This window comes from Lithobates pipiens, unplaced genomic scaffold (genome assembly GCF_037356315.1).
Source record: "Lithobates pipiens isolate NorthernLeopardFrog02 unplaced genomic scaffold, aLitPip1_a1.2 Scaffold_27, whole genome shotgun sequence".
Taxonomy (NCBI): Eukaryota; Metazoa; Chordata; class Amphibia; order Anura; family Ranidae; genus Lithobates; species Lithobates pipiens.
Window position 1 is genome coordinate 16,948,285 of NW_027507788.1, and position 144,179 is coordinate 17,092,463.

A 144,179-nucleotide genomic window follows, 5' to 3' on the forward strand; every position below is an offset into this window, starting at 1 on the left:
GAGACAGCGGGGACCATCCTTATTGCGCTGCGCGACTCGCGCATGCGCAGTAGGGAACCAGGAAATGAAGCCGCAAAGGCTCCACTTCCTGATTCCCATACCCAAGATGGCGGCGGCAGCACCCGAGAGACGATCGAGAGATCAGCTTCGGGTGCCGACATCGCGGACGCTCTGGGCGGGTAAGTGTCACTATTTTAAAAGTCAGCAGCTGCAGTATTTGTAGCTGCTGGCTTTAAAAAAAAAAACAAAAAAAAAAACGGCGGAACTCCCGCTTTAAATGATGCAAGTCCTCACTCCTCAAACAATCCATGCTAATTCCAGGTTGTGAGGCAACAAAACACAAAAAATGCCAAGGGGTGTGAATACTTTTGTAAAGGGACGGTATACTGTGTGCAGCAAAATATTATGGATTGCGGTTATCATAAAAAAAAAGGTTCTTTAGAAAATCTCTACTGCTGACTCAAAAGTAAAAAAAAAAAAAAAAATTGTCTGTACAGAAATTAGCCTTTATTCTTTTTGTTTTTAATCTAGAGAACATTTTATTAGATATTTCAGATTAATAACTTGAAAAATAAAATACAAATGACAGCCGGGAGGTAGAAGCCGCTTTGGAGACCGGAACTTCCGCTAGTGCAGATATTTTCGGTCTTTACTCCTTTGGAACTACTAGATAGGCTGCCGAAATCGCAGATGCTTTTTGTGGCACAACCACGTATTGCTTTTGATTCCATTGGTTTTACTGTAAAAAAAAAAAAAAAAAAAAAAATACATAAAACATTTTGGTAAATATACATTTTTACTAATATTTAAAAAAAATTCAAACTGTACTGGCATTTTTGATCGCGATAACCTCAACACATCTTAAAAAAAAAATAAAAAAATAAATAAAATAAATTTGGCTCAAAATGTCGATTTTCTGTCTATTTAAAACTTTTTTTTTTTTCAATTAACATTTTGTTTACATGTTGTGAAGTTAAAGTGGTCTCTCTATAAGAATGTCATGCATTCACTACATCACGAATAATCGATATATTTTTCCTAATATGTTAACCGCTTCAGTCCCGGAAAGGATTTTACCCCCTTCCTGACCAGGGCACTTTTTGTGATTCGGCAACTGCGTCGCTTTATCTGACAATTGCAAACAAAATTATCACTCCCCCCCCCCCCCCCCCCCCTCCCCACAAATAGAGCTTTCTTTTGGTGGTATTTGATTGCCCCTGCGGTTTTTATTTTTTGTGCTCTAAACAAAAAAAGAGCGACAATTTTGAAAAAAACTATTTTTTTTTACTTTTTGCTATAATAAATATCCCCCAAAAATATATATAAAAAAATATTTTTTTCCTCAGTTTAGGCCGATACGTATTCTTCTACATATTTTCAATTAAAAAAAAATGCAATAAGCGTATATTGATTGGTTTGCGCAAAAGTTTTAGCGTCTACAAAATAGGGGATAGTTTTATGGCATTTTTATTATTTATTATTTTATTAGTAATGGCCACAATTAGCGATTTTTATCGTGACTGCGACATTATGGCGGACACATCAGACACTTTTGACACTATTTTGGGACCATTGTTATTTATACAGTGATCAGTGCTATAAAAATGCACTGATTACTGTGTAAATGACACTGGCAGCGAAAGGGTAAACCTCTAGGGGGCGATGAAGGAGTTAAGTGTGTCCTAGGGAGTGATTCTAACTTCAACTCACATGACAGTGATCGCTGCTCCCGATGTCAGGGAGCAGTCATCTCTGTCATGTGACTAAGCAGAACTTGGAAATGCCTTGTTTACATCTCCCCGTTCTGCGGCTCCGGGAAACGAACGCCGGGAGACTGGCGGACATCAAGTCCACCGGTGCAGCACACATTCTCTCCCCAATCCCCCCTCCTAGCACAACCCCCCCCAAAATTTCACCTCCTAGCACAAATACCCCAATCATCCTTACTATCACAAATTCCACCGCAAGATAATTTCTCCTCCTAGCACAAATCCCCCCCCCATCCCCCAAATAAAATCTTCGATCCCAGCTCAGATCCTATACCCTTCAAATTTCCCATCCAAGCACAAATCCTTCCCCCCACTCCAAATCCGTCCCTCCCAGCACAAATTCTCTCTCCAATCCCCCCTCCTAACACAACCCCCCCCCCCCAAATTTCACCTCCTAGCACAAATACCCCAATCATCCTTACTATCACAAATTCCACCCCAGGATAATTTCTCCTCCTAGCACAAATCCCCCCCCCCATCCCCCAAATAAAATCTTCGATCCCAGCTCAGATCCTATACCCTTCAAATTTCCCATCCAAGCACAAATCCTCCCCCCCACTCCAAATCCGTCCCTCCCAGCACAAATTCTCTCTCCAATCCCCCCTCCTAACACAACCCCCCCCCCCCAAATTTCAACTCCTAGCACAAATACCCCAATCATCCTTACTATCACAAATTCCACCCCAAGATAATTTCTCCTCTTAGCACAAATCCCCCCATCCCCGAAATAAAATCTTCGATCCTAGCTCAGATCCTATACCCTTCAAATTTCCCATCCAAGCACAAATCCTCCCCCCCACTCCAAATCCCCCCCTCCCAGCACAAATTCTCTCTCCAATCCCCACTCCTAGCACAATTCCCCCCCCCCCCCTTCTGCCCACCCCTTGTCCCGACCTTGCCCCCTGACCCCCCTTTTTCTTACTTGGGCCCACTCCAGCAATGTGTACGAGCGCAGGGGCTCCAGCCACTATCGCTCTCCTCATTGGACAGATTGATAGCAGCAGGAGCAATTGGCTCCCACTGCTGTCAATCAAAAGCTGTGACATGGGCGTGGAGGAGGGGGGATGGGGCTTCTGTTTGTGTCAATGGACGCAGCGCGGAGAGTGCTTTCCATGGGGGCACCCAATGAAGCGGAGGGCCCTGGAGTGCTACCAGGGGACCCCAGAAGAAGAGGATCGGGGCTGCTGTGTGCAAAACCATTGCACAGAGCAGGTGAGTATAGGCATGTTTGTTAGAAAAAAATGAATACATTTAACGTTTACAACCACTTTAATATCTTAATTCATATACAGTATATGTGCAAAAAAAGTCCCGTAAGAAATATAGTCCTTTTAAAATTCTTCAGCCACCGTGTTTAACTTGCCAACCAGCCGCCACAGTTTTATGGCAGCAGAATGGTACGGCTGGACGAAATGACGCTATGTAACCTCGCTTCGCCCTGTGGCCGCTAGGGCCGTGCGCACGCCCCCGCTGCTCGCCCCTGCAGCCGACGCGAGTGCCCGGCGGTCACGATCACCGCCGGGGCTCCCCGATAGCTGGTGACACAACAAGAACCGGGATCTGTGTGTGTAAACACACCGTTTCCGTTACTCTGAGGGGAGAAGAGACTGATCGTCGAACAGCGATCTGCCATCTCCCCTACACAGTCCCCTCCCCCCTTCAGTTGGAACACAGAGAGGGAACACAATTAACCCCTTGATCGCCCCCTAGTGTTAACCCCTTCACTGCCAGTGACATTTTTACAGTAATTAATGCAGTTTTATAGCACTAAACGCTGTATAGATGCCAACGGTCCCAACAATGGTTGAAAAGTGTGCGATGTGTCCGCCATAAAATCGTAGATCACCACCATTACTAGTAAAAAAAAAAATTAATAATAAAAATGCCATAAATATTTCCCCTATTTTGTAGACGCTATAACTTTTGCGCAAACTAATCAACATACTGCGATTTTTTTACCAAAAATATGTAGAAAAATTCATATCGGCCTGAACTGAGAGAAAAAAAATATTTTTTTTTAGATATTTTTGGGGGTATTTATTATAGCAAAAAGTATACAATATAGCTTTTTTTTTTCAAAATTGTCTCTCTTTTTTGTGTTTATAGTGTAAAAAATAAAAACCACAGAGGTGATCAAATACCACCAAAAGAAAGCTCTCTTTATGGGAAAAAAAGGACATCAACTTTGTTTGGGTTCCACATCGCACAACCGCGCAATTGTTAGTTAACCACTTACCGACCAGCGCACGACGATGTACATCCTATTTTTGAAGAGGGATATCTCGGTAAAGGCAGCAGCTGCTGTCACAACCGAGATATCCATCTCTTCAGGCGCCGGTCGTCTGTACAATAACGGTGGTCTCCACAGCGAGATCACCGCTATAGGAGGCGGGAGAGGTGCCATCCCCCCCTCCCGCACCTTCCGCCACTTACCGGAGCCGTCGGTAGCGGCGGAGGCGATCGGGTCCTTTCGCTAGCTGGGTATGGAGACGAGTGAGGCTAAGATGGCCCCCCACTCATCTCTATACCATAGGAGGGCGGAAGCGACGTCAAAACGTCACTTCCGCCCATACCTCTTAAAGGTATATTTTTTTTAAATGTCATTCTTTCTTTTTTTTTTTTTTTGCATTTTAGTCCAAATATGAGATCTGAGGACTTTTTGACCCCAGATCTCATATTTAACCACTTTCAGACTGGACCAATTTGCTGGTCAAAGACCAGACCACTTTTTGCGATTCGGCACTGCGTCGCTTTAACTGACAATTGCACGGTCGTGCGACGGGGCTCCCAAACAAAATTGAGGTCCTTTTTTTCCCACAAATAGAGCTTTCTTTTGGTGGTATTTGATCACCCCTGCAGTTTTTATTTTTTGCGCTATAAACAAAAATAGAGCGATAATTTTGAAAAAAACGCATTATTTTTTACTTTTTGTAATAATAAATATCCCCCAAAAATATATAAAAAAACATTTTTTTCCCTCAGTTTAGGCCGATACGTATTCTTCTACATATTTTTGGTAAAAAAAATCGTAATAAGCGATTATTGATTGGTTTGCGCAAAAGTTATAGCGTTTACAAAATAGGGATAGTTTTATAGCATTTTTATTAATAATTTTTTATTATTTTTTTTTTTACTAGTAATGGCGGCGATCAGCGATTTTTATTGTGACTGCGACATTGTGGGGGACCCATCGGACATTTTTGACACATTTTTGGGACCATTGTCATTTATACAGTAATCACTGCTATATAAATGCAGTGATTCCTGTGTAAATGACACTGGCAGTGAAAGGGTTAACCAGTGGGTGGCAGTGTAGGGGTTAAGAGTTCCTAGGGGTGTGTTACTAACTGTGGGGGGGTTGGGCTTTCATTTAGTGTACACTGATCTCTGCTCCAATCACATGGAGCAGAGATCAGCGTCACTAGTTGCTAGGCAGAATGGAAAAATGTTGTTTACACAGCATTTCCTCCATTCGGCCACTCCGTGAGACGATCGCGGGGATGCCCGCGGCGATCGAGTCCGCGGGTCCCACGACCGGACTCACGGGGGTCCCGACCAGCGCGGGAGCGCGCCGCCGGCGGCGTGCTCCCGATGGCACTACGGCATCGAATATTGGACGTACATGTACGCCAATATGCCTGCCCGTGCCATTCTGTCGACGTACATCGTCGTGCGCTGGTCGGGAAGTGGTTAAGAGGACCTGTCAAGTGATCAATTTTTATTTTTTTTTTAAAAACAGTGTAAAAATAAATAAAATCAATTAAAATAAATAAGAAAAAAAAAAAGTAGCGCCCGTATATAAAAACGGTGGTCAAACCACACATGTGAGGTAACGCCGCGATCGGTAGAGCGAGAGCAATAATTCTAGCCCTAGACCACCTCTGTAACGTAAAAAAATGCAACCTGTAGAATTTTTTAAATGTCGCTTATGGAGATTTTTGAGGCTAAAAGTTTGACGCCATTCCACGAGCGGGCGCAATTTTGAAGCGTGACATGTTGGGTATCAATTTACTCGGCGTACCATTATCTTTCACAATATAAAAAAAAAAATTGGGCTAATTTTACTGTTGTCTTATTTTTTTATTCAAAAAAAGTGAATTTTTTCGTAAAAAAGTGCGCTTGTAAGACCGCTGCGCAAATACGGTGTGAAAAAAAAGTATTTCAATGACCGCCATTTTATTCTCTAGGGTGTTCGAAAAAAAACAATATAAAATGTTTGGGGGTTCTAAGTAATTTTCTAGCAAAAAAAACTGTTTTAAACATGTAAACACCAAATCTAAAAAAAGAGGCCTGGTCCTTAAGTGGTTAAAGTGATGCAGCGCCGAATCGCAAAAAAAAAGTGCTCTGATCAGGAAGTGGGTAAAATCTTCCGGGGCTGAAGCGGTTAAAGATGCCAAGTGCTTCAACCTCCTTCACTGAACGCTCCACCACAGTTTGTATAAAATGCACACTCACCAATCATAAAATATTTTTTAACACCCTTTATTAAATAATTTGGGATTAGCACCATCACAACCAGCCTTGTTATAAATGCAAGCCGCTCGTATAGAGTCCGAGTTCCTTCCAACAACTGGAAGTGATGCCCAAGACCCAACAGAAAATGACATCAATGATGGTGGATGCAAAGCCAAACCATCCGTGTGCTGCTTCCCCCACAGCCCCCCCCCCCCCCCCCCCACAATACTTTCCCCCTCTCGATTCAGCAATGTGCACGGGAGCCTCAGCTCTCCGACTCTCTCTCTCTCCTCATTGGCTGAGACAGCAGTGGGAGCCAGTGGCATCAGTGCCCCCACAGGAAAAGGCTTGCTATTGGGGTTACTGGTCAAGGGGAGGAGCAAGGAGCATCGGTGGGGGACTCAAGAAGAAGAGGATCCGGGTTGCTCTGTATAAACCATTACACAGAGCTGCTAAGTTTAACATGTTTGTTATTTAAAAAAAAAAAAACCTTTAATATCACTTTAAGATTTAAAAATAAATGAATAAATAAATAACACTGGCTCTGTCTGTAATACTGACCTGATCCTTTTCTGGTCTGGAGAAGACACATATTCTCCTCCCCCGTACACTGCATCGTATCTGGAGTGTAACACCAGGCGGAGTCAAGAGACACGCAGGATCGGCACGTCAATCCATTGGATCCTGAGCTGTCTCTTGGCACTAAGGTGAAAAGAATAACATGGGTATAAGGGCATGAGATTAATGAGCATTTGTATTTTAGTATAAACAAAGGGTCACTACAGTTGGTCCTTCCAACAATGAAGACGTTAATGAAATGTTATGATGAAGGACAGGTCTACTTCCATCATTAGTGCTTCCATGCTGCTTGTCTGCTTCCACGGGTGCTATGGCAAGCAGCAGGGATGAGCTTCGAGTTGTTCGACTCGAACATTGCCTGTTCGCCTGTTCGGCGAACAGTGAACAATTTGGGCTGTTCGCGGCAAATTCGAAAAGCTGCGGAGCACCCTGTATAAGTCTATGGGAGAAATCTAAAGTGCTAATTTTAAAGGCTAATATGCAGGTTACTGTCCTAAAAAAGTGTTTGGGGACCCGGGTCCTGCCCCAGGGGACATGGATCAATGCAAAAAAAAGTTTTAAAAACAGCCGTTTTTTCGGGAGCTGTGATTTTAATAATGATTAAAGTGAAACAATAAAAGTGTAATATTCCTTTAAATTTCGTAGCTGGGGGGTGTCTATAGTATGCCTGTGAAGGGGCGCATGTTTCCCGTGCTTAGAACTGTCCCTGTAGAAAGTGTCATTTCGCAAGGAAAAAAGTCATTTAAAATCACTCGCGGCTATAATGAATTGTCGGCTCCTGTAATACAAAGAAAAATCATTGAAAGTCATTGATAAAAAAAAAAAAGTGTGGGGTTCTCCCAAATTCAATTACCAGGCCCTTCAGGTCTGGTATGGATATTAAGGGGAACCCCGCATCAAATTAAAAAAAAAAATTGACGTGGGGGTCCCCCTAAAAATCCATACCAGACCCTTTATCCAAGCACGCAACCTGGCAGGCCGCAAGAAAAGAGGGGGGGACGAGACAGTGTCCCCCCCCTCCTGAACCATACCAGGCCACATGCCCTCAACATTGGGAGGATGCTTTGGGGGTCTGTGAGTCCTCAAAGCACCATGTCCCCATGTTGATGTGGAGAAGGGCCTCATCCCCACAACCCTGGCCGGTGGTTGTGGAGGTCTGCGGGCGGGGGGATTATCAGAATCTGGAAGCCCCCTTTAACAAGGGGACCCCCAGATCCTGCCCCCCCTGTTTGAAATGGTAACCCTACCATTTCACAAAGAAAGTGTAAAAAATAGTTAAATAAGACAAACACACTTTTGAAAAATTCCTTTATTAAAAATAAAAAAAAGATTCCAGCGGTGGTAATCCACTCTTGCTATCCAGCGACGGATGATCATCTCTCCGGGGTCCAGCCAAGGCTGATCTGATCCAGCGATGGGGCCAATCACAGATCGTGCTAAATGGCCAATCACAGCAGCCATTTAGCACTCGATCGGCCTTTCCAATGAGAGGTGATCTCATATGTAAACATATGAGATCATCTCTCATTGCCGGCTCCCCTCCTCACACAGAGACAGCGTGTGAGGAGGGAGAGCTTCCGTGCTGCAGCTGCAGTGTCAGTGAGTACACACACACAAACACACACACACATACACAGAGTAAAACACACACACAGTGAAACACACACACATGCCCACTTGTCCCCAGTGCCACCTATCAGTGCCATCTGTCCCCAGTGCCACCTATCAGTGCCATCTGTCCCCAGTGCCACCTTTCAGTGCCATGTGTCCCCAGTGCCACCTATCAATGCCACCTGTCCCCAGTGCCACCTAACAGTGTCATCTGTCCCCAGTGCCACCCATCCCTAGTGCCACGTGTCCCCAGTGCCACCTGTCCCTAGTGCCATGTGTCCCCAGTGCCACCTGTCAGTGTCACGTGTCATCAGTGCCACGTATCAGTGCCACCTGTCAGTGTCACATGTCATCAGTGACATGTATTGGTGCCATCTGTCATTAGTGTCAGGTGTCATCAGTGCCACGTATTAGTGCCATCTGTCATCAGTGCCACATCAGTGTCACGTGTCATCAGTGCCACATATTAGTTCCATCTGTCATCGGTGTCAAGTGTCATCAGTGCCACGTATTAGTGCCATCTATCGCCAGTGTCACGTGCCATCAGTGCCACGTATCAGTGCCATCTGCCATCAGTGCCACGTTAGTGTCATGTGTCATTGTCCTGGTGCTCCAGGGCCTTCAAAAGTGTAATAGGTAGTCAACAAGTTAGATGTGTAATTTATGCTCCTAGAACAAGTGACGGCGCTCCCTGCATGTTGGGCCTAAGTGGCCAGGCTCCGGAAAAGTCCCACACATGTGGTATCGTAATACTCAGGAGGAGTAGCAGAATTTATTTTGGGGCGTCATTTGTGGTATACATGTGCCATGTGAGAGAAATAACCTATTACAATGATAATTTTGTGAGGAAAAAAGGGGTCATTTGGGGGGTATTTGTACTTTCCTGGCTTGTTTGGGTCGCAAGAAATGAGATCAGCCTTCTCCCGAAGAGTCTTCTCCCAAAGAGTCCTCCCCTGGATAACTTCACAGTTGCTGGGCCTCTCCACTAACCGAGACAGCACCAGACCACCTCCGAATCCTTTTTTCAGTTTCCTTGCCTTGGGCTAGCCAGCCCCGAGATGTAAAGTCAGGTGGATCCGCACTCCAGGCCATGGAAGTCCTGGGGGCTGGTCAGGAGGACCAGGACCATGCAGTCAGAACATACTTCTGGACCAGAACCCCGAAAGAGGTGACATCCACACCTTAAGTACCCTCTCCCAGAAGGCACAGCAAGAGTGACACTCCCACTGGGCTGGTTCCAAGAGAAAGTAACCTTAATGCACCCAACTAGACTGTGTTTTCATGCCTGCCGCAAGTGACAGCACTACCTATGGCTAGGCAGAACATCCGGCAGTCCAGTCAGATTGATGCTGCAGTTTAAGGGTAATATTAAATTTAAAAAAAACACATAGCGCGTGCTCTTCAGGAGCCGGCGCTACATGAAGATAAGCAACAAAGTGACACAGAAATAGAAATTACCGCAGACAATCCAAATACTGTAAAAGAAGAAACCCGGCTACAAGAGGCTTCAATGAGGAAATCCACCAGAAACAATAAAGGCATCCCTGTCAAATGGCTGTCCTATTTTTCTCACATAAAACCAGAGCCAGATTCATGGGATAAGATGCAAAGACTTCCACTTAATGAGAAACAAAAGTGGTTTAGAAGTGCCAGTGAAGAGATGACATCTCTTAGTGAACTGAAACAGATGTGTAGAACTAAAATCCAAAATGGGACTAATATAAGGAGTAGTCGTTGAGTGGGGGTGTTGGAATACAATGTCCATTTGACACTCTCATTGGACTGTATATTCGAGGACTGTGCTGTGTGGAAGAGCTGTGAAAATCTTAGAACTGGATGGACAGGAATGACAATACTTCAGTCACTTACGTGTATTTAGAGGTTTATATGAAGATAGCGGATAGTCACTTACGGGAAGGAAGAGATGGTGTGCATTGGTTACTTGTACAACACGATGTACCCATCTTCACTTTTACATAGTTAGGTTGGCTGAAACTTCCTATAACGTTGCAGCTGTTCTGCGGCACACATAACATCATGTATTGTTTTGACGCAAGGACACCTACAAGTAAACAAAATGTATCATTCTCTGCTATGAAAAAAGGTTTAAAGAATATGTCAACCCAACATTTCATATTCCTGATATGTGCCTGCTGTAGCATGTACTTGTTTTAAAAATGATCCTGTTCTCTTTGTATTGCTTCCTTTGTGTGAAATCCCTGATCTTCCTCTGCTTTCCTATTATAAACTGACCACACTAGGCGTGAGAGTACCGCATTGTCAGGTCTCTAGCTGTACTGGGAACTCAACCTGCTCTCCTATAATGATCAGACTTGTTCTGACAGCCCCCACCCCCCCACCCCTTCCCCTTTTACAGCCATTCACTGGGAAGATTAGTGTGCCGCTGTTTCTCATCCTTTAACTGTCTAACAATTTGCATTGTAATAGAGGTTTTAGTTGTATAACATTCATAAATATACTATATTACCAAAAGTATTGGGACACCTGCCTTTACACATACATGGACTTTAACGGCATCCCAGTCTTAGTCCGTAGGGTTCAATATTGAGTTGGCCCACCCTTTGCAGCTATAACAGCTTCAACTCTTCTGGGAAGGGTGACCACAAGGTTTAGGAGTGTGTCTATGGAAATGTTTGACCATTTCAGAAGTGAATTGGTGAGGTCAGGCACTGATGTGGACGAGAAGGCTTGGCTCGCAGTCTATGCTCTAATGCCTGACCTTTTGATGGACTAAGTCTGACGGAATGAATCCGTCGGACAATTCGATCGTGTGTGGGCTACACTGGAACTTTGCTGTCCAAAAATCTGATGGACTTTAGAAATAGAACGTTTGAAATTTTTCCAACGGACTCAACTCCGGTCAAAAAATCTGTGTGTATGCTAATCTGACAGAAAAAAAACGATGCTAGAGCAGCTATTGGCTACTGGTTATGAACTTCCTTATTCTAGTCCGGTCGTACATCATCACGGTCGAATCCATCTGACTTTAGTGTGATTGTGTGTGGCCAAGTCTGTTCATTCGGAAAGTCCGCCGGAACTTTGCCGAAAGTCCATCGGGAAGACCGTCGGACCTAGTCCGTGGAAAATTCTGTTTGTGTGTACGTGGCATTAGTTATCCTAAAGGTGTTCTAATGGGTTGAGGTCGGGACTTTTTCTGTTGTAGTAAATTGAATCGTGTTTTGCTGGGTTTTTCACCTTCTTCTGGATCATCTGTGGGTGAAGAATTGTGTATATGGGATTGTATGATTTTTATTTATTTTTATTGGTTGAACTAGATGGACTTTTTCAACCTGAATAACTATGTAACTATGGAACCACCATGCAGATTGCTCGCTCACCCTAACCAATGAACCCCTGAATTAACAGAAGGTCAAAAGCACTGGGGTAAATGTGAAAGTCAGCGGGGGGTCTTGAAACTCGAATGGATTCAAGACACACCTGGATAAACAAAATAAGCGAAGTGCTCTCTGCAGGAAGGGGCCACCCCCAAACTGTTCCTATTAAGTTGGGAGCGAAAATTGTCCAAAATATCTTGGTATGCTGAAGCCTTAAGAGGCCCAAGCCCAACCCCTGAAAAACAACCCGACACCATAATCCCCCCTCCACCAAATGATTTGGACCAGTGCACAAAGCAAGGTTTATAAAGACATGGATGAGGGAGTTTGGGGTGAAGGAAGCTGACTGGCCTGCAGAGAGTCCTGACCTCAACCCGATAGAACACCTTTGGGATGAATTCGGGAACAGGAACATCAGGAAACAGCACATCAGGGTACAGGGGCACAGAACATCAGGGCACATCATGGCACAGTACATCAGGGCACAGCACATCAGGGTACTGGGGCTAAGCACATCAGGGTACAGGGGGACAGAACATCAGGGTACTGCACTTCCAAGCAATTTTCTTCAAAGGCAGAGTAACTCCTCTCTCATGTCACGATGCTCCTCGCCGGCCCCTCCTCTCTTCTTGTCCATCCCAGGTGATGTCACAAGCATATTGGGATGGATGAGAAGAGAGGAGGGGCCAGCGGGGAGCAGAACGACATGAGAGAGGAGTTATTACAGCTGCTTCCCACACTACTCTGAATGCTGACTGAATCTCAATCTACCTGTCAGGCATCAGCTGTCTGTGAAGGATGGGTAGATCGTCGTGGACCTCCTTGGGACTTCGCCACAGAACAACTGGGAAACCTCAGTTGAGAAACATTGCAATAGGTAAATTAGGCAGCCGCGGGGGCCCCTGTGAGCATGAGGCCTTAGGTGACCACCTAATTTGAATCCAATAAAATTGAATCCAGGGAAAATCACACTTCACAAACTTCCACCACCCCAATTGGGCACAATCGTAGAGGAACCCCAAAGAAGCATAGAAGCCTCCATAGCATAACATCTTTGTGGACTTTTGTTTGAAGCTGCTACCTGAAGCTCTGAGCTTCAACCAAAACTCCACAAAGATTTTATGCTATGGAGGCTTCTATTTTTCTTTGGTGGAAGTTTGTGAAGTGCGATTTTCCCTGGATTCATAAAAGACCCTGACTGGGTATAGAGCTGAAGGCGTGTATGATCTCCCATAATAGGAGATCATAGGGAGTCAGTAAGTGGCCATTCTTTAAGAGGAAGTCGCTTTTCTGAACATCACTCATTTCTTGACGCACTTTCATTTTATCATTGTGAGATCACCTTGGATATCACTTCACTGAATGGACTCAATTACCTAATTAACCTTCATTATTTGTATTATTTATTTGCTTAACGCAACTTATTTTTGAATTTTTGAAAGTACAAAGAAGATTACAATCGCTTCAATATGATTTGCTCTTGAAAGCAGGTACATCCTTCACATTTGAATATTTTTTTTTTGATCAAAAATGAAAATGAACTAAAATTGTTAAATCTTTCTGGTGTGCCGTGACAATTTTTTGATCTTTTTTGGTGCGCCGCAAGACAAAGAAGTTCGAGAAACACTGCTTTCAGGGCCGTTTGTAAGGCAGGGCAAAAGGGGCAGCTGCCCTGGGCCCTGTCATTGTTGTGAGGACCAAAGCAACTGCCTCATACTTGCTAACTATCTTGGTTTAAATTCCATCGTCCCTTGAGGTTTTAGTCCTGTGCTGTGTCCCAATATCTCAGTGTGAAGTGCTGCTACTAATGCTGCCCAGCTCTACCCTTTTGTTGTGTACAGATGACTCACCTGCAGACCCTGTGTTTACATGTAAATTACCGGCATTCATATGTAAACAGCGGCGGCGTTGATATGTATATCTTGCCCCCCTGAGGTCATATCCACAGTAATCTCTAGTAACCAATCAACAAGCAGAAATCATGTGCTGTAAGCTTTAGCAACTAATCAGTGAGCCGTAATGTGTGCTGTACCCTCTAGCAACCAGTCAGTGAGCGGTAATGATACATTGTAACCTCTGGCAACCAGTCAGTGAGCGGTAATGATACACTGTAACCTCTGGCAACCAATCGCAATAGCTGCCTGATCTGATTCAGTAAACTGATTTTGAGTCTAGCTGCTATTTATTGTATGTCTCAGAGCAGACGGAGAGCGAAACTGCATGTGGGGGCCCCAAGAAAAGTTTTGCCCAGGGTCCAATCAATATTAAAGACGGCCCTGACTGCTTTAGATCTTTAAAGTGGTTGTAAACCCTTTATAACCACTTTAACCTACAGGTAAGCCTAGATTAAATTAAATTTACCTAAAAGGTTTAGGAGATATTTGCAGAAATAGCCACATCGATGTCTACGGCGCATGCACTGTAGACAACGGGCACAGGTGCCCTGAGCATGCCGCTTCCTAACGGCGATCATGCCATTAGTGGCAGCACCAGAACAAGGGGCATCTCCTATGATGTGAACTGACGCTTGTAAGGCCCCTTTCACTCTACCGATCTGTTCAGATGTGCCTGTCAGTTTTTCAGGCGGACCTGAACGGATGCTCCATAGAGGTCTATGGTGCGTCGGATGTCAGCGGTGACAAGTCCGCTGATATCCGACCCTCTCCGATCCGAAAAAGTGTGACGGAGGAAAAAGCAATTTTTCCATCCGTCATCGGATCGGGTGACGACAGACACTGCTGTCCGTCGCCATCCGATCTCACATAGGGGAGAGCGGCGCTGTGACAGGTCCGTCCCTGCGCAGAGTGCAGAGAAGGACCTGTCATCTCCCTGCTCAGCGAAGATCGCTCCAGTGTCCTATCATATAAGGTCCTCCATCTGATAGTGTCCGCTGTGTACTGCGCATGCGCAGTACACAGCAACACAGATTCTGAAAATTGCCAAGGATGAACGGCGCCTGCGCCGTGAGTCCAGGTTCTATCCCCACCATCCAAGTGGACATAGAGTAGGAATATAAAAGAGCCGAGCGCAGCGAGGCCGAGCCCGAAGCGTGGCGAGCGAATCTCACCCGCGAGGGGCCCTCTAATATTCACAACCCTATGTCCGCTAGGATGGTGGGGCTACCACCTCCACTCACGGCGCAGGCGCTGTTCAGCTTCGGAGATTTTCCGAAGCTTCGTCTGCTCCGTACTGAGCATGCGCAGTACGGGGCGGACACTATATGATGGCAGGACACTATCTGCCAGAACACTGGCGATCCCCGCTGTGCAAGCGGATATCCACAGGGGCGGATCATCACTGATCCACCCCGTGTGAAAGGACCCTAAAGCTCTTGATGCAAAATACACACAGCATTTTCTTATTGAATAACTTACCCTTAAACCAGGTTTCTCTATATTGAGCTCCACACGCAGAGCCAGAAGGACAAGTCACACTGGGGCCGGTACACGAGTCCGATGAAGAAAGACACTCTGTACAAGAGAGCGAGTATCCTAAAGAGAGAGAAAATACAACACAGGATGAGAATCCTGTGAGCAGCAGCCAAGCGATGCTTTACCGAATTGAGAATATATGATATTAGTGCGCTAGAATCGATAGAGTGGTCAAAAGAATATGTATCAAAAAGGCCACTGTATCAATACCTTACATGGATTCATCTAGATCCATCATAACCACATAAAGTGCTCTCATGCATATAAGTGCAAAACAATTACAATTCATTAATCAATTCATTGGAAAAGCGCCTAATGTGCATATAAAGTGCAATCTTCGTTTTGTGCTAACTTATAAAAACGTAGAAATAAAGTGCTAATAACGGAATAAATATGCCAAATCTTCACATAAAGTGCTATGAGCATGGGCGTCCGCAGAACTTTTTTCAGGGGTGGGGCATAATTTTAGGGTCACCCATGCACCGCCATTTTTTGACAATGTCATTATCACATTATCATGGTCAGAGACTGCAGACGTAGTACAATCCCTAGGATAAGTAATGGATAATGGCAAACAGGCCCTGTTACCAGACCCAGCGAAAATACAGCAGTGATCCCTCCGGTCAGTCATGTAGCATGTCTGTACCCTGGCAGTGGATCAGTCTCCCTCTCTCTGGCGGTGCTGGGCAGCATGGCTCTTTGGTGGCGCGGGGCAGTGTAGCTCTCTCTCTGGTGGCGCGGGGCAGTGTAGCTCTCTCTCTGGTGGCGCGGGGCAGTGTAGCTCTCTCTTTGGTGGCGCTGGGCAGCGTGGCTCTCTCTCTATCTCTCTGGCTTCTGCCCAGCACACTCCTCATTCTTTTACCTTTAGCGCTCTCTCGCTCAGCCTTTTTCCAGGCTGTGGTCTCTCAATCTCCCTCTTGATCGAGCTGTAGCCTCCTTCCTGTGGAAAATGGGGCCGCCAATCTTTGGGACTACATGTCACGCGGGCAGGGTCACAGAGACCGCGGCGGGTGCGTGCGCGCCCGCTAGGGGGCACGTTCAAAGCCATGTATACATATGCTGCTTTGCCTGCCTGTACCATTCTGCCGACGTAAATGTGTGTGAGGCAGTGGTTAGCATATATGTCAATAAATTTGCTTCCTTTTAACTGTTAAACATAACATTTTTAACGGTTACATTTTTCAAAATTTATATATATATATATATATATATATATATATATATATATATATATATATATATATATATATATATATATTATATATTATATATATTATAATATAAACTATATTGTCGCCTGCCTTTACGCACACATGAACTTTAATGGCATCCCAGTCTTAGTCCGTAGGGTTCAATATGGAGTTGGCTCCGCCCTTTGCAGCTATAACAGCTTCAACTCTTCTGGGAAGGCCATCCACAAGGTTTAGGAGTGTGTCTATGGCAGCCTTTCTCAACCATTTCAACCCAGAGGACCCCTTGAAATAGTTCTCCAGTTTCAGGGAACCCCGGCTAAAAATTTGAAATCTACACCTCATGATACATTAGTGTGATGGTCAGTGGTAAGAATTCTCCTTACACTTGTGGTCATTGGGAAGAATTACCTCCTTACAGATAGCTAAAAAGATCAATGGCGTCAATAGGAACGTATCTGAGGGGTACAAATTGCCCAATGTTGAAGGAACCCCTAGCAACCTCTGGAGGAACCCTGGTTGAGAATTACTGGTCTATGGGAATGTTTTACCGTCCTTATAGCTCGCAGTCTCTGCTCGAATTGATCACAAAGGTGTTCTATTGGTTTGAGGTCAGATCTCTGTCCAGGACAGTCAAGTTCCTCCACCCCAAAACTCGCTCGTCCATGTCTTTATGGATCTAGGTGTCCCAATACTTTTTGGTATCACAAGTTGTAACACATATATGTTGATCCGGCCAACACAAATAAGAAAACTAAAGATTCTTGTTGCTGCGAGGGCGTTATCACCCTGCCCTGCTCACATTCCAGCATTTGAACTACAGGACTCCAAGTTAACTCACACCTTGCCTCTGTGTATCTGTGACATCACACTCAACCATGCTTCTAGATCAGGGGTCTCAAACTGGCAGCTGTTGCAAAACTACAAGTCCCACCATACCTCTGCCTGTGGGAGTCAAATATCCAATAAAAAACAAATATTCATAAATTTAGGGCAAAATATATTCTGCAACATGTCTGTGAACAACAAAAAAACTCAATAAGTGTATATTAATTGGTTTGTGTGAAAGTTATATTGTCTACAAACTATGGTAAATATATACTGGAATTTGTACAGCGATAGGCGCTATACTGTAATAACAGTGATTAGCAAATTATAGTGTGACTCTGATACAGTCAGTATTTTTTATTATTTTATTTTGTTATTATTTTTTACAATATTATTATTTTTTACATAAAAAAAAAAAATAATATTATTATTAATATTATTTTTACAATTTGTTAGGAGCCCCATTAAGGGGCTTTGGTGAAATAGTAGTGAAGGGGATTAAGGACAGAGATTCCCCAGTTCCTTTTTCTGTAACCTCAACTGCCACGGGGGGTAGGGGCATTCAGCAGAGGGAATCTGCATCGCACAGGGTTATTAGTGCACACCAATGCTTTTGAACTAGTTTTTTTTGGAGGGGGGGTTTATACCACCTGCTTCTCTCTGGGGTGTCCCCAGAACAGTTTATTTGTACCCCCTTTGTCTGCCCCTGAGGAAGTAGATACTGTCCAGAAAAAGCGTCACGTCTTTTCTTGTTTATGACTATTGATCAAGATTTGCTGAAAAAGTGTTATGAATATAATTCATGTCAGTATGAAATCTAAAAATTGCCAAGTGATGGTATTGATGCATTGCATCTTTTAAGGAGTAATCCGTAAAGAATGTCTTGTTTTACACTCTATTTAAAAAAAAAAAAAAAGTACATCTTATTGAATTGATGTGAGTTGTGTCTCAAAATTCCAGTTTTTGATTTTTCTTTCTGTAATATGGTCATTATGTTAGGGGCGTGGCACATTTTCAGCAAACATTACAGGCTTTAGACAAACACAGTTATAACATCCACCTCATCTAAGGACTGATATGCTGCAATTTATTATATCCCCTCCTCTCTGTCAGCTACCCCCACTCTCTGTGAGCTGCCCCCCCTCCTCTCTGTCAGCTGCCCCCCCTCCTCTCTGTCAGCTGCCCCCCTCCTCTTTGTCAGCTGCCCCCCCCTCCTCTCTGTCAGACCCCCCCCCCTCTTCTCTGTCAGACCCCCTCTCCTCTCTGTCAGACCCCCTCTCCTGTCTGTCAGACCCCCCTCCTCTCTGTCAGACCCCCCTCCTCTCTGTCAGACCCCCATCTTCTCTGTCAGACCCCCTTCTTCTCTGTTAGACCCCCCTCTTCTTTTTCAGACCCCCCTCTTCTCTGTCAGACCCCCCTCTTCTCTGTCAGACCCACCTCCTCTCTGTCAGACCCCCTCCTCTCTGTCAGATCCCCCTCTTCTCTGTCAGACCCCCCCTCCTCTCTGTCAGACCCCGCTCTTCTCTGTCAGACCCCCTCTTCTCTGTTAGACCCCCTTCTTCTCTATCAGACCCCCCTCTTCTCTGTCAGACCCCCCTCTTCTCTGTCAGACCCCCCTCTTTTCTGTCAAACCCCCTCCTCTCTGTCAGATCCCCCTCTTTTCTGTCAGACCCCCCTCCTCTCTGTCAGACCCCCCTCCTCTCTGTCAGACCCCCTCCTCTCTGTCAGACCCCCTCCTCTCTGTCAGATCCCCCTCCTCTCTGTCAGACCCCGCTCTTCTCTGTCAGACCCCCTCTTCTCTGTTAGACCCCCCTATTCTCTATCAGACCCCCCTCTTCTCTGTCAGACCCCTTCCTCTCTGTCAGACCCCCCTCTTTTCTGTCAGACCCCCCTCCTCTCTGTCAGACCCCCTCCTCTCTGTCAGACCCCCCTCCTCTCTGTCAGACCCCCTCTCCTCTCTGTCAGACCCCCCTCCTCTCTGTCAGACCCCCCCTCCTCTCTGTCAGACCCCCCTCTTCTCTGTCAGACCCCCTCTTCTCTGTTAGACCCCCCTCTTCTCTGTCAGATCCCCCTCCTCTCTGTCAGACCCCCCTCCTCTTGTCAGACCCCCCTCTTCTCTGTCAGACCCCCCACCTCTCTGTCAGACCCCCCTCTTTTTTGTCTGACCTGTACAGCCTAACAGCAGCCCTGTGAGTGCACCAGACCCCCTCCTCTCTGTCAGACCCCCTCTTTCACCTCTCTCTCCACATCTGGAAACCCTGGACCTGTTATTGTGACAAAAATGGTTACTTATTAATCTTGTGATTTTATTTATTTTTTATAAGATATTTTTTCTGTATATATATATATATATATATATATATATATATACAGTATATACACCCCACAAATTAAACCACCAGCTCTGAAATGAAAGTAAAATTTCAATGAAATTTAAATGAATATAAAATCACCAAGTTCATAAATTCCAGCAAAAAAAAAGTGCTTTGAACAAATTAAGTAAAATAAAGGTTGACTTTAATTTGTTCAATATATACTTTTTAGCAGCTCTTCAAATAATCTATTGTATTTAGAGTAAACATTTATTATCTATATATATATATATATATATATATATATATATATATATATATATATATATATATATATATTATGAATTATGAGTCCTATATGTATATTAAAGCATGTCCAGCCTTTTCTATTATGAGTAAATTGGTGATTATAGCATTTGTAAACAGGACATTTAAGTACTGTCCATGATACTTTTTTTTTTTTTTATTTGCTCAAACATCCACATTTTTAGGACAAACTTTTGTGGTGTGTCCAATTTCTTCAAGGTACAAGCAGAGCACTGCTTGGATCCTTGAAAAAGGGGACACACTCTGAAAATGTATTATTTTGTAGTATTTTGTAGTTATTTTGCAAATAAAAAAAAAGTATCATGGACAGTGTTGTAATGGCTCTTCATTTGTAAATTGGTTTAACTGTTTAGGGTGAGTTTCATTTATGCTGACATACTTTACTGTTATCAATTTTGGGAGAGGTTAGATGCATTAATTTTTATTTTTATTTTTTTTCAAGAAATCTATAAATTACACACATAAAATATTTACTAAACACTTACCATATTCTACTGAAGCCAAGAGTTCCTAAGGGTTACAGAAGCCCCTTTGGAAAACCCTGGACTTGGTTTGTTTTTTTTTTCTTCCACCAAATGGACCTTGTTTCTTAGTAGCCTTGTTATTTATTAATTAATTTTCTATTTTTTACAGAAAATGAAAATCACAGTAAAAAATAAGCAATTTCACAAAGGTGGCCGAAAGCTGCGAGAAGGGCCGAAGGCGGCTGAAAGCCGCCCAGCGCCCAAAAATCGCACAGAAATCGCGGAGGATTGGCGTATAACACGCACCTGCGATTTTCCCCTGATTTTAAATACGGTAAATCAGTTTAATGTTCACACAATGTTGACATACCTTACTGTTAGTAGTTTTAGGAGAGATTATATACCTTAATAATAAAAAAAAAAAAAAAAAAAATCTATAAATGACATATATAAATTATTTCACAAAGAAATTAATGAACACTTACCAGATGCTACCAAAGCCAAGAACACACAGAGAATATGTAGGAGTGGTGACATTTTGAGAGTATGAAGTACGTCTATGTTGGTAGAAGGATCTGTCTCTGTGTTTCCTGGAGAACATTCTATTTATGTGTTTTTTAATTTGGGTGTGGTAATGTTTGGACCAGTTACAGATAATTTTTCTCCATCACAAACATTACTGACCAAGTTTGTTTTTTTCATCCCTTGAGTTCTATTCTTCTAATGAAATTTAGATTGTCAAGTCTGAGAAGTGCATTAAACAGAAACTCCTATTACTGCCTCTGAGAGATGAAAATGTAATATTCTCATCCATTAATGTTTTCATGCAGGGCCAAATGTATGGTAGGTTCGTTTTAAAGAAACGAGTGTCCCTGGGCACAAAAGTTTAGATATTATTTTGTCTTTTTTTTTTCTATTTATAATGACAATAAAAGAATGAAACTGTTACAAAATGTTGAAGATATTTACAACAGAAATAAAGGTAGTTTATTTACTTTGCTTTAATTTTGAGCACTTTCTTAAAAGAGAAATATGGGCAAAGCTTTTTTTTTTTTTGGCCATACTTCTCTTCTGGGTCACAGAAGTCCATTAACTTGTGCTCGCTGACAGGGGACTAAAGTCTTCTGTGGGCTGAGTCCTTAAAGTCATTCCAGGCTCTAGAACAGGGTGCCTTAACCAGGGTTCCATGGAACCCTAGGGTTCCTCCAAAGCAGTGATTCTCAACCAGGGTTCCGTAGAACCCAAGGGTTCCTTCAGAGGTTTCTAGGGGTTCCTTCAGCATTGGGCAATTTCTGCCTCTCAGATAAGCCCCCACTGACACCATTGATCTTTTTAGCTATCTGTAAGGTGGTAATTCTTCCCAATGACCACAAGTGTAAAGACCATTCCTCTAACTGACCATCTAATGCAGTGATTCTCAACCAGGGTTCCTCCAGAGGTTTCTAGGGGTTCCTTCAGCATTGAGCAATTTCTGCCTCTCAGATAAGTTCCCACCGACACCATTGATCTTTTTAGCTATCTGTAAGGTGGTAATTCTTCCCAATGACCACAAGTGTAAAGACCATTCCTCTAACTGACCATCTAATGCAGTGATTCTCAACCAGGGTTCCTCCAAAGGTTGCTAGGGGTTCCTTCAGCATTGGGCAATTTCTGCCTCTCAGATAAGTCCCCACTGACACCATTGATCTTTTTAACTATCTGTAAGGTGGTAATTCTTCCCAATGACCACAAGTGTAAAGACCATTCCTCTAACTGACCATCTAATGCAGTGATTCTCAACCAGGGTTCCTCCAGAGGTTTCTAGGGGTTCCTTCAGCATTGGGCAATCTCTGCCTCTCCGATAAGTTCCCACTCACACCATTGATCTTTTTAGCTATCTGTAAGGAGGTAATTCTTCCCAATGACCACAAGGGTAAGGAGCATTCTTCCCACTGACCATCACACTAATGTATCATGAAATGTAGATTTCACATTTTTAGCAGGGGGTTCCCGGAGACCAGAGAAGTATTTCAAGGGTTCCTCTGTGTTGAAAAGGTTGAGAAAGGCTGATCTAATGTATCATGAGTTGTAAGTTTCTAATTTTTAGCAGGGGTTCCCTGAAACCGGAGAACTATTTCAAGGGTTCCTCTGTGTTGAAAAGGTTGAGAAAGGTTGAGAAAGGCTGCTCCAAAGGTTGCTGGGGGTTCCTTAACCGCTTGACGACAGGCTCATGCCGATATAAGTCGGCAGGAGGGCACGTACAGGAATATTAACATACCTGTACATTGCCCTTTAAGATCACGGCGATCGCGGGTCCCGCGGACTCGATGTCCGTGGGCATACCCGCGATCGTCTCACAGAGAGGAAGAACGGGGAAATGCTGATGTAAACAAGCATTTCCCCATTCTGCCTAATGACAGGACACTGATCACCGCTCCCTGTAATCGGGAATGCTGATCAGTGTCGTGTCATACATAGTCCATCCTCCCTACTGTTAGAATCACTCCCTAGGACACACTTAATCCCTACATCACCCCCTAGTGTTAACCCCTTCACTGCCAGTGACATTTACACAGTAATCAATGCATTTTTAATCGCACTGATCGCTGTATAAATGGGAATGGTCCCAAATAGCACCAAATGTGTCCGATGTGTCCGCCATAATGTCACAGTCACGATAAAAATCGCTGATCGCTGCCATTACTAGTAAAAAAAAAAAATTATTAATACAAATCCTATAAAACTATCCCCTATTTTGAAGACGCTATCAATCAATAAATGCTTAATGTGATTTTTTTTTCTTTTTTACAAAAAATATGTAGAAGAATACGTATCAGCCTAAATTGAGGGGAAAAAAATGTATATTTATTTTTTGGGGATATTTATTATACAGTAGCAAAAATTAAAAAAATAATGAATTTTTTTCAAAATTTATGTTATTTTTGTGTTTATAGCGCGAAAAATAAAAACCGCAGAGGTGATCAAATACCATTTTGTTTGGGAGCAAGGGCGCACGACCGCGCAATTGTCAGTTAAAGCGACGCAGTGCCGAATCGCAAAAAGTGCTCTGGTCTTTGGCCAGCCAAATGGTCAGGGGCTGAAGTGGTTAAGCAATAAACAATTTCTGCCGCTCAGATAAGTTCCCACTGACACCACTCATCATTTTAGCTATCTGTAAGGGGATAATTCCTCCCAAAGTTGAAGAAACCTTCTCCCACTAATGTATCATGAGTTGTAGCTATAGCAGATATATGCTAAAGAGGCATTGATTTCAATGTCTTTTTTTTTAAGCACATGATTAGAGCCTGAGGCTCTAATTGGCTTCAAAAAAGGGTGGGCCCTGCTTCCCCCCCGTGCCCACCTACTTGTGTGACAATAGCAAATTAATATTTGCTATTGCCTTTCTGATTCTCCTCCTGGCCAATCAGGAAGCAGGTCTTAAGACCCAATTGGCCAAGAGGAGAAACAATTGTATTGACCACCAAGGGAAGGAGGAGGTAAGTCGCAGAGGAGGAAGCCACCATGAAGCCAGAGACGCAGGGCGAAGCTGCTGGGAAGGAAGCCACCACCAAGGAAGAAGAGACGCAGACCTAGATGGGGTAAGTGCAGGGGGTGGTGGGGTGGGGGGACGAGCGAGTGACAGGGGGGTGGGGAGTTTGACTGAGCAACTGGGGGGGGGGGATGTTGGCGTGTCTTGGTTGATGTATCTTGTTTGCTGCCCCTCCCCCAAAATATACAGCACCTGTTGCCACTGAGATATAGTATTTTTAAGCAGGTGTTTCCTGAGACCGAAAAGTTTCCTCAAGAATGGTTGCTCTAAAAGTATCATGACCATATTGCTAGGATCCAACCAGTTGCTTGAATGACAGCCATCTCTGGTTCTCAGTGCGTGGCTGAGAGCCAACGCCAACTGTGCCCACCTCCTTTCCAACCTGGTGCTCCAGTAAGCGCTGGAAGGACAGAGCAGAGAGAGCGGTGACTGACAGTCACCGCTCTTCACTCTGAGAAGACCGAGAACTGAGCGATCAGTAGTCATTTGATCGTTCAGTTCTTGGGCTTTGGAGCCAACGTGGGATCATAGTGATGCTGTAGAATAGAGGTGAGTATGTTTATTTTTTTATATACCCAAAACCTCACCTTTAATTGAACACTAAAAAAAAGAACAAAGAAAATTAATGAAAATTAGAAAAGCTTATAATGCTAATGGTTAAACATTATGATAATAGAAAAAAAAAATAGAAAAAAAAAATCAGAACACTACTAACAGTTTAAGGAATGAAAGAAGATGATGAAGAAGTTATTTAGAGCTGATTAAAGTTATACAATTTATAAGGGATTAAAAAGAAATACATTTCATTTAAAAAAAAATATTTACTGGTAAGGTTGCTTTTATTGACATCATATGCAGATCAAAGGTCATGCTCCTCTTTTTTGAGGTCTCAGGGATTCAAGGATTGAACTTCTTAGCCCACGTACACACGGTCGGAGATTTTGGCAACCAAATCCGTCGGATTTTGCCCGACGGATTTAGTCCGATGGATTGTGTCCGAAACTGTTGCATACACACGGTCGGGCCAAGTTGTCTGATTTCGTGGTTGCCAAGAACGCGGTGACGTAAGCCGTGTACAGCGGGACTAGAAAAAGGAAATTCAGCTCCACGTCCAGCACCCTTTGGACTCCTTCTGCTGATCTCGTGTCTATCGCGTGTTAGTAGAAGTTTGGTGAGAGACGATTCGCGCTTTTCAGATTTGTGATTCAGATCGCTATAGCTCTTCAGTTTCTGCTTGTCGGTGCGTATCTGATAATCAGTGCGTGCAGTCAGTAAGTATTTGTTGATCATTGTGGACTATATCTTGGACCAAGAATTGGTTGCGCCAGCGTGACCAGTTCTCGCACATGCCTTTGCTCTGTGAGATCCGGGAGAATAATCCTGATGATTTCAGGAATTATCTCCGGATGGCGGACCCTGTTTTTCACCGTCTGCTGGCTTTGCTGACCCCTTATATCAGCAGGCAGGATACCTGCATGTGGCAAGCCATCACTCCGGAGCAGAGGCTCATCGCCACGTTGCGCTACTTGGCGACTGGGAGAAGCCTTCAGGACCTCAAGTTCTCTACAGGCATCTCCCCCCAGGCTCTGGGGATCATTATTCCAGAGACCTGTTCTGCCATCATTCAGGTCCCACAGAAGGACTATATGAAGGTAAGTTTTATCCTTCAACATCACATTCTATGTATTTCATGATTGCTAAAGTCTTGAATTTCTTTCCTCATTCCCTAATTACCATCATTGCAATATGCTCTAATTTATATGCTGTGCCCCTTTGTCCTCAGGCATATTTGCCTCACTAACTTCACCACCATGCTCTTCTTGGCCCATAAAACTATAGTCTAGTCACTTAACAATGTCTTTTGTCAGCTCTATAGTATTACTTTACCCTAAACACCCCCTAAAATGTCTACAAATGTGATGTGTGTGCTTCAATTCATGCAGAGTGTTTTTTTTTCGTTTTTTTTTTTTTTTGGGGGGGGGGGGTTGTGCCAAACTCATTAGGAACCCCCCTCCTCCCAACTGCTAGCTCAGCTGATAGCAATCCTCTATCTGTTGACTTTACCAAACCCAATACACACTATACCTACCTTTTTGATGCTCACATTTATGGATGAATTCACCTAAGCATGTAGTGTAAGGGCCTGCCTCAATACTTTAACCTTTTTTTTTTTTTTTTTTTGCTTTTAACCTATTAATTATCTGGATATGTAATATGAGAATCTCAAAAAGTGCTTACATTTTGATAAATTTTTTGTATTCTGACACTTCTTACCTGTCCGGTGGGCTGCCAATAGTGTAACTAAGGAGGGGCTTCCCAAAGTAGCACACATTATTTAGCCATTCAGCTCTCAATCAAGTGGAGAGGGTTACCTGTCCTAAACATCCCCCCCTCATTTTTTAGCAAGGGCCCATCAGATGGGGGGGGGGGGGGGTGATGACTCTCATAACGGGACATTAGACTTTAGGCTTTAAATACTCAGTTCCCAAAATGTTTAACTAATTTTGTCTCAAAATGTTTGTGTGTAATCTGCTTGGAATGTTGGTTGGTCAAATTAATAATTTTTGTTCTTGTTTCACTCCACAGTGTCCTTCAACGCCACATGAATGGCAGACTGTGGCCTCCCACTTTGCCAGTCGTTGGGACTTTCCCAATTGTGGAGGAGCAATAGATGGGAAGCACGTCCGCATCGTCCCACCACCCAACTCGGGGTCGTACTATTATAACTACAAGGGGTTTCATAGTATCGTGATGTTGGCGGTGGTGTCTGTGACATATACGTTTTTGTATGTGGACATGGGGCAAAATGGACGGATGTCGGATGGTGGAGTGTTCTCACGGACGGAGTTCTACTGGCGTCTCCAAAGTGGCAGTCTGGGCTTGCCACCCCCAGAGGAGAATCAGGAAGGACTCCCGTTCGTCTTCGTCGCGGATGAGGCGTTTACCCTGGCGAACCATCTGATGCGGCCTTTCGCCATGAGGACCCTCACCCCAGACCAAAGGATTTTTCATTTCCGCCTGTCCAGAGCCTGAAGAGTGGTGGAGAACACTTTTGGTATACTGGCCAGCCGGTTCCGCCTTTTTCTTACGCCTATTCACATGGCAGAATACAAACTGAATCACATAGTGCTGGCATGCTGTGTTCTTCACAATTATTTGAAAAAAGTTTCTGCAAACTATGCGGTCTCAGTTGGCCAACAAGAAGCAGACTTGATGGACAATGCAGATAACCTCACGGGCCTTCAACATGCTCATCCTGGCTTGCCCCCCCCAAAGCGCCCGTGAGGTTAGAACACAATACATGGACTACTTTGTGTATAGGGGGGCCATTGATATGCCAGACAGTGTCTGAGCGGCATTTTAAAATTACATTTTTATCTGAAACTCCTTCATTTACTGCTTGGCTTGGTTTTATGTGTCTCCTAGGTATAATTAAGTTTGATCAAGTTGTGCCTTTTTCACCAACAGTGCAAACCCAAGTTCAGAGCGAGATGAGGGGACAGTCTCTTCTTCAGATAATGTTATTATCAGAGGCGGCTCTCCAATTAGGCAAATTAGGCGATCGCCTTAGGCCTCGCGATCGCAGGGGCCTCGCAATCGCCGAATTTGCCTGATATGTGTAAGCGGGTGCTGTGGATCCCCATCCCGCTTGCTCTCCCTGCCGGCAAATGACAGGAGCGGTCCGAGGAGATCTCCTTCACCTCCTGCTCGAGCTGCCGCTAAAAGAATGGAGGGCTCTCTCTTTCTCTCTCTCTGCTTCCTGCCCATTCCCCTCCTTCCTCCTGTCAGTGTTGAGCAGAAGATCGGAGTGGTTGTGTCTGTGTGCAGAGAGAGAGAAGCTGCTGCGGGCTCTCCCCCCCCCCCCTCCCTCCTCCTCCTCACCACTGTACTAGTGTTTCTTCCCCCTCCTTATTGGACAGGGAGAAACAACACTAAAATTAGGCTGAGAGGAGGATTGTGGGAAATGTAGTCCCGAGGGCTGGACATTGCAACACTAAGGGAAGAAACTGCAGCCCCCCAGCATGCCCAGCTGAAGAGGAGAGAAAAGCAGAAGCCCGGGAGAATTTTGGGGAAGTGCACCCAGGACTCCATCAGAAAGAGAATCCCACTGCACTGCACCACCAGAGAGAAATCCACACAGCCTAGCACCATCCCTTCTGAAGAAAGGCATGAGGTTATTTCCAGAATACAGATCAGGACACTACCCAGCGGAGTCGCCGCAGGCAACCCAGAATGAGATAACTCCTGATCAGAGGAACCATTGTTGCTGCATCCCCGGGTCTGGTAAGAGGGCCGGTCGGCCATTATCTACTGCCATCTATAGGAACTGCCCACCCTGTTATTCTTTGGCCCTGATACTGCCCACACGTCCTATTCACAGTTTCAACATACACCAGGGATTAGAGAGGAAGATTTAGAACTTAGTGCTGGTTCACACTGCAGCGATGTACAACATCGGATGTGATTTGTACCACACTGCAGTGCAAATCACATGCGATCTCTGTGCATGTGATTTCAGCCATACAGATTGTTTGGCTGAATTCATATGGCATTCGGACCAAACTCGCACAGGACCTCTTTTCTGATCTGAAGCATGGGTATTCACATCCATGTGATCTGATTCCTGTCCGAATTTGTAGTTTACACTGCGATTATGCAAACTGATTTGGGGGGTGTCATTAACTTTGTATTGACACTCCCAGCAATTTGCATAGGGCAATGCGATGAGGGAACCCACAGTGGATTTGCAGGGTTCCCACATCACTGCAGTGTGAACCAACACTAAGGCTCGGTTCACACTGGTGCGATGCGAGAACCCCGCAAATCCACTCCGGGTTCCCACATCGCACTTAACTCGCAAGTGGTTCACACTGCCTTATGTGAACCACTGAAAGTGTCAATACAAAGTTAAAGTGGTGTTGCACAGAAAAAAAAAAAATCATGAAAATTCCTAAAAAAAAAAAAATAGATTTTTTTAACTCACCTCTAAATGTCTGTTGCTAGGGGGTCCCTTGTAGTCTGCCTCCTTCAGTGCCTGGGCTGGTGACATCACTTCCCCTCATCGCAGGAAGGGCTCAGCTCTGTCCCCTCACTCCTGTCAGTCATCTGGGACACGTGACAGGTCCCAGATGACTGTGTGGCCAATCACGGCGCGTGGCGCCTCTTGCGCATGCGCTGTGGGTGCCCGGCTGTGAAGCCACAGCCGGGTGCTCACAGTTAGAATGCTGGCGCCACCGAGCAGAGGGGGGAATGAGCGGGGCTTCATTCCCCCACATCGCTGGACCCTGGGACAGGTAAGTGTCTGATTTATTAAAAGTCAGCAGCTGCAGTATTTGTAGCTGCTGACTTAAAAATTTTTTTTTAAGGGGAACTCCTCTTTAATGACACCCCTAGATCGGTTCACATATTGCTGTGCAAACTGTCAATTCAGAGATGGATTGCATCGTATGGGTGTGAACACCTATGTGATTCGATTCTGGTGCAGACCAAAAAAGGGTCCTGCATGACTTTGGTCCAAATGCGATGCAAATTCAGCCATACTATCTGTATGGCAGAAATCGCATAGCACAGACTTCACACGTGACTTGCACTGCAGTGTGATGTGGTGTGAATCACATGTGAGGTTGCACAGCACACTGGTGTGAACCGAGCCTAAAGACTGCCCTATAACTGTAGTGGCCCCAGGGCTATGGCCAGCACTACCATATGGCAGCTTAAGCAGCCACCTCAGGACGTCAGGATAGGGGGGGCAGTAAAATCAGATTTTTACAGTGCTCTATTTTTTATTTTTTTTACACACTTCCAGCCCCTATAGCAGCTGGGAGTGTGTGTACTTTAGTAAAGCTGACTGTCGCCTTTCATCTGGAAGTGTTACAAGTGGCTGGGAAGCAGCCTATCACTTCCAATACTGACACGATGTGCAACCCCCTTCACCATGTTTAACGGGCACCACTGTCCCACCTACGGGCCCAGTGCTGTCATGGTGGGTGGCACTGGGAAGGGTGGCAGTAGCTTAGCAGACCTTCATCCACTCAGCCACCCTCCTGTACACAGACCGGAAAGTGTCATGTATGACGTCAGGGGTGGGCTGGGCCGAGGGGGGTGGGGCAGAGTGGCAATTGCCACCTAGGCCACTCTAACCTATGTTGAAAACAGCCAGAAGCCGCTGCCTTTTTATTTTTCCTCATGTAGAAAGTTAGTACACGCTCAAGTTCCCGAACAGGGCAGAGGAAACTACAACTCTGGTGAGCCTGCATTTAGGGACATTGGTGAGGCTGCATTGATGGGCACTGATGTGGCTGCATTTATGGACACCGGTAAATCTGCATTAATGGGCATGGATGAGCTGATTCGGTGGTTCAATGGGCCACTTGACTGGACAGGCTACCAGCCCTCCCCTGTATGACATCACTTCTTGGACCGGGGATAACAGTTGTTGCCATTTAAAGGGGGACCCCACCTTCTCTAATTTTTTTGCGTGCACTCGAAAACCACTAGGAAACCGCTATTCCTTTAGAGACGTTTAGATTACAGTTGTGTTGCTAAATATTGATTTACCTAGTCTTGTATTGCTTTTTTTGCTATTGAAATAGAGCTGCTTTTATAGATATATTTGTTTACCTTTATTACCTGAGGGCAGTTCTACTCTGCTTTGTGAACTGCACTTTTTGTCATTTATGCAAGTTTCTAATTCTAGACAAATAGTGTCTACCACTAAGCATGTGTGTAATTTTCCTATATCCTACAGTAAGGTGAAACGCACTATACGTTATGTGTGTCTGTACTGACTCAATCAACCAGGTGTGTCAGAGGGGCTGAGGGTGTTCTTGGAGTTGAGGCGCAGAACAGGGAACTCAAAATTACCAGGCGGCTCTTTCAGGGGTAGTGTGACACACATTACCCTAGTTTTCATTGACAGTGCTCAGGCAGCGTTAAGAGCACTGTTTCACTTAAACGTGCCAAACATCTGATCTGCAGCACTTTATTTTAGAGGTGACAGGACATCTTAATGCCGCTGTGTGCAGGCAATGTTAAGAGCCCTGTTACACTCACTTCTCACGTAACCTAAGACACCTGATGTTCTGCCTGGCCAATGAGGAGTGATGTTGCGTCCACGCACGTCACTTTTCCCATCCACCGCATGAGGATCTCAATCTGTGAAGGCCTGCTGCGCAGTTCTAGGGCATCAGTGGGGCCTCATGTCTAGGTTTTGCCTAAGGCCTCACAAAACCTAGAGCCGCCTCTGGTTATTATGTTGTGGATCTGCTACACACACACCTTCTTTTTTGGTAACTAATGTATGTAGTGCATTACTGACCCAAATCGTGCTCATTTTCAGCACCATGGCCTGAAAATGGCATGATTGACCAAATTTACACATCACTGTGGGTGTTTTTTTAGTAAAGGCACATCCACTATGCACTACAAGTGCACTACAAAAGTACACCTGAAACTGCACTGGGAGTGCAAAGTGGAGTTGCCTTTATTAAATCACACTCCTTCTCAGCACAAACTTAAATTGTACTCCAAATACATTTTTGTTACCATGAAAAAAAAAGCCACACATTGTTGCTAATTGAACTGTTTAATCCAACCACATTCACATGTGCGTTTTGAAAAGGTTTGTACAATCAACCTAGAAATTGTGTTTTTCCAAAACTGAGTTTATTCAAAATTTGGTTTAATTATTGTTTTTGTGTAAACAGGCATGTATCTAACTGTAAAATACAGAACACAGGAACTTACAAAGTTCCACTTTGAAAAGTGAAGACAATATCAGACATGAGTATGTACAAACTGGCCTGATATTGCCTTCATCACATGGGGTGTCACCCCTGAAAAATCCAAATTTGGAAGATGCACACAGTGTGTCAACATGTGCTAGCTCCCATCATGGGGGATCAATGTACATGCTTTGGGGCTGCAACCCCTTCATCTCAGACACTAAACACAAAACACGTACATTGATCCCCCATGATGGGAGATAATGCATGTTTCCACACTCTGTGCATCCTCCAAATGTCGAATTTGGAGAACTACAACATTTTGTTATTAAAATTCAAAAAATAAGACCCTATCTAGTTTGGGGTGTTTCACACTCTCCCCAAAACATCAATGATGTTTTTCAAATTAAAATGAACATCATTGATGTTTTGCAGGATATTTTCCCAATACCCATTGCACCCCATTATCTCCCCGATCTGGGCACTTTCACTGGTAAAACAGAAATCTTCTTCCACATCACCTATAAAACAAAACAAAAAAAAAACATGTAATTTAAATATGGTGACATACATTGAAGAGCTTACCGGAAGCTGTGTTCTCCGACACTCACCTGTTGTGGTGACAATTTGCACAACCTGCACGATCTCTCCTTCCTCCTCCTCCTGCTCCTCTGTTTGTGCTTTTTGAAGTTGTCCTTCTTTGTGAGGGGTGGGGTCCCTGGTGTCCTCATACTTGCCAAGTCTTCTCTCCCCTATGAGATTTGAAAAAATTAAATAATTATCACACAGAGGGCAGAATTAACAATATATAACATTGTTTGGAAGTGTTGTTCAATTGTTTATTTTGGCCGAGCTTCAAGGTCAGAACATTATTGGGGACACTGTGTTCAGCTGGAATACTTATCTGCAGAACGATGTTTCCTACGAACGAATGAAACCATGAACTTGAAAGTGGCCATTTTAAAATGCACAACATGAACTCAAAGCACATGGAGCAGTATGCAAGCAATAATAATCATATGAACACACGACAACTACTTACTTTTGTCAAGAACACGCTTGATCCTTATGTACTGCTCGTGCTCCCTCAGTTTCAGGTCTGACCAGCGTTTTCTCAGTTGATCCATGGATCGGTGTACCCCAAAATTAGGCAGAATACACTTCACAACTTTATTCATGATCTTGGCCTTTCTGATATTTGGGTTTGGGTAAGGTCCATATTTCCCATCATAGTCGGTCATGTTCAATATGTCGACCAGCTCCAACATCTCTCCAAAAGACATATTTGCGGCCTTAAATCTTGTCTTCCTGGATTGGGATGTTTCAGGCTCCGGCCTTTCCTCACCCTCCTCCTCGTTTAGTGTAATTATTAGTGCGCATCTGTGTTCTCTCCGCCATGTGCTCTCCCCACTGCACCGGAAGCGAAGGGGTGGGGAATAGTCTGGACTCTGGAAAGAACGTCAGGGGCGGGCGGAGTTGCATGCATGCGCACTGTATATAAAACGTAACACGCGTGTGTCGTCCGTACGATCTGTGAACAGAGGGAGAAGCTGAGGCGACGAACGCGCAAACGAAGGTAAAATTTTGAACTTGGCACATCACTAGGCTACACTGCTTCTAGATTGAGGCCTGCATTAGTGGAGTTTAGCCTGACATTAGGGTTTGTCTTGTGTTGTGTCGTGCAGACATTATGGACGGGTTTAATGGCTACAGCTTCCTCCCTCTGTTCATCGATAAATATCGAGACATGCCAGTCCTGTGGCAAAACACGCACCCTTTGTATAGTAGCAGACCAAAGAGGAAGGCAGCACTGTTGGAATTGGTTGAGTTTGTGAATCCGGTGGTCCCCAGGGCAGATGACAAATATATCAAAAAGAAAATTGGGAACCTCAGGAGTACATATATGAAGGAGAGGAATAAGGTGCTGAAGTCCATGAAATCTGGTGCTTCAGCAGCTGAGGTTTATGTTCCCACCCTGTGGTATTACGACAGGATGAATTTTCTGGCAGACCAGGCTGAGGCCAGAGAATCCCTCTCTACTCTTCCTTCCACGCGTCCTTCTATGCTACATTCCACACCTGATGAGTCTTCCGACGCCCAACCTGGGCCTTCCACTCAGGAAGAACTGGAGGAGCCCAGCTTGAGCCAGGTATAGTATTGTTGTACATATTTGTGGAGTCAAAATGAATGATGTTAACTTGATTTCTGATCCCTAATTGGTGAGTTTAGAAAGTGTTTCACATATCAATAGACAGTAGTGGCCAAAACCTTTGGGACAAGAAAGAAAAATGCTGGGCACAGAATGATAGTCTTTTCTATTGGTTAACAATTTGCAACAGTGTTGATGTGAAAATTGTGTGTGTTTGATGAACCAAAAACTCAAACTATGTACCTTTTTCATACACAGGAAGAACTCAGCCAGGAACAGGAGGGTGTGGAATGCAGCAGCCAGGAGGTGGCTGTGGAAAGTGGCAGCCAGGAGGAGGCGGGGGTAAGCGCCAGCCAGGCGGTGGGCAGCCAAATGAGCCTCACCGAATGCCAGGTCCCTCCCCTCCGCCTTCAACGCAAAAGGGCGAGAAAGGGGGGAAATGTTGAGGAGTTGGCCCTGAGGCTGATTGGTGAGGCTTCTGTGGCACTCCAAGCAAAACCAACTTACCAAGAGGCCTTGGCCGCCTTGGTTGTATGCAAGCTTGAGAAAATGGAGCAGGGGCAACAGATCTTGTGTGAGCAGGTTATTCTCCAAACCCTCAACACGGGTCTGTTGGGCCAAATGACACCAGAAACACAGTTGTGTGATTTGGCCCATGCCCCTGCTCCTCCTCCTTCTGCCACACCTCCAGCACCACAGCCACAGCCTGGAAGGAAGCGTGGAAGGAAGACCAGAGAGTGATGACCTGGGTTCAGTCTGGTTTTACAGAAGATGCAGCCTGTTGTAGTACCACAGCCTGGGAACATAGATGATATCTGCTGCTGTTCCGGGTTTCATGGACTTCAGGACCAGACTTCTCTCCCTCAGACATGTACTCCTCAGGCCACCAATTTTTGCGTTGAAATATTTGATGTGTGCCCTGGGGGCCAAAGGCTTCGCTAATCTCCCTAGTTTCAACATTGCTGCCTCCCTCTTTATCTGTTACTGACACCGAAATAAAGGTATTTTTTGTTTGGATGAAATACTTGCGTATGTGTTTTCCTTCCAAAAGGCCAGTATATTTGTGAGCAGGCAGGTACATTTCAAAAATACAAAGTGAAATAAATAACAAGGGGTACCAACACTAAACAACCTCCTGTAGATTAAAAAAGAAAAACAAAATATCAAAAATCAAATAATGTTGTTGTTGTAAGTTTACACAAAAATAAAAAATAAGGAGAAATGAGCAAAGTGTCTTTAAAGGAGATTTTTAAGGAATCCCCCCACAAAAACATCCAAAAAAGAAAAAACCTGATCTAAAATTGTGTAGATGTGACGCAAACTAAAATTGTATTGCTGAAATGGTTAAAAAAGAGTAATGAAATCCGTTCGGGAGAAGTGTGTGTGACTATGAGCATCAAAAGAAGTTGGTTCTTGCAGCATTGTAAAGAACAAGAGAATGCGCTTGATGAATGAATTTTTAACATTGCAGCGTGACGAATGTGCTATATCGCTTACGAGCGGTAGTTTTACCTGAGCGAGCGCTTCCGTGTCGGAATTTGAATGTGAGCATGCGTGGCACTTGGTCCGATCAAAATGCTCTACACATGATCGGATTACGTCCGACCGGCCCAGTTGGTCGGGAAATATTTCCAACATGTTGGAAAATTGGGTCCGACGGATATTCAGACGGAATCAGTCCGATGCATACCACACACAGTCGGATTATCTGACGACACGGTCCGATAGGACACATTCCGACGGATTCTCCGACCGTGTGTACACGGCATAAGACTTGTTGATTCTCCCATTGCTGTCTGAAGAGCTATGTGTTGTGTATTGTTCTTCAGAGAGCTGCTGCCTTTTTTTTTACAACTGAATGGAGTTTTCGAACAGGAATACCATGTCACATCAATTTCAACGTGTCTCTATTCAGTTAAATGGGTTGTGTTCTGTAGTGGTAATGTCTGCTGAACACAACAGGGGGGATACATTTTGGCTGCACTGCAAAGAAAAGCTTCCTGGAAGGTGTACAACCCCATCTAGAGGGCAGTAAAAACGCAATTCAACTGCCTATTGTTATTACCCTCCCTCCCCCATCTACTAAACAAGGTTCAGATAGAGCACACACCCTTCCTCCTCTGCTGTGCGTGATGGATTTTCAATTAAAGCTGTAAATTTGTAAGACAATAACGTTTGTATATCTTTTTTTCTGTAATATAAAATGTTTTATTCAAATAGTGAGAAAAATTAAACAAATCAGCAGTTTATAAACATTGAGATTTAAAAAATGAAAATTTGATGCCACTAAAGTTTTCATTTACTGTATACTGTTTATCAAAAAAAAAAAAAAAAAGATGGATTGTGTTCATAATAAAAAAGTAATAAAAAAACTGGAAGATTAAAAATATAATAAAAAATTATATATATATATATATATAAACATTTTTTTTTTATTATTATATTTATATATATATATATATATATATATATATATATATATAAGCTTTTCAAGCTCTTTGTTGAGAAAAGGGGGGCACTATTTTATAAAGCATGGAACGTATATATATATATGTATTCGTATTAAATGGAAAATAATAAAGAGAGATTGAAAAACGGTCAACTTTTCTTTTTCATTGTTGCATGTAGTCTAACTCTAGGCGTTTTGTAGATATTTCAGATCCATAACTTTAAAAAGAAAATACAAATCATAGCTGGGAGGTAGAAGCTTTTTTGGAGACCGGCACTTCCATTAGGGCAGATAAATTGAATGTCCGTTGACACTCCTTGGGCCCTAGTGGAGAGGCTGCCGATATTGCAGCTGCTTTTTGTGGCACAACCACGTATTGCTGTTGATTGTTTTGTTGGTCCTGTAAAAAAAATAAAAAATAAAAAAACTTATTGGAAAATGTACATTTTCAAACAAATATAAAAAAAAATGAACTATAATGGCAATTTCATCTCAATAACACCGATACATACAGTGCCTTGCAAAAGTATTCACCCCCCTTGGCTTTTTACCTATTTTGTTACATTACAACCTTTGGTTCAATGTTTTTCTTTTTTTAATCTGAATTATAAGTGATGGATCAGAACACAATAGTCTAAGTTGGTGAAGTAAAATTAGAAAAAATATATACATAAAACTATTTTTCACAAATAAAAAACTGATAATTAGCATGTGCGTATGTATTCACCCCCTTTTGTTATGAAGCCCGTAAAAAGCTCTGGTGCCACCAATTACCTTCAGAAGTCATCTAATTAGTGAAATGACGTCCATCTGTGTGCAATCTAAAGCCTTGTACACACGGTCGGAGAATCCATCGGAATGTGTCCTATCGGACCGCGTTGTCGGATAATCCGAATGTGTGTGGTCTCCATCGGACTGATTCCGTCGGGAATATCTGTCCGACCCAATTTTCCAACTTGTTGGAAATATTTCCCGACCAACTGGTTCGATCGGACATACTCCGATCATGTGTAGAGAATTTTGATCTGACCAAGTGCCACGCATGCTCAGATCAAATTCCTACATCAAAGCTATTGGCTACTAGCCTGAATGTAGTCCCATCGTAACGAAATTACATCATCACGTTCTGAAAAATCGGATTTTTCGACAACTTAGTCCGACCGTGTGTATGCAATAGTTTCAGACAAAATCCGACGGACAAAATCCGACGGATTTGGTTGTCGAAATCTCTGACCGTGTGTACATGGGCTAAGTGTCACATGATCTGTCATTACATATACACATCTTTTTGAAAGGCCCCAGAGGCTGCAACACCTAAGCAAGAGGCACCACTAACCAAACACTGCCATGAAGACCAAGGAACTCTCCAAACAAGTAAGGGACAATGTTGTTGAGAAGTACAAGTCAAGGTTAGGTTTTAAAAAAAAAATATCCAAATCTTTGATGATCCCTAGGAGCTCCATCAGATCTATCATAACCAAATGGAAAGAACATGGCACACCAGCAAACCTGCCAAGAGACGGCCGCACACAGAAACTCACGGAGCGGGCAAGGAGGACATTAATCAGAGAGGAGCACAGAGACCTAAGGTAACCCTGGAGGAGCTGCAGAGTTCCCCAGCAGAGACTGGAGTATCTGTACATAGGACGACAATAAGCCGTACGCTCCATAGAGTTGGGCTTTATGGCAGAGTGGCCAGAAGAAAGACATTACTTTCAGCAAAAAACTAAATGGCACGTTTTGAGTTTTTGAAAAGGCACGTGGGAGACTCCCAAAGTGTATAGAGGAAGGTGCTCTGGTCTGATGTATGGAGGAAGGTGCTCTGGTCTGATGAGATTAAAATGTAACTTTTTGGCCATCAAAGAAAACGCTATGTCTGGAGCAAACCCAACACATCACATCACCCAAAGAACACCATCCCCACTGTGAAACATGGTGGTGGCAGCATCATGCTGTGGGGATGTTTTTCAGCAGTCGGGACTGGGAAACTGGTCACAGTTGAGGGAAAGATGGATGATGCTAAATACAGGGATATTCTTGAGTAAAACCTGTACCACTCTGGTAATGTGTTGGAATGGCCTAGTCAAAGCCCAGACCTCAATCCAATAGAAACTCTGTGGTCAGACTTAAAGAGGAAGTAAACCCTGATGAGTTTACTTCCTCTTTTATTCCCTGCAAAGGCAAAGCATAATGGACTACTATGCATCGCATAGTAGTCCATTATGTGTCACTTACCTGACACAGGAGCCAGCGAAGTCGCCGCTGTCCCTTGTAGTCCGCCGCATCCATCTTCTTGGTGGGGTCTCGCAGCTTCGCCGCTGTCATTCGGCGAAGCCGCGATGACGCATGCGCACGGGAGCCGACACGCGCGGCAGCTCCTTCGTTGAGAATGCCGCGCTCAGTGCGCATGCGCCGTAGACATCGGTGCCTATTTTCGGGCAAATATCTCCTAAACCATATAGGTTTAGGAGATATTTCTTGGATCTACAGGTAAGCCTTAATCTAGGCTTACCTGTAGGTCAAAGTGGTTTGTAAGGGTTTACAACCACTTTAAAGATTGCTGTTCACAAGCGCAAACCATCCAACTTGAAGGAGCTGGAGCAGTTTTTTTCGAGGAGGAACGGGAAAAAATGCCAAGATGTGACAAGACTCATAGAGACTTATCCAAAGCGACCTGCAGATGTGATAGCCGTAAAAGGTGGCTCTACAAAGAATTGACTTTAGGGGGGTGAATAGTTATGCACATTGACTTTTTCTGTTATATTGTCTTATTTGTGGTTTGCTTCACAATAGAAAAAGAAAATAAAAAAAACATCTTCAAAGTTATGGGGATGTTCTGTAAATGAAATGATGTAAATCCTCAAACAATCCATGGTAATTCCAGGTTGTGAGACAACAAAACACGAAAAATGCCAAGGGGGTGAATACTTTTGCAAGGCACTGTATTAATAAGGTCTTAAAAAGTAGGCTCCAAATGTGTCGATTCACTGTTTATTAAATCTTATCAACTTGTTTTTCAATGAACATTTTTTTTAAATGTTGTGAAGTTAAATTGCTCTGCGTATATATACAGTACATCATTTTCACTGTTCGAATGTTTCAAGTATTCGCTCAGCTGTCACAAATGATCATGTATTTTGCCTAATGTTTCTTTGTTTTCTTTCTGTTAGCTGGCTCCTGCTATCCTCACTCTTTCTCCCATGCCTCCAGGAAGGGGATCCTCCGTGTGTTATGGTGGATCTTTCCAGCACCCTAGCCCCAGGCCTGAGATTATACCCAGCCCCCAGACTAGGGGGCTCCCTCAAGGGCTACCAACAGCCTCCTCAATACTCCTTCTCCACCTTCCACCTGACTGCCCCTGCTGGCATGACTCAGGAGTATTTAAGAGGTGCCTGAACCCTACCAGCTCATTTGGCTGGGACCCTCATCAATACTCCAAGCAGCCCTTCCTAACCCCCCCCCCCCCGCCCCATTCTTCTGGAAGCTTCTCCAAGGTTTCAGCAAGTAGGGGGAGGTACTAGAGGGGCTGCTTGCTTAGTTATCCAGAGTCACTCAACCCCGACCCAGATTCAACTCAGCCTGGCTCTCAGCCAAGACAAATACACCACAGCTTACAACTGTGTACACTAGTACACTAAGCTAGAGGGTGTTCCCCACAAGCTCTGGGAAGTGGTTGCGGAGAGGTAAAAATATGGCTCAACTTCATCCCCGCCCCCATCCCAACCAAAAGTGTAAACAAGACTTAACATGGTCCTGGACAGCCTTGACCCTTCTCAGTAAAGCTCAAATTCGAAAATCTGCCTGTAGAACTACTTTAAAGTGGCTGTAAACCCTTACAAACCACTTTGACCTACACGCAAGCCTAGATTAAGGCTTACCTGTAGGTCCAAGAAATATGTCCTAAACCTACACGGTTTAGGAGATATTTACTAAAAGACAGGCACTGCTGTCTACGGCGCATGTGCCATAGACAGCGGCGTGCAGGCGCACTATCGCCGTTAGCAGCATGCCGCTGCTAACGGTGATATGCCGTTAGTGTCGGCTCCCATGTGCATGCGCGGGAGTGATGTCATCGCTGCTCTGGCGCTGTGAGTGGCCGGAGAAGCGACACCCAGAAGAAGATGGACGTTCCATACTACAGGGGACAGCGGTGACTTCGCTGGCTCCTGTGTCAGGTAAGTGACACATAATGGAATACTATGCAATGCATAGTAGCCCATTATGCTTTACCTTTGCAGGGAGACAAAGAAGAAGTAAACCCATCAGGGGTATAGGATGAACTCCAATGCACCATGCTATGTGTAATGTGTAGCATAACGCATAATATTACACATATTTCAGCACATTTTACTGCAATGCAATAGTGTATATGGGCACTAGGGATGTAGGAATAAAGTCTATGGGACACGAACATGAAAGATCAAAAGTGACCATTTTAAAGGCTTATATGCAAGTTATTGTCATAAAAAGTGTTTGGGGACTTGGGTCCTGCTCCAGGGGACATGGATCAATGCAAAAAAAAGGTTTTAAAAACGGCCGTTTTTTCGGGAGCAGTGATTTAAATAATGCTTAAAGTGAAACAATAAAAGTGAAATATTCCTATGTTTATAACAGTCCAAGAGAAAAATGACATTTCTAAAGGAAAAAAAAATCATTTAAAAGTACTTGCGACTATAAGGAATTGTCGGTCCCGGCAATACACATAAAAGTTCATTGAGAAAAACGGCATGGGATTCCCTCACAGTCCATTACCAGGCCCTTTGGGTCTGGTATGAATATTAAAGGGAACCCCGAACCAAAATTTAAAAAAGAAAAATGCGCGGGGGTCCCCCCAAATTCCATACCAGGCCCTTCAGGTCTAGTATGTATATTAAGGGGAACCCTGCCCCAAAACGTAAAAAAAAATGGCGTGGGGGTCCCCTTCAAAATCCATACCAGACCCTTCAGGTCTGATATGGATTTTAAGGGGAACCTCGCGACAAAATAAAAAAAAAAAATGGCATGGGGGTTCCCCCAAAAATCCATACCAGCCCCTTGACCAAACACTTTTTTTTATTTAGAAATGTCATTTTGCTGTCAGACTGTCCTAAACACGGGAAACATACGCCACTTTACAGGCATACTATAGACACCCCCCAGGTACGAAAATTTAAAGCAATATTACACTTTTATTGTTTCACTTTGAGCATTATTAAAATCACTGCTCTTGAAAAAATTTCAGTTTTTAAAACTTTTTTTGCATTGATCCATGTCCCCTGGGGCAGGACCCGGGTCCCCAAACACTTTTTATGACAATACCATGCATATAAGCCTTTAAAATTAGCACTTTTGATTTCTCCCATAGACTTTTTTAAAGGAGCGTTCCACGGCTTTCGAATTTGCCGCAAACACCCACATTTTTCGCTATTAGGCAAACAGCCAATGTTCCAGTCAAACTCATGTTTGACCCGAACATAAAGCTCATCCCTAATGGGCACACATAGATATTTTTCTTTAAATAACACTGGCTCTGTCTGTAATACTGACCTGATATTTTTGTGGCCAGGAGAAGACACGTGTTCTCATCCCCATAACACTGCAAGGTATCTGAAGTCTTACACTCGGTGGAGTCAGAAGATGCGCAGACTGGGCACGTCTCTCCATTGGATCCTGAGAGGCTCCCTGGCACTAAGGTAAAAAGCATAACATGGATATAATGGCATGAGCACCTATATTTTAGTAAAAAATTGCCTGTCTTGTACCTGGATTGTCATTGAACCACTCTGTCTGTTTGCCAACCGCAAGTACTTGTTTGCTGTGCTCAGTTCACGCCTGCCCCTTTGTGGTGGCCAGGGACTATAGCATTGTGTATAAGTTTCTGGGGGCAACCGAGTACCGTAGGCCTGCTTGCCTTATGGGAAAGGGGGCTGCTATAGGTGAAGAACACAGAAGCTAGCTATAGTGTCTGACCACCTGTGTTAGGGGTAACACTGTCCCTCTCTTCATGCATACATTGTTTTTCTCTTATTTTAGAAAAACAAAAGGCTGCTGCCATGAGTTCCAAGAGCCTTCAGTCACACCCTGTGTAGGAAAAGAGCTCATGGGAGATATAGTTCTGAAGGTCAGTAGGGACTGACCTCCCAGCAGCTACCAATGCATGAATTTTACTGGTGAAGTCTGGCGATGATGTAACAGGCTGTCATGATCAGGGGTCAGCCTCGAAGATCAGTTGCTAGAGCAGTAGCGGGACTTCCACTAGCCAATGGGATAGGTACACAAGCGGGCTCATCTGAGGTGCAAAGTCTAAGTACTAACTAGATATTTGCCAGCACACCAAGGATCTTCAGTTATGTCCAAATGTTTTTAATTAAAGAAAGATAATTTCACAAAACAGTGTAGTGCAATGTTTTGGAACCGCGCATGACCCCTTCTTCAGGCATATGATGCATGTGATCATCACATGCCTGACAAAGGGGTCCTGCGTGGCTCCGAAACATTGCTCTACACTGTATTGTGATGTGATCTTTCTTTATTAAAAAAAAAATGGACGTAATTGAAGATCCTTGGTGTGCTGGTGAATATCTACATTATCCTGCATGTTCCAGTATCCAGCTGGTGGCCGCTACACCCGGTACCTTAAGAGCTCATTCCAGTAACAATGGAATGGGAATATGGTCTAAGTACTAACTAGGGTTGCCAGATCATCCCTCTAAATCAAACCCATATTAATTACACAGGTTCTGAGGCTAATTTATTGAAGATAAGTCACTAAGTGAGTTTAATTACCACCTTAATCAGCCAAACAACCTGTATTATTAATATGTGTTTGGTTGTAAAGGGGGGAGATGGCAACCGGTGTTCATCAGAGCTCCTGATAGTGGAGATGGATTTAGCTGCATGTTAGTACCATGTCTCTGTCCTCGTGATCGTCCCCCCCCCCCCCCCCCCCAGGATGTGAGCAAGCTGGGGTCCAGAAGCAGATATAGCAGGTACAGAAGTGTATTCTGTAAACAAGCTAAAGGTCAGTAACGCATAGTTGCAGGTTGGGATCAGGCTGAAACGTAGTCGAGGAACAAGCGAAGGGTTGGTAATGAGTGGTATCAAAGATAGGGACAGCAGCAGGGAAGACAGAGAGAGATATTGGCTAGAGAGTGCACAATAATCTGGCAAACAGGAAGCGCAGAGACATGACTTAAATCAGGAAGTTCATGGGAGGAGCAAAGAGTTCAAGGTTCGGCAGAAGTCAAAGTACAAAGCAGGGTTGTCCAATGGATCAGACAGGGTGCTGTCCAGCATCTCAGGTAGCTCAGCAAGAAGAGTCATTGTTAGACACAGCCGAGGTTCTAGGTTTGAGTCCGGGCCCTGACATAGGGAGTAGTAAATATGTTCCTCACTGCAGGGACAGAGTAAATTATTTATGCGTAGTAATGGATAATAACATGCATTACTTCCTTTGTATGTCTGTCACTTCAGAGGGATTTAAAGTGGAACTCTAACCTACTGACAGCCACATTTTAAATTGAATCTATCTAGCCCTGTAAAGAAGAGATCGCTATGTCAGTGGTGGCTTCTGTGTAAAGGAGGGACAGCTGACAGCGGAAGCCCCAAAGTAAGCCTATGGGTGATGTCACTTCCTGGGCATTTTCTAGCTGTTGACGGCTTTTTCTCTCTACACAGCAGCCACCACTGGAGACCAGAGTGGCTTCAGGAAGGGTTAGTACAGTATAGTGATATTTTATTTACAGGGATAGATAGATTAGGCTTAGAATGGGGGTAGGAGCAGGTTTTCACTAAACTTCCACTTTAAGACCTAACTTTTAAATGCAAGGTGCCGGATACAGATTTTCAAGGGGCCAATCAACTAGCTCCAGTTTAGCAAAATGTAGCAAACCTCAGATTGGAGAATCTACCTATATACAGGCCAATAACAGTGCCAAACCAATGTCCAAAGTTTTCTTAATAAAACTGTCTCACAGCAGAAAAAAACCTATGGCTTTTGGGAGTCAAGCATGCCTCCCTTCATCAGGACTACAAAATTCAAATACTAACCATAACGTCCAAATCCATCTACAACACTGCCCCCAGCTTCATCACCAACCTCATCTGTAAATATTGCCCAATTTGTTCTCTCCACTCCTCCAAGGACATCTTGGTCTCTATCTCCTTTGTTACCTCTTCCCATGCTAACCTCCAGGACTTTTCCAGAACCTCTCCCATCCTTTGTAACTCAGTACTCCAGTATTTCCTGTCAGTCCCTACCCTGTCCACCTTTAGGCAATCCTTGAAAACTCAATTATTCAGGGAAGCCTACCCCACCTCCACTTGTACTTGAGTCACCTCCACCAGATAATCCCCTGCAGCTATTACCTTTTGTACCACCTGGTGGCACTCTATGGGCACTGTTTGGTGGAACGGCATTGTTGAAGCTTTCCTGTATTACATAGCATTAGCAGATTTTTATCAATAAAACTTTGGACTATTTGATGTGTGTTTGGGGCTCACATTGGACCGTATATACAAGGACTGTGCTGTGTGGAAGAGCTGTGCAAATCTTAGGACTGGATGGACAAGAATACAAATCCTTTGGCAAGTAAAACAACCACAGGTGTGCATTTATCTGTTTATATAAAGGTATAAATCAGAGTCACTTACGGGAAGGAAGAGTCGGGGTGCATCGATCAGTTCTACAACATGATATACCCATCTTCAATCTTCCAATGTTGGAAAAGCTCATACTTCCTTTAATGTCACACTTATTCTGTGATATACATGACATTGTGTATGTTGTTGAAATAAGGAGACCTACAAGTAAACAAACAAATACATTCTGTGCAATGAAAATAAACAAAGGTTTAATATTAAACAGAAATGGCAACCACCACAATATATACCAAGGTTTTAGAGTAATGCCGCGTTCACACGATCGGAAATTCCACCAGCAAAAGACCGATGAGAGCTTTTGGTCGGAAAATGTGACCGTGTGTATGCTCCATCTGACTTTTGCTGGCGGAATTTCGGCCAGCAAAAGATTGAGAGCATGTTTTCAATTTTTCAGACGGAAAAAGCTTCTATCAGAAATTCCGATCGTCTGTGGCAATTTCCGACGTGAAAAATTCAGACGCATGCTCGGAAATAATTTGACGCATTCTCGGAAGCATTGAACTTAATTTTCGCGGCTCGTCGTAGTGTTGTATGTAGAGATGAGAAAATCCACTGTTCGCACATTCGGCAAATACCGAACGTTATGGGCCCTTCGCGCCAAATTCATGTAGCGCTCATGGCCCACAATGCACTGCGCCATCGCAGTGCATTGCTGGCTCATGATTGGCCAAGCATGCACTGTGACCCCGCATGCTTGGCCAATCACAGCGCCGGCAGCGAGGAGAGCCATGATTGGCCACAGGCAGGATGCCTGTGGCCAATCATAGATCAAGATATGTAGTACACACCCCACACTATATAAGGCCACCAGCAAGGCGGCCTTGTGTAGTGTGTTGGCGTCTGTAGGAGTTAGTGGGTGTTCTCTGTGTACCTTCAACACAGTATAAACTGTTCGTTATCGGCCGATTTTGCGTTCTTGCTCTTCTGTAATTGAGCTTTTAGCAATCTGCAGGAGTTTGTGGGTGTTGTCTGCGTGCCCTGACCGCCGTATACACCATTATCCACCTATATAGCTAGCTATATTGCTCTTCTGTAATAGAGCTTTCAGTCAGTTGTAGGAGCTTGTGCGTGTTGTCTGCGTGCCCTGACTGCACTATACACCATTATATCCACCTATATAGCTAGCTATATTGCTCTTCTGTAATAGAGCTTTCAGTCAGTTGTAGGAGATTGTGCGTGTTGTCTGCGTGCCCTGACCGCACTATACACCATTATATCTACCTATATAGCTAGCTATATTGCTCTTCTGTAATAGAGCTTTCAGTCAGTTGTAGGAGATTGTGCGTGTTGTCTGCGTGCCCTGACCGCACTATACACCATTATATCTACCTATATAGCTAGCTATATTGCTCTTCTGCCAGAGTTAGTTGGTGTTGTGTGCCTCCAGCACAGCACGGTATACACCAGTATCTACCCTTTAATTCCTGTTCTATAATAAAGGCATCTGCAGGAGTTAGTGGGTGTTGTGTGCCTCCAGCACAATATACACTACCCAATTGCTGGTTTTCCCATCTGCCTTCAGGCCATTACCATGTCTGGAAGGCCAACAAGGAGAGGCAGACAGGCACGAAGTGATAAAAGAGGGCAAGCAGGCTCTGTGTCTAGAGACAACAGTGCTGGTCGTGGACGCGGTGCATCGTCATCATCAGCATGTGGCCATGGGACACGCTTGTCCTTATTTTCGGCAGCTGGACCGACTGGACTGTTGAGCCACATCATGCCGAAGACTTGGTAGAGTGGATGACCAAGCCCTCTTCATCCTCCTCATCCTCTCTCACCCAGGCTCAGGGTACTAGCAAAGCAGCTGCCAACACATCGTCTTCCCTCGTCTCAATGTCATCATCAGTGACTCCTTCCCTAGACCCACCATGTCCTCCTGAGGAGTCTCCTGAACTCTTTGAGCAATCTGGCAGTCATGTTCCACAAGCTGCAGCGTACTGCCAGATTTTTTCCAGCGATGAAGAGGGAGGGGATGATGAGGGCACTGACTCCACGTGGGTGCCTGGTAGGAGAGAGGAGGAGGAGGAGGCACATGTCCAACGAGGCAGGATGCACACCGACTGAATCACACCGCAGAGCTCCGCCTGTGCAGGGTGCTGCCTCTGCGCGTTATTCTAAAAGTTCTTTGGTGTGGGCCTTTTTTGAGACGAGTGCATCAGATCGCACCGCTGCTATTTGCAACATATGTCTCAAGCATATCTCACGTGGCCAAAACATCAGCCGCTTGGGCACCACATGCTTGACCAGACATATGTTGACCTGCCATGCAGCTCGTTGGCAAGCGTACCTCAAAGACCCACACCAAAGAACAAAGCGGACCTCTCCTTGCTCCTCATCAGCTGGGATCTCCAACCCCACTAGACCTTCAGTCCTCTCTGAAACCTGCTCTGAGAGGAATGAAGGTGTAGAATTAGGTGTGTCACAGCCAAGTGTTTCCGGGTACTCTGCTAGCAGTACACCCACGTCTGATTATAGCAGGCAAATTTTCCTGCCCCAGCTGCTGGACTGTCGAAAGAAGTTCACTCCCAGCCATCCACATGCCCAGCGGTTGAATGCTAGCTTGGCTAAATTGCTAGCACTTCAACTGCTGCCTTTTCAGCTAGTAGACTTTGCCCCCTTTTGTGAGTTTGTACAATGTGCGGTTCCTCAGTGGCAGGTCCCCAAACGCCACTTTTTCTCACGGAAGGGGATTCCGGCTCTCTACCGGCATGTGGAAGGCAATGTCCTTGCCTCGCTGGACAGGGCGGTCAGGGGAAAGGTGCATATTACCGCTGACTCATGGTCCAGCAGGCATGGACAGGGACGTTACCTGTCTTTCACGGCCCATTGGGTCACTCTTCTGGCAGCTGGGAAGGATGCAGGACAAGGTGCAGTAGTGTTGGAGGTTGTTCCGCCACCATGCCTCCAAAATGCTACTACTGGTTGTGACACACCTCTCTCCTCCACCCCCTCCTCTTCTTCTTCCTCCATGGCCTCTTCCAGTGCTCTGTCCTCAGAACCAGCGGTGCTCCGTAGGCGTTCATGGGGCTACGCAAGTACGCAGGCAAAACAATGCCATGCCGTGCTTGCGCTGGTTTGTTTGGGGGACAGGAGCCACACTGGGGCAGATATTTTGTCAGCTCTGCAGGGGCAGGCCGAGAGGTGGTTGACGCCACACCAGCTTAAGCCAGGAATGGTGATTTGCAACAATGGCACCAACCTCCTCTCCGCCCTCCGACAGGGACAACTGACCCATGTGCCCTGTGTGGCTCACGTCCTTAACCTGGTGGTGCAGTGGTTCTTGGGCAGGAACCCGGGCTAACAGGATGTCCTGAAGCAGGCCAGGAAAGTCTGTGTGCATTTACGCTGATCATTTAATGCCTGTGCTCGGCTGGCTGAGCTCCAAAAGGAGTTGAACCTGCCCAAGAACTGCCTTATATGTGACATGCCCACCAGGTGGAACTCAACGTTGGCCATGCTGCAGCGGCTGCACACGCAGCAGAGGGCCATCAATGAGTACCTGTGTGACTACAGCACCAGGACAGGGTCAGGGGAGCTCGGTTTTTTCTCACCACGCCAGTGGGGCATGATCAGGGATGCATGCACTGTCCCGTCACCGTTTGAGGAGGCCACAAGGATGGTGAGCAGTGACAGTGCATGCATCAGTGACACTGTACCTCTTGTCCACCTCTTGGAGCATACGCTGCGTGGAATAATGGACAGGGCACTTGAGGCAGAACAGAGGCAGGAAGAGAGGACTTCCTTGCCTCTCAAGGCCCCCTTTATCCAGACAGTGTTCCTGCTGTCCCGCCCATCACACAGGAAGAGGACGAGGAGGAGGAGGATGATTGTGTCAGCATGGAGGTGGAGGCTGGCACTCAGCATCAGCAGCAGTCTTGTAGGGATGAATTACAGTCCCAAGAAACCTGTGGACTTGTACGTGGCTGGGAGGAGGTAGCTGCGGATCATGTTGTCCTTAGTGACCCAGAGGACTCCGGACCGAATGCCTCAGCTAACCTATGCTGCATGGCCTCCCTGATCCTGCAAAGCCTGCGGAAGGATCCTCGTATTCTTTGGATCAAGGAGAGGGACCATTTCTGGCTGGCCACTCTCCTTGATCCATGGTACAAGGGTAAGGTTGCCGACCTTATCTTGCCATCGCAGAGGATGAGATATCTCCGGGAGGCCTTGCAGAAAGGTCTGTGCAATGCGTTCCCAGAGACTGGGAGGTTACAAACTCCTGGTCCTGGACAATGTGTTGCTGAGGCATCGGTCAGAAGGAGCGGTGGAGAACGTGGCCATCTGACCGATGTGTTCAGACAATTTTTTAGTCCGCAGCCCCAAGGTATGATCGGTTCCAGCAACCATCACCAGCGTCTGATTTACATGGTGCAGGAATACCTAGGGGCAAGGTCAGACTTGGACACCTTTCCCATCGAAAATCCTCTGGCTTACTGGGTCTTGAGGTGGATCACTGGCCAGAGCTTGCACAGTATGCAATTGAGCTACTGGCCTGTCCTGCATCCAGCATTCTTTCGGAATGCACCTTCAGTGCTGCTGGTGGCTTTGTTACCGATCACAGGGTGCGCCTGTCCCCCGACTCAGTTGATCAACTGACCTTCATAAAGATGAATCAGTCTTGGATCACCCACAGCTACCAAGTACCTGAAGCTGATGTAACCGAATATTTTTTTTTGGAAATATCACATCCCTTCAAGACTGCCTATGCTGATGCTGAGTGACTGTTCTGTTATGTTGATTGTCTATCCTCTTTGTCATGGTTATGCAGTGATCTTCCTGTGTTTGCTTACCTTCCCTCATGTCTTCAGACTAAGAAGCCAGCTACTTCCACCTGGTGGTTTTTATAACCTCTCCTCTAAGCATGGCTCCACCCCAGGCCCTATCAGGGAGCCCTATATAAACCTGTGCACTGCAGGGCTCAGTGCTGATCAACCATTGTGTAGTCTTTGTTTGTTAGCTTCCGCTTGCCTGCCGTGTGCTCTGCTACTGATTTCTGTTACCGACTTTGGCATGTTTTGACTATCCCTGCTTGCCTGTGACCCTGACCTTTTGGCATGTACCCGACCATTCTGTTCTGCTTGTGACCCCGACCTTGTCTTCGTCCCTCATCCTTGTCCTCCTGTTGCCTACTGTGGGTGTGAGCTGGGGGACCCTGGGGGTCGCGACCTGGAGCCAGTTGCAGCCAAGTCCATCCTCACCTCTGGAGGCCCTGGTGAACACCTGCTGGCTCTTAGACTCCGCGCCCCAGGGAATCTCACGCTCTATCCCCAGTGGGATCTGTCCCCGTCTGCAGCAGTCAGCCGTAGGGTCCACAACCTTGCGGTGCACTCCGCATCCCTACGGTGTGCACCTGTCACCTCGCCTCAAGGTGACCTGACACTCTTCTTCCTCCGCTGATATGTTGGAAGAATCATTTTGGTTCTGGGTAATGCCACCAGCCCAATTTTTCAGCCCCTGTTTAACAGGGGCGTATAATTAAAATTTTTAATGCACTGCTTTGCAGCAGGGCTCATTCCTGCACTACAACTAGAGTATATGGGAGAGGTTGCAGTGTCGTGGCACCAGTGCCTAAGGCCAGATTTTTCAGCCCCTGTTTAACAGAGTCGTGTAATTACAATTTTTGATGCAATGCTTTGTAGCAGTGTCGTGACACCAGCACCAGTGCCTAAGGCCCAATTTTTCAGCCCATGGCATGTAATTACAATTCTTGATATAATATTTCACAGCAGGGCCCATTCCTGTGCCCACCAAGAGTAACTGTGAGGGCTTACAATGTTGTGGCAACACCAACACCTTGTCTCGCCATTTCTGCAGAGCATATAGGGCAGGCCCCTACTTTCAAACCTCCAACTTACAAACATCTCCTACTTGAAAACGGAAGGAGACAACAGCAAGTGAGATGAAAAAAGATGGACGGCAAAACAAATTATACAGGGGTGATAACCCTTCCCTGTTTTCCAAAAAGCTTAAAAATAGATTTTTTGACTTGAGCTATACTTTAAAAATGTACCAGTTCAAAATTACAAACCGATTCAACTTAACACAACAAACCTACAAACCTACACAGTCCCTGTCTTGTTTGCACCGCCTGTATACTGCTGTTCTGAGTATATAGGGCCTGGGAGCCCCACGTCTTTCCTTTTTTTAATATGGGTACGGGGTTCCCCTTAATATGCGTACAGGACCCAAAGGGGCTGGTAATGGGCAGGGGGGGCTACCCATGCCATTTTTCTCAATGATTTTCATCCATATTTCCTGAACCAGATATTACATTAAAACAGCAAGCAGTTTTAAATGACTTTTTTTCCTTTAAATGTCATTTTGTGCAGGGACTGTTCTAAACATGGGGAAACACGTGGCACTTCACAGGCATACTACAGACACCCCCCAGGCACGATATTTAAAGGAATATTTCACTTTTTTTTTTCACTTTAATCGTCATTAAAATCAGTGCTCCCGCCAAAACGGCCATTTTTAAAAACATTTTAGGCATTGACCAGTGTCCCCTGGGGCAGTAGCCAGGTCCCCAAACCCTTTTTAGGACAGTATCTTGCATATTAGCCGTTAAAATTAGCACTTTTTATTTCGAAAGTTCGAGTCCCATAGACTTCAATGGGGTTCTAAAGTTTGTACGAATTTGCGTTCCGTTCGAAAGTTCTGATGCAAACCGAACCGGGGGGGTGTTCGGCTCATCACTTGTTGTATGTCACCGCGTTCGGAATTTGGTGTGACCGCGTGAAGGCAACACAAGCTTGAGCGGAATTTGGTCGGAAAAACCATCCATGGCTTTTCCCGACGAGAATTCTTGAAGAGCTTTGCACAGAACAAACAAAACAAAAGCTTCCTAAAACACACTGCTGTGAAAAAAAAATAATTGCCCCCTTCCTGGATATTTTTTTTGGTATATTTGTCACATTCAACCATGCCTGCTATTTTGTCCTAAATGGGCATTTTAAATATTGCTTGACTCTATGCAATATATTATTGGATACGCGTCGACCTCTGGGATCTCACAGAAAGGTTAATTTTGTTGCATTGTACTAATATGGCCTATTTCACATTTAAGTACAATTGCCAATGTTTTTAAATAATTTTATTGATAATTTCATAATAAACATTTTGATCAAATATACTGTTGTGACCATCTCACTTTGGTACCAGTAAAGTCCGAAATACAAGGAGTTTTTTTTTTAAGGATGCTTATTTCATAATATCCTGCATTCACAAAGGTTCTTGTTCTATATTTTATACAACAAAAGGACAAATGTCAATTGATTATGATACACAAATATGATTACCAAACAAATTGTCCTCCAGATAGAGTTAAGAGCATGGCTGGTTATATTGGGCTATTGAGGTCTGTGCACTGCAGTACTATTTTGCTGTTTGGAAGATATTATTACACATGAGGGTTCTATTCACACATTATGCGGATGAAACGGACATCTCTGGAGCAATAAAGGTTCCAGAGGCCTCTGATGTGAACTGACACTTGTGGAACCCTGGCAAAAAATGGACATATATATATATATATTTTTATTGAATAAATTACCTATCAATAGGTTTTCTACGTATACAGCTCCACACACAGAGCCAGAAGGACAAGTCACACTGGGGCCGGTACACGAGTTCGATAAAGAAGAACACTCTGTACAAGAGAGCGAATATCCTAAAAAAGAGAGAGAAAACACAACACAGGATGAGCATCGATCGTTGTAGACACATTTTACCAAATTGAAAACCTCATTGATCATCCATTTTCCAATTGTTATTTTTCAGTGGGGGATTTAAAGTGTAGGTCAACCCAGACAATGACATGCTTTTCATTTAGTTAACGATTAAATAAAAATTTTTTTTTTTTTATACGCCTGATTAATAGTAAAAAAAAAAAAAATTAATTGATGAAAAAATGTTGATCCTGCCAGTGTCCATCTCTTGTTTTGGCTTCCTGTGAAAAAGTCAAAACACTAACCCGGGGATGCTGCGATAGCGTTGTCACCCCACCCTGCTCATTCCTGCATTTGGACTACAGGACACCATGTTGAGTCACAGCTTCTCTCTGTGAGTCTGGTCATGGTTGCCATCACAGGCAACCATGCCTCCAGAATTCATATAAAGCGAGAAAAAAGGATTGGCAGAGAATGGTGTCAGAAAATGAACAGTTGCTAAGTTGGATGAGCATATCGGATGATCAGTAGATGATCGGCAGCATTTATAAAAGACTGAAGAGCATGTGTGAAGGTTGGTGAATAAGGAACAATCGGATGAGTGAAAACAAGGGAGTGACTTAGCTTAGTGGTCTCATTGGTTAACCACATTCAGCCCTGGACCAATTTGCAGCCAAAGGACCAGGCCCCTTTTTGTGATTCAGCACTGCGTCGCTTTAACTGACAATTGCGCGGTCGGTTATTTAAAAAGGGTCCAAAACACACCCCTGGGATTCCAGACCAGTTAGCCTAACATCAATAGTATGCAAGATCTTGGAGGGGATGATAAGCAGGGCCAGATTAAGAACATTATGGGCCTGGTGTTGAGGATTTTGGTGGGGCTTTTTATAAACAATAAATAAATAAAAATGCAACTAATTTTTGTTATAACAAATTCAATTAAAGAGAGAGAGAGGGAGGATGAGAGAGAGAGAAAGACAGAGACAGAGAAAGGGGATGAAGGAGGTGTGAGGGGTAAGGGAGGATGAAAGAGAAAGGGGGGGGATGAGAGAGAGAGGATGCACATGAGGATGTGTGGGAATGACATCAACGCAGCCTGGCCAAGGCAAGTGACGGAAGGCACAGAACCCAGAAGGAAGACCGGGTGAAGATGGAAGTGCCCGGGCCCCGCCGGAATGATCACAGCACAGCACTGGAGGGCTCAGTCTGACAATTTAAGTGTACCCTAATGTGCTAATATGCTGGGCATACTCGTCAGGGCAGGACTTACCATTGGGCTTGACTGGGCTCAAGCCCATGGGCCCCGCCAAATAGGGGGCCCCACCAAGATACATAGCCAAGTGTACTCGGCTCGGCTCCACTCACAGTCATGCCCAGTCCCGCCCTATGATGGACATAACACAGGGACTGGGCGTGAACGTGAGCCAAGCCAAGTACACTCGGATACTCTCTGCTCCACTCGGGACTGCAACTGGACCCGAGAGCCGCCAAGAGGACCCGAAAGCCGCCGAGATGTATCTCAGCGGCGCCATTTTTAAACTTCAAGACTGCAATGACAAGGCTACAAATGACAAGGCTGCAAATGACAAGGGTACACTGACAAGGCTGCAATGACACTGGACAAGGCTGCAGATGGATGGACAAGGCTGCAGATGGACACTGATAAGGGTGCATTGATGGGCATTTAAATGTAATATTTTTTCCTTAAACTTCCCTCCTAAAAGTCTTTTTCCTTAAAATACCCTCCTAAACTTTGGGTGCATGTTATATGCCGATAAATACGATAATGTATAGAAGGTAGGGCCCGAAAGTGACTCAAGCCCAGGGGCCCCCACCACCCTAAGTCCTGCCCTGATACTCGTACATTATGGCATAACCTACCCCAGGGCTTCTAAAAAGTTGTAATTTTAGAAAAGTTTACTACCGCTTTACTATCACAGGAGCCTCTCATGGGGCCCCTACTTAATCTGTCGCCCTTGGGCAGTGCCTAAGTGCATAGTTGTCAACATTTTAAAAATAATTTCAGGGACACTTTTTTTCTACAAGTGCTATATTTAGAGTAGCTGACGTCCCCCGTGTTCCTCTATATATCACAATAGTCATTACAAAATGAAATAAGTACTAATAATGGGGAAGAACAAATATGAGGACTGTGAGATTTCCTTTAGTTGAACTGACAAAAGTGCCCATTCTAGAGCTGGTAACATTGAGGATATTCAGCATAATAATTTTAAAGAACAGTTTTTGTGGGTAAGAGGCATAGGAGAGGAGTATGGATGGTATAAAAGTGGGAAGTATGTGCAGGTGAGGGAGAGGAATGTGGAGGGTCTAACAGTGGGCACTATGTACAGGAGAGGAGTGTGGAGGGTATGGCAGAAGGCACTATGTACAGGAGAGGAGTGTGAGTTGTATGACAGTGGGCGGTATGCACAGCAGAGGAGTGTAGAGGGTATGACATTGGGCACTATGTATAGGAGAGGAGTGTGGAGGGTATGACAGTGAGTAGTATGTACAGGAGAGGAGTGTGGAGGGTATGACAATGGGCACTATGTATAGGAGAGAAGTGTTGGAGGTATGACAGTGGGCACTATGTATAGGAGAGGAGTGTGGAGGGTATGACAGTGAGTAGTATGTACAGGAGAGGAGTGTGGAGGGTACGACAGTGGGCCCTATGTACAGGAGAGAAGTGTATGAAAGCAGGCACTATGTACAGGAGAGGAGTGTGTAGGATATGACAGCGGGCGTTATGTATAGGAGAGAAGTGTTGGAGGTATGACAGTGGGCACTATGTATAGGAGAGGAGTGTGGAGGGTATGACAGTGGGCACTATGTATAGGAGAGAAGTGTGGAGAGTATGACAGTGGGCACTATGTATAGGAGAGGAGGATGAAGTAATCTGGGAAGGAAAAATGCAAAGGTTTGTGGAAGGATGTTTAGGGCTGTGTAGTGGTTAAGCGGGCCAGACATGGATTAAAATTACACTAATTGAGCAGAGACCAGCCATAGTCGATCTATGTATGGGCTAGCTGGTTTTACACAAGTCAACCTATTAACCGACTTAAGTACAACCAGCCTGTCAGATTTTCCCCAAAACAATCAGTGCTGCCAGCTATAGTTAGCAACACTAATCATTGTATTGACTGGCAGAACACAATAACACTGCGGGAGTGATTGCCCCATTCACAGGTTAGCAAGTGAGAGGGCGTGTGGGGACAGGCTGGGGAGAGATACTAGTCAGTCCCTGGGTAGGCACTGGTTAGTATCAGAGCCAGATACACACAGGTTACATACGCCACCATCGTTAGAGTGAGAGCAATAATTCTAGCACTAGACCTCCTCTGTAACTCTAAACATGTAACCTGTAAAAAAATGTAAAGCATCGCTTAGTACACAACAAAAAATTGTGATAACTTTAGTGTTTTTTTTATGAATGAAACAGTTTCTTTTCAAAAAAAAGTTTGAAAAATTGCTGCGCAAATATCATGTAACATAAAAAGTTGCAAAGACCACCATTTTATTCCACAGGGTCTCTGCTAAAACAATATATAATGCTTGAGGGTTCTGAGTCATTTTCTAGCATAAAAAAATGATGACTTTTACATGTAGGAGAGAAGTCTCAGAATGGGCCTGGGTGGCAAGGGGTTAATTATCATAAGTAATATACAAATAATAATTATCAGCACTGTGAGGTCATCCTCTCCGTCTGCTGCAGAGAGTTCCAGCTTGTATTTATACTGTCACTTTGTATGTAGCTTCTGACAGGCGGCACAAGCAGCCCCGTATCTCCGGAACCATAGATGATAGCAGCCCCATATTTTAACCAGTGTTGGAGTGGGTATTTAGCTACCTACCCCCCTGATCGCCGAGCTACAATCCTCGAAGTCGATCTTCTTCTTTTTTTTTTTCTTTTTTTTTTGTTTTTTTTTATGTTTTTGGGCAAATGGGCCTATCTTGAGAAAGGGGCCTGGAGCTGCAGCTCCAATAGCCCCTATGTTAATCCGGCCCTGATGATAAGGGTCTATATACAAGATTTTAGTAATGAGAACTGTATAATTAGCAGTAATCAGCTTGGAATACTGAAGAATCGTCCTTGCCAAACCAATCTATTAACTTTCTATGAGGAGGTGAGTTGCCAAATAAAGTAGATAGAGGGAAGGCCCGTAGACGTGGTGTATCTGGATTTTGCAAAAGCATTTGACACAGTTCTCCATAAATGTTTACTGTACAAAATAAGGCCCATTGGCATAGACCATAGGGTGAGTACATGGATTAAAAACTGGCTACAAGGGCGAGTTCAGAGGGTGGTGATAAATGGGGAGTACTCTGAATGGTCAGGAGTGGGTAGTGGGGTCCCCCAGGGTTCTGTGCTTGGACCAATCCTGTTTAATTTGTTCATAAATGACCTGGAGGATGGGGGTGGGGTAAACAGTTCAATCTCTGTATTTGCGGATGATACTAAGCTAAGCAAGGCAAAAACTTCTCTGCAGGATGTGGAAACCTTGCAAAAAGATCTGAACAAATGAATGGGGTGGGCAACTACATGGCAAATGAGGTTCAATGTAGAAAAATGTAAAATAATGCATTTGGGTGGCAAAAATAGGAATGCATTCTATACACTGAGAACCTCTGGGGGAATCTAGGATGGAAAAGGACCTGGGGGCCCTAGTAGATGATAGGCTCAGCAATGACATGCAATGCCAAGCTGCTGCTAACAAAGCAAACAGAATATTGGCATTAAAAAGGGGATCAACTCCAGAGATCAAATGATAATTCTCCTGCTCTACAAGATTCTGGTCCGGCCGCACCTGGAGTATGCCGTCCAGTTCTGGGCACCAGTCCTCAGGAAGGATGTACTGGAAATGGAACGAATACAAATAAGGGCAACAAAGCTAATAAAGGGTCTGGAGGATATTAGTTATGGGGAAAGGTTGTGAACACTGAACTTATTCTCTCTGGAGAAGAGACGCTTGAGAGAGGATATGATTTCATTTATAAATACTTTTTTGCAAAAGGGAGTTTAACAAGACACGTGACCACTCATTAAAATGAGAAGAAAAGAAGTTTAACCTTAAACTACGTAGAGGGTTCTTTACTGTAAGAGTGGTAAGGATGTGGAATTCCCATCCACAGGCGGTGGTCTCAGCGGGGGGCATCGATAGTTTAAAAAAACTATTAGATAAGCACCTGATTGACCACAACATACAGGGATATACAATGTAATACTGACATATAATCACACACATAGGTTGGACTTGATGGACTTTTGTCTTTTTTCAACCTCACCTAATATGTAACTATGTAACTACGTGCTAGAGGAAGAAGAGGAGCTGTATATAGAGACTGTATATACGATGAGTTGTCCCTGAAGTTTGTTTGAAGTCAAGTGGGCATAATCTCTTATTCTTATCCAAGTTATATGCCTCAAAAAAAAAAAAAAAAAAACAACAAATGAACAGACCGTTCTCCGAATATGGAGTGTCTGTGGAAATTCGATGTGCCTGGCTGTGCAGGGTGGGGGATCCCAGTAAGGGGGTGCACTTCAGATTATACATTTTTATTGTACAATTTTCCTTTAGATTTATCTAAACCATATAATAAAAACACTTTCAATTTATATGCAATCTGGCAGATCCCAGCATTACTGGAAGGTTGAAGGTAAATTTAAGGGAAATTGAACAAGAAAATTGTACAAGGCCTTATTGCCGTGGACATTTTGGATCTGATTTTGAATCTGATTATGCATAAAAAAATCTATATCACATAAAACAAGCTAGGTTTCATTTCTTTCCCGTCCTGAGTCAATTCTCTATAAATGCAAAGTCTGTAGCGTAAAAGAAACTTTAAAGAATTTTCATCTAATCTCAAATTTCTGCATTTGGAAATGGGCCATATTTATCAATTTGCAGCCAAAAAGCATGACCCTACTGTACTCTAAATCTCACTTCACATTATTTCAAATTATAATAAACTGGTCCTCAATTTATCATATGGAAAAAGCACATTTATAGATACTGGTATGGGTTAGTGTTGAGTAACAGTAGGGTGCTACAAGCTGGGCTGCATGGTCACCACATGTACTCTTAAGGGTTAACTAAAGGCAAAAGAGTAGGGTAAGGAAAGATTTTAACCCCATCAGTCTTTTTTTTTAGCCATCGGTGTCCCAGACCCATTCAGTAGATATACCTTCTCTTCCCACCCCATAGCAATATGCATACTTAGTTCCAAGGTCCTGAGTCTTGGAGTGCTTTGAAGGACCAATGTCCAGGTTCTTCTATAGAAATTCTGACCTTGTAAAATTGTCTTAATCGCTTTGGATGGCTTTATTTTATGTTAGTATTGATTCCTGCTATTTATTTTTAGAACTGCACATATTGTTTAACATAAAATAAATGGCACATTATTTTAAAGACATTTGTGAATTATTGATTACGATTAATAAGCTCTTACCAGATGCTACCAAAGCTGAGAGAACACCAAGAATTTGGAAAGGTGATGCCATTACGAGAGTCTGCTGTATCTCTAAGTTCCAAGGGAGAACTGAGTATGCTGGACGGCTGTTTTATTTAGCAAGACCTATGGGCGTTGGCATTGTGGGGGATTTGAAAACTTCTGTACCACGGAAACAGACTCATTTTTATTTCCTGTTCGATTTCCTGTCCGATGCAAAGTATGAAGGATAAACAAAACTTCAAAAAGTTTAATCTAATCTCCTATTTTTGAGATTAGAAATGAGCCCATAGGTATGCATTAGGATGTGCACCCCAAAGCTCAAACACACGTTTGTGGGTGTGTGTGTGTGTATATATATATGTATGGAACATAACAAATTAATAATAATAATAAAAAGTTTTAATTATTATTTATTATTATATATATTTTTTTAAGCTTTTTTTATTATTATTACTCCAAACAATTTTATTAAGGTTTGTGAACATACACATATACCATTGGTAATAACATAGAATCTGAATGTGAAAAAGAAAACCCAATACTATACTGAAAGGGCTACACAGTATAACAATTTCTGATATCGTATAAAGCACAGTAATAGAAACATTGAGACTCTTATATAGATGAAATGCTCGAGAACACCTAGAGCTGTACGCGTGTCTCATCTCCTAACCGGATGGGTGGAGGAGATCATGGTATTTAGCCTCCTTAAGTACTTAAAGATCGTCCTCAGAATTAAATTCTGTTGCCAAAAGGATGTCTAGTTCCCTCCCCGGGGAGCAATTAGGATCCAAAGGTTTCCAAGGCAAGGGATCAGTCGGGTAAAGGGGCAATAGTAGAAATATAAGGGGAAAGGGTAGAAGGAAGGTTAGCTTAAGGGAGAAAGAGGGTGTCTGTCCGTTAACTCCGTACCCTCTACCCAGCGTGGTGTGTGAGTGATTTATAATCAGGGGTAGAAAGGAAGTGAAACCAGCAAGCCCAAGTGGAAGTGAATTTTTCTGATTGGTCATGAGCTTGATGAATAAGGTCTTCCATTTCCGCCGTTTTTCGAACTCTCGCCAGCCATTCCACAATGGTGGGCGGATCGGAATTGCGCCATTTGGTCGGTACACATAATTTGGCTGCATTCACCATGTGCATTGATAAGGAACGAAAGTATTGTTTTTTAGGAATGGAGGGCAAACCCAGTAGAAATTGCGAAGGTCGGAAGGCCAAGTCTATTTATTATTATTAATTTGTTACGCTCCAATTTAATTTAGATGGGGCATTCGTTATTTTGGATAAGTCATAACTTCAGATAAATTCGTATTCGTTATGTTCACTAACAGCCAAATTTGAAAGGAAATTCCAATACAGGCATAATTACACAAGGGGTAATAATACTTTTTCAAGGCCCTGTATATCATGGACACTAATGGTGATTAGACATATGCAATTAGTTTTGTTCCATATTCGTTTATTGTCGAAATTTGACAAATTAGTTAATTCGGAAATCGAAAACCCATTTAACACATTTTTCCAAAAAACAAACAATTCGGAAATTCGAAAAATTCTAAATTTGAGAATTCGAAAATCCAAAAATAAGAATGAAAATCCGAAAATCCAAAAATAAGAATTAAAATCCGAAAATCCAAAAATAAGAATTAAAATCCAAAAATGAAAAAAACCCAACATTTTTAAATCTGAAATAATACCTAAATATCTAATAATAATAATAACTATAACTAACTATTAAATTATAGGTACAGGCATACCCTACTTTTAAGTACACAATGGGATTTATTTACTAAAGCTGGAAAGTGTAAAATCCGGCTCACTTCTGCATAGAAACCAATGAGCTTCCAGGTTTTATTACCAAAGCTTCAATGAACAAGCTGAGGTTAGAAGCTCATTTGTTTCTATGCAGATGTGACCCTGATTTTACACTTTCCAGCTTTAGTAAATAAATCCCATTGTGTACTTAAAAGTGGGGTATGCCTGTACCTATTATTTAATAGTTAGTTATAGTTATTATTATTTTTAGATATTTAGGTATTATTTCAGATTTGAAAATTTTGGCTTTTTTTCATTTTTGGATTTTCATTCTTATTTTTTGGATTTTCGGATTTTCATACTTATTTTTGGATTTTCAAATTCTCAAATTTAGAATTTTTCGAATTTCTGAATTGTTTGTTTTTTGGAAAAATTTGTTAAACGGGTTTTCGATTTCCGAATTAACTAATTTGTCAAATTTCGACAATAAACGAATATGGAACAAAACTAATTGCATATGTCTAATCACCATTAGTGTCCATGATATACAGGGCCTTGAAAAAGTATTATTACCCCTTGAAATTTTCCACATTTTGTCATGTTACAACCAAAAACGTAAATTTATTTTATTGGGATTTTATGTGATAGATTAACACAAAGTGGCAAATAATTGTAAAGTGGAAGAAAAATTATAAATGGTTTTCATTTTATTTTACAAATAAATATCTGCATTTGTATTCAGCCCCCTTTACTCTGATACTAACTAACTAAAATCTAGTGGAACCAATTGCCTTCAGAAGTTGCCTAATTAGTAAATAGAGTCCACCTATGTGTAATTTAATCTCAGTATAAATACAGCTGTTCTGTGAAGCCCTCAGAGGTTTTTTTTAGAGAACCTTAGTGAACAAACAGCATCATAAAGGCCAAGGAACCAGACAGTTCAGGGATAAAGTTGTGGAGAAGTATAAAGCAGGGTTAGGTTATAAAAATAATCCCAAACTTTGAACATCTCATGGAGCTCTGTTCAATCCATCATCCAATAATGGAAAGAATATGGCACAACTCCAAACCTACCGAGACATGGCCGTCCACCTAAATTGACCAAAGATTAGAGAACCCCTAGTAGTGGACTTTATAGTATCAAATATATACAGTATAAAGAAAAGTTTATTGAAAATAGTATAAAAAAAACTGTATAAAACACGGAATGCATAACCAAACTAGTGGAATGTATACACAACAGACTCTAATGCTTAAAACACCCTACGCGTTTCAGAGAGTCTGCAACTCCTTCTTCAGGGGTAGGTATAGAGCACATAGTAATTCTATTTAAAAAAGAATAGAATGGTATGTGTTAAAGGAGTAAAAAACATTAGCAATGACATATATTATATGCATATTCATATTTTTACATGCACTTACATATTTAAAGACGTATGTTGAATAAGCATTCCTTGAGACTTATAGGTTAAAAGCAATCAAACAGGATGGACATAGCCGATGGTTGCTTTATTTTCAAAACACTCCCAGTGTAATCGTCTTGAACAGGTAGGGCCGAAAGTGCCAGTTAGATGTTGCTAGAAGGCCAGACCCTCCCAACCCCAACAACAGTGGGCAGACAGAAAGAACCCCAGAGAGACACTGGGGCAAAGCAATCAGTCCTGTAAGTAGTAAAAGAGCATATATTGGTCTCCTCAAGAGGAAACATTTCCCCATGCATTTATAGATCAGCTATTAAAAATATAATCATTAAGAGAAAAAGATCCCATATTATCAAAAAAAAATATATATATATAAAAATAATAAAAATAAAAAATAAGAATAATAGTAAAAATAAAAAACGACCATACCTGGAGGTGGTAAATGTTACAATGGTGAAAACTGACGGGGAAGGGCAGCTCCTAAAAATTATATTATGTTATTGTTAATTTGAGGGTTACTTATAAAAAGCGATAAAAAAAAAAAGACTTTATTCATTTTTTATATTATTAGTGTATGTGCCAGATAAGATGTGACATGGTGGATTATCCCTTTTACACTATAAGGATGTTTATTTGATAAGAAACCTCACTGTCATCTGTACTCAGATAGTTATATTCTGCACACATTCCTCACTTAAAAAACAGAAACTCTCCTAGTTTTATAACCACTTTGTTCCCCCATCTTTGTCTTCTTACCCAGAAGAGCAACAATCTACCCCCTGTAGAACAATCTGAGGACATAGCCTCAGCCCCTCCCCTTTTCCTGATCCAAACATACGGGCCAATAGTCTGTCTTGATCTCCAGCACCACAGACCTCATAGGACTCTAGACTCTAAACTTGTAGAAATCTTTGATCGTCAGCCAAACACTCCCACGCACAGGTGACTCGATAGTGAATCACCTGACCTACACTGGGCTTAACTGTCGGCATACCCCGCTTTTGGGTGCCGAACCCAGTAGTTTTTTTATCCCCCCCCAGGGGGTATCCTTTCCGTCCCTGATCGGATACTCTGTGGGTGGGAATATACCTATTCCAAACCACCCCCTCACCTTTTACTTTCTGAGCAAATTTGTACTTTCTCCTTCCCTTACCCTCTTTTACCTACCCCCCCCCCCCTCATCTCCCCACTTACCTCAGACAAGTATAACAGACAACTACTAGTGATAGACTGTTCCCTGGCTCTCCTACAACACTAATCACTTGTTTATCATGGCTTCCTAGAAAACCACGTCCGCACCTAAATCTCTGAAACTAATATCTTTGAACGCAAAAGGTTTGAACCTTCCTGAGAAAAGAACACGTATATTAAACAGTCTAAAAGGTATGAGGGCGGACGTGGTTTTCCTACACTCTCCAATAGACATTATCCGACATGTTACCATGCTACTACACCTAACTAAAAAACGAAGGGGGTATCTATCCTACTGCCCAAAAATATTCATATACAGATCTCAGACACGTTGAAAGATGCCCAAGGTAGATTTATTTTCCTGAAAGGAACGTGGCACGGCAGACCTATCATGCTGGCTAACATTTATAGCCCAAATTCAGCTCAAGTTACGTTCTTCCGGGAAAACCATCGCCCAGCTTACCACTTTCCAATCTGGTTTAATACTGTTCGGTGGGGACTTCCATGTACCTTTAGAACCACTACTTGACACCTCGGCAGGCACTTCACATCTGCCATACAGGGCTCTCCGTCAAATAAAGTTATCCCTACAAACGCTCATGTTACATGATACCTGGCGCACCCTACATCACACGGATAAAGATTTCACCTTTTTTCAGCCCCCCCATAACCGATACTCTCGACTTGATTACATATTTCTCACCCAATCTGACCTCCCCCTCCTCTCTACAGCTGACATTGAACCCATGACTTTATCCGATCACCATCCAGTATCAATAACACTAACACTCCCTGAAGTTCAAGAACGCACACATGTATGGACATTGAATCCACACATCTTAACAGACTCACTCCACACTACTGAAATAAAACAATGTTTGACAGAATACTTTACAATCAACAACATTCCCGACACATCGCCTATGACACAGTGGCCTGCCCACAAATGTGTAGTGAGGGGTAAATTGATTCCATTTCTGCCAAGATTGTGAAGGATAAAAAAGCACATCTCTCAGATCTTTTTGGTAAACTCAAAAAGCTGGAAAATGTTCACAAACGGACTCTAGCTTCCCAAACTCTATTGGAACTACAAGAGGTCCGTACTTCCATCCAAATGAAACTAAACAAGAGGGTGAGGAGAAAGTTTCTTCTCTCCCAAAAACAATTCTACGAATTCGGTAACAAAAGTGGCCATTTATTGGCCCGAGCCCTACAAAACCACAAATCTAAACTTAACCACTTGCAGACCGGACCATTTTGCTGGTCAAAGACCAGACCACTTTTTGCGATTCGGCACTGCGTCGCTTTAACTGACAATTGCGCGGTCGTGCGACGTGGCTCCCAAACAAAATTGACGTCCTTTTTTTCCCACAAATAGAGCTTTCTTTTGGTGGTATTTGATCACCCCTGCGATTTTAATTTTTGCGCTATAACCAAAAATAGAGCGACAATTTTGAAAAAAAACGCATTATTTTTTACTTTTTGCTATAATAAATATCCCCCAAAAATATATAAAAAAACATTTTTTTCCCTCAGTTTAGGCCGATACGTATTCTTCTACATATTTTTGGTCAAAAAATCGCAATAAGCGATTATTGATTGGTTTGCGCAAAAGTTATAGCGTTTACAAAATAGGGATAGTTTTATAGCATTTTTATTAATAATTTTTTTTTTTACTAGTAATGGCGGCGATCAGCAATTTTTATTGTGACTGCGACATTGTGGGGGACCCATCGGACATTTTTGACACATTTTTGGGACCATTGTCATTTATACAGTAATCACTGCTATATACAGTAAATGCAGTGATTCCTGTGTAAATGACACTGGCAGTGAAAGGGTTAACCAGTGGGTGGCAGTGTAGGGGTTAAGTGTTCCTAGGGGTGTGTTACTAACTGTGGGGGGGTTGGGCTTTCATTTAGTGAACACTGATCTCTGCTCCAATCACATAGAGCAGAGATCAGCGTCACTAGTTGCTAGGCAGAACGGAGAAATGTTGTTTACACAGCATTTCCTCCATTCGGCCGATCCGTGAGACGATCGCGGGGATGCCCGCGGCGATCAAGTCCGCGGGACCCGCGACCCCGATGGTAGGGCGGCATTGAATATTGGACGTACCTGTACGCCATTATACGCCTGCCCGTGCCATTCTGTCGACGTACATCGTCGTGCGCTGGTCGGGAAGTGGTTAATGTCCGTTGTTTACATTCCCCGTCAGGGTCTAAGATAACTGGTAATAAATAAAGACATTGCGAAGGAGTTTGAAAGCTTCTACTCAAAATTATACAACTTACATGGATCTACTGACTCGACCAAATCCCAAAAATCACGACTGCATTTGATACAAAGTTTTCTAACGCAACACTGCCCTACGTTAAATAATGCTGACCTTATTAATGATCTCGAAGGTCCCATCAGCCAACAGGAATGGGAAGGGGCTCTCAAACAGACGAAAGTAGGCAAAAGTCCAGGGCCTGATGGGCTTCAGACGGCGTGTTACAAGACCTTCTCGGATATCTTGAGAGATCCATTCATGAAAGCGTTCAATTCCCTGAACACACAGAACCATATCCTACCAGAAATGTTAGAGGCACATATAGTAGTAATACCCAAAGGAGACAAAGACCATACACAAACTGCTAATTATAGACCAATATCCCTACTTAATGTAAACATCAAGATATTCTCCAAAATCCTTGCTAATAGGCTTCAATCAGTCCTCCCTTCGATTATAACATCAGATCAGGTAGGTTTTGTCCTGGGCAGGGAAGCCCGAGACAATACCCTAAAAGCCATTAACATTCATCACATCATCACGACAACCAAACAGAAAAACTTTTTTCTGTCTCTTGACGCAGAGAAAGCATTCGACAGGGTGGCATGGGACTATATGCACGAAGTCTTAAGTTACATCGGCTTTGGGCCGCGATTACTTTTTTAATTATTAATTTTATTCAGTCACTCTATCAGAGTCCATCAGCAAAAATCAAAGTCAACCACACCCTGTCGAGTGCCTTCTCCATCAGAAATGGGACCAGACAGGGCTGTCCCCTGTCCCTTGTTCTGTTTATCTTGACCCTTGAACCCCTTCTCAACAGCATCAGACAAAATCCTGATATCAAAGGTGTTCAAACAGGTAGTAAGGTCAGCAAATTAGCTGCATACGTGGACAATATTCTGCTGTTTCTTTCTGATCCACATACCACTCTCCCAGTCCTTCTAAGGCCGCGTACACACGGGCGGATTGTCTGTCCAACTTAGTCCGCTGAACCGTGTTTCAGCGGACAATCCGCTCGTGTGTGGGCTTCAGCTGACTTTTTCAGCGGACAATCTGACGAACAAAGTCTTACGGAATTTCCGTAAGACAGTCCGTTCAAACTTGGTTTTGTCCGTCCAAACTTGGTTTCAGCGGACAGTCCGCTCGTGTGTAGGCAAGTTGGACGGACTAAGTATGGCGCATGCTCAGAAAGGATTTACACGGCCGAAGGTTGCATTGCAGTGTATAGGACGTCGTTTTTCTAGTCCCGTCGTACGTGCTGTACACGTCATCACGCACGCTTTCAGCGGACTGTCTGCTCATCGTGTGTGGTCAAGTCCGTTCATGCAAATTTTGAACGGACTGTCTGTCGGATTGTCTGACGAACTTAGTTGGGCAGACAATCCGCCCGTGTGTACGCGGCCTCAAAGAATTTCGCAAGTTCACCTTAAATGAACTTTGAAAAATCATACGCACTTAACATTTCCCTTACACCAGAGTCAGTTGCTCAATATAAAGCTAACTTCCCTTTTCAGTGGAACAATGGGGACATAACTTACTTTAAATCACTAGCAACCTGGATGACCTTTATACTAAAAACTACCCTGACATTCTCAAAAAAATTAACAACGACTTGAAACAATGGCACAAAATATCCTTCTCATGGTTTGGCAGAGCTGCCATATTGAAAATTAATATCCTACCACGCATTCTCTACGTACTACAGACTATACCGATACGCCTCCCCCCAGCTTTCTTTAGAGACTGTAAGACGATTTGCACCAAATTCCTGTGGGGCTTACAAAGACCTAGAATTAAATATTCCCAGCTTACCCTGCCTAAACATTTGGGAGGAATAGGGTTACCTGATCTATATAATTACTACGCTGCTACGCATTTGACCAGAATTGGGGATTAGAACATCCATGCACAGACGAAAGATTGTGTAAATTTGGAAATGTCTTTTACCAACTTCCCTCTAAGATCACTCCCCTGGCTAAGATATTTACATTACCACAAAAACACCGATTTACATCCCTTTATCGCACCAACATTGCAGTGTTTTCCGCAAAATATGTACAAAAACCTCCATCTCCTCCATCCCAGGACCGCTTACATTGATTAAAATGAACCCGGACTTCCCCCCAGGGATGCAAGAAAACTTCATCCATGAAAATTGGACGCAAGATCAGGTCCTAATAAAACATTTCTACTCTAACAGACGATTACTTACACAACTAGCCACGACACATCAGAAGCCCCCCATACCTGCATGGACGTTCCAAAAAATGTCACATTATATAAGAGCTACGGCAAAACTCCAAGACTGTTCGAGATAACCAACACCTTTTGAATCCTTATGTACCTCCTCGACACCCCAATCTCATCTTATCTCCCAAACGCATTCACTTTTATTCCATAATCAAAAATCCAATACTTCCAAAGCATGTGGCACCTGGGAAAAGGATTTAGGGATAATACTGACACCTGAGGAATGTCTTTCTTCACATACATAAAGGTTCCCTCAATGTCTCCACCCAAGAAAATGGGTATAAACTTCAATCACGTTGGTACAGAACACCAGCTCTCCTACACAAATGGAACCCAAACATCCCTGATACATGCTGGAGATGCCTGCAATCAAGGGGCACTCTACTGCATATCTGGTGGGAATGTCCCACCATTCAATCCTATTGGAGAGATGTTCACAGACTGATACAGAGGATCACGACTTACGATTTACCTTTCACTCCGGCCCAATTTCTATTGCACCATACCACTGTACATAATACCTCTTATCGAAAATCCCTAACTATTCACCTTATCAACGCAGCAAAACAATGTGTTCCGATACATTGGAAATCTCAAAGCAGTCCTTCCATTAAGGAATGGATTTACAGGGTCCAGAAGATAGCTGAGATGGAAGAATTGATAAATATTTCCAAAGATTCCCCGCAAAAATTCAGTCACAAATGGGCATGTTGGAAACACTTCCAAGTCCACTTCAGACTTTAAGGATATCCTCCAAAGACCTGCCTAAACGCTCATTGGAGCTTCTATTTTGAAAAACCGAGATGATATTAAATCGTCACTTGCTTACACAGATCCCCACTCAGCACACACTAGATATAGCCAAATAAATTTAACCCACATGAATATTGTAGTACTATAACTCGATTATACTTGATCTGGATGATTACCCCCGATGGGGCTTTACCTTACACTTTTCTAACACTCACAAAGGAGAGTCATGAACGATTCAACGATTCAAAAATAACTATAACTCACATCCCTTTCTCCTTCCTGTCTCTCCCTACCCTTATTCCCCTTCTCTTTACCCTCCGCTCCATTGCCACAACCCCACCCCGCACCTCCCTCCCTGCTCTGACTTATGTCTAAGGGTAACCTTAAATGGAAATGATACTACATATTGCTACCGTTGAAGCTATCTTTTCCTATCATTATAACCGAAGTGACCCGTATCCGGGGGCCAAGACGACCTAACCTTTACACCCAACGTTCTGCATATGCGAAGTAAGGATTGGTTTCCGGGATGATGCTTGACAGATTGTTCAGATGACTATTTCATACAAAAATCCAAACCAATGGAGATCTTGAACCACAGAAATAGTCTTTTTCTTTATTCTTTTTTCTTTTTATTCTCATGTGTTATAAATGTATATGAGACTATTCTCAAAAACTCACTTATATGTTGTCCAGAGGTCAAGAGAATAACTCATACTGTTCTTCCTTCACTCATTAGATCTTTATAGTATTAGGTAACACCATGTATCTGCTTCTTTGAAAAATTTACAGTAACCATTCATAACATTCCTATTGGAGTTTGTTAAACCTCTGTACCGTCGACCAAGACGTTGGTTTATGTTATCAGATTGACATGTATATTAATATGTATGTTACCCTGAATACCTTAATAAAATCTTTTGAAAAAAAAATAAAAAATAAGGAATTAGTTGATGCTGAGGTACCGGGTGGTTTTGTATATCCCATATTATCAAAAATATATATATATAAAAATAATAAAAATAAAAAATAAGAATAATAGTAAAAATAAAAAAATTACCATACCTGGAGGTGGCTAATGTTACAATGGTGAAACTGATGGGTAAGGACAGCTCCTAAAAATTATATTATGTTATAAATAAGGAATTAGTTGATGCTGAGGTACAGGGTGGCTTTATTTATCCGGCACGTACATCAATTCCAGATCATTTTATAATTAAATTAAATAAAGAGGTATATTTATATTAATTTATATTTAATTAATTATATACTTTAATATTTATATTAATGTATTAATTAATCAATGAAGTATAAGGAGGGGTGTAGGAAAAAAAAAGTTACAAAGGGTGGGAAGTACCTTTAGTCCATCCAGCATATGACCGTCCGCCACGGTGTCCAACATCCAAGTGTGGTGGATGTCGGGCAGACGGCGGATGTGTGGTTTTTATAATAGCCTCTCTCCAATCAGCTGGTGCAGCAGATTGCAACAGCTGATGGAGAAGGAGTGAAGACTGAGCGCACGTATGCCCCCCCCAAGTGATGCACGCGCCACCCTATCCACAGCGCGCGTGCGCATGCGCGTGGGAACAAGGCCACGCCCACTACACCCGCCAACACAGAAGGCTTCCCACAACGGACAGCACATGTCCGATGGGGGTGCCCAGGGGAGAGCAGTCACAGTTGGTGTGTGTGACTGTGCTCTCCCGTAAACGCTGCCACAGGTTAAATAGCCTGGGCGGATTAGTGTGCCGGGTGACCCTCCGGGCCGCCCATGTATAAGGGGAAAGGAGGATCTGATCGTTACAATGGCCGATCAAAGAAAAAAATATATACAAAGCAAAAGAGGCATAAAGCATGTAAAAAAGGGGGTTTGCTGAAACATAGAGAACCATCGGCCATATCATACAGGACATATATATACTGGGATTCACATTATTTAATAATATTCTTATTTAAGGCACGTTGGTAATTGGAGAATCATGGTCCAAGACATTTATCTACAAAAAAGTATGATTACACATCGTTATTATTGTACATTCATTGTAAGTCCATTATATATATATATATATATATATATATATATATATATATATATATATATATATATATATATATATATATATGCATATCCCAAAATAGCATCTATAATATCCATCAGCATAGTAGATAATATTGAAAGTGCATTGATGCAGCATACATTCAAAACATATATTGTGCAAATGAATACTGTATAAAAAAGCATATTCCAAAATAACATTTAAAGTATCAATCAGCATAGTAGGTAATATAAAATTAAAGTATATTGATGCAGCATACATTCAAAACACATATTATGCAAACGTTCCAATAGTACTGTATAGAAAACATATTCATAATTCATAGAATGAAAAAAATATATAGTTATATATAGTATATTGTATTTTTTAAGAAAGATCATATTCATCAATGACCCTCAGTTAGTCCCTTAACTAGTAGAACAGGGAGCATATGTATTTACCAGATATATCTAAATGTTATAAGAGATACAGATGGGACTCCATCTTCTTCTTCCTCCGATCCTCTGCTTCTTGCTTCCAGTGTTCTCGTCCGGTATCTTCTTCCACTGCGTCTCTTCTTCCTCTCTTCGTTCTCGGGCCACTCCGCGCAATGGGAGGCTCCTGCTGTGTGACGCTTCTCTTCTTCTGCCAGTTCTTATATAACGGACGGCGGGGCCACCCGGTGACCCCGCCCCCTCTGACGCAACGGTTCCGTTATATAAGTGTCAGAAGAAGAGAAGCGCCACACAGCGGGAGCCTCCCATTGCGCGGAGCGGCCCGAGACTGAAGCGAAGGGAGAAGAGACGCCGTGGAGGAAGATGCCGGACAAGAACACCGGAGCAAGAAGCAGAGGATTGGAGGAAGAAGAAGATGGAGGAAGAAATCGAAGGATGAAAGAAAGAAGAAGGAAGAAGACCAGAAGAAAGAAGAGGAAAGAAGAATACTTTAATAAAGGAATTGTCAAAAACTGTCTCTTGTCATTTTTAACACTTTTGTCACTTTTTTGGTGAAATGGTAGGCTTACCATTTCAGACAGTGGGGGGCAGGATCTGGGGGTCCCCTTGTTAAAGGGGGCTTACAGATTCCAATAAGCCCCCCGCCTGCAGACCCCCACAACCACCGGCCAGGGTTGTGGGGATGAGGCCCTTGTCCTCATTAACATGGGGACAAGGTGCTTTGGGGTTTGTTTTTTTTGGCGCAGGGTTCCCCTTAATATCCATACCAGACCTGAAGGGCCTGGTATGCTCTTAGAGGGGAACCCATGCCATTTTTTTTTTTTATTAAAGTCGCCTGGCCTGGGGATGACTTAAAGTCCTGTTGTAAGTCACCACAAGTCGTGTTGTAAGTCGCCCCAATTCGCGCTGTGATTCACACTCAAGTCGTGTCCAAGTTGCCTCCCAAAGTCGCGCTGGAAGTCGTGTTGCCCCTGTATGAATGGACTGTTAATGATACGGCGTGCGCTATTATCAATGGGATATTATTATCGCGTGCGCCGAGATATTATCTGTTGCGCTTATGCGTGTGAGGGTTCATACGCTCACTTAATAATTTATCTGGCGCACAAATTGAGGTATGAACTGGCGCAGTGCATTCATCTTAGTAAATCAGCCCCATAGTGTCTATATGTTCAGATCAGGAGCATATTGGTGCCGTATCTAAGTAGGGAAAGGTTTACAGTAAATTACTAAGCAAACAAATTAACAATAATGCAGCATAGTAGTCTGCTGCTGTCCGTTCTTACCAGATAGTCTATGAGTGCGTGTCACTATGCTCACATCAGGGATCAACTGAGAAACCCCCATAAAGAGCACCTCTTAAAGTGGTTGTAAACCCTTACAACACACTTTGACCTACAGGTAAGCTTAGATTAAGGCTTACCTCTAGGTCCAAGATATATCTCCTAAACCTATACGGTTTAGGAGATATTTGCCCAAAGACAGGCACCGCGGCATCGTCAACGACGAAGATGCCGCACGTATCGGCTCCCATGCGCATGCGCGGGAGTGACTTTATCACGGCTTCACCGAATGACAGCGGCGGAGCTGCGAGACCCCACCAAGAAGATGGATGCGCCGGACTACAGGGGACAGCGGTGACTTCGCTGGCTCCTGTGTCAGGTAAGTGACACATAATGGACTACTATGCGATGCATAGTAGTCCATTATGCTTTGCCTTTGCAGGGAATGAAAGAGGAAGTAAACCCATCAGGGTTTACTTCCTCTTTAATATACCCATGTTGATGAATAATTAATCGCTAACACGTGTGGATAGTTCGACCAAAGGTAATCCCCAACAAGACCCGTTATTAATTAAAGGTCGAACGAAGGTTCGCAGTCCAAGGACCATGGCTATGGAATGCTCTACCCTCAGACAACTGCTTGTGTCCTTCAGGAAGAACCTCAAGACCCATCTCTTCTGAAAACCCAGAGGGACACTGGCGTCAAAAGTGCCTGGAGGCGATTTAGTTGGCATATGTAGCTCTATACAAGTTATTCATTCATTCATTCACAGAAGGGGGCCATCAGGTCAATATGAGCGGCCCTTCTGTGGCTACCTCAGCATTCCGGAAGGCGGAAGTGCCCCAGACTCCTCCGTCACCCCCGTCGTAACTACATAACTGGGGGGAGGCGACGTGCATGAGCGGAAAGAAGACTCCCGGCAAGGTGTGCGGCGATCCTACCATGCATGCGTGCAATAACATCTCCCCGACCAATGGTGATCACAGAACACTGCTGGCACGGTTAAAGCTCCCCACAGTGGCAGCTGTTAAAACCGCGGGTGCTACTTTGAAAGGAGATAAGTGCAAAGCACGTCTCCCTACCTTGCCAGAAAGCCACCAGACTCAAGATCAACACCCGAAGGGGCAAGGGGAGGACAGGACCGCAGCAGTCCAAGATCTGAGGGAGAAAAACAGTAAAAATAAATTATTAGATTTCTATGTTAAAGGACGAAATAAGACTTTCTTTTTGTGATATTGTCTTCCAAAAAAAATTTCTTTTTTTTCATGTCAATGCTTACACAAAAAAAAGTCTCTCTGAATAAAAAATGATATGATATCATTGCTATAATTTTGAATTATGAAGCAGAGCATGTGAACTATGAAACCATATTTCAATTAGGTGAGTGTCACAGGAAGTTTAACTATCCCAAGAGACAGAAACCGAATCAGTCTGCGGTATGCAGCATGCAGTATTATGACATTAGTCTCTGAATGGGATGCTCACATATTCACATAATAACTGGGCTCAGAGGAAAGTAAACATCTTGTTAAGCTGGACCTATCTCATGTTTGCAAGGCCTCAACAAATGAACTAATATGATTAAGGAGTGATTATTCTCTTATGTTTGCAAGACTTTCAGAAAAATCAATTAATTTGTTCATAAATTATATAGAGGATGGGATAAATAGCTCAATCTCCGTTTTTGAGGGCAACACAAAGATAAGCAGGGCTATAACTTTACATCAGGATATAGAAATTTTACAGAAGGACCTGAACAAAATAATGGGGTGGGCAACTACATGGCAAATTAAATTTAATGTGGAGAAATGTAAGGCCGCGTACACACGGGCGGACTGTTCGCCCAACTTTGTCCGTCCAACAGTTTCGGCAAACAGTCCGCTCAAAATTAGCATGGACGGACATGGCCACACACGACGAACGAATAGTTTGCTGAAACCGTGTGCGATGACGTGAACGGCACGTACGACGGGACGAAAAATACGACGTCCTATACACTGCATTATAGCTTTCGGCGTGAAAATCCTTTCTGAGCATGCGCGCAACTTTGTTTGACGAACAAGCCTACACATGAGCGGACTGTTCGCTGAAACAAGGTTTCAGCGGACAGTTTTTCGGAAATTCCGAAAAACCTTGTCCGTCCAACTGTCCGCTGAAACTGTCCGCTGAAAGCCCACACACGAGCGGACTGTCCGCCCAAACACTGTTCAGCGGACAAAGTTGGGCGAACAGTCCGCCCGTGTGTACGCGGCCTTAGGTAACGCACTTGGGGTCTAAAATCATAAACACCAATTACTCACTAGGGGGTGAACCTATGGGGGAATCAAGGATGGAGAAAGATCTGGGGGTCCTAGTAGATAACAGACTGAACAATAGCATGCAATAGTAGAACATTTTAGTGGTTCAACATCGCAGAACACCTAAAAGGTAAGGCACCACATCCCTGAGAATTGAAACATGAATCAAAAACAAGAGAGGGAAATAGGGATTTTGACGGTGCAAATGGTAGCTAGATGATAGACATTATTCGATAGGATACAAGGTTGTATTACAAATATTTATTAAATTCAAAGTTAAAATTCATTAACAATCATTAATGAAGTATAAAAGCACAGGACAATACAATGCAGTGGTTGTTCTCGTTAAGCACACATGATCCCAACATGTTTCGCAGTAGATTGCTTCTTCAGGGGATGTGTGAATTTTTCAAAGAGATCTAGTTTAAAATACAAGGTAATATAGTAACAAAATATTTTTTAAAAAATATCATAGATCGAAAAGTATATGTTTTTTTTTTTTTTTCTTTCCAAGCCTGCACATGTACTTTTCGATCTGTGATATTTTTTTAAAAATATTTTGTTACCTTGTATTTTGATCTAGATCTCTTTGAAAAATTCACACATCCCCTGAAGAAGCAATCTACTGCGAAACATGTTGGGATCATGTGTGCTTAACTAGAACAACCACTGCATTGTATTGTCCTGTGCTTTTATACTTCATTAATGATTGTTAATGAATTTTAACTTTGAATTTAATAAATATTTGTAATACAACCTTGTATCCTATCGAATAATGTCTATCATCTAGCTACCATTTGCACCGTCAAAATCCCTATTTCCCTCTCTTGTTTTGGATTCAAATAGCATGCAATGTCAAGCTACAGCTACCAAAGCCGGCTGAATTTTAGCATTCATAAAAAAAGGGGATATACTCCAGGGATAAAATTATAATTCTGCCACTTTATAAATCTCTGGTTAGGTCACATCTGGAGTATTCTGTCCAGTTCTGGTCACCAGTCCTAAGAAGGGATGTGCTGGAGAGCATCCAGAGAAGGGCAACAAAATTAATATGGGGACTTTAGGACCTCAATTACGAGGAACGACTACAGACACTATGTAGTCTAATCTGGCAGAGGTATGCACTCAAAACAATTGATATGCTCACCTCTACTCCCAGCACTCAAAGGGTGCAGTCAACTTACTCCTACCTGGGGATGGTTCTTAATACTTAGCTGCCATTATAAAATAAAACTTATCATGCATAAAAAACAAAGGAATTGGTTAACCTGAGGATTCAAATATAACCACTAACAGCGCTGATACCACATCTCCATATACAACAAACAATTTGTCTATGTTAAGCATGTAGTACTTTTTAAAAAAACCAGCAAGTCTTTTATCAAAATTGGTGTCCAAACACCAAGTATTAAAGAACCAGCAAGACTTTTGTCAGGAATTAATGTCCATACACCAAGAGATCACACTCTATTCCTCATCAATGAGTGCAGTCCTTCATATTCATATTCATACAATCTTCTCAGATATCTGGGTGTGTATGGGTATGGTCCTACACCTTCACCATGTGCTGTTCCACCTCCGTGAATATGTATATAGATGGCTGCTTACCAGATTCCAATCACTTTAGAGCCTGTCTCCACTATGTGGAACTCCTCTGTCTGGTTCTGTGTGTCCTGATTGCTCTCACATTGGTAGTAGACATGCAAAAGATTCAAGGGGTCTCATATAGTGTGATACCTTTTATTTAGGATTGAAAAAATTCCTTTCCCCCCCTTACATAATATGCTTACATTTAAAACAACTTAAAACCAGCGTATAACATATGTGGTGTAAGTGCTGCCGCACGATCGTCTCACCGGTAGGCTGCAGATCTCATCCAACACAGTCTCCGTGTGTGGACCCGGGTCCTTGTCGGCTAACACTCACCCTCTTGCTCGTGTGATCACCGCCCTGACGTGTTTCATGTTTTCACGTCTTCAGAGAGCGTGACTACAGACACTAAATTTGTTCTCGCTCGAGAAGACACGCTTGAGAATAGACATGATGCCAATTTACAATTACCTCAATGGAGTAGGAAAAAAAAATTCTATCTCAGGGAGTGTAAGAGGACACGGGGCCACACAATGTCTTTGGTAGAGAAGCCGTTTAACGTTGACCTTTTTCACTGTCAGGGCGGTAAGGATGTGGAACTCTCTTCCACAATGGTGTCAGCAGGGAGTATAGATATTTTTAAAAGATTATTGGATGTGCATCTTGAAGAACACAGCATACAGGGATATGGGAAAAAATTACCGGCACTGACACACATACACCTACACAGGTTGAATTGGATGGACTATTGTCTTTATTCAACATTACCTACTACGTAACAAATGTTAATTTACTCAGCCGCTCACCATTGTCTAAAAGCTGGGAAAATATACAATAGACACCCAAACATTGCCGCCTTAGAAACGAATTACAAGGTGCTTACCAGGTGGTACCTGGTCCCCTTTCGGGATTCATAAATTTCTTCTACAATACCCGCCACACTGCTTTCTTGGATGTAGTGAGGCAGGCACGCACTTCCACATTTGGTGCGATTGTCCCATAGTGCAAACTTTTTGTTTGGAGATTTCGTAATCTTAGCAAAACATTTATTACCAGACCCAAATTTGTCTCTCCTGAGCAACAAACCCATGTCCTTGACCCACCGCCAACTTAAACTTCTGCTCCATGTCACTATTGCTGCCAAGCAGACCATAGCAAAAGCCTGGCGATCCACTCTCTTGTGTGTACTTGTGGCAAAACATAGAATTACCCACGATATGATTCACACTGGAAACTGTGCTAATAGATAAAGTTGAAAAATTTGAGAGGCTATGGAACCCCAGGGTTACCCATTTCCTACCCCCTGGTTGCCTCTTTCTTTCCCCTCCTTTGCTCTCCCCTACTATATTCACTCATTTTTCCACTGTCTTTCCCTCTTCCCTTGAGCCTCTATCCCTTCTAACCTGTTCCCGCAGCCTCCCTACCCCTGGTTCAGATTTCTAACCAGGCCTATCCCCAAGCATGCCCTTATCACCCATCCTGACTTACAGTGTCCTTGATCTCTTGTACTCTTTGGAACTGTCCCTTGTTAGGGTGCCAAACTGCTGCCTCCATTATTAATAGTTGGGCATGGTTTGGAGGGTCTAAGTTTATGCTTTCCTCCCTATCTGTTCTACATTTCAAAATTTTTCAAATAAAATGAGCCAATCTCATGGACTCTGTTGCAAGTAATATGGTTACTGTAGATATTAAGACACTGTTGTAATAGATATACATGACAACATATCATATTGCTGCAAGAGGATTTGCTATTCTTACTACAGCTGTGTTTGTAACCATTACTGTTAGACCCCTTTCACACTGGGGTGTTTTGCAGGTGCTATAGCGTTAATAATAGCACCTGCAAACCGCCCTAAAACAGCTTATACGGATTATAGAAGTAACCATAACTGATGAAAATAGGTTTGCAGGTAAAGATAAAAAGGGGAATAAATAAAATAAATATACCACACCTTTTGTTATTAGGTAGTGCACTACAAATGCAGTGCATAAGAAAGGTGTTATCAATAAATTCAATGGATCTACCTGTTAGCAGCTGCATGAGGTGTAAGGCTTCCAGGGACTCCAGCAGCGTAAATGGCACCACATGATTCTATTTATTCCCCTCCCCAATGCGACAGACGAGAGCGACGCGTGTCGTCACACGTGACGTCACACCGTAATGACGCAAAGCAGATGCTATGGCGGAATGCTGTATCACAGAGGGAGCTCCGCCACTCCACCAAAGTCCTGCCCTGTGCCAGCGGCTGACAGACAGAGGGGCTACCGCAAGCAGAGATAGAGCCACAAAATTGGCATTTTAGGAACTATAAAAAGGGCTTGTAGCTAATGCCCTCATTTAGATCTGGACATTTGGTTGCCTGTAATAAATAAATCCACTTTTCTTCAAGCTGTAATAGCTTTTTGTCTATATCCCCACCCCTTTCATGTGGGAAGATATGATCTAAGGCGAAAAAAAACAATCATTTTCAGATTGTGGTTGTGGTGCAATCCCATATGTCTGCTAATAGGGGTTTCCATTTTTCGTTTTGAAATTGCAGAAACATGGTCTCTAATTCGGCAAAAGAAAGGGCGTTTTGTTTTGCCCACATAGAATGCTCCACAGCAACACTTCATTATATATAAGGCATTGACAGATTGACAGGTAATTCTATGTCTGGGCATCCATGAATTGTTGTTAGGGAGACCAATATTTTCACCTCTCAGAATAAATGAGCAATAATTACAGTTGCCACATGGATATGTGCCTGGTGTATCTGTTTTATTCGTCTTATTCCCAATATGATGACTTGCTACCATACAGTCAGGTCCATAAATTTTGGGACATCGAGACAATTCTAATCTTTTTTGCTCTATACACCAACACAATGGATTTGAAATGAAATGAACAAGATTTGCTTTAACTGCCGACTTTCAGCTTTAATTTGAGGGTATTTACATCCAAATCAGGTGAACGGTGTAAGAATTACAACAGTTTGTATGTGTGCAATGTGTGGCAGGTGACGTGGCAAGTGACAATCCGCAATGTGTGGCAGGCTACCTGGCAAGTGACAATCCGCAATGTGTGGCAGGCTACGTGGCAAGTGACAATCCGCAATGTGTGGCAGGCTACGTGAAAGTGACAATCCGCAATGTGTGGCAGGCGAAGGGGTAAGTGACAATCCGTAATGTGTGGCAGGTCATGTGGCAAGTGACAATCCGCATTTGGTTGCAAGTGACGTGGCAAGTGGCAATGCGCAGTGTGTGGCAAGTGACGTGGCAAGTGACAATCCGCAGTGTGTGGCAAGCGACAATCCGCATTTGGTGGCAGGTGACGTGGCAAGTGACACCCTCAGGGCTCCCACTGATTCGGCATTATGGTGAGTTGAACCATTTATTTTTGTATTACAATGTAATAATAGAAATAATGTGCTTCAATCATCCTGACACTATAACAACTATGGTGCCATGATGATTGAAGCGCCAATACCAGCCATTTCCCATATAAATTGCCCCCCAAAAAAACATATTTTCTAGCAGTGCCCCTCCTGAGACTAGACTCTGGATCTTACACGGCCATGGCTTGCCTTGCTGACATTCAGCGGAGACACAATCTGCCGGTCAGACGTCTTATTTGCGATTGCCCGATGCGATGGAACTCAACCTTCTATATGCTTGATAGGCTGCTCCAGCAGAAACGTGCAGTTAACGTCTACCTGTATGAACTCTGCGGCAGAACAGGTTCTGGGGAGCTGTTTTTTTTTCACCGCACCAGTAGTTGCTCATGCGCGACGCATGCAGACTTCTGCGCCCATTTGAGGAGATCACCAAACTGGTCAGTCGCAGCCATGGCGCCATTAATGACATGGTACCTTATGCCTTCTTTATGGAGCATGCATTGCATTGTGTCATTGATCAAGCTGTGGAGGAGCAGGAGCGGGAAGATGAGGAAGTCACAATGCTGGATGAATTCCCAGGGGTGCTACTCTATCTGAGACAAGTCAACAACAGGAGTCTGAAGAGGAGTCAGAGGAGGATGGTGCCGGGGCGGATGAGGAGCAAGAAGAGCATGCTTTAAACCTTTCTGGGATCCCTGTTGTTGTGTGTGGATGGGGAGAGGAGAACGAGGAGGATGACATTATACTGGATGATGAGCAGGAGCCACGCCCCCACACCGCTTCCAGTTTAGTGCAAATGGGGGCCTTCATGCTCCAGTGTTTTAACAGGGACCTCCGTATAAAAAGCATAAAGGTCAAGGACCAGTACTGGGTGGTAACGTACTTAGACCCCCAGTACAAACACAAAATGGTGGAAATGTTACCGCCGTCACAGATGGCTGTCAGAATGGAGCACTTCCAGGCCTTGCTTTGAGAAATGCTGCATTCTGCTTTTGCGTGCTCTGGCAGAGGAGCAATTCCCACTCCCAGAGAAAGAGTTGAGGGTGCCAATCCAACAGCGCCTGCAAGAAGAGGGCGGTTTGAAGATGTGTTGGTGACTTCTGATATGAGGTCATTCTTTCAGCCGACCCATCGACAGGTGTCATTCGGATCCAGCATCAGGGAACGCCTAGACCCTCAGGTGTCCGACTACATCGGGTTAACGGCCGATGCGGACGCTCTGAGGAGTGATTAACCCCTGGACTACTGGGTGGGCAGGCTTGACCTCTGGCCAGAGCTTGCCCAATTTGCAATGGAACTGTTGGCTTGCCCCTCGTCCAGTGTCCTGTCCGAAAGGACGTTCAGCGCAGCAGGGGGAATTGTGACCGATAAGCGCACTCGCCTAGCTAACGAAAGTGTTGATTACCTCAACATTTATAAAAATGAATGAGGCATGGATCTCGGAGAAATTCAACACATGTGACCAGTAGACCATGTATATGCATAGCTCTATAAACGATTTATTTAATTGAGCACACAGACCTTTTTTCCACATTTGGCTCACTTCCTTGTACAAAAAAAGCACACCGTACTATGTGCTCGTAACCCCCTGTTTGAAGAGGTTGAGCGGTGTCATATTTTTGGGGCCCAGCAGCAAGTTGCTGGTATCAGTGCTGCTGTTAGTGCTCTCTATCTCGGTGTTGGTGTCAGTGCTCTATATCACGGTGCTGGTGTCAGTGCTTTATATCACGGTGCTGGTGTCAGTGCACTCTATCACGCTGCTGGCGTCAGTGCACTCTATCACGGTGCTGGTGTCAGTGCTCTATATCACGGTACTGGTGTCAGTGCTCTATATCACGGTGCTGGTGATCATCTCCTGCACCCTCTTCATAGCCTACACTGACCTTTGCTCTCCTCCATTGCCTTCATGCACTCCTGAGTCCTGAATTGTCAGAATTTCACATATAAAACAAGAATGCTTGTAGTTGTCTATCCCAGATTCACTTCATACATGTGTTATGTCAGTGGCCATGTGGTGGGACTATGTGTGCACAGCTAGTAATTATTTTGTGGCTGGAAATTTGACCTGTAGGTTTTGAAAATTCGCCTGCCATTGAAGTCAATGGGGCCCGCCGCAAACTTTGCGGTTCGCAAACTTTCGGCCGCGTTCGCGAAACGTCCTGTCAGAACCTCGTCCATCTCTAGTGGTGGATTCACAGTGTCCTTTGAGTACTGAAGATCCCTCACAGGGTGTTTCAACATCTATTCCCCATTGAGAAGCATTTTGGAAGAGAATTTCACATATTTATATATATATATTTTTTGTTTTATTTTTTATTTTAGTTTTACACATTTTAAATTGTTTGCTATATTTGTTGGTTCACTTACCATATTGCATTATTTTTGTTGCCAAAAGACAACCTCTGGATATGACGCTGAGCATGTGCACTCAACTTCTGTGGTCGACCGTGGTGAGGCCTGTTCTTAGTGGAACCTGTTCTGGTAAACCGCTGTATGGTCTTGGCCACCGTGCAGCAGCTCAGTTTCAGTCTTGGCAAACTTATAGCCTAGTCCATCTTTATGTAGAGCAACAATTCTTTTTTTTTTTTCAGATCCTCAGGGAGTTCTTTGCCATGAGGTGCCATGTTGGCAGTTCAAGTGACCAGTATGATAGAGTGAGAGCGATAACACCAAATTTAACACACCTGCTCCCCATTCACACCTGGGACCTTGTAACACTAACGAGTCACATGAAACCGGGGAGGGAAAATGGCTAATTGGGCACAATTTGGACATTTTCACTTAGGGTTGTACTCACTTTTTTTGCCAGCTGTTTAGACATTAATGGCTGTGTGTTGAGTTATTTTGAGGGGACGGCAAATTTACACTGTTATACAAGCTGTACACTCACTACTTTACATTGTAGACAAGTGTCATTTCTTCAGTTTTGTCACATGAAAAGATAGAAGAATGTCAGATACTCTACATGAATTTATATAATTTTATATTATTATCTAATTTTGCTATGTGCTGTTCATGTATATATCTATGAATTTATGATGTCAATGCCATGCGTGCATGTGTACATATATGATATTACACTTTTTTACATGATTTGTACTATTGCATTGTATTTATATTACTGAAGAGGAAGATGAGAGACACCAGACCCAACAATAGGGTTATGACCCAACAGTAGGATTATGACTGACAGCGCTGTTCCATTTGCAGGGTCATGCGTTGACTGTGTTGTAAACATTTCACCATTACAAGAGTCATAAAAGTCAGTTATGAGGTACTTCTGTTTTCTAGACCTCTGTGGTCTGCATAGCTGGTTCCATGTGATTTTATCTTACTGTCCTCATAAAGGGTTTTCCAAACATATCTATTGCTTCTGATGACTCTTGTAATGGTGAAATGTTTACAACACAGTCAACGCATGACCCTGCAAATGGAACAGCGCTGTCAGTCATAATCCTACTGTGAACAGATACTGGTGCTCCCAATGTGTATAGTGTGGTTTGAACGGCACCCAGGAACCAAAGATGGAGTGGAATAAGGAGTGCACTGTCTGCCAGTAGGGGGCGATCGGAGGGCAGGTCCAATAGCGACCAAGGAATATAATTGTTTGATATACTGAAGGCTCATATACTCTTGATTTTCTGGTGAGTGCACCCCCAAGGGGGGCTCTTATTTTGAGAGCACGAAAGGTGGAACGTGAGGTGGAAGTTGGTCTCTATGGCTGCGTACACACGGGCGGACTGTCTGACGGACTTGGTCCGCTGAAACGTGTTTCAGCGGACAGTCCGCTCGTGTGTGGGCTTCAGCTGACTTTTTCAGCGGACAGTCTGGCGGACTAAGTCTTTCGGAATTTCCGTAATATTGTCCGTCCAACTTTGGTTTCAGCGGACAGTCCGCTCGTGTGTAGGCAAGTTGGACGGACTAAGTATGGCGCATGCTCAGAAAGGATTTACACGGCCGAAGGTTGCATTGCTGTGTATTGGACGTCGTATTTCTAGTCCCGTCGTACGTGCTGTACACGTCATCGCGCACGCTTTCAGCGGACTGTCTGTTCATCGTGTGTGGTCAAGTCCGTTCATTCAAAAGTAGGACGGACTGTCTGTCGGATTGTCGGACGGACTTAGTTGGCCAGACAGTCCGCCCGTGTGTACGCGGCCTATCTTTCTTCTTATCACGAGCTGGACTGTATCACCACTTTTTCCTGAGCACAAATGAATGACATCTGAACAAGACTCTGCATGTTTTGAGCGCTGCTATATATAATTAGTGGACTCTTGTTTTAAGATTGGAGCTTTTTATATATATTATTTTATATTTTTACATATACTTAGCGTCCAACATCCAAAAGAAAAATGGGGTCCTCACAGTCATCCGAGTCTCAGTTACCTTTAAACTCCCCTCAGAAATTGGGGACCCCCTAGGTTGATTCCATATCCTACCTACAATTTTAAATGTCTATGCCCCAAACTCTAAACAGATTAAAGAGGAGGGCCGGTTTTGATAAAAAAAAAATTAAAAGTCAGCAGCTGCAAACACTGTAGCTGCTGACTTTTAATAAGTAGACTTACCTGTCCAGGGCGCCCGCGATGTTGGCCACCCGAGGCTGACCCGTCCCTCGGTCTCGGGTCCCGGCGCCACCATTTTGGGTCAGGGAAACAGGCAGTGGAGCCTTGCAGCTTCACTGCCCGTTTCCTACTGCGCATGCGCGAGTCATGCAGCGCTTTGTGAATGGGACGCGCTGTGTTCTGGGACACACAGTTCCCAGAACACAGCGCGACCCATTACCCAGAAGACGCCGCACGGAGGAGAGAAGAAAGAAGATCTTCGCGGAGGAGGAAGAGGCAGAATAGGATGATGTGCCTAGCAACAGGCATTTCTGGTAAGTAAAAAAAAAAATGTTTTTCATTTTTTTTTTAATGATTTTTTTTCAAATTGTTAATGTATTTTCTTTTTTCAGGGTGGCCCTCCACTTTAAGACCCCATTCACACCTGAGCGTTTTGTAGCTTGATTCTCAATGGAGATGGTTCACATCTCCACTCCAAGTTGCCTGAAGCCCTACTCCTGAAGCTCACACAAGTTCCGGGCCCTTTTTTGTCGCGCGAATCTGTATGATTTGGGCGTTTTTCTTCTTTTAACATTGGTGACCTTTTGCCCTGCACAAATTCGCGGCAAATCGCGGGAAAAAACGCCGTGAATCGCGGCAAAAAACGCTTGAAAAGCTACGCTCAGGTGTGAATGCAGCCTAAGTTCTGCAAGAAACTCTTCACAAGAATCCTCTCTTGCAAGAGGTGTAGGCCACTAATTGGAGGAGACTTTAATATAAATGTGAATGTGACCCTTGACTCATCTATGGGCAAAAGACCAGCTCACCACACCATCAACCAACTACTACAGTCATTTTACCTTGATGACATCTGGAGGTGTCAACACGGTGCAGAAAAGGACTTCTCATACTATTCTACTTCCTATCTCACTTACTCCCGAATTGACTTTTTCCTCACGGACAAATTTACCCTTCAATCAATTACTTCCTCTCAGATCGGTACAATCACTTGGCCTGACCATGTACCTATAAGTAACAGCACCAGATCCACTGTCCCTCACCTCTGGAGACTAGACGCTACACTCCTAGCAATTCCTGCTCATCGTCAGACAATTGAAGAAGCTCACTCCCTTTTCTTTCAGACCAACTCCACCTCTGACACTTAGCTTAGCTATGACTAAGCACTGTTAAGTGTGAAACGCGTCAACTCGTTTTGTGCCATTTTTTGCTGTGGCTTGCGTCTGTTGGACTTTTTACAAATAAAATCTATATTTCGTAGTGCGGCTGTCCAAAACTTCTTTTGCCTCATGTTGCTATATGCTTAGCCAGCAACTGATGTTACAGTTCTGAGGAGAGTTCTATATCCATATTTACACCTGGAGCAGTGATCCCCTTCCCTACCACTACACCATTATTATGAGCTACATACAAAGCCTATATGAGAGGCATCTTGATAAAATTACAAGCTTCCGTCAAAAGCCAGAACACATCAAGTTTAATAGTTTCATAGTTAGTAAGGTCGAATAAAGACACCAGTCCATCCTGAGTGAGTATCTACAATTGTCCCTATCCCTGTACACCACACACTAGATTTGTGCACAACGGAAAATTTCGTTTAGTTTCAGTTCGTCGTCATTCGTAAAATACATAATTTCGTTCTGTTATATTCGTTATGTTACGTTAATACGTTTTCGGATAATTCCTTATTGTTCGTAGAGTGTTGAATTAATTTGTTCGTATTAGTTGAAATTCGCTATTTATGTACGTATAGACATTCGTGATAATGATTCGTCGTTTGGAAAGTCGTTTGTTTATTGAATCTTTTAACACACACAATGACAACATCTCTTCTCCTCGGCTCAAATACAATACAACACTCTTCTCACTCAGTTCTCAGGAATGCACTTTGCCAGTAATCCATCCTCCGGCACAAAATTAATTAGCTACTTGGACTATAAGATTTACTTTGAGCTGACCTTTTGTTTCATTAGATCTTTAAAGAATTACCGAATCATGTCGAATTCATTTGTTATATTTCTTTCGTATTCGTTGTTATTCGTTATTTTTTTATTCGGACATTCGGATGCATCCAAATGATGCAAAATTCGGCCGAATTTCAATTCACAAGCACAAGCCTACCACACACTCACATTGGTCCCTCCCTTAAAGGAGTCCACAATCCAAGATCCCCATTCATATACTAGGGGCCAATTTTGAACAGAAGCCAATTAACCTACCTGCATGTCTTTGGCTTGTGGGAGGAAACCAGATTACCCAGGGGAAACCCACGCAGGCACAGGGAGAACATGCAAACTCCAGGCAGGTAGTGTCATGGTTGGGGTTTGAACCAGTGACCCTTCTTACTGCTAGGTGAGAGTGCTAACCACTACACCACTGTGCCGCCCTGAAGTTGAAGAGGTCCTAACCTCAATTAAGCAAAAAGAGGACCTAAACAATCAACACCCCTCCCCAAACCTATCTTCTGCTCTGCTTGTGGACAGAAACCAACTCCACTCCCTCCTAGCTTATCAACAGGGCCGGTGCTACCACTAGGCGGAGTAGGTAGCCGCCTAGGGCGCACTACCCCCCAGGGCGCAGCCAAGGCCTGTGTATCATGCCTCCAATCCCTGCGATGTGTCCTGCTGAGCGCCCCGCTGTTCCCTCGCTCTCTTCAGAGTAAAAGCTCACAGCGCCGCTTCGGTACTCCTTCGCTCCAGCCTGTTCCTCTGGAGCGGCGCTGTGTGTGCGGCGGGGGGGGCGGGGCTCGGTGGAGATCAGAGCATCGAGAGGTGCAGCATCTGTTAGCTGACCTCCCGGCCAGCGGGGACACCAGAGAGCAACACCGCCCGCCCAGTGCTGAGGAGAACCTGGATGTGATGGTCGATGAAGCAGAGGTAAGGAGGAGGGTGGATCCTCCCTATCTACAGCGAGCTGTGTGTGGGGGATGGGGGGTGAGTAGAGCAGGAAATAGGAGTCAGGTAGGTAGATCAGTGTGTGTGTAATAGTCAGGTAGGTCAGAGTGTGTGTGTGTAATGGTCAGGTAAGTGGGTCAGTGTATTGTGTCAGGTAGGTAGGTCAGTGTGTGTCTGTGTAATGGTTAGGTAGGTCAATGTATTGTGTCAGGTAGGTGGGTCAGTGTATGTGTAATGGTCAGTGTGTGTGTGTGTGTAATGGTCAGGTAGGCTATTGTATGTGTCAGGTAGGTAGGTCAGTGTGTGTATGTGTAATGGTCAGGTAGGTCGGTGTATGTGTCAGGTAGGTGGGTCAGTGTATGTGTAATGGTCAGGTAGGTCAATGTATTGTATCAGGTAGGTGGGTCAGTGTATGTGTAATAGTTAGGTAGGTCAGAGTGTGTGTAATGGTCAGGTGGGTCACATATTGCAAAGGGGGTGGAGTCATGGGCAGAGCCAATGGGGGGAGCGGCAAAATGAGGTTTCGCCTAGGGTGTCAAAAATTCTTGCACCAGCGCTGCTTATCAATATGATCTATACTGGAAAATAAACAAAAGCAAAATACTATTCTCTAGGAAACAAAGCAGTCTCTCTTCTAGCAAAATCTGCTAAACAACAACGTTTGAAATCTAAAATTGCTTCAGTCCATCACCCCTTCTCTAAAACCCCCGTGGCTAACCCCTCTAGATATCGCAAATGCATTTAGCAAATTTTATCAATCACTCTATAAACCTTAAAGACGATGTGACCACCCCCAAAGCAACCCCTTCCACTAAACAGACTTTCTTGGACCCAGTAAATCTCCCCACACTCTAATGCCGCATACACACGACCGGACTTTCCGTCAGAAAAGGTCCAATGGTCTTCCTGGCAGAGTTCCGACAGAGTTACGAATGAACGGACTTGCCCCCACACCAAGGTCCATTCGTTTTGAACGTGATGACTTACGACGGGACTAGAAAAGGAAGTTCAATAGCCAGTAGTCAATAGCTGCCCTTGCGTCGTATTTGGTCCATCGGACCAGCATACAGACGAACGGTTTTCCCCGATAGGAATTTGTGCCCACAGTGCCATACATCAGTACCCACAGTGCCACCTATCAGTGCCCATAAGTGCCCATCAGTGCTGCCCATCAGTGCCCAGCAGTGCCACCTATCAGTGCCACCTATCAGTGCCCATCAGTCCCATCTATCAGTGGTACCTATCAGTGCCCCTTAGTGCCACCCATCCATGCCACCCATCCGTGCCACCCATCAGTGCCACCTATCAGTGCCATCTTATCTGTACCCATCTTTGCCCATCAGTGCCGCCTTATCTGTGCCTATCAGCGCCACCTTATATGTGCCTATTAGTGTCGCCTTAACTGTGCCTATCAGTGCCCACCAGTGCCGCCTCATCAGCGCATTTCAATGAAGGAGAAAAATTACCTGTTTGCAAAATGTTATAACAAACTATTAAACATGATTTTTTATTTTTATTTTATTTTGCATTATTTTTTGTTTGTTTAGCAAAAAATAAAACTCAGAGCTGTAATTAAATACCACCAAAAGAAAGCTCTATTTGTGGGAAAAAAAATGATAAAAATTTCATTTGGGTACAGTGTTGTATGACCGCGCAATTGTCATTCAAAGTGCATCAGCGCTGAAAGCTGAAAATTGGTCTGGGCAGGAGGGGGGTTTAAGTGCCCAGTAAGCAAGTGGTTAAAATAAGACCTAGCGTGATTGTCGGTGATGGTTGCAATATAAGCCCTACCCCCCAAATAAGCCCTAGTTAAAGTCCTTGTAGGTCTTATTCTCAGGGCTTATTCCCTTTTCTTTCAGACCAACTCCACCTCTGACACTTAGCTTAGCTATGACTAAGCACTGTTAAGTGTGAAACGCGTCAACTCGTTTTGTGCCATTTTTTGCTGTGGCTTGCGTCTGTTGGACTTTTTACAAATAAAATCTATATTTCGTAGTGCGGCTGTCCAAAACTTCTTTTGCCTCATGTTGCTATATGCTTAGCCAGCAACTGATGTTACAGTTCTGAGGAGAGTTCTATATCCATATTTACACCTGGAGCAGTGATCCCCTTCCCTACCACTACACCATTATTATGAGCTACATACAAAGCCTATATGAGAGGCATCTTGATAAAATTACAAGCTTCCGTCAAAAGCCAGAACACATCAAGTTTAATAGTTTCATAGTTAGTAAGGTCGAATAAAGACACCAGTCCATCCTGAGTGAGTATCTACAATTGTCCCTATCCCTGTACACCACACACTAGATTTGTGCACAACGGAAAATTTCGTTTAGTTTCAGTTCGTCGTCATTCGTAAAATACATAATTTCGTTCTGTTATATTCGTTATGTTACGTTAATACGTTTTCGGATAATTCCTTATTGTTCGTAGAGTGTTGAATTAATTTGTTCGTATTAGTTGAAATTCGCTATTTATGTACGTATAGACATTCGTGATAATGATTCGTCGTTTGGAAAGTCGTTTGTTTATTGAATCTTTTAACACACACAATGACAACATCTCTTCTCCTCGGCTCAAATACAATACAACACTCTTCTCACTCAGTTCTCAGGAATGCACTTTGCCAGTAATCCATCCTCCGGCACAAAATTAATTAGCTACTTGGACTATAAGATTTACTTTGAGCTGACCTTTTGTTTCATTAGATCTTTAAAGAATTACCGAATCATGTCGAATTCATTTGTTATATTTCTTTCGTATTCGTTGTTATTCGTTATTTTTTTATTCGGACATTCGGATGCATCCAAATGATGCAAAATTCGGCCGAATTTCAATTCACAAGCACAAGCCTACCACACACTCACATTGGTCCCTCCCTTAAAGGAGTCCACAATCCAAGGTCCCCATTCATATACTAGGGGCCAATTTTGAACAGAAGCCAATTAACCTACCTGCATGTCTTTGGCTTGTGGGAGGAAACCAGATTACCCAGGGGAAACCCACGCAGGCACAGGGAGAACATGCAAACTCCAGGCAGGTAGTGTCATGGTTGGGGTTTGAACCAGTGACCCTTCTTACTGCTAGGTGAGAGTGCTAACCACTACACCACTGTGCCGCCCTGAAGTTGAAGAGGTCCTAACCTCAATTAAGCAAAAAGAGGACCTAAACAATCAACACCCCTCCCCAAACCTATCTTCTGCTCTGCTTGTGGACAGAAACCAACTCCACTCCCTCCTAGCTTATCAACAGGGCCGGTGCTACCACTAGGCGGAGTAGGTAGCCGCCTAGGGCGCACTACCCCCCCAGGGCGCAGCCAAGGCCTGTGTATCATGCCTCCAATCCCTGCGATGTGTCCTGCTGAGCGCCCCGCTGTTCCCTTGCTCTCTTCAGAGTAAAAGCTCACAGCGCCGCTTCGGTACTCCTTCGCTCCAGCCTGTTCCTCTGGAGCGGCGCTGTGTGTGCGGCGGGGGGGGCGGGGCTCGGTGGAGATCAGAGCATCGAGAGGTGCAGCATCTGTTAGCTGACCTCCCGGCCAGCGGGGACACCAGAGAGCAACACCGCCCGCCCAGTGCTGAGGAGAACCTGGATGTGATGGTCGATGAAGCAGAGGTAAGGAGGAGGGTGGATCCTCCCTATCTACAGCGAGCTGTGTGTGGGGGATGGGGGGTGAGTAGAGCAGGAAATAGGAGTCAGGTAGGTAGATCAGTGTGTGTGTAATAGTCAGGTAGGTCAGAGTGTGTGTGTGTAATGGTCAGGTAAGTGGGTCAGTGTATTGTGTCAGGTAGGTAGGTCAGTGTGTGTCTGTGTAATGGTTAGGTAGGTCAATGTATTGTGTCAGGTAGGTGGGTCAGTGTATGTGTAATGGTCAGTGTGTGTGTGTGTGTAATGGTCAGGTAGGCTATTGTATGTGTCAGGTAGGTAGGTCAGTGTGTGTATGTGTAATGGTCAGGTAGGTCGGTGTATGTGTCAGGTAGGTGGGTCAGTGTATGTGTAATGGTCAGGTAGGTCAATGTATTGTATCAGGTAGGTGGGTCAGTGTATGTGTAATAGTTAGGTAGGTCAGAGTGTGTGTAATGGTCAGGTGGGTCACATATTGCAAAGGGGGTGGAGTCATGGGCAGAGCCAATGGGGGGAGCGGCAAAATGAGGTTTCGCCTAGGGTGTCAAAAATTCTTGCACCAGCGCTGCTTATCAATATGATCTATACTGGAAAATAAACAAAAGCAAAATACTATTCTCTAGGAAACAAAGCAGTCTCTCTTCTAGCAAAATCTGCTAAACAACAACGTTTGAAATCTAAAATTGCTTCAGTCCATCACCCCTTCTCTAAAACCCCCGTGGCTAACCCCTCTAGATATCGCAAATGCATTTAGCAAATTTTATCAATCACTCTATAAACCTTAAAGACGATGTGACCACCCCCAAAGCAACCCCTTCCACTAAACAGACTTTCTTGGACCCAGTAAATCTCCCCACACTCTAATGCCGCATACACACGACCGGACTTTCCGTCAGAAAAGGTCCAATGGTCTTCCTGGCAGAGTTCCGACAGAGTTACGAATGAACGGACTTGCCCCCACACCAAGGTCCATTCGTTTTGAACGTGATGACTTACGACGGGACTAGAAAAGGAAGTTCAATAGCCAGTAGTCAATAGCTGCCCTTGCGTCGTATTTGGTCCATCGGACCAGCATACAGACGAACGGTTTTCCCCGATAGGAATTTGTGCCCACAGTGCCATACATCAGTACCCACAGTGCCACCTATCAGTGCCCATAAGTGCCCATCAGTGCTGCCCATCAGTGCCCAGCAGTGCCACCTATCAGTGCCACCTATCAGTGCCCATCAGTCCCATCTATCAGTGGTACCTATCAGTGCCCCTTAGTGCCACCCATCCATGCCACCCATCCGTGCCACCCATCAGTGCCACCTATCAGTGCCATCTTATCTGTACCCATCTTTGCCCATCAGTGCCGCCTTATCTGTGCCTATCAGCGCCACCTTATATGTGCCTATTAGTGTCGCCTTAACTGTGCCTATCAGTGCCCACCAGTGCCGCCTCATCAGCGCATTTCAATGAAGGAGAAAAATTACCTGTTTGCAAAATGTTATAACAAACTATTAAACATGATTTTTTATTTTTATTTTATTTTGCATTATTTTTTGTTTGTTTAGCAAAAAATAAAACTCAGAGCTGTAATTAAATACCACCAAAAGAAAGCTCTATTTGTGGGAAAAAAAATGATAAAAATTTCATTTGGGTACAGTGTTGTATGACCGCGCAATTGTCATTCAAAGTGCATCAGCGCTGAAAGCTGAAAATTGGTCTGGGCAGGAGGGGGGTTTAAGTGCCCAGTAAGCAAGTGGTTAAAATAAGACCTAGCGTGATTGTCGGTGATGGTTGCAATATAAGCCCTACCCCCCAAATAAGCCCTAGTTAAAGTCCTTGTAGGTCTTATTCTCAGGGTAGGGCTTATTTTCGGGGGAAAACAGGCTAGGACTTATTTGGGGCTTATATTGCCGCCATCACCGACAATCACACTAGGTCTTATTTTCGGGAGAAACAGGGTATAAATATTAAAATAAAATAAAAAACAAAGTAAAGTAAAATCAATCTAGTACCTCTATAGTTTTCATGTATACTGGGTTCATTAAAGCAGGATGGATTGCGGCTATCATAAAAAGGTCAAATATTTTACTAGTGACTGAAAAAAATCTGTCTACCCCACAAATCAGCCTTTAGTTTTTGTTTCTTGTCTTTAGGCTTTTCAGATCAATAACTTTAAGAAGAAAATACAAATCATAATTGGGAGGTAGAAGCCTTTTTGGAGACCGGTACTTCCACTAGTACAGATAAATGTAGTTTCTATCTTCCTTCCTAAGACGCCTCTAGATTGGCTGCCGAAATCGCAGATGCTTTTTGTGGCACAACCACGTATTGCTGTTGATCCTGTTGTTAGTCCTGTAAAAAAAAAAAATGCATTAAAAGTTTGGGAAATGTACATTTTGAAACAAATAATATATATATATATATATATATATATATATATATATATATATATATATATATATATGTAAAAAAATTGCAATGGCAGTCTGGCAATGACATTTCAATAATACCAACACATACCAATAAGGTCTTAACCACTTACCGACCAGTGCACGCCGATGTACGTCCTATTTTTGAAGAGGGATATCTCCGTAACGGCAGCAGCTGCTGCCACAACCGAGATATCCATCTCTTCAGGCGCCGGTCGTCTGTACGATAATGGTGGTCTCCGCGGTGGATTCGCCGCGAGATCACCAGTATCGGCGACGGGAGATGTGTCACCCCCCCTCCCGCCGCCCTCCCGCACCTTCCGCCGCTTACCGGAGCCGACGGTAGCGGCGGAGGCAATCTGATCCTTTTCCTAGCTGGGTATGGAGACGAGTGAGGCTAAGATGGCCCCCCACTCGTCTCTATACCATAGGAGGGCGGAAGCGACGTCAAAACGTCACTTCCACCCATACCTCTTAAAGGTATTTTTTTTTTAAATGTCTTTTTTTTTTTTTTGCATTTTAGTCCAAATATGAGATCTGAGGACTTTTTGACCCCCCATCTCATATTTAAGAGGACCTGTCATGCTTTTTCCTATTACAAGGGATGTTTACATTCCTTGTAATAGGAATAAAAGTGATCCATATAAAAAAAAAAAACTGTGTAAAAATAAATAAAATCAATTAAAATAAATAAGAAAAAAAAAGGTTTTTAAACCCCCCCCCCCGTCACGACGAGCTCGCGCACAGACGCGAGCGCAAACGTGAGTAGCGCCCGCTTATGAAAACGGTGGTTAAACCACACATGTGAGGTATCGACGCGATCGGTAGAGCGAGAGCAATAATTCTAGCCCTAGATCTCCTCTGTAACGCAAAAAATGCAACCTGTAGAATTTTTTAAATGTCGCTTATGGAGATTTTTGAGGCTAAAAGTTTGACTCCATTCCACGAGCGGGCGCAATTTTGAAGCGTGACATGTTGGGTATCCATTTACTCGGCGTAACATTATCTTTCACAATATAAAAAAAATTGGGCTAATTTTACTGTTGTCTTATTTTATTATACGGTGTGAAAAAAAGTATTTCAATGACCGGCATTTTATTCTCTAGGGTGTCGCCTATGGAGATTTTTGGAGGGTAAAAGTTTGACGCCATTCCACGAGCAGGCGCAGGTTTGAAGCGTGGCATTTTGGGTATCAATTTACTTGGTGTAACATTATCTTTCACAACATAAAAAAAAAAAATTGGGCTAACTTTACTGTTGTCTTATTTTTTTATTCAAAAAAGTGATTTTTTTCCAAAAAAAGGGCGCTTGTAAGACCGCTGCGCAAATACGGTGTGAAAAAAAGTATTTCAATGACCGCCATTTTATTCTCTAGGGTGTTAGAAAAAAAACAATATAAAATGTTTGGGGTTCTAAGTAATTTTCTAGCAAAAAAAATATGTTTTAAACATGTAAACACCAAATCTGAAAAAGAGGCCTGGTCCTTAAGTGGTTTAAAATCAGGCTTCAAATGTGTCGATTCACTGTTTTTTTTTTTTAAATCTTTTCTTCAATGAACATTTTGTTTACATGTTGTGAAGTTAAAGGGATCTATATATAAAAATGTCACTGTACAAATGTTTCAAGCTGTCACAAATGAATCCTGTATTTTCCCTAATTTGTTTCTTTCCTGTGATCATCAGCTCCATCTAGTGACCATAATGTGGTATTTTCCTAATTGAGGTGTTTCTGAAAAATACTGCATTATGGCCACTAGATGGCCCTGACAACCATAGGAAATAAACATATTATGCAAAATATGAGATTGTTCGGGACAGACAGTAATGCTTGAAACATTTGCACAGAAATTTTTTCATAAATAGACCCCAAAGTATATCAATGCCAAAATAGTTTTTTTTTTCTCTTCGTTTTGAATAAAGTGAGGAAAGGATTGTCAGGTCAGGTTTTACTCCTATCAGAGAGATTTCTAATCACTTCCTGTTTTGGGAAGCAGTTTTACTAGGAAGTAAGGGAAAATCTAGCATTCCTCTACATAACTTAAACAAGCATATTTTCTTCTCTCTGTTTTGCTGTTGGAGACAGGGCCGTCTTTGAGGCAGGGCAAAAGGGGCAGCTGCCCTGGGCCCTGTCATTGTTGTGGGGCCCAAAGCAGCTGCCTCATACTAGCCAACTATCAGAGTTTACATTCCCTTGAAGTTTTAGTCCTGTGCTGCTACTAATGCTGCCCAGCTCTGCCCTATTGTTGTGTACAGATGACTCACCTGCAGACCTGTATTTACATGTAAATACTGGCATTCATATGTAAATAGCAGTGACATGCATATGTAAATAGCTGAGGCCAACTGCATTGATATGTAAATAAAGGCAGCATTCATAGGTATATCATGCCCCCCTGCAGTGAGGAGAAGATGTGCTGTAACCGATAGCAACCAGTGAGCAGTATTACTGTACAGCAATCTCAACAAGCAGAAATGTGCTGTAACCTCTAGCAACTAATCAGTGAACCTTAAGGAGTGCTGTAACCTCTAGCAACCAGTCAGTATGCAGTAATGATATGCTGTAACCTCTGGCAACCAATCGCAATCGCTGCCTGATCTGATACAGTAAACTGCTATTTATTGTATGTCTCAGAGAAGGTGGAGAGCGAAATTGCATGGGGGGGAGGGGGGCCCTAAGAAAATTTCTGCCCAGGGTCCAATCAATATTAAAGACGGCCCTGGTTGGAGAGTTTCCTTCACTTCCAGTCTGGTGAAAAAGGTTGTCCCCGGGAACAGGAAGCGAGGGGAAATCTCTCTGCAGGCTCATTTACGCATCGTATTAGCCCCTTTTAAAGCGATCAGCAGTGGATTGCTCTTTTGAGGGCATTTGAAAGGAAGAGAAAGAGCTGTTATGTTGACTCCTCAATGCCTGTTCTGGGGGGTAGTCCTGCCCATTGATTGTTTGCCACCCAACAACCCCATCTGCTGCCTTTGCAGCTCACAGGGGAGTGGTTGGAGGGTGGTAAAAATTACAGTTCAACTGAGTTTTTACCACCCCCTGCCTATGTATTCACTTCAATCTTGGTTGAAGGTGAATAGCACCCCAATGCACCTCACTATGTGTAAAAATGTAGCATAGGGCATAACAATATACTCTATGTGTTTCACCATGACTTACTGCAGTGCAAATGGGCCCACAAGGATAGAAAACAAACAAGAGGTCCGCTCTGCTCACAGGTGAGTCGGTGTTCTGACATATAGCATCTGGCCATCTAGAAGTGTCCGCCCCGTACTGCGCCGGTGCAGCACGGAGCAGCAGGAGATTCGGAAAATCTCCAAAGATGAACGGCGCCTGCGCCGTGAGTCGAGGTGCAAGCCCCAACATCCAAGTGGATTTAGGGCGGCACATATTAGAGGGCCCCTCGCCACGCTTTCGGGCACGGCCTCGATGCGCTCGGCTCATTTTATTCTAATGCCGCGTACACACGATCGAATTGTCTGGCGTACTTAGTCCGATGAAACCCATTTCACCGGACAATCCGATCGTGTGTGTGGGTTTCAGCGGACTTTTCCAGCGTGAACTCCGGCGGACTAAGAAAGTATTTTTGCACTCCAATCTTCCCGTCGGACTTGGGTTTCAGCGGACAATACGTTCGTCAGTATGCCAGTCCGGCGGACTAAGAATGACGCATGCTCAGAAGCAAGTACGAAAAAGGAAGCTATTGGCTACTGGCTATTGAACTTCCTTTTTCTAGTCCCGTCGTACGCGCTGTACATCATCGTGCTAGCAAACGCCGGACTTTCTGTGTGTCCGTGTGTGGCAAAGTCCGTTCGGTAGAAAGTCCGCCGGACTATCCGCCGGATTGTATGTCGGACTAAGTACGCCGGACAATTCGATCGTGTGTATGCGGCATAACTCTATGTCCACTTGGATGGTGGGGTGGGAACCTGGACTCAGGGCGCAGGCGCCGTTCATCTTCGGCTATTTTCGGAATGTGGTTGTACTGTGTACTGCGCATGCACAGTACACAGCAGACACTATCCAATGGGGGACATTATGTGATAGGACACCGGCTCCAACAGTATGATCTCCTCACTGCAGGGTGCTCGCCCAGTCGGCGGTGAAGCAATCATGTACAAGCAAGGGAGACACGGCTTACATGTTTGATAAAGCACAATTCGTGTGCAAAACATGTCTCCCTTGCTTGTGGATATAGTGCTCCTTATGTTTTTCATGGTTTTATGTGAATAAAGGCATTTGGATCTCAGTTTGGTGTGCAGCCATCTGGACTTTTCTTTCATTAAGGATAGATAACACTGGCTCTGTCTGGTATACTGACCTGATACTTTTGTGGTCTGGAGAACACACGTGTTCTCATCCCCCATACACTCCATCGTATCTGAAGTGGAACACCAGGTGGAGTTAGCGGAGATGCAGGATTGGCACGTCAGTCCATTGGATCCTGAGATGTCCTTTCGTACTAAGGTAAAAAAAACATAACATGGGTATAATGGCATGGGATTAAAGAGCGCCTGTATTTTAGTGATAAATAAAGGACCACTACACTTGGTCCTTCCAACAATGAAAATCAGGGCCGGTGCTACCACTAGGCAAACTAGGCAGCCGCCTAGGGCGCCCTCCTGCCTAGGGCGCCCTACTGCCTAGGGTGCCCTGCTGCCTAGGGCACCCAGCCACTGGTGTTCATACTCTCTTCTCTCGGCAGCAAGCAACTAATTCTCAGTATCAGCAGACTACCGCTGCACATATTGTCAGAGGCACAGCAGCAGCGGAGGACTGTATCTGTGTCCCAACTCCTGAATGAATGGAAGCAAGCAAACATTCATTGATGGGCACTGATAGGCTGCATTAATGGGTGCTGGTGAGACTGCATTGAGGGGCACTGGTAGGCTGCATTTGATGGGCGCTGGTAGGCTGCATTGATGGGCGCTGGTGAGGCTGCATTTGATAGGCGCTGGAGAGGCTGCATTTGATGGGCGCTGGAGAGGCAGCATTTGATGGGCGCTGGAGAGGCTGCATTTGATGGGCGCTGGAGAGGCAGCATTTGATGGGCGCTGGAGAGGTAGCATTTGATGGGCGCTGGAGAGGCAGCATTTGATGGGCGCTGGGGAGGCTGCATTTGATGGGCGCTGGTAGGCTGCATTGATGGGCGCTGGTGAGGCTGCATTTGATAGGCGCTGGAGAGGCTGCATTTGATGGGCGCTGGAGAGGCTGCATTTGATGGGCGCTGGAGAGGCAGCATTTGATGGGCGCTTCATTCAAAAAAGCGGCGGAGGACTGTATCTGTGTCCCAACTCCTGAATGAATGGAAGCAAGCAAACATTCATTGATGGGCACTGATAGGCTGCATTAATGGGTGCTGGTGAGACTGCATTGAGGGGCACTGGTAGGCTGCATTTGATGGGCGCTGGTAGGCTGCATTGATGGGCGCTGGTGAGGCTGCATTTGATAGGCGCTGGAGAGGCTGCATTTGATGGACGCTGGAGAGGCAGCATTTGATGGGCGCTGGAGAGGCTGCATTTGATGGGCGCTGGAGAGGCAGCATTTGATGGGCGCTGGAGAGGTAGCATTTGATGGGTGCTGGAGAGGCGGCATTTGATGGGCGCTGGGGAGGCTGCATTTGATGGACGCTGGTAGGCTGCATTGATGGGCGCTGGTGAGGCTGCATTTGATAGGCGCTGGAGAGGCTGCATTTGATGGGCGCTGGAGAGGATGCATTTGATGGGCGCTGGAGAGGCAGCATTTGATGGGCGCTTCATTCAAAAAAGCGGGGTTTACATGGGCAGGGAAAAGGGGTGGAGTCAGGGGTGGAGCTAAGGGAAGGTGGCAAAATGAGGTTTCGCCTAGGGTGTCAAAAATCCTTGCACCAGCTCTGATGAAGATCCTAATGAAATGTTATGATGAAGGCCTACTTCAATCTTTAGTGCTTCCATGCTGTTACGCTGCCACAGATGCTATAGCCAGGAGATTCCGTTTGTAGGTGAGTGTCACACACTTGGTGGGGGACCAAACTAATGAAGGGTCTTCTCTTGCACCTCTTGTCCAACACCCCTGGAAGTGGTCACTAGATGTAACGCCACAAAGTGGCATGTGTATAAAAAGAAACACGAGGGAGCTCATGGCCATAATGGGGATGGTATTGACACAGCCCCAAATGATCCACAATGGCTCAATATGTATACGGTCCAGAAATATTTTGAAATTTTCAGAGACATTTAGACAGAATAAAGCACCTGGAACACATGGCCTCCACCCATGGATCCTAATATAATTTAGCTCTATCATTTCAAAACCAACAACGTCCTTACAGGATGTCTCTAACTTACAAGCCGACCTCAGTGCTCTGTTTCATTGGGCAAAAATGTGGCAAATTAAGTTTAATGTTGATAAATGTAAAGTTATGCACTTAGGAGCTAAGAAAACAAATGCATCATACATACTAGGGGGGGGTACCATTGGGGGGGATCCGTAGTGGAGAAGGATTTGGTAGATCATAAGCTTAATAATAGCATAAAATACCAAGCTGCAGTTTCCAAAGCCACAAAAGTACAAATCATTAGTAAGACCTCATCTGGAATATGCAGTTCAGTTTTGGGCACCAGTTCCCAAAAAGGATATCGGGGAACTGGAGAAAGTGCAGAGAAGGGCAACCAAACTGATAAGAGACATGGAGGAGCTCAGCTATGAGGAAAGATTAGAGGAACTGAATTTATTCCCTCTTGAGAAAAGGAGATTAAGGGGGGGATATGATCAACTTGTATAAATACATAAGAGGTCCATATAGTGAACTTGGTGTTGAGTTTTTCACTTTAAGGTCACCACAGAGGACAAGGGGGCACTCTTTACATCTGGTGGAAAAGAGATTTAATCTCCAAATATCGAAAGGCTTCTTTACAGTAAGAGCTGTGAAAATGTGGACTAGATTCCCTCAAGAGCTAGTTCTGGCCAGATTGTTTTATTTATTTATTTATTTTATTGTTTCAATTTTGTTTTATTAAAGAGGAGGGCCGTTTAAAAAAAAAAAAAAATTTGATTAAAAGTCAGCAGCTGCAAACACTGCAGCTGCTGACTTAATAAGCACATTTACCTGTCCCGGGCACCCGCTAAGTAGGCCGCCCGAGGCCCACCCCTCCCTCGGACCGCCATTCTTTCTAAGGGAAACAGGCAGTGGAGCCTTGCGGCTTCACTGTCCGTTTCCTACTGCGCATGCGCGAGTCGCACAGCGCTTTGTGAATGGGACGCGCTGTGTTCTGGGACACACAGTTCCCAGAACACAGCGCGACCCATTACCCAGAAGACAACGCGACGAGGAGAGAAGAAAGAAGATCTCCGCGGAGGAGGAAGAGGCAGATTAGGATGATGTGCCTAGCAACAGGCATTTCTGGTAAGTAAAAAAATAAATAATTTTTCATTTTTTTTTTAGATTTTTTTTGTAATTTTTAATGGATTTTTTTTTCAGGGTGGCCCTCCACTTTAAGGTTTTCAAACATAAAGAAAAAAAAGGCCAGATTGTTTTTTTTAAAAAAGGCCGTTATTTTTTGGTAAATGCACATAATATAACTGAATACTGATATTTATAGGTAAAGTTGATCCAGGGAGTATGCCTAATTGCATGTTGGGGGACCAAGAAGGATTTTTTTTCCCCACTTTAGCAAATTAAATCATGCTTTATTGATTTTTTTATTTTTTTTGCCTTCCTTTGGATCAACTGTGGGTATAGCAGTGTGTGTTTGTGTGTTTTTGTGTGTGTGTTTTTTTCTGTGTTGGTTGAACTGGATGGACTTGTGTCTTTTTTATCAACCAGAGTAACTATAAATAACTGTGTAGTAGGCAGTACCAGATCTCTATGGCTGTTGGGTATGCAGGTTAGATGACTGTGGACCATAGGGCACAAACCAGCTACAGGAACACCTAGATACCAGAACAAGAGACAGGAATTGAACCAAGACACAAGAAATAACCAAGTGGTGGCTACCAAATCAGAAGACATGAACAGAGTTGATGACACAAGCTGAGGTTGGTAATGGCCAGTACAAGGCATGAGACGGGCTAAAGTCACAATAGGTAGACAAAGGTCCAGAGGAACAGAATTAAGGGACATAAGATGACGTCAGTAACAGCCAAGTAGTAAGGTACCAGGTCAGAGGACAGTCCATGATGAAAGCTGAGGTCAGTAATAGACCAGAAGCAGAGGTATATTCCCCATGCTTTTTCCCATTAAAAAATAGTACAGAAAAATAAGTGTTGATCTGCCAAAATCCAGTGTGCTCTTAAATTCCTATCTGGGCTGACAACACAGCTTCTGCTGTACTGAAATTCCAACCAGCATTGCCCCCCCTGCCTGCTGCACAACAGAACTCCACCTATCCCCATACTTCTCTAAATGCATGCACCACGACCCCTTTCACACCACACCGCCCATTGCGTCGGCGGTAAAACGCCGCTATTTTTAGCGGCGTTTTACCGCTGGATTTGCGGCGCATTTCGGGCGCTAGTGCAATAGCGGAGTTTTGCCGGCGGTATTACAGCACTGCCCCATTGATTTCAATGGGGAGGAGCGGTAAACACACCGCTCCAAAGAAGCTGCTGGCAGGACTTTTTTCTGACGTCCTGCCAGCTAGTGATGGCCGAACGGTTCGCCCGGCGGTCGTTTCGCGGCGAATTTCCGACTTTCGCCGTCCGCGGGTTCGAACGCCTTTTTCCGTCGTTCGCCCCGGCGGACTTACGTGTTTAATGTATACAAGAACTTTAACCTTTCGTGACACGTTTATCATGTGTTACAGGACAACCAATTGAGACATGACAGCTCATGGACACTTGGACATTCCCCCTAACCTATAAATACACCCGATCCGGTGGCCATTTTACATTCTTTCTTCTGTCACTGTAGGGAAAGGATCCTGTGTGGAGTAGGGACAGAGAAAACGCTAGCTATTTGGTACACAAAAGTTCTTTTCAGGACTGGTATAGGTGTTAGGTCAGCAGCCTGAGTTTCTTTTGTCAGTTTAGATAAAGGGACAGAGCGCTGTATGCTGCTATTTTAGGGACAGCTCAGCCAGATTAGTCTTTCTTCATCATCATCATCATCATCATCATTAGCTGTTACTATCAGGTCCACAAAAGAGCTGTTCCAGCTAATCGTTCCAGCCTACTCTTTTTTGCCAATTTGTATAGGGACAGGCAGGAAGCAGTGTGTCAGGCAGTGAGGATAATTTTAAAGACTTGCTGTTACTATTAGTTCCACAAAGGTTCTTTTCAGGACTGGTATCAGTGGTACGGTAATAGGCTTGTACACGTATAATATTCTTTCTTCCAAATATAGAAAGAATATTATACTTGACTGCTGCCCTTCTGCTGCAGTCTGCTAATCATTCACAACTCACTTGTTCCACAAAGCTCTTTATCAGGACTGGTAACTTGGTCTGTCTAGGGTGCTACGGTACATAGGCTTGGGTGCGGTACAGTCTGCTGTTCTGTAAGGACCGCTATCGGTCCACAATAGATAGGGTTGCCGTGCACTACTGCTGACCGCTGCCCTATACTGCAGCAGTCCTTCAGCGGTATAGGGACTGACGCACAGTCTGCTAAACACTAATACACAACCTGCTTGGTCCACAAAAGTTCTTATAAGGACTGGTAACTTGGTATAGGGTGCTACGGTACATAGGCCTGAGTGCGTTACAGTCTGCTGTTCTGTAAGGACCGCTATCGGTCCACAATACATAGGGTTGACGTGCACTACTGCTGACCGCTGCCCTATACTGCAGCAGTCCTTCAGCGGTATAGGGACTGACGCACAGTCTGCTAAACACTAATACACAACCTGCTTGGTCCACAAAAGTTCTTATAAGGACTGGTAACTTGGTATAGGGTGCTACGGTACATAGGCCTGAGTGCGTTACAGTCTGCTGTTCTGTAAGGACCGCTATCGGTCCACAATACATAGGGTTGACGTGCACTACTGCTGACCGCTGCCCTATACTGCAGCAGTCCTTCAGCGGTATAGGGACTGACGCACAGTCTGCTAAACACTAACACACAACCTGCTTGGTCCACAAAAGTTCTTATAAGGACTGGTAACTTGGTATAGGGTGCTACGGTACATAGGCCTGAGTGCAGTACAGTCTGCTGTTCTGTAAGGACTGCTATCGGTCCACAATACATAGGGTTGCCGTGCACTACTGCTGACCGCTGCCCTATACTGCAGCAGTCCTTCAGCGGTATAGGGACTGACGCACAGTCTGCTAAACACTAATACACAACCTGCTTGGTCCACAAAAGTTCTTATAAGGACTGGTAACTTGGTATAGGGTGCTACGGTACATAGGCCTGAGTGCGTTACAGTCTGCTGTTCTGTAAGGACCGCTATCGGTCCACAATACATAGGGTTGACGTGCACTACTGCTGACCGCTGCCCTATACTGCAGCAGTCCTTCAGCGGTATAGGGACTGACGCACAGTCTGCTAAACACTAATACACAACCTGCTTGGTCCACAAAAGTTCTTATAAGGACTGGTAACTTGGTATAGGGTGCTACGGTACATAGGCCTGAGTGCGTTACAGTCTGCTGTTCTGTAAGGACCGCTATCGGTCCACAATACATAGGGTTGACGTGCACTACTGCTGACCGCTGCCCTATACTGCAGCAGTCCTTCAGCGGTATAGGGACTGACGCACAGTCTGCTAAACACTAACACACAACCTGCTTGGTCCACAAAAGTTTTTATAAGGACTGGTAACTTGGTATAGGGTGCTACGGTACATAGGCCTGAGTGCAGTACAGTCTGCTGTTCTGTAAGGACCGCTATCGGTCCACAATACATAGGGTTGCCGTGCACTACTGCTGACCGCTGCCCTATACTGCAGCAGTCCTTCATTGGTATAGGGACTGACGTACAGTCTGCTAATCACTAACACACAACCTGCTTGGTCCACAAAAGTTCTTATAAGGACTGGTAACTTGGTATAGGGTGCTACGGTACATAGGCCTGAGTGCAGTACAGTCTGCTGTTCTGTAAGGACCGCTATCGGTCCACAATACATAGGGTTGCCGTGCACTACTGCTGACCGCTGCCCTATACTGCAGCAGTCCTTCATTGGTATAGGGACTGACGTACAGTCTGCTAATCACTAACACACAACCTGCTTGGTCCACAAAAGTTCTTATAAGGACTGGTAACTTGGTATAGGGTGCTACGGTACATAGGCCTGAGTGCAGTACAGTCTGCTGTTCTGTAAGGACCGCTATCGGTCCACAATACATAGGGTTGCCGTGCACTACTGCTGACCGCTGCCCTATACTGCAGCAGTCCTTCATTGGTATAGGGACTGACGTACAGTCTGCTAATCACTAACACACAACCTGCTTGGTCCACAAAAGTTCTTATAAGGACTGGTAACTTGGTATAGGGTGCTACGGTACATAGGCCTGAGTGCAGTACAGTCTGCTGTTCTGTAAGGACCGCTATCGGTCCACAATACATAGGGTTGCCGTGCACTACTGCTGACCGCTGCCCTATACTGCAGCAGTCCTTCATTGGTATAGGGACTGACGTACAGTCTGCTAATCACTAACACACAACCTGCTTGGTCCACAAAAGTTCTTATAAGGACTGGTAACTTGGTATAGGGTGCTACGGTACATAGGCCTGAGTGCAGTACAGTCTGCTGTTCTGTAAGGACCGCTATCGGTCCACAATACATAGGGTTGCCGTGCACTACTGCTGACCGCTGCCCTATACTGCAGCAGTCCTTCATTGGTATAGGGACTGACGTACAGTCTGCTAATCACTAACACACAACCTGCTTGGTCCACAAAAGTTCTTATAAGGACTGGTAACTTGGTATAGGGTGCTACGGTACATAGGCCTGAGTGCAGTACAGTCTGCTGTTCTGTAAGGACCGCTATCGGTCCACAATACATAGGGTTGCCGTGCACTACTGCTGACCGCTGCCCTATACTGCAGCAGTCCTTCATTGGTATAGGGACTGACGTACAGTCTGCTAATCACTAACACACAACCTGCTTGGTCCACAAAAGTTCTTATAAGGACTGGTAACTTGGTATAGGGTGCTACGGTACATAGGCCTGAGTGCAGTACAGTCTGCTGTTCTGTAAGGACCGCTATCGGTCCACAATACATAGGGTTGCCGTGCACTACTGCTGACCGCTGCCCTATACTGCAGCAGTCCTTCATTGGTATAGGGACTGACGTACAGTCTGCTAATCACTAACACACAACCTGCTTGGTCCACAAAAGTTTTTATAAGGACTGGTAACTTGGTATAGGGTGCTACGGTACATAGGCCTGAGTGCAGTACAGTCTGCTGTTCTGTAAGGACCGCTATCGGTCCACAATACATAGGGTTGACGTGCACTACTGCTGACCGCTGCCCTATACTGCAGCAGTCCTTCAGCGGTATAGGGACTAAGAGTTTTGTCACAGGGTGATTTAAAAAATGACAGGCAGAGGAAGAGGCAGGCCCTTCCGCAGGGGTGGTAGGGGTAGGGCAGGAGCAACAGCCTTGAGCCAAAGTGGGAAGTTGCAGAAGGTGCGTTCAATTACTTTAAAGGACGCACCAGACTTGGTTGAGTGGCTCACTCAGCCTTATTCTTCTGCACCCTCCTCATCCTCTCGATCTGCACCCTCTTCTTCACTCTCTGCTATGTGCACCCCCAAAGACACTACCACCAACAACACCACCACCACCACATACCTTCCGCTTGAGTGCAAATGGGGGCCTTCATGCTCCAGTGTTTTAATAGGGACCCCCGTATAAAAAGCATGAGGGTCAAGGACCAGTACTGGGTGGCAACGTACTTAGATCCCCGGTACAAACACAAAATGGCGGAAATGTTACCGCCGTCGCAGAGGGCTGTCAGAATGCAGCACTTCCAGGCCTTGCTTCGAGAAATGCTGCATTCTGCTTTTGCGTGCGCTGGCAGAGGAGCAATTCCCACTCCCAGAGAAGGATTTGCGGGTACCAATCCAACAGCGCCTGCAAGAAGAGGCCGGTTTGAAGATGTGTTGGTGACTTCGGATATGAGGTCATTCTTTCAGCCGACCCATCGACAGGTGTCATCCGGATCCAGCATCAGGGAACGCCTAGACCGTCAGGTGTCCGACTACATTGGGTTAACGGCCGATGTGGACGCTCTGAGGAGTGATGAACCCCTAGACTACTGGGTGGGCAGGCTTGACCTCTGGCCAGAGCTTGCCCAATTTGCAATCGAACTGTTGGCTTGCCCCTCATCCAGTGTCCTGTCCGAAAGGACGTTCAGCGCAGCAGGGGGGATTGTGACCGATAAGCGTACTCGCCTAGCTCACCACAGTGTTAACTACCTCACATTTCTAAAAATGAATGAGGCATGGATCTCGGAGGAATTCAACACATGTGATCAGTAGACCATGTATATGTCTATAAACAATTTTTGGAATCAAGCACACAGACCTTCTTAATTCATTTGGCTCACTTCCCTGACCCAAAAAAGCACACCGTACTATATGCCCCTACCCTCCTCTTTGAAGAGGTTGAGCGGTGTCATATTTCTACTGGGGCTGCTTATTATGAGGGGTTCCCACCATCCCTGTGCTGTGCTGACTTCCTCCTGGGGGTTCTTATTATGAGGGGCTCCCACCATCCCTGTGCTGTGCTGACTTCCTCCTGGGGGTTCTTATTATGAGGGGATCACACCATCCCTGTGCTGTGCTGACTTCCTCCTGGGGCTGCTTACGGTGCTGCTGTCAGCGCTGTATGTCACGGAGCTGCTGTCAGCGCTGTATGTCACGGAGCTGCTGTCAGCGCTGTATGTCACGGAGCTGCTGTCAGCGCTGTATGTCACGGAGCTGCTGTCAGCGCTGTATGTCACGGAGCTGCTGTCAGCGCTGTATGTCACGGAGCTGCTGTCAGCGCTGTATGTCACGGAGCTGCTGTCAGCGCTGTATGTCACGGAGCTGCTGTCAGCGCTGTATGTCACGGAGCTGCTGTCAGCGCTGTATGTCACGGAGCTGCTGTCAGCGCTGTATGTCACGGAGCTGCTGTCAGCGCTGTATGTCACGGAGCTGCTGTCAGCGCTGTATGTCACGGAGCTGCTGTCAGCGCTGTATGTCACGGAGCTGCTGTCAGCGCTGTATGTCACGGAGCTGCTGTCAGCGCTGTATGTCACGGTGCTGCTGTCAGCGCTGTATGTCACGGAGCTGCTGTCAGCGCTGTATGTCACGGAGCTGCTGTCAGTGCTGTATGTCACGGAGCTGCTGTCAGCGCTGTATGTCACGGAGCTGCTGTCAGCGCTGTATGTCACGGAGCTGCTGTCAGCGCTGTATGTCACGGTGCTGCTGTCAGCGCTGTATGTCACGGAGCTGCTGTCAGCGCTGTATGTCACGGAGCTGCTGTCAGCGCTGTATGTCACGGAGCTGCTGTCAGCGCTGTATGTCACGGAGCTGCTGTCAGCGCTGTATGTCACGGTGCTGCTGTCAGCGCTGTATGTCACGGAGCTGCTGTCAGCGCTGTATGTCACGGAGCTGCTGTCAGCGCTGTATGTCACGGAGCTGCTGTCAGCGCTGTATGTCACGGAGCTGCTGTCAGCGTTGTATGTCACGGAGCTGCTGTCAGCGCTGTATGTCACGGTGCTGATGTCAGTGCTCTGTATTACGGTGCTGCTGTCAGTGCTCTGTATCTCCTGCACCCTCTTGTTTGCCTACCCTGGTCCCTGACCTTCCCTCTCCTCCATTGCCTTCATTAGCTCCATAGTCCTGAATTGTCAGAACAATTTCCCAAATAAAAAAAAAATGCTTGTAGTTATCGATCCCAAATTCACCTCATACATGTATTATGCTATTGTCCAGGTGGTGGGACTACGTGCTACCCCCTAATAATTACCCCGTGGCCGCAAATTCGACCTAAAGGTTTGCGAAATTCGCCTCCCATTGAAGTCAATGGAGCCCGCGGCGAACGGTCGTTTTCGCGAACGTTTGTGTCCGTTCGCGTTTCGCGTTCGCGAAACGTCCCGTCGGAAGTTCGTCCATCACTACTGCCAGCGCACCGCTGTAGAGTGAAAGCCCTCGGGGCTTTCACACTACATACAATGGTGCAGCTTCTTTAGGGCGGATTGCAGGCGCTATTTCTAACGCTATAGCGCCTGCAAAACGCCCTGGTGTGAAAGGGGTCTACATTATTATTTTTTCCCTAGCCACTTGCTTACTGGGCACTTAAACCCCCCTCCTGCCCAGACCAATATACCAGTATAAAATGTATGTAAAGTATGATAAAGGAAGAACAGGAAAGCATCCCCGAGGGGGATACAGTCATACATAAGTCAAAATAACAAGTTATGAGAATGTATTTTTTCAGGATAAGACAGTAAATACAATCTTTGTTAAACCAGGTTATGGCCCTGAGTCTCAATAACGTGATATAACAGCAGTTATTTGTTCATTATAATAAAGAAGACAAAAAATAGAGAAAGAAAAAAAGGGTTAAAACCTGCAAAAGTATTTTCAGGTACCCATTACTCTCATATAATCATCAGAGTATGTAAAAATAAACCATCACATGGAAGAAATTGTTGCTATTCCTCGTGATAATTTGACCAAATATTACAAAATATAGAATACCGAATATACTCGAGTATAAGCCGAGTGCTGCAGATGGACACAGTTGACCAACTTTGGGGCCCAATATCTCAGGGCCATTTAGGGCTAGGAACCCCACATTTGGCGTGCAAACCTAGTGGAACTAGCACCACAACATATCCAGCTGGGTTTCCTAGCACCAAGTGACCCTGAGATATGGGGCCCCAATTTTGTTTGGAAAATGTCATTCTCTGCTGCAGAAAAGTGCTTGACATTTTCCGAACCAAATTTAGGGCCCCGTATCTTGGGGCCACTTGGTGCTAGGATCCCCAGCTATGTTGTAGTGCTAGTTGCACTGGGTTTGCATGCCAAATTTGTGGTTCCTAGCACCAAGCAGTCCCTAGATACGGGGCCACAAATTCAGTCAACTGTGTCCATCTGCAGCAATGTCATTTTGGGACCCTTTGGGTCCAGAGACCTCAAATTTTAGCTGCAGCTAGGGGGCATCTAGAAGCGCTTAACTGCGGAGTTTGAAGTTGGGGGGACCTATGGCTGCAAATGGGCACAGTGAGACATGCAAATGGGCACAGTGAGACATGCAAATGGGCACAGTGAGGCTGCAAATGGGCATTGTTGACCCTCTTACAGTAGCTGCACATTTCTCGCCCTAGGCTTATACTCAAGTCAATAAGTTTTCCCATTTTTTGTGGTAAAATTAGGTGCCTCTTATGCCTGCTTATATTCGGGTCGGCTTATACTCAAGTATATATGGTACTTGTTTTTTATTTTGGCTTTTATTTATTTTATATTTTTTATAAAGTAAAAAGTGAGGAAAAAAACTGCGCTAAACCTCAGTGAAAACTAGTGAATATATAGTATATACAACAGCTGACACTCAAACAAAGAAAGCTCAAAATAACATAAAAATATGTGCAGCGCTCAAGCATGTAACCATAAGGATGGGAACATGACATACAGTGACTTATGAATAATTTACTACAAATAATATAAATAATCATACAATTGTGATAAAACAAATGATATAAATGTGAACAAGGGATGGAAACTCAAATTGTGCTATTGAGACACAATGAGGTCAAAAATCTTACAACAGCTTGCAAGATAAATAGTAAAAAAGTGATCACAAATGCAATAAAAATTAATAAAAAGCAATGTGGGTGGCATAAATGTGCAAACCTGATGCGTTTCGACATAAAGGGTCTTCAACTGGGGCATCGGGTGCAAGCTGTTGTAAGATTTATGATGCCCAATAAGCCATAATTGGTTTATTTGCACCATGTAGAGCAGGGATATGCAATTAACGGACCTCCAGCTGTTACAAAACTACAAGTCCCATCATGCCTCTGTCTCTGGGTGTCATGCTTGCTGCTGTCAGAGTCTCGCTATGCCTCATGGGACTTGTAGTTCTGCAACAGCTGGAGGCCCACTAATTGCATATCCCTGATGTAGAGCATCTTTATTTCTTTCCCTCTATATTTTACATTTTGCCACTCTTGGCCTCCTTTCCATCACCTACACGTGGATGTGCCTTGGTTATCCGCCGTTGCTGGTCGTTGGTTCCGTCTGGTCCTGCACCTTGGAGTTGCCTACCATCGCACCCAATGTGACATCATCAGGAGGTTTTCAAGCTCGTTAGACTCACTGCCGTATGGTATGTGTGTCCATCACAGTTGGTAAGAGTACCTTATCGTGTTTACTTTATCTCTGGAAAAAGTTCATTGGCATGCAAATTGGTCCATCTAGACCACACTCCAATCAAATCCATCTGGAAGAGTGGCAAGAAGAACTCTCTCCATTGCTTTTGAATTCAGCATATGGACTAGGTCCTTTACCTCATTGTGTCTCAATAGCGCAATTTGAGTTTCCATCCCTTGTTCACATTTATATTATTTGTTTTATCACAATTGTATAATTATTTATATTATTTTATAATATTATATTATATTTGTATTAGGGCTGTTACTGATTAAAAATGTTGTGTTTGATTAATCGATTTATTTTGTAATCGATTAATCGTCTCATTTCGATTAATTATAACGCACCTACAGATCCAACTACTTTTAGCTGATCTCCTTGCATTGCAACTCTGCATTTCTCAGTGGTAAATGTTGTACACTATATACAATCACCCGACACTAGTTCGTTTCCACAATCCATGACTTAACTTCACAGTTCACACAAATACCTTTTTAAAGCACTGTAGCACTGACATAATTTTTTTTTCCACAGTAGCGTGACAATCCCTCCACCTCCGGTCTAACTAATCACTCTCACCTTATGGCATGGACCCCTGTGCAACCAGGTGGTCATGCAAGCGGGTATCAAAAGGGTTAACACGGACCATAAACTTCTCTCACGTCTCCTTCTCAGCAAGGACACCAGGTAATGGGTAGAAAGAAAAGATCGAAGTGCTCACCACTTAAGTATAAGATTTCATTTTTGTGTTCAAACACAAACTACTCACATGAAGATGATTAAAACACAGCATGTAAAGCCGACAATCATGTTAGTTCTGTAGGGTGGCAGCGGGTGACGCCATGCGTAGCTCCTCCCCCATACACGTTACATTCAATCAGAACTTTGACGTCACCGGACTCCTCCCCCTTCCCTTCGTTAGCAGACAGAGGCACTTTGGGAAGGGGGGAGGAGTCCAGTGACATTGATGTCCGTGACGTCACCGGATCTCCGACAGAACTCCCTGAAGACTCGGAAGACGGCGGAGAGGTATTTTGATCGATTAAAAAAATGTTGATTGATTTAAAAAAATTAACGATTAATCAAGGAATTAATCTTTAATTTCCGCAGCCCTAATTTGTATGTCATGTTCCCATCCTTATGGTTACATGCTTGAATGCTGCTTATATTTTTTTTTATAGTTTTGATTTTTATACTTGCATTCATTTTGTAGCCTTGATGAAGAGGAAGTCTGTTTGGCTGCCAAAACACTTTAAAGTTTTCTACTATTAATTAATTTTATCAATAAAACTTTGGACTCTTGGATGTGTATTTGGTGCTGTCATTGGGCTATATACTGTATATGAGGACTGTGCTGTGTGGAAGAGCTGTACATTTTCAGAAATGGATGGACAGGAGTAGAAATCCTTTGGCAGGTAAATCAGTCACATACGTGTATTTAGCTGTTTATATGAAGGCAGCAGATAGTCACTTACGGGAAGGAAAAGTCGGGGTGCATCGATCAGTTCTACAACACGATGTACCCATCTTCCGTCTTGCATTGTTAGGAAAGCTCATACTTCCTGTGATGTCACACTGGTCCTGTCGCACACATGACATCACGTATAATTTTGAAACAATGGTACCTACAAGTAAACAAACTCTATCATTCTCTGCAATTAAAATAGACAAAGATTTAATGTGAAACAAAAATGGCAACCCCCCCTCCCACAATTTATACCAAGAGTAGGTGCATTGTACATCAAAAACAAACAAAAGTTTCCCAACACACTTACCAGCTGGTCTATAAAAAATGCAGATGACGCTGTCTAATGCCCCATACACACGGTCAGACATTCCGAAGGAAAAGGTGTGTGTGGGGCATTGTGTGTGGGCCCTATCGGACTTTTTCTGTTGGAATTTCTGCCGGAAAAAGTTTGAGAGCTGGATCTAAAATTTTCCGACAACAAAATCCGATTGGACTTTTTCCGATCGTGTGTAGAGAATTCCGACGCACAGAGTGCCACGCATGCTCAGAAAAAATTTGGAGACAAAAGCTATTGGCTACTGGCCTCTACGTAGTCCTGTCGCTCTGAAGGATCGGATTTTCCGACAACTTTGTGCGACCATGTGTATGCAAGACTAGTTTCGACCAAAATCTGTCGGAAAAAAAAAAAACGATGGATTTTGTTGTCGGAATGTCCGACCGTCTGTATGGGGCATTACAATTTGTGGTAAAAACCGAGGCTTTAGTTGCACAACACTTGCATATACAGTAAAACCTTACATTGAGAGTAACTTAGTTTGAGAGTGTTTTGCAAGACAATCTAATTTTTTTTTTTATATAAATTTTGACTTGATATATAAGTAGTGTCATGTCACAACAGGGTATACAAGAGAAGAGAGGCGCCTCTAAGTGTAGCAATATGGTGAGGGTACAACATTTAGCAACTTACATGGTTGATGATTAACTGCTTCCCGCCTGTCTTGTAGCAGAATGATGGCCGCATAGTGATTAAGTTATCCTGACTGGGCGTCATATATAACGTCCAGCTGGATAAGCCGCCCGCGAGGGCAGACAGCGCAGCAATCGGTGGTGCAGTGTGTCGCTCTGACACATCAGATCTCTGATCTTGGTAAAGACCCTATGACGTAGACTCTTTACCATGTGATCAGCTGTGTCCAATCACAACTGATCACAGTGTAACCAGGAAGTGCCATTGATCAGCTTTTCCTCTATTCGCGCTGACAAGGCACGGGTAGAGGAGAGCCTAATCAGCACGTTGATCATCAGTGTAGACCCACCAGGGAGGTCCACTGGAGCCCACTAGGGATGCCCACCCACATTCACCAGGAATGAAAATCAGTGCCCATCAAGGATGCCAATTAGTGCCGATAAGTAATGCCTGTCAGTGCCTCCTCATCAATGCTGCCCGTCAGTGCCATCTATCAGTGCCACCCATCTGTGCCCATCAGCGCGCCCTATCAGTGCCCATCAGTAATGCCTTTCAGTGCCTCCTCATCAGTGCTGCCTGTGAGTGCCATCTATCAGCGCTCATCAGTGCTGCATATTAGTGCCTCCTCATCAGTGCTCATCAGTGAAGGAGAAAACTTACTTACACATTTTTTTAACAGAAATGAAGAAAAAACTTTATTTAAGGATGCGGTCTTGTTACATGTTAAAGATCCATCATTTGTTAAAGATCCATCATTCATGGCAGTAACGCACGCAAAACTATATGGAGTTAAACTGGCCGTAAGGCACGCAAAACTATATGGTGTTAAACTGGCAGTAATGCGCACAGAAGTAAATGGCGTTAAACTGGCAGTAGTGCACACAGAACTATATGACGTTAAGCTGGCAGTAACACACACAAAACGATATGGTGTTAAACTGGCAGGAATGCACACAGAAGTAAATGGCGTTAAACTGGCAGTAGTGCACACAGAACTATATGACGTTAAGCTGGCAGTAACACACACAAAACGATATGGTGTTAAACTGGCAGTAATGCACACAGAAGTAAATGGCGTTAAACTGACAGTAGTGCACACAGAACTATATGACGTTAAGCTGGCAGTAACACACACAAAACGATATGGTGTTAAACTGGCAGGAATGCACACAGAAGTAAATGGCGTTAAACTGGCAGTAGTGCACACAGAACTATATGACGTTAAGCTGGCAGTAACACACACAAAACGATATGGTGTTAAACTGGCAGTAATGCACACAGAAGTAAATGGCGTTAAACTGGCAGTAGTGCACACAGAACTATATGACGTTAAGCTGGCAGTAACACACACAAAACGATATGGTGTTAAACTGGCAGTAGTGCACACAGAACTATATGGCGTTAAGCTGGCAGTAACACACACAAAATGATATGGTGTTAAACTGGCAGTAACGCAAGCAAAACTATATGGGGTTAAACTAATGCAATCAAATAGACGGTGTTCAACCGTCACTACATTGGCACTATCTGAACTGTCCCTAATCTAGCTATACACTAATGTAAAGATTACTGACACGGTCTCACTACACAACACTGAAACTATCTGAGCTGTCCCTACTCTAGCTGCACACTATGCAAAGCTGAATGATGGTCCTCCTCACTACACTTACACTATCCCTAGACTGACACTAAACCCCCATCAAATCATTCTCTGCAGCTATTACCTTTTGTACCACCACCCCATCCCTTTAGAATGTAATCTCTATGAGCAGGGCCTTCCTCTACCTTTTGTATTGTACTGTAATTATGTTGTCCCCCCTTATACATTGTAAAGCACTGCGTAAGCTGTTGGCGCTATATAAATTGTGTATTATAATAATAATAATACGGTAGTAATAATAATAAACTAATATTCTACACTGACAATTGAAGCAAAATAGCACAGTATAGCACGCTAACTATACCAATAGTATAAATCCACCTAACGTGTCAGACCGTAGTCCGTAAATAAAGTGTCAATTGCTAAATAATAAGCTAAGGGTATGATATAGAGGTGTCCAAGTGCTTAATCAAAATCACATAAAATCTAAGGTGCCTAATAGTTGTACAGTGTCTAATAATTACATACACAGTTACATATGACTATACAGTAATGTGGACTCATCTATCGTGATCAAAAGTGGTCCATAAATCAAGTGTCAAATATTACAAATTGCATAAAAAATAAACAACATCTACACAATAAGAGTGTCCAGTGTCTCCAAAAATCCCTAATCACAGTCTTGAGCTGATCAATCTGCTACTCTGCTCTGATCCTGCCATCTGTATTAACCGATGTGGGGACAGTTTTCATAACCTGGAAGTAGGGGTACACCACCTGGATAGCCTGAGATCCCTGTTTTCTGCTGTTTACCTTACAGCAGTAAGGTAAGGGGCCATTTCATTTGATGCGTGTGAGACACTAAAGAGGCACAGGAGTGTATATACACGGGTTCATCTGGCACCTTATATCTGGAGAAGCACTATATAAAGCACACAGTCACAATAAAAATCGCTGATCGCCGCCATTACTAGTAAAAAAAAAAAAATAATAAAAAATTATTAATAAAAATGCTATAAAACTATCCCTATTTTGTAAACGCTATAACTTTTGCGCAAACCAATCAATAATCGCTTATTGCGATTTTTTTTACCAAAAATATGTAGAAGAATATGTATCGGCCTAAACTTAGGGAAAAAAATGTTTTTTTATATATTTTTGGGGGATATTTATTATAGCAAAAAGTAAAAAACAATTGTCAGTTAAAGCAACACAGCGCCGAATCGCAAAAAGTGGTCTGGTCTTTGACCAGCAAATTGGTCCGGTCTGAAAGTGGTTAAAGAGTGAATATTGACTGATTATATTGGGCTATTGAAGGTTGTGCACTACAGTACTATTTTGCTGTTTGGAAGACATTATTGAACTTGAGTGTGCTATTCACACATTGTACACGTGAAGAAAAACTGACATCTCTGGAGTAATCCAGAGCCCTCTAATGTAAACTGAGGCCGCGTACACACGCGGGGACTGTTTGCTCAACTTTGTCCGTCAAACAGTTTCAGCGGACAGTCCGCTCAAAATTAGCATGGACGGACTTGCCTACACACGACGAACGAACAGTCCGCTGAAACCGTGCACGATGACGTGAACGGCACGTACGACGGGACTAGAAAACGACGTCCTATACACTGCAATGCAAACTTCGGCGTGTAAATCCTTTCTGAGCATGCGCGGAACTTAGTTTGACGAACAAGCCTACACACGAGGGGACTGTTCGCTGAAACAAAGTTTCAGCGGGCAGTTTTTCGGAATTTCCGAAAAACTTTGTTCAGCAGACTGTTCGCTGAAACTGTCCTCTGAAAGCCCACACACGGGCGAACAGTCCCCGCGTGTGTACGCGGCCTAACACTTTTGAGACTGAAAAAAAAATACACATGATTTTTTTATTACTGAATAACTTACCCTTAGCCCAGGTTTCTGCATATTGAGCTCCACACACAGAGCCAGAAGGACAAGTCATACTGGGGCCGGTACACGAGTCCGATACAGAAAAACACTCTGTACAAGAGAGCGAGTTGCCTAAAGAGAGAAAAAAACATCAACCATAGCAGCCACATTTTATCAAAGAATCTCATTTATCATTAATTTTCCAACTGTTATTTTCCAGTGCGTATTTAAAGTGTATGTCAACCCAGACAAGGAAATGCTCTTCAAAATGTTTAATGATTATCCACTTGCCGACCAGTTTCACTGCGGCAGAATGGCGTGGCTGGGCGAAGCAACGTTATGTTACGTTGCTTCGCCATGTGGCCACTAGGGGCGCGCTGCACGCCCACCGAGCCAATGCAAGTGCCCGGCGGTCACGATCATCGACGGGCTCCCGCTTAGAGTTGCCACCTCATCCCTTTAAACCCGAACACATATTAATTACACGGGTTCCGTGGCTGATTAATGTGGTATTTAAACTTGCTTGGTGCCTTATCTGAACTAAATTGGCCTCAGAACCCGTGTAATTCATATGTGTTTGGGTTTAAAGGGATGAGGTGGCAACCCTACTCCCGCAATCGCCACTGAGACACGGAGAACCAGGATCTGTATGTGTAAACACACAGTTTCCGCTTCTCTGAGGGGAGAAGTGACAGATCCTCTGTTCATACAGAGTATGAACAGCGATCTATTTCTTCCCCTGCACAGTCCCCTCCCCCCTTCAGTTAGAAACACAAACAGGGAACACCAATAACCCATTGATCGCCCCCTAGTGTTAACTGCTTCACTGGCAGTGACATTTTTACAGTGATCAATGCATTTTTATAGCACTGATCGCTGTATTAATTCCAATGGTCCCAAAAATGTGTTAAAATTGTCGCAGTCCCGATACAAATTGCAGATCGCCGCCATTACTATTAAAAAAAAAATAATAATAATAAAAATGCCATAGAACTATTCCCTATTTTGTAGACGCTATAACTGTTGTGCAAACCAATCAATAATCACTTATTGTGATTTTTTTTACCAAAAATATGTAGAAGAATACATATCGGCCTAAACTGATGGTCACGGAAGATTCTGTGAGGATGTCCATGGACACCCTCCCAGAATAAGCCAACTGTGCTGTAGCCGTCTTTCGGCTATGGCCCAGTTGGCATGTGGTTAATGAGGGCGGAAGACAACTGGCCAACAGTGGAAAGAAAGTAGATCCACAGCATGGCAGAATAAAACTGCTCTCATTTTCTCGTCATTCTACAGGTATGCAGAACTGTTTTAATGACATCAATTTATACGTAAAAGACTCATAATGGTTCATCAATGATGGATGTTATGTAAGGCTGGGTTCACACCATTGTGAATTGGATGCGAGCTCCCTGCATCCAATTCGCAATAGCAGGAGATGTTGACCGGCTCTCTATGGAATCGGTTCACATACCTCCGCAGCGGGTCCGGTGCATTTTCCACAAAACTCCTGTGTGCCTTTTGGTGAGTTTCAGGTCCGAATTCAGGCTAAAATCGGACCTGAAACGGTGGACCAGCACGCACCAGACCCCTGCTGTGAACCGAATGCGGTGATGGTGTGAACCCAGCCTCAAAAACAAAACAAGTATTGAGTATTATGAGTTTATTATCAATAGATTAGTTCAAGACGTAAAGTAGTAAACTTTAAAATTAGTCAAAAGTGTTTGTATAATTACTATCATAGGCCTAAAATAATAGATGCATAACTAGATATACAATATATATGGGGCTGTGATGTGAAGAAGGACTGAGGACACTGTGAGACTGCTTGAACTGTGATGTAAAGGTAGACTGTGGACACTGATATAAAGGGGGACTGTGTTGTAAGGGGAGGTTGCGATGGGAAGGGGGCTGAGGACTGACTCCATGAAGCTACCTTCTTTACATGACACTCTCTCCACCTTTAGATCTCTATCGAGGTTTAAAATTAATCCGTCAAAAATGGAGGCCCTACCCATTAACACTTCACCAGCCCTGGTTAATTCTCTCCAACACACCTTCAAATATCATTGGTGCCCTTCTTCATTCAAGTACCTGGGCATTCATCTCACACCCTCGTAATCTTCCCTATCAGGTCACCTTTCCCCCTATGTTTACAGAAGTAACCGTCTCTTAAATCTCTGGACTTCCCTTCCTATCTTTCTCCTCGGTAGAATTAACGCCGTTAAAATGTCGATACTCCCTAAACCACTGTACCTATTTGAAACACTTCCAATTCCAGTCCCACTGTTGCAACTGAAACTTCTCCAGAGAAAATGCCTCAAGTTCATATGGAATAACGCATCCCATAGGATTGCGCGATCAGTAGTTTACGCTTTAAAGAATAGAGGAGGACTGGCGGCGCCAGATATCATCAAATATTATTATGCCTTTTACTTTCGGGTATTATCTTCCTGGATCTCTAGAAAAGCTCCAAGTAGGTGATCTCGGCCCAAAAATGGGTATTACTGTTCCGGTACATCCATGCTACATGCTATGGCCTTCTGCAGCTAAATTTATGCCTCAACTGAGATCCCTCTGCTTAGCACCGATGCTTTTTACCCTAGCCATTTTGAAGAGATGTGAGGAGCGGTTTTCCCTGTCCTCCAAATGCTCCCCATTCCTGAATTCCATACCTGACGGACTGTCCTATTCGAGGATGCTTCCTTCTACCCAGGCGGGAATCTTTCAGTTGCGACGGCCACACAAAAAACTGATGTCCTTTTCAGAGCTGCAAGCGAAATATGAACTCCCTTCCTCCCTTCTGTACTCATACATACAATTTAAAAATGTCTTCCACTCTAACTCCCCCTCACTATCATTGGAGAAACCTACTAATTTTGAGGCCCTGTGCGCCAATGGCCCCTATGAACCCAAACAGGTTTCTTCTATATACAAAATTTTGCATGAAACCCCACCTTTAACGGAACTCACACATAACTACATGAAAAAATGGTTTTTCATACTGCAACGACCAATCTCTATATTAGATTGGGGGAAAATTTGGGAATCTACGTCAAAAATTTCACGTTGTGTACTGCAGAAGGAAACTGCCATTAAGATCTTGATGTTTTGGTACAGGACCCCGGATTTGCTGGATGTCCGCAACCCAGCCACCTCCAATGTTTGCTGGAGATGCAGAGAGTCCATAGGTTCTCATTTTCATATATTTTGGGATTGCCCTCTCATTGGCCCTTTTTGGACTAAGATTCAAGATCTTCTACAAATGTTATTATCTACACCCATACCTTTGAAACCCATACATTTCCTTCTAGGCCTCCCTTTCCCGGGAATATCTAAAGCGTCACGGAAACTTATGTCCTCTATCCTTCTGGCCGCAAAGAGAACTATTCCTAGAGATTGGCTCTCCACTTCTCCCCCCACATTCCATCACTTTCTTTCCATAATGGTGGATATACGTAGGATGGAACACTTGACTGCTAAAATTGAGGACACACTACCCTCCTTTTATAAAATATGGAAGACCCCGGAGGATTCTGCATACCCCCTTGAATCTGATAACCTTCAAGCAGTGGCGTACTAAGTGGGGGGGCGGGGGGGCATGCCGCCCCGGTTGCCACACACTGGGGGGGTGTCAGGACAGCGCTCCCCTCCCTCCGCAACTAAAGAGGAGACAGCGCCGTGCCTCGGGTTCGCAGCCCACACAGAGAGAGCCCAAGGCACTGGCAGTGGGTGGCATTGCAGGGGGGAGGTGCGAGCAGCACCCGAGTGGAGTGACACCTGTCGGCTCAGTGATCCGGGACCCGGCGCAATAATCCCCTTCTCTCTGTGGTCGCATCGCGCGGCCATTCTGATTAGTCTCGGCAGCGGCTGTCACTCACAGCCGAGCAGAGTGAAGCCGCCTCCCCCTCCTCCAAGCACAGCACTGTGTAGACATAAAGGAGGAGGGGGAGGCAGCTTCGCTCTGCTCGGCTGGGAGTGACAGCCGCTGCCGAGACTGATCAGAACGGTGCAACGTGAGTCACGCGACCACAGAGAGAAGGGGATTATTGCGCCAGGTCCTGGATCACTGAGCCGACAGGTGTCACTCCACTCGGGTGCTGCTCGCACCTTCCCCCTGCAATGCCACTGCCTTGGGCTTGAGGTACATTATGGGTCCTTAGGGGAGTCTGTGCACTGTAGGGGGGTTCTTTACTGTAGGGGGTCTGTGCACTGTAGGGGGGTTCTTTACTGTGGGGGGGTCTGCACTGTGGGGGGTCCTGCACTGTAGGGGGGTCTGCACTGTAGAAGGGGTCCTGCACTGTAGGAGGGGTCCTGAACTGTAGGGGGAGGGGTCTGTACTGTAGAGGAAGATTTGGCACTGTAGGGGGGTCTGTACTGTAGGTGAGGATTCTGTACTGTAGGGGAGTCTGTACTGTAGGGGGGTCTGCGCTGTAGGGTGGAGGGGTCTGTACTGTAGGAGGGTCTGCACTGTAGGGGAGGATTCTGTACTGTAGGAGGGTCTGCACTGTAGGGGGGGGTCTGCGCTATAGGGTGGAGGGGTCTGTACTGTAGGAGGGTCTGCACTGTAGGGGAGGATTCTGTACTGTAGGGGTGTCTACACTGTAGATGGGGGTCTGTATGGTAGGGAGGGGGGTCTGCACTTTAGGGGGTCTGTGTAACATGCAGGGGGTCCAGAGCTGTGAGGGGCTGTGTAATGTAAAGGGGTGCAGAGGTGCAGGGTGCTGTGTAATGTAAAGGGGTCCAGAGGTACAAGGGCTGTGTAATGTAAAGGAGTTCAGGGTGCTGTGTAATGTAAAGGGGTTCAGAGGTACAAGGACTGTGTAATGTAAAGGGGTCAGGAGGTTCAGGGTGCTGTGTTATGTAAAGGGGTCCAGAGGTACAAGAGCTGTGTAATGTAAAGGGGTCCAGAGGTGCAGGCTGCTGTGTAATGTAAAGAGGTCCTTAGGTGCAAGGTCCTGTGTAATATAAAGGGGTCCAGAGGTGCAGGGTGCTGTGTAATGTACAGAGGCCCAGAGGCGCAGTTGTGGAGAGGGGGGGTACACAGTAGTGACAAAAAGATATTGAAGGATGCAGAGGTATGCAGGGGACACAGTGGGTGTTTTTAAATTTTATGGTGGGGGGGGGGGGGGGGTGCCAGATATAGGATCCACCTCGGGTGCCAAATGCTCTAGGTACGCCCCTGCCTTCAAGCCTCCTGAATCCCCTGGTGCCATCACCTTGCTTCTTTTTCTCTTTTGTATAGTTATTATTCAAAACTATATATCCCTTTCTCGTTTTGTTTACTATATGATATGATATGATAACTATACTTGAATGATCCACTGATGGAAGACGCTTATATATGAACATACCTGTATCTACGTTCAGTTCCCCGAGTTTATTTATACAATGCTCTGTACTATCAAAAGTTTAAATGCTTTCTCTTTGTATTGCAGTGTATAATTTTTGAAAAATGTTATAAATAAACAATAAAAAAAAAGATTAAAAAGCACTTACCGGATGTCACCAAAGCCGAGAGAACCCCAAGGATTTGGAGAAGTGATGTCATTATGAGAGTCTGCTGTATCTCTAAGGTTGGTGCAACGGAAGACTGACTCGGTATGCTGGATGACTGTTTAATCTTGTAAGATTTATGGGTGTAGGCATTTTGGGACTGATTACGTATAAAAATTGTGTGCCACAAAAATGGACTAGGTTTCGTTTCCTTCCCAATCTTTGATTCAATTCTCTATAAATGCCAAGGCTGAAGGGTAGATTAAATTTCACATTCCTGAGATTAGAAATTAGAAATCATGATCCTTCTGTAAAAAAACAAGCTAGCAGGTGCGCAGGTCTTCCTACACCTTCCAAAATTGGAAATAGGCAGGAACAAAAAAAAGGTCCCTCATGCTGGGCTACACCTTCACAACTTGAACATCAACAAGAAAAAGAAGACTTCTTTAGTTTTAAACGTTTTTATTATGTTTTCATACGTTTAAACAACAGATGTACATTAATATCATATGTGGAAATACAATATTTGACGGAATAGAAAATAATAGAAATTAAGTTTCATTAGTAATAAATAGGGATGAGCTTCAAGTTCGAGTCAAACTCATGTTCGACTCGAACATTGCCTCTTCGCCTGTTCAGCGAATAGTGAACAATTTGGGGTGTTCGCGGCAAATTCGAAAAGCCGCGGAACACCCTGTACAAGTCTATGGGAGAAATCTAAAGTGCTAATTTTAAAGGCTAATATGTAAGTTACTGTCCTAAAAAGTGTTTGGGGACCTGGGTCCTGCCCCAGGGGACATGAATAAATGCAAAAAAAAAGTTTTAAAAACTGACGTTTTTTCGGGAGCAGTGATTTTAATAATGATTAAAGTGAAACAATAAAAGTGTAATATTCCTTTAAATTTTGTACCTGGGGGGAGTGTATAGTATGCCTGTGAATGGGCGCATGTTTCCCATGCTTAGAACTGTCCCTGCACAAAGTCTCATTTCTGCAGAAAAAAAATTCATTTAAAATCACTCGCGGTTATAATGAATTGTCGGCTCCCGTAATACAGAGAACAATCACTGAAAGTCATTAATAAAAAAAAAAAAGCGTGGGGTTCCCCCAAATTCAATTACCAGGCCCTTCAGGTCTGGTATCGATATTAACGGGAACCCTGCGTCAAATTTATAAATAAAATTGACGTGGGATTCCCCCTGAAAATCCATACCAGACCCTTTATCCGAGCACGCAACCTGGCAGGCTGCAGGAAAAGAGGGGGGACAAGAGAGCGCCCCCCTCCCTCCTGAACCATACCAGGCCACATGCCCTCAACATTGGGAGGATGCTTTGGGGGTCTGTGACCCCTCAAAGCACCATGTCCACATGTTGATGGGGACAAGAGCCTCATCCCCACAACCCTGGCCGGTGGTTGTGGGGGTCTGCGGGCGGGGGGCTTATCAGAATCTGGAAGCCCTCTTTAACAAGGGGACCCCCAGATCCCGACCCCCACCTGTTTGAAATGGTAAGTGGGTACAAAAGTACCCCTACCATTTCACAAAGAAAGTGTGAAAAATAGTTAAATAAGACAAACACACTTTTGAAAAAATCCTTTATTAAAAATAAAAAAAATAAAAAAATAAGAAGATTCCAGCGGTGGTAATCCACTTAGCACTTTAGATTTTGAGCGTTCGAGTCCCATAGACTTTAATAGGGTTCTAAAGTTCACACAAAGTTTAGGTCTGTTCACAGGTTCTGATGCGAACCGAACCGGGGGGTGCTCGGCTCATCCTTAGTAATAAACATTAAAATAAGCTATAAGGTAAAAATTTGTAGATGATACTAAGTTACTTGTAACATATACGACTGAAATTAGGGTACTTATTTCAGGAATGAGTATGGAGAATAGAAATAATTCAAAAGAATATTGTACCTATGGTTTTGAGTGAAGAGCCAGGTAATTAAAACATGTGTGAGATGGTACATTAGGAGTGTTAGGCCGCGTACACACGGGCGGACTGTCTGCCCAACTTAGTCCGCTGAACAGTGTTTCAGCGGACAATCCGCTCGTGTGTGGGCTTCAGCGGACTTTTTCAGCGGACAGTCTGACGAACAAAGTCTTACGGAACTTCCGTAAGACAGTCCGTTCAAACTTGGTTTTGTCCGTCCAAACTTGGTTTCAGCGGACAGTCCGCTCGTGTGTAGGCAAGTTGGACGGACTAAGTATGGCGCATGCTTAGAAAGGGTTTACACGGCCGAAGGTTGCATTGCAGTGTATAAGACGTCGTTTTTCTAGTCCCGTCATACGTGCTGTACACGTCATCACGCACGCTTTCAGCGGACTGTCTGCTCATCGTGTGTGGTCAAGTCCGTTCATGCTAATTTTGAACGGACTGTCTGTCGGATTGTCTGCCGAACTTAGTTGGGCAGACAGTCCGCCCGTGTGTACGCGGCCTTACAGGGCAACCGAAAGAAATAGGTACGTTTTCCAGGGCCAAGTTCCTGCAAATTGGCTTGGCATTATCTGGAAATGTAATATTAAGTAATATTTCAGATTATCCTGCAAGACTCCTATTAGAGTGAAAATAACTAGTGTAAAGAGAAGGGGAAGCTTAGATAATGTTATGATGAAGAGGGGGTCAGTAGTCTCGGGAGGTAAAAATAAAATGAACGAATGAATAAAATCACATGACAGATTATAGATCTTAAGCCCTTAAGGGAGTAGTATAGTAAAGAGGTGTCAAAGCCCGGTGGTAGGAAATGTTCACTCCATGGTACCCACAGGGCTTTGAATTTAGATATATTACCAAGATAAATAGCTTCTATTTTAGCATGGATTAGGGATTGAGTAACTCTTTGTTTGACTAATGATATATCAAGTGAATCTGTTTTTCAAGCTTTAGCTATGACCTATTTTGCTGCTGGTGTTACAAAGACCGTGAGTTTAAATTGGCGGTTTGGCAAGACATGTGGTCTACTATTCAGGAGTGCAATAGGTGCGTCATGCAGTAATATAACTTTGAACATTGTGGAAAGAATATTAAATACTTCTGACCAAAAGGATCTGACAATATTACATTCCCACCAGATATGTACCTGAGTACCCTTAGTAGAGAGGCCATGATGGGAAGGATATTGTGGAGAGAATTTAGAAATTTTGGCTGGAACTAAGTACCATCTTGTGAGTACCTTACAATTGGTTTTGAGAGCCTCTACATTTGGGAAGGCAGACTTTGTTGTTTGCCAGATTTGAGACCAATTTTTGTCTGCAGATTGTAATTGGAGATCTTTTTCCCTCTTTTTCGTTTGGTAGTATAGGTTGGGAGCGTAAAGGTAATGTGTGATAGTAAACGGGTGTATAGGTTGGAAATGAGACCACGTTTATGTGGATCTGATTTACAGGCTTGTTTGAATATAGTGAAGCTTGGTGATTTCGTGTCAGAGGGTGCATTGTTTTGAGAAAAGTTTTTTATTTGAAGATATATGAACGTTTCTGTACGTGTTAGATCATAATTTTCATGAAGAGTAGGAAATGTTGTGATTAGAGAAGATTTATAGAAATGATGGGCGCAGGTCAAACCTACGGTAGAAAGAGGTGTGGCTAATACAAACCCCTCTAATATAAGGTTTGAGAGCTTCTCAATGTGTCAGAGGATCTGTGTCAGTGGAATTGTTGGTGATGAGATAATCTTTTATGACCATTTCCAATCTCTGCTGGAATGAAGAATTTGCAAGTAAACTATCATTAATGTACCAAGTACGATGATTGGATCGTGGAACTAGAGATGGGAAAGTTGTCATTACAGCATTATGATCTGTCCATGTACATGGTATAATATGTGAGTCTATAATAAGTGCTGAGGTTGAAACCATAACAACAAGGTGGTCAATACGGGACAGAATTGCTTGTGGGGATGGGATTAGTAAATATATTCTCGTTTTGTAGGATTATGTTCTTGCCAAGTGTCTTAAAAAGAATATTGATGCAGGAGTCGTTGATATGAAGGTTTAGGGATATTGGTTGGGACTGTTTTTTTTTTTCTTTCCAGGAGTCACCAAGAGCGTCTATCAAGCTACCAGAGAGTGGGTGGTGTAGATAGTCAGGAATTAGGTTGTGTAATATGTGATGTGCTTGTGTCAGTCGTTAAGGATTACATTGTTCAATGTTTCTTTTGTGTGTTTCCTTTCCATTTCCCATCCCCAACTTTAAAGTTCAGGTACTTTGTTTTTCTAGGACACAAGTGTTTTTTTCCTTTCTTTCCCAGACGATGAGGACATCGTCTAAATGGGAGGGGGGAGTATGTAGCGTCGGCTCCCAACGAGCATACGCTATATGTTTTTGAAAATTAATATTCCTAAAACCACAGTTGGGTTTTAGGGCTAATTTTGCTAAATTATGGTTTCAGTATGGTTTCACAGATTTTGTTGTTGGAAAATTTGAGAATCAGATCTCAAATTTTGTGTGACGGAAACTCCGGTGGAAATAGCCTACACATGCTCGGAATTTCCGACAACAAGCTTCCATCGAACATTTTCCGTTGGAGAATCTGACCATGTGTACACGGCATGAGAGTGTTGATTCCTTTAAGGTGGAATGCACCGTGTGATCTCCGTGTGTTAGATTATGTCAGTCTGGTAAGCAACCTCTTTGCCCTGAGGAGCACATCCTTGACACTGAAGCACTTTTCATGGTTTTTGAGCACAGAGCACTTTTTGTCTAAGCACTTGGATGGACTTTTTTTAAAAAGATTAAGTTTTTTTGGAAAATATTAATTGTATTTACTTATTTATTCATTTATTTTGTACTTTGCATTTTCACTTTGTTTTGGTTAATTTGATATTTAAGCTTTTGGATATATGAATTGTCAATTTATTTTGTGTATATTGTCATTCCGCTCATTATGTGTGATATTTTTTGATATTGTGTATTATTTGAATATGTAAAAAAGTGTAGCTGCGCTATCTAACTACTCCCACCCAACTGTATTAAGTGACTAATGTTACTGCAACGTACAGAACATCACCATGAAAATAAATGCTTCACCATATAATTCCTCAGCATATGAAAAAATATATAAATAAATAAATACTAATTGAATAAATGAATAAATATTATACACAACTCATAAATACTCTTGTAAAAATTATGAAAGTGATAAGGGTGAAAAAAATATCTGAACAATATACAAATTAATAAATATTTAAATAGCGAGTAAAAATAAAAATAAAATAATCTAATTCATAAATATCTGAATAATAAGTGAATATGAATCAAAATAATAGATATTAAAATAATAAGTGAATATATATATGAATCAAATAAACCAAAGATTAGTTAATTATTTAAATGTTAATCACTCATTTGTGGTAATACGAGTAATTCCACTTTTGTTGAGAAAAAACACTCCCTTCTGTATAATGTACATTACAAGGATTTTGACAAACTTTGTTGAAGATTCCTAAGTTTTTTTTTCATCTGAAGAAATGCCTGTGTCCATCAGACTGAGCCTAATAGAAATGATTTCCTAATTATCAACCAGCTGCTGCACCTGCAAAGGTCTAATGAGGAAAATTGCAGGGTCTGCATCCCTTTAGATGTTATTTCCTATTGGGAGTATCTCACCAAAAATTAAATTTTTGTTGCAGGGGATGCCCAAAATGCGACTTGTATTTTAGTGCAGACTTCTGTGAAAAATCAGTAAGCCAATCACACAAGCAGGAAATTACACCCCTGGGGGGGGGGGGGGGGGCGTTCTGTACACATTCTTTGTACAGAACAACTCCTGGTTGCCATATTGCATTTCACAGAAAATTACAAAGCTGCAGATTGAAAAGGAAAGGTCATTTTTAATAACATTAAATTACAATAAGACTTGTGTTGCAATTGTATACGCCAACCCTCATATTTTACACTCGCAAGTGCAAAATGAGGGCTGGCAAGCTGGGCTGCTTGGGGGCGGGGATGGGGGGGGAGGCACCACCAACATGCAGGGATGAATGGGAGCCATTCTTCCAGAAGAAGAGCACGTGGATGAAGAGAGAGGGACGGCCGGATCATCATGGCGGAAGAGAGCATGGAGGAAGAGGAGAGCCGGGTTGATCTCAGAGCGGGGTTTGCCCACTGTAAAAGCTTACATTAAAATTTCAGTCGCATACAGTCCTGCCCTCTTGATCCAGCGCTTGTGGCAGACAGAACGCCGGTCCAATGCCAGGGCGTGTTCTGTCTGTTACAGGTGCAGGTCAGCAGGGCGGGACTGTATGTGACAGCGAGCGGACTGCAATTCTAATGTAAGCTTTTACAGCGGGCAAACCTCGCTCTGTGATCAAGCCGGCTCTCCTCTTCCTCCACGCTCTCTTCTGCCATGATGATCCGGCCGCCCTCTCTCTTTCTCTGCATGGGTGAGGCTGCACTGGTGAGGCTGCACTGGTGAGGCTGCAATGATGGACACAGGTGAGGCTGCAAAGATGGATACAGGTGAGGCTGCATTGGTGAGGCTGCAATCATGGACACAGGTGAGGCTGCAATGATGGACACGGTGAGGCTGCAATGATGGACACAAGTGAGGCTGCAATGATGGACACAGGTGAGGCTTCATTGGTGAGGCTGCAATGATGGACACAGGTGAGGCTGCAATGATGGACACAGGTGAGGCTGCACTGGTGAGGCTGCAATTATGGACACAGGGGAGGCTGCACTGGTGAGGCTGCAAACATGGACAGAGGTGAGGCTGCAATCATGGACATGGGTGAGGCTGCAATGATGGACACAGGTGAGGCTTCACTGGTGAGGCTGCATGATGGACACAGGTGAGGCTGCAATGATGGACACAGGTGAGGCTGCACTAGTGAGGCTAAAAATGATGGACACAGAGGAGGCTGCACTGGTGAGGCTGCAAACATGGACAGAGGTGAGGCTGCAATGATGGACACGGGTGAGGCTGCAATGATGGATATGGGTGAGGCTGCAATGATGGACATGGGTAAGGCTGCACTGGTGCTGCTGCAATGATGGACACAGGTGAGGCTGGTGAGGCTGCATTAATGGACACAGGTGAGGCTCCATGGTTGAGGCTGCAATGATTGACACAGGTGAGGCTGTGTTGGTGGGCACTGGTCACGCTGCGTTGATGGACATGGGTCACGCTGCGTTGATGGACACTAGTGAGGCTGCATTGATGAGCACAGGTGAGGTTTCACTTGTGAGGCTGCAATGATGGACACAGGTGAGGCTGCCCTTGTGAGGCTGCAATGATGGACACAGGGGAGGCTGCACTGGTGAGGCTGCAATCATGAACACAGCTGAGGCTGCAACGATGGACACGGGTGAGGCTGCAATTATGGACACGGGTGAGTCTGCACTGGTGAGGTTGCAATGATGCACACAGGCGAGGCTCCATGGTTGAGGCTGCATTGATGGACACAGATGAGGCTGCGTTGGTGGCCACTGGTCACGCTGCGTTGATGGACACGGGTGAGGCTGTATTGATGGGCACTGATAAAGTTAGTATTTATTTGTGTAACCTTCTTCTGCATAAAACATTTAAACGTTATTTCATGAGAATTTATGACGGTGTGTATAGGGGCAGGATTAGGGATGGGCATTGTAGGGGTTTGGCGGGGACACTGGTGGCGAGTAACCCTTAAAGCCTGGCTAGTAGCTCAGGACTTGCAATTTTTAACCCTGGTATATGCTATAATACTCTATATGTATATATATATATATATATATATATATATATATACAGTTCTTTTATTTTGACTTTTTTTCCAAGTGAAGGTTCCCTTTAACCACTGGCCGACCAGCCGCCGTCGCTATACAGTGACAAGTCAACTCTGCTGCACGAACCGCCTTAGCTGTACAGCGGCTTGCGCAGGCGCAGTTTCTGCATGCTGCGGGAGTGTGCCCGCGGGTTGGGCAGACTGAATGTCCGCCAGCGACCCGCGATCCCCTATTACAGAGGCAAAACAGGGAAATTGCTTTTGTAAACAAGGCGATTCCCCGTTCTGCCTAATGACATGTTAGAGATCTTCTGTTCCCAGTGATCGGAAACAGCGATCACCGTCATGTCCCAGGCAGCCCATCCCCCCTACAGTTAGAACACACTTAACCCCTTGATCACCCCCTAGTGTTAACCCCTTCCTTGCCAGTGTCATTTATACATTGATCAGTGCATTTTTATAGCACTGATCAATGTAATAATGTCGCTGGTCCCCAAAAAGTGTAATCTGGAGTCAGATTTGTCCACTGCAATGTCTCAGTCCCGCTGGTGTACCGTATATACCTCAAACATTAAATATAAAGTGTATACAACAAATAGTGATAAGACATGTTCATTTTATATGGAGCAAATGTCGCAAACCAAGCGGGCCAAAATGCCTTCTCTGATTTAGGCTGTTCCTTGTGAAAATACATCAACAGGAAATAAAACAAGTCACATATCTACTATCTGCGGTTAACTAGAAACCGAAAACAGAAACATATAGTGGTTAGTGGAATGTTGCTTGCAAACTGGCCATTGAACTTTTTCTCATTAGAACATCTCCTTTTTAGCAAGGGCCTGGAAATCCCCCTCAGTTTCTACTCATCTAAAGGACCACTTAAGAACCAGAAGGACTTGCCCTTTTAGTGACCAGGCCATTTCTTGCGATTCGGCACTGCGTCGCTTTAACTGACAATTGCGCGATCGTGCAACGTTGCACCCAAACAAACTTTTTGCTTTAATAAATATCCAAAAAAAATCTAAAGAAAAAACTTGCAAAAATTGCAATAAGCCTATATTGATTGGTTTGCTTAAAAGTTATAGTGTCTACAAAATAGGGGATAGATTTATGGACTTTTTATTTATTTATTTGTTACTAGTAATGGTGGTGATCTGTGATTTTTAGCAGGACTGCGACATTATGGCGGACAGTTCGGACACTTTTGACACATTTTTGGGACCACTGACATTTATACAGAGATCAGTGCTATAAAAATGCACCGATTACTGTGTAAATGTCACTGACAGGGAAGGGGTTACACTAGGGGGGCGATCAAGGGGTTTAATGTGTTCCCTGGGAGGTGTTTCTAACTGTGGGGCGAGGGGACTGACTGGAGGAGGAGAGAGATCACTGTTCCTAATCACTAGGAACAGCAGATCTGACTCTCCTCCCTTGTCAGAACGGGGATCTATCTGTTTACATTGACAGATCCCCGTTCTGGCTCTCTGTGGAGCGATCAGTGCAGTGCGGTGCGAATCACATCCGGATCTCCCCCCGCAGCAGTGTGAACCCGGCCTCAATGTGAATAAACTGAAACAACATAAAAAGATCTACTGGAGCTTATCTTTTTCCATGTGCTGCTGCTGTTTTTGACGTATGGAGGTGTAAATATGGAGTGAAAGTGTGCGTCCAATGCACACAACTGCTGTCTGTATACCATTGGAAGACGGGATCGTATAATCAGAAGTGATTGTGCTGATACTTGGAATAAGGCTCATTATAGATGAATTTCTGGTGAGTTTAACCCCCTGGGGGAGTGTGGAGCACCGTGTGGAGGAGTTTGTGTGAAGTGCACCTAGTTTCCTTCTATTCTCACTGGGGTCACTCACTACGGCCCCTTTTTTGGACTTGTTCACTTCTTTAATCTTTGCTGCATTCCGAGCACTGGAATTGTTGGACTGATTATCTAGTAATAGCTAGTAATAAGTTTTATTGATTAATTTTATTGATTAATTTGGTTTATTCATATTTCATGTGATAATATATATAAATCTTCTATGCTATTGTTGTAGAGCTGATAGGAGCGCTGCTTGGATTATTTTTAAATAAATTTACTTGTGTAGATTGAGAATTATTAATAATCTGTTTGTTTATTTTTATGTACATTTTTTAAGTAGCTGCTGTCTCAGGTGTAAACCTATCCATTTACCTATTTCTATTTTTATTTTATGTTGAGTTTTTGAAACTATTTAGCACCGAGGTGAGAGAAATAGTGGGAGCGCATTTATTTAGATGTTCTCTCTTATTGTTTAATTGATATATATATACTCAATAGCAGGGTGAATTTGCAAATCTTGCAATATATATATATATATATATATAGATATATATATATATATATATATATATATATATATATATATATATATATATATATATATATATACATACATACATATATATATATATATATATATATATATATATAGATATATATATATATATATATATATATATATATATATATATATATATACATATATATATATATATATATATATATACATATATATATATATATATATATATATATATATATATATATACATATATATATATATATATATATATACTATATATATATATATATATATATATATATATATATATATATATATATATATATATATATATATATACATACATACATATATATATATATATATATATATATATATATATATATACATACATACATACATACATACATATATATATATATATATATATACATACATACATACATACATACATACATACATATATATATATATATTGCAAGATTTGCAAATTCACCCTGCTATTGAGTCTCTTCTTTGTAGATATAAAAAAAGGGACAATTTGCAATCTTGCAATATATATATATATCAAAGAAAGGGCCGTAGAATGACCCCAGTGAGAATAGAAGGAAACTAGGTGCACTTCACACAAACTCCTCCACACAGTGCTCCACACTGCCCTAGGGGGTTAAACTCACCAGAAATTCATCTATAATGAGCCTTATTCCAAGTATCAGCACAATCATATATCAATATATATATATCGCTGAAAATAAGACCTAGCGTGATTGTCGGTGATGGCTGCAATATAAGCCCTACCCCCCAAATAAGCCCTAGTTAAAGTCCTTGTAGGTCTTATTTTCAGGGTAGGGCGTATTTTCAGAGAATCAGGGTAGTAGATACAAAGGGAATTTTATTTTTACAATTATACCTTTTACACATTATTTTTTTTATTAAATAACAATACAAGAATAAGAATAAATACTGCAAGAAAAATAGTGATGCTACTTCAAAAAAGTTAGCACCATAATGACAAGAATCCAGAAGTCCATAACTTATAGTATATATATATATATATCACAAGGATTAAAAAGATACTTGTGATTCCGTATCTAAAGCAATAATTTCAGTAACAGAGCAAAAATAATCAACGGCATGAGGGCGCCATGATGGAGTCCAAGACTTGCACCATTGCAGATGTAATTATAGGTCGTGGTTATTCCACTGGTGGTAAAAAGCTGGTTGGTTAGGATGCAGATACTTTCTGTGGCACAACCCTGGAATGCCAGTGCAGATGTTTGATACCCTGGGGGAAAGAAAGAACATTTTGTTTACAATTTGGCACTAGCATTCCTATAAACTATTGTTTAGTGTGTAATCTATCATAAGATGTTTGCATAAGAATTAAAAATGTTGATGTGATTATCCCATTTTTCCTTACTGTGCCAGAATTCGCAATGATACTTTGGGTACAGATACATAAATGTTCCCTCTAGAGAAGCCTAATGCCGCGTACACACGACCGGACTTTTTCGACGGACTAGGTCCGACGGTCTTCCCGACTGACTTTCCGAATGAACGGACTTGGCCACACACAATCACACCAAAGTCTGACGAATTCGAACGTGATGACGTACGACGGACTAGAATAAGGAAGTTCATAGCCAGTAGCCAATAACTGCCCTAGCGTTGTTTTTTGTCCGTCGGACTAGCATACACACGAACGGATTTCTCGATAGGAACTGAGTTCCATCTGAAAAATTTGAAACATGTTGACCATCATAATTATGTACCATGAGCTGTAGATATAGTCATAATTAGTGGTTTCCAGAGACCTGAAAGTTATTTCAAGGGTTCCTCCATGTTATCTGCTTCAATGCTGATTACTTTTACCCCCTTCCTGCCCAGGTCAATGTTTGGCTTTCAACGCTATCACACTTTGAATGACAATTGCACGGCCATGCAACACTGTACCCATCAGAAATTTTTATCATTTTTTTTCACACAAATAGAGCTTTCTTTTGGTGGTACAGTGGAACCTTGGTTAACGAGTAAAGTGGTTAACAAGCTATTTGAAAGACGAGCAACTTTTCATTTTTTCAATCCTGACTCAGTTTGTGAGTGTTATCTCGCAAAATGAGCAGAATTCAAGATAATGTGGTGTGCAGTACCGCATTTGGCCAGAGGTACGGGGGCGCCGGTGATACTCGTAACGGTTTGGAGCCGTTCAGAGCTGTTTTGGAAATACTCGGAAATACTCAGTTTTTGAGTGTTTCCGAGTCTTTTCGAGTGTTTCCGAGTTCAGCCGAGCTGTCCCCGAGTATTTCCAAGGCTCTCCCACGCCCCCCACCTCTGGCCACATGCCGTATTGCATGCAATAGAAGTCAATGTGGAACAAATTATCTTAGTTTCCATTGACTTCTATGGAGAAACTCGCTTTGATATGTGAGTGCTTTGGGTTACAAGCATTCTCCCGGATTATGCTCGTAATCCAAGGTTCCACCGTATTTAACCACTTGCTTACTGGGCACTTAAACACCCTTCCTGACCAGACCAATTTTCAGCTTTTGGTGCTCTCACACTTTGAATGACAATTACTCAGTCATGCAACACTGTACCCAAATGAATTTTGTGTCCTTTTTTTCCCACAAATAGAGCTTTCTTTTGGTGGTACTTGATCACCTCTGGGGTTTTTATTTTTTGCGCTATAAATGAAAAAAGACCGAAAATTTTGAAAAAAAACGCATATTTCTTTGTTTCTGTGACAGAATTATGCAAATTATTAATTTTTCTTCATAAATTTTGGCCACAATTTATACTGCTACATATCTTTGGTAAAAATAACCCAAATTAGTGGATATTATTTGGTCTTTGTGAAAGTTAGAGAGTCTACAAGCTGTGGTGCGAATCGCACAAAATTGATCACATCTAATGTACTGGTGGCCTATCTCGCTTCTTGTGACCCGAACAAGTCAGGAAAGTACAAATACCCCCCAAATGACCCCTTTTTGGAAAGTAGACATTCCAAGGTATTTAGTAAGAGGCATGGTGAGCTTTTTGATGTTGTCATTTTTTTCCCACAATTCTTTGCAAAATTAAGATTTTTCATTTTTTTTATTTTTCTCCACAAAATTGTCATTGTAATAGGTTATTTCTCTCACATGGCATGTGTATACCACAAATGACACCCCCAAAAAAATTCTGCTACTCCTCCTGAGTATTACAATACCACATGTGTGGGACTTTTTCACAGCCTGGCCACATAGAGAGGCCCAACATGCAGGGAGTGCCATCACGTGTTCTAGGAGCATAAATTACACATCTAAGGCCGCGTACACACGCGCGGACTGTTCGCCCAACTTTGTCCGTCCAACAGTTTCGGCAAACAGTCCGCTCAAACTTAGCATGGACGGACATGCCCACACACGACGAACGAACAGTTTGCTGAAACCGTGCGCGATGACGTGAACGGCACGTACGACGGGACGAAAAATACAACGTCCTATACACTGCATTATAGCTTTCGGCGTGAAAATCCTTTCTGAGCATGCGCGCAACTTTGTTTGACGAACAAGCCTACACACGGGCGGACTGTTCGCTCAAACAAGGTTTCAGCGGACAGTTTTTCGGAATTTCCGAAAAACCTTGTCCGTCCAACTGTCCGCTGAAACTGTCCGCTGAAAGCCCACACACGAGCGGACTGTCCGCCCAAACACTGTTCAGCGGACAAAGTTGGGCGAACAGTCCGCCCGTGTGTACGCGGCCTAACTTGTTGACTACTTATTACACTTTTGAAATACCAGGACAGTGACACGTGACACTGATGACAGATGGCACTGATACGTGGCAATGATGACACTTATATGTGGCACTGATGACACGTGGCACTGATGACAGATGGCAGTAATATGTGGCACTGATGACAGATGACACTAATATGTGGCACTGATGACACGTGGCACTAATATGTGGCACTGATGACACGTGGCACTAATACGTGGCACTGATGACACGTGGCACTAATACGTGGCACTAATACGTGGCACTAATACGTGCCACCGATGACAGATGGCACTAATAAGTGGCACCGATGACGCGTGACACTGATGACAGATGGCACTGATAAGTGGCATTGATGACACGTGACACTGACAACAGATGGCACGTGACACTGACAGGTGGCACTGATGACAAATGGCACTGATACGTGGCACTGATGACAGATGGCACTAATACGTGGCACTGATGACAGATGGCACTATGTGGCACTAATGACACGTGGCACTGATGACAGATGCCACTTATACGTGGCACTGATGACAGATGGCACTGGGGACAAATGGCACTGACAACAGGTCGCACTGGGGACAGATGGCACTGGGGGCAGGTGGCACTGGGGTGGGGTGGATGGCACTGGTACGGATGGCACTGGGGTGGATGGCACTGGGGCAGGATGGCACTGGGGCAGGATGGCACTGGGGCAGATGGCACTGGGGCAGGATTGCACTGGGGGAGGATGGCACTGGGGGAGGATGGCACTTTTTTTTTTACACTTTTTTTTTTTTCTCTGTGCACTGACGGCTGCTGCAGCCGTTCATCTCTCCCCTCTCACACGCTGTCCGTGTGAGGAGGGAGAGCGGCGCTGAGAGATGATCTCATAACATATGAGATCATCTCCCGTTGGACACGCCGATCACGCTGTAAACGGCCGCTGTGATTGGCCGTTTACAGCGATCTGTGTTTGCCTGTCCCCGGGGGACACGGTGAACACAGAACTTCCGCGATGCGCGCCCGCGGCGGCGCGCATTGAGGAAGTAAACAATAGGACGTCCAGGGACGGCCAATTGCATGAAAGCGTCTGCTCTAAGGCCGTAAATCGGCTATAGGGCGGGCGCGAGGTGGTTAATCACCTCTGCGTTTTTTTAAATTTTTTTGCTAAATAAATAAAAAAAAGACCAAATATTTTGAAAAAACTGGGCAGGAAGGGGGTGAAAGTGCCTGGCATTGAAGTGGTTAAAAAGTTTGAGAGAGACTTTTCTCTGGTCAGCGGAGTCACAAGGTGATGGATTGGATAACTCAGTCCAGTTTCTTTTTTTGTCGGGTTTAGTAGTCAGTAGACAGTGTGATAACAACCTCTTCACGCCAACGTAACACATATATTTTTCCATGGGGCAGCATATATGTCTCTAAAGTGGCGGCTGGTGCTAAATATTTCAGGGAGGGGGGAAGACGGCAAACTAATGGCACCTACCCCCCCCCCCCCCCCGGGAGACTGAAGGTAAGGAGACGATCACCGCAAGCACACCAATGACCTGGGCGTTAGATGGATTGGACGCCTCCCCCTGCGGGAGACTAACCTTAACATAGGAGGCAGATGGAACAAAGAGCATTGCTTCTCCTCTAGGCTGAACAGGAAGTGTGTCCTGAGACACGAGTTGTAGTCCTTAGCCTCCCTGGCCAATCTCAGGACCCACTTCCTGATTGGCCGTGAGGAGAATCAGGATGACGATAGCGAATAATTATTCGCTATTGTTACACAACTGGGTGGGCTCAGGGCACAGTGCTCTGCTCCCCGAGCCCACCCTTTTTTTAAGCTAATCAGAGCCTCAGGTTCTAATCATGTGCATAAAAAAAACCCAGTTGAAATCCATGCGTCTGGCACCCCAAATGTAGATTAAGCACATGGATTAGAGGGGCGGGACCCATGCGCCTCTTATGGATGGGCCGCCACTGTGTTTCTCCCTTTGTGCTGGGAGCGCACCACACCATTAAATAAATATCATTGTAAACTGAATTATACACATTAGTGGTTTACCTATATCAGTTCTAGCAAGGCGCATACATCTAGTTTCATTGCCTGTGCACAGCATGCTGTTGTCCGGGGTACACTGCTCACTGTTAATTGACAGACACTGCGAACATGATTTTCCATTTTGTGCTGTGGTATTGTATTGTGGCACTGTGTAAAAAAATAAAAAAAGGGAAAGAGCAAAAAATATTAATATATAATTGAAAATATATTGCTAGATATAACAACGTGAGGTAAGGAAAACAGAGAACAGGAAATGAGAGAAGAGGATGGGAATGAAGGAGAAGAGGGGAGAGAAGAGGTGGAAGGAGAGGATGGGAGAAAAAATGAATGGTGAAAAGAAGTGAGGAAATAGAGGAAGGGAGGAAAATGGCTAGGTGATGGAGAGGAGGGGGGAGAGATAAGAGAAAGGCACAGGGGGAAAGGAGGGGAAATGGATTGGAGGTAAGTATAGGAGAATAGAGGATAGAGTGGAAGAGGAAAGGTTGGGAAGAGAAGAGGGAAGGATTAGAGAGAAAATGGTGGAAAAGAGAGAGCGGAGGATGGAAACTGGAGAAGAAACAAAGGAAGAAAATAGGGTGGGAGGGAGAGATTATAGGATCTTAGAGGAAAAAGTGGAAAGAGGCGAGGGGAGAATTCAAGAGGAAAAAGGGTAAAAAATGGAGACCAGAGAATGGAAGAGGAAAGAGTAAGAATGTGAGAGGAGAGGATGGGAGAAGAAGGAATTCAAAAGAGAGATTATAGGATGAGAGAGGAAAGAGTGGGAAGAGCCGAGGGTACTATTGGAGAGGAAAGGGTGGAAATGAGAGACCAGAGGATGGAAGAGGAAAGGGTAAGAATGGGAGAGGGGAGGAAGGGAGAAGAAAGGGTGGAAATGAGAGATTATAGGATGGGAGAGGGGAGGTTGGGAAAAAAAACATGGGAAAGAGAGATTATAGGATGGGAGGGGAAAGGGTGGGATGCATAGAAGGGCGGAGAGGAGAAAAGAAGAGAAGAGAGAACACATGGGCTGGAGGTCAGAGAAGAGAGAGAGGCAAAAGTAGAAGTAGTGGAAAGGGGAGAGAGAAAAAAGGAAAGGGAATTAGAGGAGAGGGGTAAGGGAAAGGGAGGTTAGGGTAGGATGGGTAGAGTACTTTTGGAACACTTACAAATAGGTTTATCGGGGGAACATGTATTGTTTATTGAGCAGCATGAAATTGCCATCCTTAGGGAGCCTCCTGGGAAAGTGCTGCTTCCAGTCATGTTACATTGTTTAAATGGAGAACATGATCTAAATATATTTGTAGAGGTTCCATCTGATGTGAAAAAGTGGGAAAACAGAGGCTGTCGTTAAAAACGTGATATTAATCTACATTTTAACCCATGTATATGATAATCTGGGTGTGACAACTGATGTTGGTCAATCACAAACTTCTAATATGAGACACCTTGCTCTACAGTAATAACAAGAAACTATCATGGGTATTAGTGTTGTTCTGATAATAAAATCAAGGTGACTTCCTTTTCTTTGTTCCATATGTGTGTTGAGACAGTTCCAGGCTCTTCTTTTTAGAAAGCCCACTAATGCCCCGTACACACGATCGGACATTGTTCATAAGACATTCCGACAACAAAATCCATGGGATTTTTTCCGACGGATGTTGGCCCAAACTTGTCTTGCACACACGCGGTCACACAAAGTTGGTCGGAAGTTCCGAACGTCAAGAACGCGGTGACGTACAACACGTACGACGAGCCGAAAAAAATGAAGTTCAATAGCCAGTGCTGCTCTTCTGCTTGATTCCGAGCATGCGTGGAACTTTTCTGCGTCGGAATTGTGTACAAACGATCGGAATTTCCAACAACGGATTTTGTTGTAGGAAAATTTGAGATCCCGATCTCACATTTTGTGTGATGGAAAATGTCCAATGGAGCCTACACACGGTCGGAATTTCCAACAAAAAGCTCCCATCGAACAATTTCCATCGGAAAATCAGACCGTGTGTACGCGGCATGAGGCATGAGGGTTACAAAAAAAATAACCTCAAAGAACCATTATTATGTTTCGAAAATAAAGAATGTACACAAATAATGTGCCGATGTGTTAAATAGGGACAAGTCAGTAAAAGGTCAGGATAAATTGTAGTATTAAAAATGTGTTTTCTTTTCTTTCTTTTTTTTTTTTTTAAAGACAATATCCCATGATAGAAAATTGCTACTGCATGTATGATTGTAAAACAGATCATGGACTCCTTTTCTTTAAAGTGGGGTGCCCCTTAAAAACAAAAAAACAAAAATTAAAGTCAGCAGCTACAAATACTGCAGCTGCTGACTTTTAATAATCGGACACTTACCTGTCCCAGGGTCCAGCGATGCGGGGGAACGAAGCCCCCCTCATTCCCCGTTCCACTTGCCGGTGCCGGCTTTCTTACTGTGGGCACCCGGCTGTGGCTTCACAGCTGGGCACCCACTGCGCATGCGCGAGCGGCGCCGTGATACACCACGCAGTCATCTGGGACCTGTCATGCCGCGTACACATGGTTGGAATTCCGGCCAGAAAAAGACCGATGAGAGCTTCTCATCGGAAAATGCGACCGTGTGTATGCTCCATCGGAATTTAGCTGTCCGAATTTCCGCCAGCCAAAAATTGATAGCATGTTTTCAATTTTCCCAATGGAAAAACTTTCTATCGGTAATTTCCGATCGTGTGTATGCAATTCCCGACACGCCAAAAATCACGCATGCTCAGATTCAACTACGAGACGGAAGCTATTGGCTACTGGCTATTGAACTTCCTTTTTCTAGTCCGGTCATAGGTGTTGTACGTCACCACGTTATAAACGATCGGAATTTGATGTGACCGTGTGTAGGCAAGACAGCTTGAGCCAAATTCCATCGGAATTCCGTTGGGAAAACCATCAGAGCTTTTTCCGATGAGAATTCCAATGGTCTGTACGCAGCATCATGTGTCCCAGGTGGCTGACTGCGCCGAGGGGAAGTGACGTCAGGTGCCCGGGCACTAAAGGAGGCAGACTACAAGTGACCCCCTAGCAACAGGCATTTAGAGGTGAGTTAATTTTTTTTTTCCAAAAAATGTTTTTTTTTTTTTTTTTTTATTTAGGAGTTTTAATCATATTTTATATTTTTGGGGGAAATACCACTTTAATATGTAATATGTTTGTTTGTAAATAAAAAAAGAAAAATCAATACAATGTTTATAAAAGTACAAAATAATTTATTTTTTTTACTATTTTTTTTTGTTTACATGCAAAAGCAAACTTGCAAGTACTACAATTAACAAAGAAAAACAAGTTCATTCATTTTTTTAAATGCTTTGACTTACTTTGGGTGATGATTTCAATGTATGTAGTGGAGCATTCATTGTCGGCTGGACAGTTCACAGTGCCTCCCGTACAGTCTGAGTTTGATGAGCTTGAACATTTTGTGCAAGATAAAGCTCTGCCTGTAATTAAATAAAATCACAATTGGAAGTCTATTTCACCCTTCTGTTGGTTTGTCAGAGGCTAGGAGTCAGAGCTTCTAATGGGAAAAATAACATTAAAATAAAGAGCTTGCCCAAACTGCCCCTTAACCCTTCCGCTGCCAGGTCTGTACATTGACAGCGGGGGGTGGGGTTCACATGCAATCTGGTGCTCACACACACCACCAGTACCGGTGAACGCCACCCACACCACCCCCCCCCCCCACTGGGATTGGACGCAGTAGGAGCCAATCAGCGGGTCAGGTGGCCACAATGGCCACCGCCCACCCACGATCATTTTCTGGATAGACAGACCAGCGGTCTGCCTATGTAAACAAGGCAGACTGTCGTTCTGTCAGCGAGGGAGAGAGAGATCTGTGAGTCCTGCTGATCGGGAACACAGACTGTGTCTCTTCCTCGAGTCAGTCCATCCCCCACACAGTAAGAAAACACTCCCAAGGAAAACAGTTAACCCTTTGGTCGCCCCTAATGTTAACCCCCTTCACTGCCAGTGCCATTTATACAGTGACCGTGCATTTATTTTAGCACTGATCACTGTTTTGATGTCACTGGTACCCAAAAAGAGTCACTTAGTGTAAGATTTGTCTGCTGCAATGTCGCAGTCCCACTGGAAAATTGCTGATTGCCACCATTGCTAGTAAAAATTCCATAAATCTATACCATAGTTTGTAGACGCAATAATGTTTGCGCAAGCCAATCAATATAAGTTTTTTGGGATTTTTTTTTTAAATAAAAATATGTAGCAGAATACATACTGGACTAAACTGATGAAAACATTTGATGACAGGGCAATTGTCTGCCAAAGTGTGACAGCACTGAAAGCTGAAAATTGGCCTGGACAGTAAGGGGGCAAAAGTGCCTGGTAGGCAAGTTATACAACTAGGATGCCTCCTATTTTTGGCTTTTGATTGGACAGTAAAGGAGCAGCAGCTGACAGATGAGATCATTACTTGTTAGCATGTTCCTTGCATTCCCATCCCTCTCCTAGTCTGAGTTCTACTATACAAAGAATTACAAGAGTGTGATACCAAGTCCTGTTCAGAGGTTTACTCTAGTCCTGATCCTAGAAACAACCCCATGACATCTAAGGGGAGCAGAATAAAGATATTGACCATGTAAGCTGAAGATCTCAGCACTGCGCCCACATCTGGGGTTGAGGAGGGGAGGGGGGGAGCACCTACCTGAGGTCGGAGATTATACCTGACAGCCAAATATCAAAGCCTTTCATTTCCTTTCAGAACACTCTTAGCCCTTGTACACACGGTCGGACATTCCGACGGAAAATGTCCGATCGGACCGTGTTGTCGGATAATCCGACCGTGTGTGGGCTCCATCGAACTTTTTCCATCGGAATGTCCGACCAACAAAATTTGAGAGCTGGATATAAAAATTTTCCGACAACATGATCCGATCGAACTTCGTCCGATCGTTTCTAGAGAATTTCCGATCAGACAAAGTGCCACGCATGCTCAGATCAAATTCCTAGACCAAAGCTATTGGCTACTAGCCTGAACGTAGTCCCGTCCTAACTAAATAACGTCATCATGTTATGAACGATCGAATTTTCCAACAACTTTGTCCGACCGTGTGTATGCAACACCAGTTTCGGACAAAATCCGTCGGAATTTATCCGACGGATTTTGTTGTCGGAATGTCCGACCGTGTGTACAAGGGCTCACAGCACCTGTTATATGACCTGAGATCAGGCTTGCCAAGGCTCAGGCAGGGAGTGAATACAAGTAAATAATACAATCTATTCTCTGAGAGATATGGCTGCATTATCAGAACATTTCAAGAGTAAGAATTTAGATTATTACAGATGCCCATTGGTAACTGTTTCTCTTTCAGTACCACTGAACCGCCACCGAATGCAAAAATTTTTTTTAAAAATGAAATAAGAACGTAACTTACCAGTTGTTACAAGAGAAGTCAGTGCAAATAAAGCTAATAAAAGCATCCTGGTCCGGAGGATTTCACAGGTTCAACCAGAGAGTAACAAGCTATCTAATGCTTAATACTGTCAGTATAAGGTGTGGAGGAGATCAGTGATTTAGAGACGATTGCGTAAGAGTTGATTCCAAGCAGAAAGCGCATTTCAGTGGTGGGTGCAGCTTTTCCCTCCAGTGTGGGGACATCTTGTCATTGTCACCAGTCTGACGTACTGACGGGTGTAATAGGTGTGTGAGAGACTCATCGCCATTCAGCTATGCGGCTCTGCAGCTTTTACAGGTTTATCTGAACACTGTATCTGCGTTCTAAGAATGCTTTCCTTTTCTTTGCCCGAGGCGAATGACTTTACACACCCATGTTCCCATTTCATGAACAAGATCACTGAGCTCAAAAACAAGTTCAGTAAGAAGCCTATACTGTACCTGTTCCTGCTTTTGTTTTTAGGGCCTTTCTTCCATCTTTTCGTCCTTTCTTTCTTCACCTTCTTACATTCTTTTCTTTTTTTCTAGCCTATTTTCAATCTTCCTTCCTTCCTTCCTTCTGTCCTTCCTTCTATCCTTCCTCTCTTCCTTCTGTCCTTCCTTGCATCCTTCCTCTCATCCACCCATCCTTCCTTTCCATCATCCCTCCCTCATTCCTTCCAACCCTCACTCCCTGCCATCCTTCCTTCCTTTCCTGCTGCCCTTCCTTCCCCCTATGATTTACTTCTGCCCTTCCTTCCTTTCCTCTTGCCCTTTCTTCCATCCCTTCTCCCACCCTTCTTCCCTTCCCGCCCATCATTCCATCCTTCTCTTCCTTCATCCTTTCCTTTCTCCCTCCCTCCAATCATTTCTTCCTTCTCTTCTTACTTTCCTTCTATCCCTTCTTTAGTTCTTCCCTTCCTTCCCTCCTTCCCTCCTTCCTTCCTTCCTTCCTTCCTTCCTTCCTTCCTTCCTTCCTTCCTTCCTTCATTCCCTCCTTTCTTCTTTCTCACTCCCTGCTGTCCTTCCTTCCTTCCCCCTCTTATTTACTAATTTTTCCTCCTTTCCTCTTGCTCTTTCATCCTTCATCCCCTTCCTCCTATCTCCCACCCTTATTTTCCTTCCTTCCTTTCCTCTCTCC

At 43.9% G+C, this 144,179-nt stretch overlaps 4 protein-coding genes across 4 annotated transcripts; all 4 read right to left on the reverse strand.

Annotated features, from left to right (window-relative positions):
- Positions 1–485: 485 nt before the first annotated feature.
- On the reverse strand, positions 486–20,911 carry LOC143933587 (phospholipase A2 inhibitor gamma subunit B-like). Its single transcript, XM_077456535.1, has 5 exons — positions 20,808–20,911; positions 15,145–15,261; positions 10,327–10,476; positions 6,786–6,926; positions 486–739 (listed from the first exon to the last, which is right to left on the reverse strand). Exons 1-5 carry the CDS (start codon positions 20,857–20,859, stop codon positions 552–554), a joined length of 648 nt encoding a protein of 215 aa, XP_077312661.1. The 5' UTR covers positions 20,860–20,911; the 3' UTR covers positions 486–551.
- A 15,406-nt stretch (positions 20,912–36,317) lies between these two features.
- LOC143933589 (phospholipase A2 inhibitor and Ly6/PLAUR domain-containing protein-like) lies at positions 36,318–59,062 on the reverse strand. Its single transcript, XM_077456537.1, has 5 exons — positions 58,928–59,062; positions 52,366–52,482; positions 44,805–44,954; positions 41,700–41,840; positions 36,318–36,573 (listed from the first exon to the last, which is right to left on the reverse strand). Exons 1-5 carry the CDS (start codon positions 58,977–58,979, stop codon positions 36,380–36,382), a joined length of 654 nt encoding a protein of 217 aa, XP_077312663.1. The 5' UTR covers positions 58,980–59,062; the 3' UTR covers positions 36,318–36,379.
- A 33,211-nt stretch (positions 59,063–92,273) lies between these two features.
- LOC143933590 (phospholipase A2 inhibitor gamma subunit B-like) lies at positions 92,274–121,987 on the reverse strand. The gene is made up of 5 exons (XM_077456538.1): positions 121,822–121,987; positions 116,335–116,451; positions 111,873–112,022; positions 97,430–97,570; positions 92,274–93,034 (listed from the first exon to the last, which is right to left on the reverse strand). The coding sequence occupies exons 1-5, from the start codon at positions 121,871–121,873 to the stop codon at positions 92,841–92,843; spliced, it is 654 nt and encodes a 217-aa protein (XP_077312664.1). The 5' UTR covers positions 121,874–121,987; the 3' UTR covers positions 92,274–92,840.
- A 10,746-nt stretch (positions 121,988–132,733) lies between these two features.
- Positions 132,734–143,352, reverse strand: LOC143933591 (phospholipase A2 inhibitor gamma subunit B-like). Its single transcript, XM_077456539.1, has 5 exons — positions 143,040–143,352; positions 140,970–141,089; positions 138,796–138,942; positions 137,654–137,797; positions 132,734–133,144 (listed from the first exon to the last, which is right to left on the reverse strand). The coding sequence occupies exons 1-5, from the start codon at positions 143,083–143,085 to the stop codon at positions 132,951–132,953; spliced, it is 651 nt and encodes a 216-aa protein (XP_077312665.1). The 5' UTR covers positions 143,086–143,352; the 3' UTR covers positions 132,734–132,950.
- Between the last annotated feature and the right edge of the window lie 827 nt (positions 143,353–144,179).

Excerpts from the sequence above, each read along its gene's own strand:
- LOC143933589 (XM_077456537.1), bottom strand. The coding sequence starts at position 58,979 with ATGGCATCACCTTTCCAAATTCTTGGTGTTCTCTCAGCTTTGGTAGCA. Across the intron at positions 52,483-58,927 it reads CTCAGCTTTGGTAGCATCTG|GATATTCGCTCTCTTGTACA; the intron begins GTAAGAGCTTAT and ends TCTCTTTTTTAG. Across the intron at positions 41,841-44,804 it reads CACCCCGACTCTTCCTTCCC|TGCCAGGGAGCCTCTCAGGA; the intron begins GTAAGTGACTCT and ends TTTTTACCTTAG.
- LOC143933591 (XM_077456539.1), bottom strand. The coding sequence starts at position 143,085 with ATGCTTTTATTAGCTTTATTTGCACTGACTTCTCTTGTAACAACTG. Across the intron at positions 138,943-140,969 it reads CATTGAAATCATCACCCAAA|ATGGAACCTCTACAAATATA; the intron begins GTAAGTCAAAGC and ends TTTTCACATCAG. Across the intron at positions 137,798-138,795 it reads TTCCCCCGATAAACCTATTT|TGCCACAATACAATACCACA; the intron begins GTAAGTGTTCCA and ends TTTTTTACACAG.
- LOC143933590 (XM_077456538.1), bottom strand. The coding sequence starts at position 121,873 with ATGACATCACTTCTCCAAATCCTTGGGGTTCTCTCGGCTTTGGTGACA. Across the intron at positions 97,571-111,872 it reads CACCCCGACTTTTCCTTCCC|TACGAAAGGACATCTCAGGA; the intron begins GTAAGTGACTAT and ends TTTTTACCTTAG. Across the intron at positions 93,035-97,429 it reads CCAGACCACAAAAGTATCAG|GACTAACAACAGGATCAACA; the intron begins GTCAGTATACCA and ends TTTTTTTTACAG.
- LOC143933587 (XM_077456535.1), bottom strand. The coding sequence starts at position 20,859 with ATGTCACCACTCCTACATATTCTCTGTGTGTTCTTGGCTTTGGTAGCA. Across the intron at positions 15,262-20,807 it reads CTTGGCTTTGGTAGCATCTG|GATACTCGCTCTCTTGTACA; the intron begins GTAAGTGTTCAT and ends CTCTCTCTTTAG. Across the intron at positions 6,927-10,326 it reads CACACCATCTCTTCCTTCCC|TGCCAAGAGACAGCTCAGGA; the intron begins GTAAGTGACTAT and ends TTTTCACCTTAG.